Source organism: Aquarana catesbeiana, linkage group LG05, assembly GCF_042186555.1.
Source record: "Aquarana catesbeiana isolate 2022-GZ linkage group LG05, ASM4218655v1, whole genome shotgun sequence".
Taxonomy (NCBI): Eukaryota; Metazoa; Chordata; class Amphibia; order Anura; family Ranidae; genus Aquarana; species Aquarana catesbeiana.
The window spans coordinates 643,512,124-643,644,683 of NC_133328.1; the positions used below are offsets into that span (position 1 = coordinate 643,512,124).

The 132,560-nt window shown below is 45.5% G+C and overlaps 3 protein-coding genes and 2 non-coding genes across 5 annotated transcripts in view; 1 reads left to right on the forward strand and 4 right to left on the reverse strand.

The window, feature by feature from the left end:
- LOC141145626 (FAST kinase domain-containing protein 4-like) overlaps positions 1 to 2,608 on the reverse strand; it is a gene marked incomplete in the record, with an annotated part of 9,011 nt that extends 6,403 nt beyond the window's left edge. The window contains 1 exon segment of the mRNA XM_073632455.1: positions 2,156 to 2,608. Coding sequence (XP_073488556.1) covers positions 2,156 to 2,473 — 318 coding nt within the window.
- On the reverse strand, positions 1,648 to 1,779 carry LOC141146532 (small nucleolar RNA SNORA5). The gene has a single exon (XR_012244925.1). It is a non-coding gene; the product is annotated as a small nucleolar RNA SNORA5 (small nucleolar RNA).
- Positions 2,609 to 4,004: 1,396 nt separating the features above from the next.
- Positions 4,005 to 4,138, reverse strand: LOC141146533 (small nucleolar RNA SNORA5). The gene has a single exon (XR_012244926.1). It is a non-coding gene; the product is annotated as a small nucleolar RNA SNORA5 (small nucleolar RNA).
- Positions 4,139 to 42,483: 38,345 nt separating this feature from the next.
- Positions 42,484 to 115,249, forward strand: LOC141145627 (cyclic nucleotide-binding domain-containing protein 2-like). Its single transcript, XM_073632457.1, has 15 exons — positions 42,484 to 42,627; positions 49,315 to 49,468; positions 49,757 to 49,761; positions 51,467 to 51,538; positions 62,966 to 63,129; positions 65,481 to 65,637; positions 68,037 to 68,188; positions 73,612 to 73,750; positions 74,584 to 74,695; positions 84,329 to 84,410; positions 84,904 to 85,048; positions 87,918 to 87,983; positions 95,124 to 95,284; positions 98,768 to 98,966; positions 114,234 to 115,249. The coding sequence occupies exons 1-15, from the start codon at positions 42,523 to 42,525 to the stop codon at positions 114,372 to 114,374; spliced, it is 1,854 nt and encodes a 617-aa protein (XP_073488558.1). The 5' UTR covers positions 42,484 to 42,522; the 3' UTR covers positions 114,375 to 115,249.
- Positions 115,250 to 124,728: 9,479 nt separating this feature from the next.
- The window catches only part of CCDC12 (coiled-coil domain containing 12), a 12,974-nt gene continuing 5,142 nt past the window's right edge, over positions 124,729 to 132,560 (reverse strand). Inside the window, exons 4-7 of the mRNA XM_073632458.1 lie at positions 130,222 to 130,283; positions 129,076 to 129,110; positions 128,491 to 128,567; positions 124,729 to 125,151 (exon numbers count right to left, since the gene is read on the reverse strand). Coding sequence (XP_073488559.1) covers positions 125,072 to 125,151; positions 128,491 to 128,567; positions 129,076 to 129,110; positions 130,222 to 130,283 — 254 coding nt within the window. The 3' untranslated portion in view covers positions 124,729 to 125,071. The remainder of the gene's footprint in view (positions 125,152 to 128,490; positions 128,568 to 129,075; positions 129,111 to 130,221; positions 130,284 to 132,560) is intronic.

Below are 132,560 nucleotides of genomic sequence, written 5' to 3' on the forward strand. Positions count from 1 at the left end.
ATCATCGGCGAGGTACAACGTATATCTCTCCTAAACAGCGCATGTTTAGGAGATATTTATTGTACCTATAGGTAAAGCCTTATTATAGGCTTACTTGTCGGCACAACTTGAAAATGGAGGTTTACAACCTCTTTAAGCAATTGGCATATCGAGTTTTTTTGAATTTGTCATTTTTGTCACAATTTTTTTGGAAAAAAAAAAAAAAGAAGTTGGCAATTTTTTTTTTTTTTTAAATACTGTCACCAGGGCAGTACAGCGTCATCATATAACTGGTGATTAGAGACACTGACTGGTCACAGTATGTAAAAAAAAAAAAAAAAAGTAGAATAGAATATTATAATCTTTTTTTCATTTTTTTTCCCATACCTTGTTATAAAATTTTGCAAACAGGTAATTTTTCTCTTTCATTGATGTGCACTGATGAGGAGGCACTGATAGGTGGGCACACATTAGGAGATTGGAGGCGCCGGTGGGGACGGACAGACGCGAGGCGCCGGTGGGGACGGACAGACGCGAGGCGCCGGTGGGGACGGACAGACGCGAGGCGCCGGTGGGGACGGACAGACGCGAGGCGCCGGTGGGGACGGACAGACGCGAGGCGAGGCGCCGGTGGGGACAGACAGACGCGAGGCGCTGGTGGGGACAGACAGACGCGAGGCACCGGTGGGGACCGATTGGAAGCGATGCTCTTCTCCCCTGCAGCCAGCGCTGGCTGACACAGGGGAGATCACATGACCAGATGGGAGTGGCCTGTAAATAGGTAGGTATACAAAATCTTTTTTTGCGTTCAGGTCAACGTTAAAGCAGTTGTAAAGGCCTCCCCCCCTCCCCTAAAATAACAAACAGCAGCCACAGAGCCTCTCCCCAGCAACCATAGACCCCAACCAGCAGCACTAGACCCCTTCAGCGTAAATATATCCTCCCAGCAACAGCAGGTCCCCCAGAAATAAAATACCCGGGGCACCCCCATGTAAAGAGGGGGAGGGGGGGACTCATATGGGTCACCACCATGTAAAAAGGGAGGGGGGGGGGACTCAGATGGGTCACCACCATGTAAAAAGGGAGGGGGGGGGGGAGTCAGATGGGGCACCCCCATGTAAAAGGGGAGGGGGGAGTCAGATGGGGCACCCCCATGTAAAAGGGGAGGGGGGGCTCAGATGGGGAACCCCCATGTAAAAGGGGAGGGGGGAACTCAGATGGGGCACCCCCCATGTAAAAGGGGAGGGGGGAACTCAGATGGGGCACCCCCATGTAAAAGGGGAGGGGGGGAACTCAGATGGGGCACCCCCATGTAAAAGGGGAGGGGGGGGCTCAGATGGGGAACCCCCATGTAAAAGGGGAGGGGGGGAACTCAGATGGGGCACCCCCATGTAAAAGGGGAGGGGGGAGTCAGATGGGGCACCCCCATGTAAAAGGGGAGGGGGGAGTCAGATGGGGCACCCCCATGTAAAAGGGGAGGGGGGGGGGGACTCAGATGGAGCACTAGATGGAGCTAAAGATTATTGGATATACTATGATCCTCAGCTCCATCTAGTGGCCGCAATGTGGTATTTTCCTGACCTGCTCCTCTATTCCGTATTCATTCTTGCCACCAAACTCGCACAGAACGAGCGTACATACATACAGCTTTAGAGGATGAATAGCTCTAAGTGTCTGTAGCACAATTTATCCCCAATTCCTACCGCAGAGGAAACGGGGCCCATGAGCTACAAAATTCTGTAGCAGCCCATTGGCCAGCGGCCGCCAAGGAGGGGGCGGTGCTGAATTTGACGAGCTGCAAAACTTCGACGTGTTCCTTATAAATCTTTTATTTTTTCTGCCTAGACCTTTTCGCTGTTTAAAAAAAAAAAAATAAATAATAATTTTAGACCTGAAGATTAGTTAATCCCCACAAACACATATTCTCTGAAAGCAGAGCCTCTGGAGAATAAAATGGCGGTACTTGCAAATGTTCACGTCGTACAATTTCAGCTCCACGCGGGTTCTTATTAGTGGGTATTAGCCATTCTCCCCCCCCCCCTCCAGCAACAACAGATACCCCCGCAGCAGTAGACCTTCCAGCACACCCCGGCACCCCTTGGCATTATATACATTCAGTGCTGGAGGTGCCCCCCCCCCCGGTTCCCATTGCAAACAAAGCATGTGGGGGTCTTACCTGACTATTGATTTTGTCTAGAAGCTGCTGTAATCTGGGGTCTTTCAGAATCTCGCCACTATTGCCGGCTTCCCTCTTGGCGATCTCTTGGATGATCATGACCCCCTTGTTCCCGGTGACATTCTGCTCTCGGGGGATCTCCAGCAGTTCATTTACCCCCGGCACAGTCTTCAGCATGGCGAAGAACTCGTTCTCGTCCTGTGCGATGACGGGGCTCTGGGAGGTCTCCGGGAGGCTTTCCGCCAGGTAACGCAGGGAGGTGGTGTGCAGGGCCGCCTGGCACGGGGGGATGGGGCATGCTGGCACAATCTCATACATTCTGTGGGGATGGAGGGGGAGGGCTGGAAGGAGGCTGGCGCTGCCAGCAGGCGGGAGGCACGCCGGATCAGACGGGCCGTCATCCTCTTTGGTGGGGAGTTCAATGTGCCGGGAGGAAGGTCAGTTCACCATATTCCTACAAGGAAGAAATGGAGTCAGTCATTCTACAAATAAACAGTGAAAACCAGTGACATTCAGAACCCCTACACCCCCCCCCCCCCAAAGCAGACTACACTGATGGCACCCCCCATGTAAAGGGGGGGGGGGGACTCAGGCGGGACACCCCCTCCCCCCATGTAAAGGGGAGGGGCGGGGGACTCAGGCGGGGCACCCCCCCATGTAAAGGGGAGGAGCGGGGGACTCAGGCGGGGCACCCCCCCCATGTAAAGGGGAGGAGCGGGGGACTCAGGCGGGGCACCCCCCCCATGTAAAGGGGAGGAGCGGGGGACTCAGGCGGGGCACCCCCCCCCATGTAAAGGGGAGGAGCGGGGGACTCAGGCGGGGCACCCCCCCCATGTAAAGGAGAGGAGCGGGGGACTCAGGCGGGGCACCCCCCCATGTAAAGGAGAGGAGCGGGGGACTCAGGCGGGGCACCCCCCCATGTAAAGGGGAGGGAAGGGGGACTCAGGCGGGGCACCCCCCCATGTAAAGGGGAAGGGGGGACTCAGGCGGGGCACCCCCCCATGTAAAGGGGAAGGGGGACTCAGGCGGGGCACCCCCCATGTAAAGGGGAAGGGGGACTCAGGCGGGACACCCCCCCATGTAAAGGGGAGGGGGGGTGGACTCAAGCGGGGCACCCCCCATGTAAAGGGGAGGGGGGTGGACTCAAGCGGGGCACCCCCTATGTAAAGGGGAGGGGGGGGGACTCAGGCGGGGCACCCCCATGTAAAGAGGAGGGGGGGGGACTCAAGCGGGGCACCCCCCATGTAAAGGGGAGGGGGGTGGACTCAAGCGGGGCACCCCCATGTAAAGGGGAAGGGGGGGGACTCAGGCGGGGCACCCCCATGTAAAGGGGAGGGGGGGGGACTCAGGCGGGACACCCCCCATGTAAAGGGGAGGGGGGGGACTCAAGCGGGGCACCCCCCATGTAAAGGGGAGGGGGGGGGACTCAAGCGGGGCACCCCCCATGTAAAGGGGAGGGGGGGGACTCAAGCGGGGCACCCCCCATGTAAAGGGGAGGGGGGGGACTCAAGCGGGGCACCCCCCATGTAAAGGGGAGGGGGGGGGACTCAAGCGGGGCACCCCCCATGTAAAGGGGAGGGGGGGGGACTCAGGCGGGGCACCCCCCATGTAAAGGGGAGGGGGGGGGGACGACTCAGGCGGGGCACCCCCATGTAAAGGGGAGGGGGGGGGCTCAGATGGGGCACTAGATGGAGCTGAAGATTATTGGGTATACTATGATCCTCAGCTCCATCTAGTGGCCACAATGTGGTATTTTCCTGACCCGCTCCTCTATTCCATATTCATTCTTGCCACCAAACTCGCACAGAACGAACGTACATACATACAGCATTAGAGGATGAATAGCTCTAAGTGTCTGTAGCACAAATTTTATCCCCAATTCCTACCGCAGAGGAAACGGGGCCCATGAGCTACAAAATTCTGTAGCAGCCCATTGGCCAGCGGCCGCCAAGGAGGGGCGGTGCTGAATTTGACGAGGCTGCAAAACGTCGACGTGTTCCTTATAAATCTTTTATTTTGCCCAGACCCTTTCACTGCCGGAGCCATTTTTTTCATTTTTTGCAAACACGTTTAAAGAAAGAAAAAAAAAAAATTTTAGACCTGAAGATTAGTAAAACCCCCCCAAACACATATTCTCTGAAAGCAGAGCCTCTGGAGAATAAAATGGCGGTAGTTGCAAATGTTCACGTCGTACAATTTCGGCTCCACGCGGGTTCTTACCAGCGGGCATTAGCCATTCTCCCTCCCCTGTACCTTGTCCTGCAAGGCCTCCTGGGACTTGTAGTTTCCACAACTGCTGCAGTGCTGAGGGTGGTTCACCTTTGTAGATAGACCTGGAATTGTCCCGTCCAAAGCCAACCAGAGACCAGCTCCACCCGCTGTGACACCAACCCGAAAAACGAGGTCACCTTCCTGCTTTTCTACCAGAAGCTCCCCTCGCTCGGTAAACATGGCTCTGCCGTGCACTTATAAATGTGGTTGGTGTGCAGCTCTGCAACAGGGGGCCCCAATGGGGACCATGAAGGCCCTGCACTGTATTAGACCCCCCCCCCCCCCAAAACATTGGGCTCTATACACTGGAGACCTATCATATCTTGGCTCCCCAACACCGACCACCAAGGACCCTGAATTAAACTTGGGTCCCTAACAATTCTATGACCTGGGGCCCCTGAGACATTGCACTGAGTGTAGTGGTCACCTCGTTTTTAACCCCAACAGTGACCATGAGGCCCAACGCTGCATCGTGTCCCCCCCCAACCCCATTGTGCTGATTACATTGCTGACCTTAGATACCTGGGCCAACAACACAGCACATGACCTGTATTGTACTCGGGCCCTTAACACTGCGACCTGGGGCCCCTGAGACACTATACTGAGTGCAGTCAAATGCTTACTTTTTGGAATCCCCAACAGATACCACAAGGGTCCTGCACTGTATTAGGGCCTCTCCAAGGCCTATGGTTGAGCACTAACCATAGATATTTGGGGCATCAATAGGGCCAAGAAAGCCAAAAACGCTATGATCTGAGGCTCCCCCCCCCCCCCCCCGAGAACTCTATGATCTGAGGCCCCCCCACCCCGAGAACTCTATGATCTAAGCTCCCCCGAGAACTCTATGATCTGAGGCTCCCCCCCCCCCCGAGAACTCTATGATCTGAGGCTCCCCCCCCCCCCCGAGACCCCCCCCCCCCGAGAACTCTATGATCTGAGGCTCCCCCCCCCCCCCGAGAACGCTATGATCTGAGACTCCCCCCCCCCCCCCCCGAGAACTCTATGATCTGAGGCCCCCCCACCCCCGAGAACTCTATGATCTAAGCTCCCCCCGAGAACGCTATGATCTGAGGCTCCCCCCCCCCCCGAGAACTCTATGATCTGAGGCCCCAGGGACATTGCATGGCATGCAAAGGTGACCCGTTTTATCTAGAGCCCCCAACACAGCTTATGAAGGCCCCTGTATTGTACTCGGGCCCCCAGCAATTCTATGACCTGGGGCCCCTGAGCCACTGTACAGAGTGCAGTGATGACCTCATATTTGCGACTCCCATAGAAGTCATGAAGGCCCTGTACCCCCTGTACCGGGGGGGCCCCTGAGACATTGTGGTATACAATGGTGACCTTGCATTACAGCCACCACCAAGGACCCTGAATTAAACTTGGGTCCCTAACAATTCTATGACCTGGGGCCCCCTGAGACATTGTATGGAGTGCAGTGGTTACCCATGTTATGGAATTCCAACTAGGACCATGAAGGTCCTGCACTGCATTAGAGCCCCTGAGACATTAAGCGGTGTATAAATATCTGGGCCACCACCACAGCCAATGACCTGCATTTGTACCAGGCCCCTGAGACGTTGTACCGGGGCCCCTGAGACGTTGTACTGGGGCCCCTGAGACGTTGTACCGGGGCCCAGTGGGCAGTGGTTAACTAATATCTGGCACACTGACAGGGACCATGAACCCCCCCCCATTGTGCTGTATAAAGTGGTGACCTGAGATATTTGGGGGTTAATATTGGAGTCACTGACACCAATGCCTAGAGCAGAGCCCTTGTTTTGCATCTGATTGGCTAGTGTTGCCGATGCTGTCTGCTGATTGGCTAGCTGGACTGTAGTCACTGCCTTGGACATGGTGGTGTAGTGCAGGAGGTGGCTGTGCCGGGGGCCGTCTTGTACCCCATCATCAACCATCGGCCCTCATAAACCATCTGTGAAGTTGGCCGAGGACAGAGTACAGTCCCTAATTATCAGGGGGCCATTCCCCCACTTGGGGGGCCACAATGGTGACCTTGCATAACTGGGGCCCCAACACAGCTGGTAAAGGACCCTGCTGCATTGCACTCGGTCCCCTAGCAATTCTAATAGCTGGGGCCTCAGAGTACAGCACTGACCCCCAGAGAAGCCATGAAGGCCCTGCACTGTATTGGGGCCCCTAAGACACTGTGCTGTATACAGGGGCGACCATCAATAACTGGGACCCCAACAGGAACCATGAAGGCCCTGCACTGTAACGGGGCCCCTGAGACACTGTGCTGTATACAGTGGTGACCATGAAGGACTCTGAACTGTATTGGGGGCCCCAAGACACTGTAGCATATGTGGCGGTGGTCTTACATTTCTGGGGCCCCAACACAGCCCATGAAGAACCCCGAATTTTACTCTGGGCCCCTAACAATTCTATGACCTGGGGCCCCTGAGACATTGTACCAAGTGCAGTGCTGATTTCATACAGGGGACCCCAACAGGGGCCAACAAGGCCTTGCACTGTACTGGGGCCCCTGAGATATACAATGGTGACTTCAGATATCTGGGGGTAACCTTGCATATCTGGGGACCCCAACACAGTCCCAGCAGTGTACTCGGGCCCTCAAGTTCTATGACCTGGGGCCCCTGAGATATTGTATCGAGTGCAGTGCTGACTTCATACAGGGGACCCCAACAGGCACCAAGAAGGCCTTGCACTGTACTGGGGCCCCTGAGATATTGAATCAAGTGCAGTGCTGACTTCATATAGGGAACCCCAACAGGGACCAACAAGGCCCTGCACTGTACTGGGGCCCCTGAGATATACAATGGAGACCTCAGATATCTGGGGACCCCAAAGCAGTCCAAGCAGTGTACTCGGGCCCCTACTAATTCTATGACCTGGGGCCCCTGAGACACTGTACAGAGCTGACCCCATACTGGGGACCCCAACAGGGGCCAGCAAGGCCCTGCACTCTCCTGGGGCCCTTGAGACATTATACTATATACAGTGCTGACCTTATAGTTCTGGGGCCCCTGAGACACTCTGCTGAGTGCAGTGTTGATCTTAGTTTTGGGGGCCCCCACAGAAGCTATGCAGGTCCTACACTGGTTTTGGGCCCCTGAGATGTTGTGCTATAAACAGTGGTGACCTTAGATACATGGGGCCCCCAGACAGGGCCCCACAAGGAACGCTGGGTGGGGGCCCCACAAGGAACGCTGGGTGGGGGCCCCACAAGGAACGCTGGGTGGGGCCCAGACAGGGCCCCACAAAGAACCCCGAGAGGGCCCCACGGAGAACCCCGAGAGGGCCCCACGGAGAACCCCGAGAGGGCCCCACGGAGAACCCCGAGAGGGCCCCACGGAGAACCCCCGGGAGGGCCCCACGGAGAACCCCCGGGAGGGCCCCACGGAGAACCCCCGGGAGGGCCCCACGGAGAACCCCCGGGAGGGCCCCACGGAGAACCCCCGGGAGGGCCCCACGGAGAACCCCCGGGAGGGCCCCACGGAGAACCCCGGAGGGCCCCACGGAGAACCCCGAGAGGGCCCCACGGAGAACCCCGGGAGGCCCCACGGAGGACCCCCGGGAGGGCCCCACGAAGAACGTTGGGGCCCCTGACAATGCTCTACCCTGGGGCCCCTGAGACACTGGGCTGCATGCAGTCGTGACCTCAGATATTTGAGGGGCCCTAGGAAGCAGTCTCTGGGGGCCCCTCGTGAGGAATGTCCTCCTGGTAGTCTCAGGGGCCCCCCCACACACGTGGGCCCAACGTGGATCACCCTCCCCCTAGATTGGGGGCCCTCTAGAATCCATACAACACATACAAGGGGCCCTAAAAAAAACACAGAACCCCGACCCCCTCCATCCTCCCTCCCCAGGGATCACCTCACCGTCCTCCGCACCTCCGGCCGGCTTCTTCCTCTGACCTCCACAGCATGAGCAGGGAACCGGTGTCGCCGCATACACGCGTCACTTCCGCCGGACACTGCATGTCTTCCACCGCTCCTCTACAGGTTGCTCTCCGGAAACATGGCCGCTGCATGCTTATTGCCTGTGGTGATCTCGGCAATATGGCGTCCGAAACAGAGTCAGTGCGGAAGCAAAGGGGGTCAGGCTGCAGAGTGGAGCTCCACTGATGACAGGAAGCATATGGCCTCCACTCCACTTCTTTTTTTTTTTTTTTTTTTTTTTTACTGAACTTTATTGTGAATCTCTGCAGGTGGAGCTCCACTGTCACCTAACATGTGACCTCCACAACTCCACACCTTTATTTTTTTTTTTTTTAATGAACTTTAATGCAACAAACAACAAATAGACAATACGATAGGAAGTGGAAGTCACCTCTGCGTTTTTTTTATTTTTTGCGCCATAAACAAAAAAAGACCGACAATTTCAAAAAAAAAAAAAAAAGCAATTTTTTTTTTTTTTACTTTCTGCTATAATTCATATCCAAAAAAAACTAATTTATTTATTAGTTTAGGTCAATATGTATTCTTCTACGTATTTTTGGTAAGAAAAAAATCGCAATAGGCGTATATTGATTGGTTTGCACAATTAATTGCGCAAGTTATCGCATCTACAAATACAGGAAAGATTTAGGGACTTTTATTCCATTTTATTGTTTTTACCTTTAATGGCGGCGATCTGCGATTTTTTTTTTTTTTTAGCAGGACTGCGACATTGCGGCGGACAAATCTGACCCCCAAATGACACTTTTTGGGGACCAGTGACATTATTACATTGATCAGTGATATAAAAAATGACACTGCCAGGAAGAAGTTAACACTAGGGGGGCGATCAAGGGGTTAAGTGTGTTCCCTGGGTGTGTTCTAACTGTAGGGGGGGGTGGGGGCTTACTGAAACATGACGGAGATCACCGTTCCCCATCACTGAAAGCAGAAGATCCCTGTCATGTCACTAGGTAGAACGAGGGGAAATACCTTGTTTACATTTCTGCCTCATCTCGCTGCGATCGCAAACAGTGAGTCTGCGGTACCCGCGGGTGCGCGCCCGCACGCACCGCCATCCTGCTTTTACGGACTGACGTGCGGGTACGTCAGTTTCGCGCAAGAGAACGCGACCTGCCGCAGTATATCTGTGTGAGGAGGCCGGCAAGTGCTTAACATTTCCCAACGTACGTGTTTGGTGATGATGGAAGTTCGTGTTTATGTTGGAAGAAGAATACAATCCGTGTCTCTAATCACAATCTCATCTTCCTTGTTTGCTCCACCTTCATACCAAATAACAGAACCAAGACTGAGACACACACCGATCTCCACGCAAAAAATGTTTTATGGTTCAAAGTAGACATGTGCACTGACAAAATATTTGTTTGTTTTCCTTTCATTCGTTTTTTTTTGCTTTTTCGGAAATTCGAAAATTTGGAATTCGAAAATTTTGAAATCTGAAAATTTGGATTTTCACATTTCCGAATTTTTGAATTTCCGAATTTTCCGAATTTCGAATTTCTGAATTTCCAAATTTCAAATCTCCGAATTTTCAAATCTCCGAATTTTCAAATTTTTGAATTTCCGAATTTTCGAATTCCAAATTTCCGAATTTTCGAATTCTGAATTCTCAAATTTTCACATTTACAAATTTCGAATTCCGAATTTCCGAACTTTCAAATTCCAAATTTTCAAATTTCCATATTTTCAAATTTCCGAATTTTCAAATTTCCGAATTTCCAATTTCCGAATTTCCAAATTTCCGAATTTCCAATTTCCAATTTCCGAATTTCCAAATTTCCAAAATTTCCAATTTCCAAATTTCCAAATTTTCAAATTTTCAAATTTCCGAATTTCCAAATTTCCAATTTCCAAATTTCTGAAATTTCAAATTTCTGAAATTTCGAATTTTCGAATTCCGAATTTCCAAATTTTCAAATTTTAACATTTTCAAATTTCCGAATTTTCGAATTTCTGAATTTTCAAATTTCCAAATTTTTGAACTTCTGAATTTTTCGAATTTCCCATTTCCGAAATTTAGATTTTGAATTTCTTAAATTTTGAATTTCCTAAATTTCAAATTCCGAATCTCCAAATTTTCCAATTTCCAATTTTCCAATTTCCAAATTTTCCAGTTTCCAAATTTTCAAATTTCTGAATTTCTGAAATTTCAAATATCTGAAATTTCTAATTTTCAAATTCCCAATTTCCGATTTTTCAAATTTCCGAATTTTCGAATTTCTGAAATTTCAAATTTTCCAATTTCCTAATTTCCGAAATTCCAAAATTTCAAATTTTCAAAAATTCGGAAATTTGAAAATTCGGTAATTCGAATTTTCGGAAATTGAAAAATTCGGAAATTTGGAAATTGCACAGTCTAGTTCAAAGGTATGTCGGCATTAAACCTCCATCTTCTTGAAAATCACATATTATGTTCTGGTGCAAATATTATCCACTTAACGATCGCCCCGGCCGCATTGTACTGAGGGCAGGGGGGAGGGGCGCTGTAGGCAAAGCGATGTTCCGGTACGTCTCTGCCTACTACCAGGTTTAGGACCCGTGTGATTGTACACAACGTCCCGGCCAATGATTCACACCCCCGGGACCAGCTGATCGGCTGTGTCCAATCCCAGTGTTGGGTTGTGTACAGAGGGAGTGATCTGTCAGTGATCATTAGTATAAAGCAGCACACTGTGTACACATTACAGACGAGTTAGGGAACATATTTAACCCCTTCATCGCCCCCTAGATGTTAACCCCTTCCCAGCTGGTGTCATGTTTTTAGCACTGATCGCTGTATTGGTGTCACTGGTGATGTCAGTCCCCCCCCCCCAGCGTCAGTTAGTGTGTCAGATTGCACGATCACAGCCCCACTAGAAGTCGTTTATCTCCACCATTTGTAGTATAAAAAACTAAAAATTCCACATAACCCATAGTTTGTAGGCGCTATAACTTTCAAGCAAACCAATCAATAGACACTTATTGGGGGTCATAATCGGCTTGTGCAAAAGGGACATCTACATTGATTATCAGTGCAGTCCCATCAGTGCCCACCAGTGCCACCTCATTAGTGCAGCCTATCAGTGCCCATTTGTGCCTCCTCATCAATGTCACCTATCAATGCTGCCTACCAGTGCCCATCAATACCGCCCATCAATACCGCCTATCAGTGCCTCCTCATCAGTGCCACCTATCAGTGCAGCCTGCACAGTGCTCTGGTCGGTGGTCAGAGGAGGCCTGTAATGCTGTAAAGTGCTCCAGCTGTTGCAAAACTACAAGTCCCATCATGCCTCTGCCTCTGGGTGTCATGCTTGTGGCTGTCAGAGTCTTGCTATGCCTCATGGGAATTGTAGTTCCGCAACAGCTGGAGGTCCGCTGATTGCATATCCCTGGTCTAGAAGCTGAAAGAAGATAACCGAAAGATGAAACTAGCTGTGAGACACTAGCCTACTCTAAACCACTCCCAGCCACAGATCAAAGCTAAATTTACCTGCACTGACAAAAATCTCAACTCTAGCACTTACCTAAGTAGAGGGTGCTACACCAGCCTGAGCTTAGCCTGGAGGCAGATCCCCCCCCCCCCAGACCCCCTAGACCCAGGTTCCTCCTAGGGCACGGACAGCCTCCTCAGCACTCCATCTTCCACCCGATTCTCCTGCAGGCATGGCTTCACCATATTGAAGGGCTGACAATCTACCTGGGGATTAGCCAAGTTCCCTCAAGTATGCAGATCAGCTTTCCTGGCCTCCGCCCGCTAACTTCTAGAAGTTTCTCGAAACGTCCAGATCTAGGTGGAGGTACCAGGGACCTGCCTGTATGAGTCATCCAGCCTGACCTGCAGTAACCCCGACCCAATTTCAGACTTACAAACTAACCATGAGTCTAACATAAATTTGCCTGCGCTAACACTGGTAGCACTAGTAGAGGGTGCTACAGTTAAATGAAGAAAGGAAATGTAAAAAGTATTAAAAATTATAATAAAATAAATAAAAATAAAAATAATTAAAAGCACCCCCCCCCCCCATCACCCCTGTACGCACCCGAATGCAAACACACCCATAGGGCGAACACATCTACTTTATGTTAAGTGCCCCACACATGTGATGTAACTATGTAACACTTATACGTATAATTCTTTTTTTTCTCGCAAACTCATGGCAATACACCCCAATTGTCAGGGCAATACACCCCAATTATCAGGGCAATACACCCCAATTGCCAGGGCAATACACCCCAATTATCAGGGCAATACACCCCAATTGCCAGGGCAATACACCCCAATTGTCAGGGCAATGCACCCCAATTATCAGGGCAATACACCCCAATTATCAGGGCAATACACCCCAAATGTCAGGATAATACACCCCAAATGTCAGGACAATACACCCCAATTATCAGGACAATACACCCCAATTATCAAGGCAATACACCCCAATTGTCAGGGCAATGCACCCCAATTATCAGGGCAATACACCCCAAATGTCAGGGCAATACACCCCAATTATCAAGGCAATACACCCAATTGTCAGGGCAATACACCCCAATTATCAGGGCAATACACCCCAAATGTCAGGGCAATACACCCCAATTATCAAGGCAATACACCCAATTATCAGGGCAATACACCCCAATTATCAGGGCAATACACCCCAAATGTCAGGATAATACACCCCAAATGTCAGGACAATACACCCCAATTATCAGGACAATACACCCCAATTATCAAGGCAATACACCCCAATTGTCAGGGCAATGCACCCCAATTATCAGGGCAATACACCCCAAATGTCAGGGCAATACACCCCAATTATCAAGGCAATACACCCAATTGTCAGGGCAATACACCCCAATTGTCAGGGCAATACACCCCAATTATCAGGGCAATACACCCCAAACGTCAGAGCAATACACCTCAATTATCAGGGCAATACACCCCAAATGTCAGGGCAATACACCCCAAATGTCAGGGCAATACACCCCAATTATCAGGGCAATACACCCCAAATGTCAGGATAATACACCCCAAATGTCAGGACAATACACCCCAATTATCAGGACAATACACCCCAATTATCAAGGCAATACACCCCAATTAACAGGGCAATACACCCCAAATGTCAGGGCAATACACCCCAATTGTCAGGGCAATACACCCCAATTGTCAGGGCAATACACCCCAATTATCAAGGCAATACACCCCAAATGTCAGGGCAATACACCCCAATTATCAGGGCAATACACCCTAAATGTCAGGGCAATACACCCCAATTATCAGGGCAATAGACCCAAATTATCAAGGCAATACACCCCAAAAGTCAGGGCAATACACCCCAATTATCAGGGCAATACACCCCAATTGTCAGGGCAATACACCCCAATTGTCAGGGCAATACACTACAATTATCAAGGCAATACACCCCAATTATCAAGGCAATGCACCCCAATTGTCAGGGCAATACACCCCAATTATCAGGGCAATACACCCCAATTATCAAGGCAATACACCCCAATTATCAGGGCAATACACCCCAATTGTCAGGGCAATACACCCCAATTGTCAGGGCAATACACCCCAATTATCAGGGCAATACACCCCAAATGTCAGGGCAATACACCCCAATTATCAAGGCAATACACGATAAGTGGCACTGGTGGGCACTGTGGGCACTGGCAGGTGGCAATATCAGGTGGCACTGGCAGGGGGTACTGGTGGGCACAGATGAGGCAGAATTGCTTCTTTGGGGCCAATGTCCCTTGCAGAAAAACCGGTGATCGGCTTTTTTTTCTCCTCATGCTGTCAGTGTGAGGAGACAAAAAAAAACTATTACCGAGCTTTTGTTTACATCATGTGATCAGCTGTCATTGGCTGACAGCTGATCATGTGGTAAGGGGCCAGGAACGTTCACAGCGCGCGCCCTGCAGGGGGCGCGCGGGGGGGGGGGGCGTGCAAAGGGGAGGCCGTCATATATCGCCCTCCCGGAAATTAAGATCCACGCTATGGCCGTCATTCGGCTATAGCGCGGATGACAAGGCACTTCCATCTTACTGTATCATCTCACATATGAAGCTCTGGGTTGCCAACAAAAATATTCAATTTTCCCGGGATCCAAGGTAACTCTTTTCTTCGCTCCGGCATAGAAGCTACATTTTTCAGTTCCTCACCTACAGACTAGAATATCGTGTTAAGTTCATGAACCCTCCTCTGTATTCGGTATCATTCTTCAGAGATGAGCTATGGTCCAGTATATCCACTTACCCGGCGCCTATGGCACGGAATGTACACGCGTGTTTGTGGTTGAATTCTTTGCTTACAATAGCGGGGAAACATTAGACATTAACAGGAAACTCTTTTACAATGTGATCTCCATGTTTGCAGTTATACCTGATATGTTCTGTTGAGAACAATTCTTGGTCAATGTTCAGTACTGAATGTCATATGTGTAATGAATATAATCTTTTGCTGTGACAAATAGGAGGTGACCTTTAACCTTTAACCATTTGGTGGCCTGAAGTATACCCAAAAAACCCCAAACATTATACTGTATGTTTTCTAAAAACAGAAACCCTGGAGAATGAAATGGTGGTAGTTTCAAATTTTTTTAATGTCACATGATCGCTAACAAAAAATGTCCAACACAGATGTAGCAGAGGTCCCAGGTCCCCAGAGGCCTAATGGTGACCTCCAGAGTTAGGGGCAGCTGACATCCTTCTATGGAGAGTGGGTTACAAGGCATGGTGGGTGTAGTGCACTGTAGATTCATGGGCGCCAGACACTTCTTGAATACAAAGAGATTTTTTTTTTCTCTTGAACGGAACTGTGGGAGAGAGGGTTTAGGGCCAGGACACCCTTTAGTAGTTGCAATGGTAATTAGCAGACTCCGAGACTTCTATAGGTAGACAGCGATGCAGGGAAAGGCATCCAGCCGGACACTACACCCTCATGTGTAGGAATGCTGTCTCCTATGGCAACAGTCTTGTAACAGTTTGTAACGAACTTCTGTACTTCCTCGCTTCTTGTAGATCTTCACTCCATTGAGCTCCCCGTCTCTCTCACTAGACTTGCTGATCCACTGCCACTGGATCTCCTGAGCTCTTCCAACCTTCTCACTCAGTATCTTCCTCAAGCGTCACCCCCTGGCATCCCTGCTGGGTCCCTGGCTTGACACTCACAGATACTCCTCAAGCGTCACCCCACTGGCCTGCTCGGTCCCTGGCTTGGCACACAAGACTGCTCTTCAAGTGTCACCTCCGCTGGTTGGGTCCCTGGCTCGACACCTGCTGAAGTTTGCCAATTCTTCACCGTCCCTAGTTGGTGAGAATACTGCTCTGGTACTCGCTTCAGCTACTCACAGTGGTCCCTGGTAATAAGGTGGCCGTCAGAACTGTCACTTCTGGTTGGACTGCAATCCCAACCCTACGCTGCTCTCTTGCTTCTGGATAGGCCCCCAGACAGCCTAGCAGCCAGATGTCCCCAGGATAGGCCTCAGGCTCCGGCCTAGCAGCCCCGGAGCAACACAACACACGTCCACCCAGACAGCCGTCCAGGTGGCACAGAACCCCGACCACCTGACTCCAAGCAAATATATAGTCTCTCCCAGCAGGCCAAGGGATTCAAGAAAACCCCTGCCCATTTTCCTGAGATATCCCATATACTCCTAATCTGTCCTTGCAATGTCCTTGTCTTATCCAGTGTCACCAAGCACCTAGTGACAGAAGAGAGAGGTGCAGCAATAACAGAATTAGGGCAAAATCAACTGATCCCTAACAATTGTCCAAGGCAACCATACCTGGCAGGTAAATTTAGGAGCAACCCTGCCTAAACATCAGGGTGCTACACAGAAAAGGGGGGAACTATAAGGAATAGGATGCCTAGATGTTGTAAGAGTAGTCCAAGTCTGCACAAGGAATAGCAGTGGATGGAACCCCCCCCCATTAGAAATTATAATTAGAACAAAAATGTGGAAAAGAAAGATGAAGAAACGTTTGGAAGGGTTGTGTCCTAAAGTATATTGACACCTCCTATGTTTTGTATCCTCTTTTATGATATGTCTCATTTAGAGATGGGCTCCCGCTGTACGTGACTCTGCACTTCTGGGTTTGGGGCGCCGCCGGTGAACCGCTCCTACTGTGATTGGACACAGCAGGAGACAATCAATATGTGCTTTTTGGGATTTTTTTTTACCAAATATATGTAGCAGAATACATATTGGCCTAACCTGATAAAGAAAATATGTTTTTTACATTTTTTTATTGGGTATGTTTTATACCCTAACATAAAAAATATAGTTTTTTTTTTCAGAAATGTCGCTTTTTTTGTTTATAGCGCAAAGAATTAAAACTGCGGAGGTGATCAAATACCACCAAAATAAAGCTCTATTTGTGCCTGCCCCCGCCCCAAAGCACCTTGTACCCCCATACTGATCCTGAAGACAGAGACAACCACAAAAATAATGACAGTTTGCAGTATGATAAGAACACGTCCAGAAATGAACCACCAATTCTACTTAAATTGAGCTCTATGGGTCCAGCAAGGAGGAGGGCGGTGGAATGACCAGGCTTGTATCAGATCCCTCCCTTCTATTCCCCGACACCACAGTCCCAATGAACCACAAGAGCACAATAAGGACTTCAATGCAACACTGTAACTCTTAAGTCTTTAAACCCACTCACCTTATAGATCCTGAGTCCTGGGTGTATGTATGGGCCCTTATGGCACCATTGGCTTTAATCCCTTCAGAGGAAAACCTTGTGTCCTTAGCTATCTCTTGGTTGGTGCATTTTAGGTGTCCTGCTTAGCAGGGTGAACAAGGTATGTTTGAAGATGTCCTGGCAGGCAGGGTGATGCAGAGTGTACTGTGGAGCTCTGAAGTAAAATGAACACTGTTGCTGCCTGGCAGGGGGTGAGTGCAACACAGCATTCTACCGGTATAGGCAAAAGATAGGCGACGTCGTCTGAATGCAGTGTCTCTTTGTATCTCTTTGCATCTGTAAGATGGGTAAGTGCCCGCTCACCAATCCTGCGACCAAGGCCCAAAGGAGAGATGTCCTGGACCAGACTCTTTAGGTTGCCCGACTGACCACCAGAAAGACCCACAGTGTCTGCAGAGATGTGCCCTGGAGGTGCACCCGGGGTCCCTCTCTGGAAAGATGTCCGCCACCGACGATGGAGCTGTGGCGGGAGACAGTCACACCGACCCTGGATGGCAGCACCCTTCTCCTGCATTCTGGTCCTCTCCTCGCCTTGTGGTCCCAGGTAGCCTCCTGGTGTCCTTGCCTCTGCTTCACCCCCCCCCCCTGCTGCTGAGCCTGCTGGGATAAGTAATCTGCCTCCCCAGGGATTACTATGGACTGCCTGTGTTAGGTACTACATATCCCAAGATTTCTTGCTCCTGCAGTCCTGGCTGGTGATTGACTAATGAGGAAGCAGGGGAGGGAACAGAGCATGCGCTCGCTTGCTATACAGTGAGAGGAGGAGAGGGAGGGGGGAGAAACAGCTGTCCCTGCCAGAGAGCCCGTCTGTGTGTGTTTCGGCGGCAGCGGTGGGAGGTGCGGGGCCACGGGTGGGCTGAGCGGCACCTGCTACACATATATACGTTTGTAACTTTATTTCTTTGAGAGATCATCCACCTTAAAAGTCCCATTCCTTATAGTCACTCTTCGGTGTGTTGGGCAATTTTTGTCAAGTTACTCGGGACATGTTGGCAATTTTTACCTTCTACCCCTGACATTCCAATTATTTATGTCACATGATATTGGCAAAATGGGAAACAAAACATTTTACCTAATTTTTGTAGAAATATAAAAGATGAGGTTGTGCCGGGTAAATAGATACCAAACATGTCAAGCCTTAAAATTGTGTGTGCACATGAAATGGCGATTAACTTCCTTAAGTTACGATTCAGTGGCGGACACTTCATTAGGGCTGCAGGGGCGCCGCCCCCCTAATCCATGCGCCCGGCCCCTAATCTACGTGCAGGGCACCGGACACATGGATTTCAATGTTTTTTTTTTTTTTTTTAAGCACATGATTAGAGCCTGAGGCTGTAATTGGCTTCAAAAAAGGGTGGGCTCGGGGCGCAGAGCAGTGCGCCCCGAGCCCACCCAGTTATTGTCTTGCCAATCAGGAAGCGGGTCTTAAGACCCAATTGGCCGAGATGATCGTATTGGCTGGGAGCGGGGGGGGGGGGGGTGCTGAGGAGGAGACGCAGGGGGAAGCTGCTGAAGCTGCCTGCGGCCTGGATGGGGTAAGATCAAGGCTGATGGGCGGACAGATGGATGGGGGAGTGAAGGGGGGGTTTGTTCGGTGATCGACTGAGCAACGGGGGTGGGTTTGTTTGCCGCCCCCTCCCAAAAAAAAGAAACAGCACCAGCTGCCACTGTTATGCTTTAACCACCTCCATTTTTCCAGGAGGAAGTTATATGATGTCCTCCCTAAACAGGCCGCCCTGTGGCGCGATCGAACACTGCGGATTACTGATCAGTGTACCGACCTTGGATGATGCCTGAACTACAGATGGCGCCATGCTTCTGGAGAGAAAAGCAGATGAAAGCATTGTCAGGGGAGTATCGTACGATCCCCTAAAGAGGTAATAAATACCTCGAGGGGGATCTGATTTATCTGATGACAGGTCCTCTTTAGCTCTTTTACAGGTTACACAGTTGGAGGTAGACGTCTTCCATTTGTTTTCCCTCATTGCTGTGGCTCAGTATGGAATGTCATTGCAGGTGAAGAGGAAGTAAATCTCCCCCCCATATCAGGTTGGGTGACCTGGAGGCGAGGTGGCTGCACAATCAGCGGCCTCTATGGACACCGATAATTATCCGTCATCAAACAAAAGGAGTCATTCTACACCGAGCCAGGAAGGTGAGTGCAGGTCAGAGGAGAGAGAGAACCATAAAATACTAATACCCCAAATATACCAGTCAGTGTTACCATACAGGGGCATGCTGGGAATCAGACGTGGATGGTGTTCTCTGTACGCCGTTACAATATATGTCAGAGCTATATAAATGTATTATCATAATAGTGTGTGAGTGTGGGGGAGATTAGAGTGTAAGCTCCTTTGGTACAGAGACTGATGTGACTGGCTCAGTGCTCTCTGTACAGCACTGCGGTATATGTCACAGCTATAGAAATGTATAATAATAAAAGTTTGTGACGGGGGGGGGGGGCATTAGAGTGTAAGCTCCTCTGGTGGAGAGACTGATATTGCTGGCTCAGTGATCTCTGTACAGCACTGTAGTATATGTCAGAGCTATATAAATGTATAATATTAATGGTGTGTGACGCGGGGGGGGGGACATTTGAGTGTAAGCTCCTTTGGTACAGAGACTAATGTGACTGGCTCTGTGTTCTCTGTACACCGCTACAATATATGTCAGAGCTATATAAATGTATAATAGTAATAGTGTGTGACTGTGAGGGGGGGGGGATTAGAGTGTAAGCTTCTCTGATACAGAGACTGATGTGACTGGCTCAGTGTTCTCTGTACAGCACTGCGGTATATGTCAGAGCTATATAAATGTATAATAATAATGGTGTGTGTCTGTGGGGGAGGGGATATTAGAGTGTAAGCTCCTTTGGTAGAGAGACTGATATGACTGGCTTAGTGTCCTCTCTACAGCACTGTGGTATATGTCAGAGCTATATAAATGAATAATAATAATAATAGTGTGTGACTGTGAAGGGACATTAGAGTGTAAGCTCCTCTGGTACAGAGACTGATGTGACTGGCTCAGTGTTCTCTGTACAGCACTGCGGTATATGGCAGAGATATATAAATGTATAATAATAATAGTGTGTGAGTGTTCGGGGGGAGATTAGAGTGTAAGCTCCTCTGGTGAAGAGACTGATGTGACTGGCTCAGTGTTCTCTGTACAGCACTGCGGTATATGTCAGAGCTATATAAATGTATAATAATAATAGTGTGTGAGTGTTGGGGAGATTAGAGTGTAAGCTCCTTTGGTGCAGAGACTAATGTGACTGGCTCAGTGTTCTCTGTACAGCACTGCGGTATATGTCAGAGCCTCAATAAATGTATAATAATAATAGTGTGTGAGTGTTGGGGAGATTAGAGTGTAAGCTCCTTTGGTACAGAGACTGATGTGACTGGCTCAGTGTTCTCTGTACAGCACTGCGGTATATGTCAGAGCTATATAAAAGTGGCTGGACTAGTAGAAATGACAGGTGATGATTGATGGCAGTCAGAAGTTCTCATAGAGCGAACGGTGCTGCAGGTGACGATGCTACAGTGACGACAGTAAACAGAAGGGTTATTAGGCAGTGGGACGGTCAGGAAGTGTGTATCCACTGGTCTGGGCGAGAGCCGGCACACCGGACAGTCAGGCAGGTGACGGAGGACAAAGCATGTTACCTGCAGATACAGGAATCCCGTCCAGCAGACGGTGCAAGGTGAGTCTCTTTTCTGCATCTGGCAGGAAGGGCTGGAGAGACGAGGCTTACCATTCACTGCTCGGATCCTCATTGTCGGGGGATTAGGTCTAGATTTTAGCCTCATTCATAATGATATACAGTACTAGAGTTTGTAAGAGGTTTGCATCCATAGGTACAGTGCACAAAGGATTATCTATCTATCTATCTATCTATCTATCTATCTATCTATCTATCTATCTATCTATCTATCTATCTATCTATCTATCCACATACACCAATCAGCCATAACCTTCTGATCACTGACAGGTAAAGTGAATATCGTTAATTATCTGGTTACAATGGTACCTGAAAGTTGGTAGGATTTAGGCAGCAAGTGAACATGTTGTCCCTGAAGTTGATGAGTTGAAAGCAGAAAAAAATGGACAAGTGTTAGGCCTCTTTTACACGGGCGTTCCGATCAGGTCCGCCTGTCAGTGGGGGTAAGGCTCATTGATGGAGGTGGGGGAGGGAAGGCTCATCGATGGAGGTGGGGAGGGAAGGCTCATTGATGGAGGTGGGGAGGGAAGGCTCATTGATGGAGGTGGGGAGGGAAGGCTCATTAATGAAGATGGGGAAGGAAGGCTCATTGATGGGGGTGGGGAGGAAAGGCTCATTAATGAAGATGGTGAAGGAAGGCTCATTGATGGAAGAGGGGAGGGAAGGCTCATTGATGGAAGAGGGGAGGGAAGGCTCATTGATGGAAGAGGGGAGGAAAGGCTCATTAATGAAGATGGTGAAGGAAGGCTCATTGATGGAGGTGGGAAGGGAAGGCTGGCCTGTGTAGTTCGATCCAATAGAAGAGCTACTGGAGCCCAAATTGCTGAAAAAGTGAATACTGGCTCTGATAGAAAGGTGTCAGAACACACAGAGCATCGCTGTTTGTTGTGTATGGGGTTGCGTAGCCACAGACTGGTCTGGGTGTCCCATGCTGACCCGTGTCCACAGCCAAAAGCACCTACAATGAGCACGTGAGCATCAGAACTGGACCACCTAGCAATGGAAGAAGGTGGCCTAGTCTGATGAAGTCAAGAATGGCTTGAGAAACGCCATAATGAGTTGGAGGTGTTGACTTGGCCTCCAAATTCTTCAGATCTTTATCCAATCAAGCATCTCTGGGATGGGCTGGTAAAACAAATCCGATCCATGGATGCCCCACCTGGCAACTTAGAAGATTTAAATGATCTTCTGCTGACGGCTTGGTGCCAGATACCACAGCATACCTTCAGAGGTCTTGTTGGTGTCCATGCCCCGATGGGTCAGGGTTGTTTTGGTAGCAAAAGGGGGAACTAGCCAATTAAGTGTGTGTGGCCATAAAGTCATGGCTGATCGGTATATATGTTCTCTGGCCATTTTATTCAGCAGAGTTAGAAGTGGTGATGACCGTGGACCCTTCATGTTATTACACATCTACAACAGCAGTAGATGTTTAGCATCATTTCGTATAGAGCTCATATAGTGGGGATCGGTCAGTGTGCAGTCCAGACCATTGTCGTTTTTTTTTAATTGGTGGAGGTTGAGGATGTTTATTTACTAATTGCAAATTTTCTAGGATTGGTAGCACGGCAAAATAAACGATATTGCGCTAAACCCCGGTATTCCTGGATCGAACCGCTTCCACTATCACGGTCTTTGGTGGTAGTTTATAATAATCGTATCTGTAAGGTTGAACGGGATCACTCTTGATCAAAGTGCGAGTGGTGAGCTCAGTCCATTTAGAGAGATTCCTCCCAAAGCTTTAGTTTAATATCATAGAAAAAAAATATAGTCAAAAAGGGCATTGGAGGCTTGGCACTGCCATGGGGGGCATGTACCAATATCAAATATTATATTAAAGCTGAACTTCAGATATATATTTTATCGTATAGTTACAATCGACCAGCCTGGACCCATGTGAATATCCTTTAAATAACAAGCTTGGGGGTAGGGATGCACCGATACCATTTTTTTTACGAGTACCGATACTTTTTTTTTTTTAGCACTCGGCGATGCCGATTACTGATACCGACCGCAACTGTTTTGTTTTCACTTCAGCTGTCAGCAATAGTACAAAGCATTAAAAAGTTATTTACAAATTAAAATAAATAGATTTTTGTTTTTAATTTAGCGCTCTTCCAATGTGAAATGTGTCAATATATGTTAATATACATGTGCAAAAATATTTACTAACAAAGCAAACAAAAAAAAAAAAGTTTTAATTGTTTATAGTTTATAAAATAGACGTGAACAAAAAAAAAAAAAAAAATCAGGAAAATAATAATTAAATGGAGGAGAATTATTAGAGTCAATGAAGGGTTAATAAGGGGTTAAACAGAGGGAACATTGTTTCATTCCTTTGATCTGCAGTTGAAGAAACAGAAAGATACAAAAAGAAACAATGTTTCTTTTTATTTTAGTGTTTCAACAGCTGAGCAATGTTGTTAAAAAAACATTGCTTTTCTTTTTCACAGCTCCAATGACCAGAACTTCTTTAACACTTTAGCTGTCAACAGGGGAGACCCCCCATTGACAGCTCAAAGAGCCGAGCCTGAATGTATCGGTCTCAGGTATCGGTGCATTTGCAGGAGTACCGATACTTGTGCAAATACTCGGTATCGGCACCGATAACAGATACTAGTATCAGTGCACTACTTGGGGGATACTGTAAATCTGTACAGGTCATACGGAACAGTACAACTTTCACAGACAGTCTCAGCAACAGCATATATTGGAAGCACAAAGTTTTAGGATCCCTGCGGAAGCTGGAGTTACTGTCGTTATCACCACTACGTTGATCGCCTTCCGGGTCCCATGCATACTCTGACTGGACAAGGTGGGGATCAAGATGTCACCCGCCTCTCTGCTCTGTCCAATCAGAGAAGACCTTGCATTCATTTGGATAAATGCAAAGAGTTCCGTATATGGTGCCCATGCCAAGCAGGAGACCCCATGTGGTCACTGTGCAGTACAGGCACAGGACCTGGAAGATGGCAGTGATCATTGTAGTAGCAGTAGTAGCAGCAACTTATAGTACGGTATGGTATGGTACAGTGGTGGCTGGTGTTTCTTTTTTGGGGGGGGCGGCAAACAGACACCCACTGCGGCACCCACCACCCTCAAACCCCCCCTCCTCTGTTTGCTGGCCGGTCCGGCACTTACCCCATCGTGGCGGGTGGCAGGCAGCGTGGTGCAGCGGCTCAGCTTCGGGTCCTCTCTTCCATGGCGGCTTACAGCTTCTCCCCTCCTCCATAGGCGTCCAATAGGATCACCTGTCCTTTCAGCCAAGTGGGTGACCCGTGTCAAAACCGCTTCCTGATTGGCCGGGAGGAGGGTCAGTGTTACAATAGCAAATATTCATTCGCTGTTGTAACACACCTGGGTGGGATTGGAGCGCACTCTCTGCGACCCGAGCCCACCCTATAGTGAAGTCTATTAGGGCCTCCGGCTCTAATCGGGGGCTTCAAAAAAACAGCCCCTCCACATTGGAATCCATGCGCCGGTGCCCTGAAAGGGGTAAAGAATGCATGGATGGGGGGGTGGCGATGGACGGGGGGAGGAGGGGGTGGCGCTCGTGCGTCCGTGCACCCTTAATGGATGGGCAGCCCCTGGTATGGTATGGCGTACGCATGCATGGTCCAAGCTGGGTCCATGTACTTACGCAATACAAACCATACCTGGAATCCAACTAAATACTGTACAGAGGGGACACGGTCCATGGCATAAGGAGGACATAGACGGTTCAAATCTCGGCCGCTCCGGAAGATTTCATGACCAGGCCATTTATTTGCTATTCAGCACTGCGCCTCTTTAAGTGGTAATTGTGCGGTCATGCAGCACTGTACCCAAATGATTTTTATGTCATTTTTTTTCACACAAATAGAGGTTTCTTTTCGGTGGTATTCGATCACCTCTGCGTTTTTTTATTTTTTGCGATATAAACGAAAAAAGACCAAACGTTTTGAAAAAAAAAATATATATCTTTTATTTTCTGCTATAAAACATATTCAATAAAAAAAAAAACTCCATAAACTTTAGCCAAAATGTATTCTGCTACATATTTTTGATTAAAAAAAAAATCCCAATAAGTGTATATTGATTGGTTTGCGTGAGAGTTATAGAGCCTACAAGGCATGGTATATATACTTTACTGGATTTTTTTTTTTTATACTACTAATGGCGGCATTCCACGACTTATAATGGGACTGCGATAGTGTGGCGGGAAATCTGACACTAACTGATGCTGAGGGGGAACTGACTAACTGCCACTGACATCTCCAGTTACATTAATGATCAGTGCTAATATTATATACTGTCACTGGACTAATGACACTGGCTGGGGGGGAGACATACAGGGGAGATCAAGGGGTTAAATATGTACCTAACAATGTGTACTGTGTGCTGCTTTTACTAATTGATCTCCAGGGGCGGCCCATCCATTAAGGGTGCACAGGCACCGCCCCCTATATCCATGCCACCCACTATATGGTTAATGGATAGATTCAATCTATCCACCGCGGCCACCCACTTTTCATGCGTCCGGCCCCTTTCAGGATGCCAGGCACATGAATTACAGCGGCCGGGGGTTTTTTTTTTGAAGCACCTGATTAGAGCCATAGGCTCTAATAGGCTTCAAAATAGGGTGGATGCATGGCACAGAGCAACGCGCTCGGAGCCCACCCAGGTGTGTTAGAAAAGCAAATGAATATTCTCTTTTCCAACACTGAATCGCCACTCCGTCAATCAGGAAGCGCGGGTCTGATGCCCGTTTCCCGATTGGCTGAAAGGTCAGGCAATCCTATTGGATGCCTTGGAGGAGGAGGATGCACGGCGGAAGGTGCCGTGATCCACACTACAGGAGGAGGAAGAAAGCAGCTGGACACACTGCCCGCCCGTTTCCTAGATGGGGTAAGTGTGGGGCTTTGATGTCCCTGCTGTCCCAACTGTCCTCCCGGGGGGGGGGGGGGCTGTTTACTGCCCCCCAAAAGATAAAACACCAGCCACCACTGTTGATCTCAATCATTGGCCGCTACTTGCTGACAGGCTCCCGATGTGTACAATCATGCGTCTGCCCTACACCCAGAAATAGGCAGTGACGTACGGGTACACTGCTTTGCCTACAGCGCCCGCTCGTCTCGTGTCCTCAAAGATCTATATTTGATGCAAGTTCCTACAAGAGATACAAAGTAACATTGTTTATAAACATTGTTCAGATGGGAGATAGAGAGATACAAAGTAACATTGTTTATAAACATTGATCAGAGGAGAGGTAGAGAGATACAAAGTAACATTATTTATAAACATTGATCAGACGGGAGATAGAGAGATACAAAGTAACATTGTTTATAAACATTGATCAGACAGGAGATAGAGAGATACAAAGTAACATTGTTTATAAACATTGATCAGACAGGAGATAGAGAGATACAAAGTAACATTGTTTATAAACATTGATCAAACAGGAGATAGAGAGATACAAAGTAACATTGTTACTTTGCATTTACTCTTTTTCATTCATCTGTAGATGAAAGGGATTTGCTGACAATTTCTTTTTAAATAAAATTTCTTCTTATTTAACTTCTAATAAACCCTTAGTTTACCCTAATCTCTTAAATATTGTTTTCCTGCTGATTTGCTTTATTATTTAGTTATTTATATTTACCATTAATATTTAAAATTTGAGGGGTGGGGGGTATTCCTTTTTCTTTTTGTTGAATTAAAAAAAAAAAAAACATAAAATTGGAAGGAAAAAAAACATTTTATTGTAATTGTAAATTAAACAAATTATAGTATACATTTTTATACTTTTTATCTACGGTAAAACAAATTTGTATTTAAACAAACTCTGATCAAAAGTGGAAAACGTGCATTTTATTACATTTGTAACATTTTTTTTCTATGGCTCGACAATACCAACAATAAAAAATCATTGTTTGTGTTAAAAAAAATAATATATGTATTGTATGTTTTACTTCGTTATTTTAAGTAATGACAATGTTTTAGCTGAATAAACAGACTCATAGCGGAAATGTAAAAAATTGCTCTGGTCTGTGGAGGTGAACAGGGAAGGGAGCTGAACTTTAACTAAGAAGTTATTTATATTATATATATATATATACAGTATATATATTTAGACATTATTTTTAGATATGCAGATATGTTTCATGCAGTGAGTTTTTGTGGTTCGGTTGAAGAGTCTTTTCTCTTTTTATCTCTTCGCTCAGTACTGCGGGTTTCTATTAGAAATGGCTCAGCAAAAAAAACAAACCAACAGGTTTTAACCCTTCACTAATCTGCTGACAACTAAGAAGAAACACTTTGGCTTTACATACTTGTCACACCAGCCACTTTGTAGCAGCTTCAGATCTTGTTTTGTTGTCTCCGGTGAATTGGAGTTGCTACAAAATTTCCAGTTTCCCTAATGTGGGTGCAGATGATCTTACTTTGTAGTTTTTCATCCCTTGTGTCCGCCACCTTTTATCTCACCCTCGTGATAAAAACAAAAGCCCATAAGAGCTTTACTTTAGAAAAAACCTTTCAAGGGTGATAATTACAGATCCACACGCCAAATAATAGACACATTATACACGGATTTGTCATCACACCATCATACAACACTGACTGCCATGGTGTCGCTAATCCCCCACGCTCTAAACTTAGCTGACCCCACTCACCTGCAGTGTCACCTCCATTACATGGCTGATGATAACGCAAATCTGACATTGTTGCAAGGTTAAAAATGGAGTCTCGAAGGCTAATAGTTCCCTGACATAGTAGATGGCCCTTCCAATATGCCTTGGAGTCTTTTGTGTCCTCGCCCATCTAGATGTTACCATTTCTATTACCACATGGTCTATAATTAAAAAAAAAAAAACAATCAAGCAGGGATGGTGGGAACCCCTCAATATGGGCACAGCAGGTGTACAGACCTGGGAACGCAGCACATGAATAATGGGGATCCCTCATAATGGGCACTGAAGGTGTACAGACCTGGGAACTCAGTACAGGGATGGTGGGGTCTGATCTGCGGCGTGAAGGTGCAGAAAAAGAGCTGATCTGAGGGATGGTGGGAGCCCCACATTATGGGCACAGCGGGTGTACAGACCTGGGAACTCAGCACAGGGATGATGGGAGCCCCTCATAATGGGCACAGCGGGTGTACAGACCTGGGAACTCAGCACAGGGATGGTGGGAACCCCTCATAATAGGCATAGCGGGTGTACAGACCAGGGAACTCAGCACAGGGATGGTGCGAACCCCCCATAATGGGCACAGCAGGTGTACAGACCAGGGAACTCAGCACAGGGATGGTGGGAACCCCTCATAATGGGCATAGCGGGTGTACAGACCAGGGAACTCAGCACAGGGATGATGGGAGCCCCTCATAATGGGCACAGCAGGTGTACAGACCTGGGAACTCAGCACAGGGATGGTGGGAACCCCTCATAATGGGCATAGCGGGTGTACAGACCAGGGAACTCAGCACAGGGATGGTGCGAACCCCCCATAATGGGCACAGCAGGTGTACAGACCAGGGAACTCAGCACAGGGATGGTGGGAACCCCTCATAATGGGCATAGCGGGTGTACAGACCAGGGAACTCAGCACAGGGATGGTGGGAGCCCCTCATAATGGGCACAGCAAGTGTACAGACCTGGGAACTCAGCACAGGGATGGTGGGAACCCCTCATAATGGGCACAGTGGGTGTACAGACCGGGAACTCAGCACAGGGATGGTGGGAACCCCTCATAATGGGCACTGCAGGCGTACAGACTCAGGAACTCAGCACAGGGATGGTGGGGTCTGATCTGAGGTGTCTAGGTGCAGAAAAAGAGCTGATCTGAGGGATGGTTGGAGCCCCACATTATGGGCACAGCAGGTGTACAGACCTGGGAACTCAGCACAGGGATAGGGGGAACTCCTCATAATGGGCACAGCGGGTGTACAGACCCAGGAATTCAGCACAGGGATGGTGGGAACCCCTCATAATGGGCACAGCGGGTGTACAGACCCGGGAACTCTGCACAGGGATGGTGGGAACCCCTCATAATGGGCACAGCGGGTGTACAGACCCGGGAACTCAGCACAGGGATGGTGGGAACCCCTCATAATGGGCACAGCGGGTGTACAGACCCGGGAAATCAGCACAAGGATGGTGGGGTCTGATCTGAGGTGTCTAGGTGCAGAAAAAGGGCTGATCTGAGGGATGGTGGGAGCCACACATTATGGGCACAGTAGTTGTGCATTTCCTGGAAAACCTGCACAGGGATGGGGGAAACTTCTAATAATGAGCATAGCAAGAGTGATTTATTTATAAAAAAAAATTGCTGAACAAGTTTTCTTGAAATACCTCAAATCAGAAAAACACAGCATTATGGCCAATAGATGGAGTTGGAGTTTGTAGGAAATAGACAATATGTGGTTCATTGGTGACAAATGCTGTGACAGCAAATCTTTTATAACTAGACCCCTTTCTGTCAGTGTTGGTGCAGAGTCATTCATGACACATTAAGGATTTGTGGAGACACACAGAGTACAGATTACAGAGCAGGCCAGGGTAGCAGTGAATCCTGCATGTTCAAGGTTCACAGTTGCAGCAAATTTATGTTAAAATCAATTAGACTCAATTCTTTGAAACCATAAAGCTCTGCAAGGCCTTTGTACTTAGATTAGGTGGATTAGGAGGACTGAAAATGGGGGAGGGGGTGCTTTGTTTTGTGCCAGGTCCTTTACTACAAAATGGGGGGTTGCCAGCAGCCATGTTTCAGTGTGCGTTTGGGTAGTTGCGTAACGTGATAGCACACCATCTTCAATCAGGGCACAATCTGCCCCTTTCTATCCCAGACTGGCCATGCAATACACCCACCACATGAGCTAGTGCCTACGCAGTATGAGCTGGACCTTCTGGCTTGTCTTGCATCCAGTTTGTTGTCTGAAAGGGCATTCCACCAGCAGGAGGTTTTGTTACGGAAAGGCAAATCCAACCCTTCCCCTGGCAATGTGGCCCACTCACTTCATGAAATGAACCATTCTTGGGTTACCAGTGACTACCAGTCCCCTGCTGTTGATGCTACAGACGAAACTTTTAACTGGCATCTGCTTCCTCACTCTCCATAAAAAAACAACACCTGCTATCATTAACAGCTCCTGCCACCTCTCGTTTCCTATTCTGATGCTACAGAACTGTAAAGGTGTCACACCTCAGCTGCCAAATTTAGAGTGCTCAGACATTCAAAAATATTTCTTGCCATTGACTGTTAGATAATACACATGTTTATTTTAAGATAAACCAGCTTGTATCTCCCTCTTATATTGCTGCCTAACCAAGCTGTTTATATACTGTCCAGCCACTGTATATTACTTACGGCTTTGTCTCTCAGATAATACACTCACATGTTCATTTCAAGATAAAACCTGCTTCTCTCCCTTTTATTTTGCTGCCTAACTAAGCTGTTCATATACTGTCTAGGCACTGTACATTATTTACGGCTTTTGTCGATAATACACTCTCATGATCATTTCAAGATAAAACCTGCTTGTCTCTACCTCCTATATTGCAGCCTAATCAAGCTGTTTACTATATATACTGTCCAGACAACTGTACATTATTTGTGGGTTTTGGCTCTCAGACAGTACACTCTCATGTTCATTTCAAGTTAAAACCTGTTTGTCTCTCTTTCTTATATTGCTGCCTAACCAAATTGTTTATATACTGTCCAGCCACGGTACATTATTTGTGGCTTTTGTCTCGCTTTTGTCTCTGAGATAATAAACTTGAATGTTTATTCTAGGATAAAATGTGTCTCCCTCTCACATTGCAGCCTTATCAAGCTGCTTACATACTATCCAACCATTGTAGTATATTTGCGGCTGTTGTTTTTCACATAATACACTGTAATGCATATATTGCAGTCTAACCAAACTCAGATAATCAAATAACACATAATTCTTTTGGAAGATAGAACCTGCCTTGTATTTTTTCTATTTGCTCCCTATTCAAGTGTCTCTGTATTGTGCTAACACTAGTCAAATTCTACCAAAAACATGCCTGAAGTCTATACTATGAGAAATAATTGGAAATACCAGGATAGGAGGGGGGGGGGCAGAGAATGTGGAATTGTGGTTCTGAAGTGTTAATGTGCACTCTGCATTGCCATTTCTCACTCTGATGTGTACAGGGATATGTAACGTGTAGCACAATCAATGTGTTTGTGTGTAGGTGCTCCTGACGCATGAGTTTACATTTGAATGTTTGTGTATATGGAGGTGGGGGAAAGGCAAAAAAATGTTTTAAGTGTTTGGGTGTACCTTTAATTTATTTTTCATTACACAGGGAAACGTCTTTTCATTACATAGGGGGAAAAAACCCCAGTGTCTCACCTGTACTCCAAGTAATTTAATGGATTGCAATCATGCTCCATTCGCTTTTTTTCCCTGGTCATACTGGCTGGGGAATATGACACAAGGACCTAGAAGTGATGTTTTACACATCACTTCTGAATCATTACTTGCAAAGGGAGATCAGTGAACAGACATTTGCTGATCTCCTTCCACCCTACCCAATGGCACCTGCCCTGCCAGTCCTAGGTCTGCCAGTGGGTGGGTGGAGCCTGGGAAACATGGTGGGGTCTTGTGTGGAGGGAGGGGATGCAGTTACTGCGGTGTGTGGAAGCTGCACAGCCACTGTATTGCTTCCATCTAACAGTGGACAGCTTACTTTATCATATTAACACAACCAAAAGATTTACGGTAGTGGCGGTAAAAGGATTAAACTGTTTTGCCATTTGCCAATTTGCACAATGTTGAGGGCTTTAGCTGTTTTTTTTTAAACAATGTTCTGTAGCTTTTAGATCTGTTTTGGCTGCAACTTCAACCATTCAATTCAGGCCTATTACCGTCAATAGAAAAATAAACTAGATGTTGCGTTATTATTTTTTCTAGTTATAATGTATCAAATTGGGGTGCAGCTGATGCTAGTACACCCAAGGAATTTTGTAAAAGTAAAAAAATAATGTATTACACATGCAAAATATGTGATGTCTGAATATGCTTTTGCTGACACCAAAAAATCGTACTATTCCACCACATACAGGTGAAAGGCATCTGCCAAGCATGTAATTGGAAGGATTGTTGTTGGGTTTTTTTTTCTATATCGTCCCTAAAATTGTAATAAAACTACCTTCTCCCCGTTGTACGGTACTTACATTTTTTTTTTTGCTTTCTAAATGTCCCCCATGGCATATTGCCATGGGGACATTTAGAAAGCAAAAAAAAAATGTTTTAAATACCGTCCAACGGGGAGAAGGTCCTTTTATTGCAATTTTATTGATCTTTTTGAGTTTGTCATTTAACAACAGAATTCACCCCTTTCCCTCTCCCCCATAGACTTTAATGGAATTTGCTGTTGAAGCGGTAGACAACCGCTAGTGGTTAAGAAAAAAAAAAAATTCCTATGAAGAGAAAGCACTTTTTAGCTCTTAATTCGACTCTTTCTGAAATGCTGAGCTCGATGGAACCTTAGTACCCCACCCGTTTTTCCTCCTCCTTTTTATTTTTATTTTTCCCCCTCTTTCTCTCTTCTTTTTTTTTCCAGCTCCTCTATTTCCTCCTTCATTTCTTGTTTTACTACTAAAATAAAAATTAACTGGGAGTAGGCGGCTCTATCCCTTTCATAATAAAGCTTACCCCTTATTCCTTAAACAAAAAAAGAAATGCTCTAAGATGATTCCTTGACATATAGGTTTTTCCGTTTTCTTTTCCTTTTTAAAATATTGCACCCTGTGGTTGGAGGATCGATATGCTTTATCTGTTTTATGATGGGACTTATATGCTGATAATGTGATGTCTTGGATCTGCCTGCTCCTGGTGTTCAATAAATAAAATATTTGCAAAAAAAAAAAAAAAATTCCTGCGGGGCAATGTCATAATGTGCTAGTTTGCATCGCATGAGAAACTTACCTTAGAGCAAAGACCCCCCGCGCCACAATGCCACCGCTAAGACATCTCCCCCCCCCCGGTCTTCCTTCTGGGTTGGCGGCCTCCGGCTACATGTGTGGCAGGGGGAAAGATGACGCCACTCCTGCACACGTTTCAGGCACGGGCTCTGAAGGTCTGGCACTGTAAGCCGGACCTTCAGAGCACATGCGCCGATTATATCATCGGCTGCATGCACTCTGAGCGGTGCAAGTTTAGGAGACATTCACAGTACCTACAGATAAACCTTATTATAGGTTTACCTGTAGGTACAAGAGGTAGTACAGGTTTTACCACCACTTTAAGTTTGGGTTTTGCAAATTATAGCCAGAATTTTATGAGCCCTCTGCAAATCAAACTTGTGCAGATTCCCTTCTCCCTAATCTGAAATTATCACTGTGATTACAGGACAGATCACTTAGAGCCGGGATAACACAACACTCCAATCAGACGGGTGGAGATACATGAGTGAAGGGGTAGTCGGTGTGCTGTATCCCGGGGCTGGTGCTGTAAACACAGACCATCATTTATCTCTTTAAAGCTGAGCCCCGGGCAAGGACAAAGAAAAGCAATGATAGCAGTAATGTCATCACAAATTTTAGGGCAGCTAAAACAGTTCCCTTGTATGCCCTCTAATTATTTATTATTTATTTATTTATTGTTCCCTGGAGCTCAACTTTAGGGAAACTCTAAAGCAGGGTCTCTCAACCAGGGTTCCTCCAGAGGTTGCTATGGGTTCCTTGAGCAATCAGCATATATCTGCCTCTCAGATAAGTTCCCACTGACACCATTCATCTGATTAGCTATCTGTAAAGGGGGAATTCTTCCCGATGACCACAAGTGTAAGGAGCATTCTTCCCGATGACCACAAGTGTAAGGAGCATTCCTCCCGATGACCAGAAGTGTAAGGAGCATTCTTCCCACTGATCACCAAAGTAAGGAACATTCTTCCTGATGACCACAAGTGTAAGGAACATTCTTCCCGGTGACCACAAGTGTAAGGAGCATTCTTCCTGATGACCACAAGTGTAAGGAGCATTCTTCCTGATGACCACAAGTGTAAGGAGCATTCTTCCCGATGACCACAAGTGTAAGGAGCATTCTTCCTGATGACCACAAGTGTAAGGAACATTCTTCCCAATGACCACAATTGTAAGGAGCCTTCTTCCTGATGACCACAAGTGTAAGGAGCACTCTTGCCAATGACCATAAGTGTAAGGAGCATTCTTCCCAATGACCACAATTGTAAGGAGCATTCTTCCCGATGACCACAAGTGTAAGGAGCATTCTTCCCGATGACCACAATTGTAAGGAGCATTCTTCCCGATGACCACAATTGTAAGGAGCATTCCTCCCGATGACCACAAGTGTAAGGAACATTCTTCCCGGTGACCACAAGTGTAAGGAGCATTCTTTCCAATGACCACAAGTGTAAGGAGCATTCTTCCCGATGACCACAAGTGTAAGGAGCATTCTTCCCGATGACCACAAGTGTAAGGGGCATTCTTCCCGGTGACCACAAGTGTAAGGAGCATTCCTCCCGATGATCACAAGTGAAAAAATCTGGTACACACTATGAGTTTTTTTTTCAGGATTGAAGAAAATAAAACTTTCAGCTCCGAACGGAGCCACTATACCAAATATGTGGATATAGTACAGCGATCTCCCCCACTGAGCTGTACAGCATTCTGCATTCTCCACCATTGGCTGAGAGTGCTGATCGGGAGCCATTCAGCTGCTGGTTTTCCAGCATGCTCGTCCAACAGAAGCCGACCAATGTCTCCCGACAGGGGCTTTAGGAGCATTCTTCCCATTGACTATCACATTATTGTATCATGAGTTGTAGATATAGTCATTTTTAGCAGGGGTTCCCTGAGACCGGAAATTTAGCCGCGCTCCGGTGCCCTCCGCCGCTTGCCGGATCCGTCAGCAGCGGCGGAGGAGATCGCGTCCTGTTAGGTATGGAGACTAGTGAGGGGAAGATGAGGCCCCCACCCGTCTCAATATCAATGCAGGGTGGAAGCGATGTCAAAACGTCACTTCCGCCCATAGCTCTTAAAGGGTCATTTTTAAATGATTTTTTTAAATGACAATGTTTTTTTGTTTTTTTTTTATTGCATTTTAGTGTAAATGTGAGATCTGAGGTCTTTTTGACCCCCCAGATCTCATATTTAAGCATATTTAAGAAGTCCTGTCATGCTTTTTTTCTATGTTTACATTCCTTGTAATAGGAATAAAAGTGACAAATTAAAAAAAAAAAAACAGTGTAAAAATAAAAAAAATTAAAGGTAAAATAAATAAGAAAAAAAATTTTTAAACGCGCCCTGTCCCGCCGAGCTCACGTGCAGAAGTGTACGCATACGTGAGTAGCGCCCGCATATGAAAACGGTGTTCAAACCACACATGTGAGGTATCGCCTCGATCGGTAGAGCGAGAGCAATAATTCCAGCCCTAGACCTCCTCTGTAACTCAAAACATGCAACCTGTAGAATTTTTTAAACGTCACCTATGGAGATTTTTAAGGGTAAAAGTTTGTCGCCATTCCACGAGCGGGCGCAATTTTGAAGCGTGACATGTTAGGTATCGGCGTAATTTTATCTTTCACAATATAAAAAAAAATTGGGCTAACTTTACTGTTGTCTTATTTTTTAATTAAAAAAAGTGTATTTTTTTCCAAAAAAGTGCGCTTGTAAGACCGCTGGGCAAATACGATGTGCCAGAAAGTATTGCAACAACTGCCATTTTATTCTCTAGGGTGTTAGAAAAAAATATATAATGTTTGGGGTTCTAAGTAATTTTCTAGCAAAAAAAAATGGTTTTAACTTGTAAACAACAAATCTGAGAAAGAGGCTGGGCCTTAAAAGCGGGATTCCGGCCAGCTAAAAAAATTTTTTAAAGTCAGCAGCTACAAACACTGTAGCTGCTGACTTTAAATAAGTACACTTACCTGTCCTGGGTGCCCGCGATGTCGGCCGCCCGAGGCCGACCCGTCCCCCGGCACCGCCATCTTAGGTAAGGGAAACAGGCAGTGGAGCCTTGCGGCTTCACTGCCAGTTTCCTACTGCGCAAGCGGAGCGGCGCTCTGTGAATGGCCCCGTGGTTTTCTGGGAACACACACAGTTCTCAGAAGGCAACGGGGCCGCTCACCGAGGAGCAGAAGACGCCGCGGAATAGGAACAGGCAGATTAGGAAGACCGCCTAGCAACAAGAGTTCAGGTAAGTTTAATTTTTTTTTTTTCAAATGTTTTTTTTTTTATTTTGTTTTTAGGATTTTAGGTGCAATTTTTTTTTTCAGGGTGGCCCTCCACTTTAAGTGGTTAAAGTTCATGTGTGTGTAAAGGCAGGTGTCCCAATACTTTTGGTAATATAGTGTATAGCAGTGGTTCTCAATCCTGTCCTCAACAGGCCATGTTTGCAGGTTTTCCTTTATCTTGCACAGGTGCTTTAAATCAGAGTCAATGGCTTGGTGTTTTGGACAGCTATTTTATCTAAGAGAAATTCCCCAAACATGGCCTGTTGGGGGTATTCGAGGACAGGGTTGAGAACCTCTGGTGTACAGTATACTTTAAACTGAGTAGTGTATCCATACCAAAGGTTTATTTTGAGGTAGCCTGAGTGGACCAATCGCTGGATAGTATTTGTGGATCACTAATTCCTTTTTAACTTTTTTTCCTGGAGTGATTTGTTTAAGTGTTTGTACATTTAAAACTTTTTAAAATTATTTTATTATTTCTCGTCTCTCTTCTAAAGAGATTCACTCTCTCTAATTGTCCTGGGGACTGTTGCCTCTGAGGTAGGATGTTGTCAAAGGAACAGGAGATGGGGGAAACCTTTCAATGGGGACACCCATCTAAGAGGGGAATTCCGCTCACTTTGGGAGATTTGTCATGATTTCCTGCTGCCTCTCTGGGACAGGAAGTGAAGGAAAATCTCCAGTATACAGTCAAAAAATAATTGGACTCTATCCCAAACTAAAACAATGTGGGTCTGTATATACTGTAATACGCATGTCGGAGCCTTTCCAGTTCTGAGCAGCAGATCCTCCTTCACTTTAAAGCCTGAACCCTGGGTATGGAGGTCACTCAGCGGGGGGGGGGGGAGATCCTGGTATAATATTAGAAATAATGTCATATAATGTAAATATTGCAATGTAAATGTTCTGCTTCTTTCCTATCATTCTTGGTTAATAAGTGATCAGTTGCTATAGGTCCGCAGGACAAAACATGACCTTCACCAGATAGCTGTGGGACAAGACAATAGCTGCATGACGGACAGGACTGACCGAGCGTGACCCAGAGAAATAGAGCTGCCTGGAGTGTGCGTCCAGGGACTGACTGCCCACATGTTGCATCAATAACGGGATGGAGGGGGGGGGGGGGGGCAGCAAACGTTGTCACATTCAGGAATTCCTCATCGATCCTCATAAATCATATGTTCAGTGAATACATGTGTAGCGCTACCCCACCCCTAAAGGTGCCGCTGGATTTTGGCTACACAACACAGCTTCCTCACTCCCCCAACTCTTTGACACAGTGGACCACCCCCTCCTCCTCAAAAAACTCCACTCCTTTGGTCTCCATGACTGTACTCTTCCCTGGTTCTCATCCTACCTATCCCACCGCTCCTTCAGTGTCACTTACAACTCTACTTCCTCCTCTCCTCTTCCTTTCTCTGTCGGGGTCCCCCAAGGTTCTGTTCTTGGACCTCTCCTTTTCTCAATCTACACCACCTCCCTGAGTCAGTTGATGGCCTCCCACGGCTCTCAATATCATCTCTACGCCGATGACACCCAAATCTATCTCTCCACCTCCCCCAGCTCTCTCCATCTGTCTTCTCACGCATCACCAACTTACTAGCAGACATATCAGCCTGGATGTCACATCACTTCCTCAAACTCAACCTGTCCAAAAACCAAGATATTTCCTCCCCGAGGTGCCACTTCCCCTGATTTGTCTGTCAATATCAAAGGCTCAACTATCAACTTGTCCACCCACGCCAAGGTCCTAGGTGTAATCCTGGGCTGGGAACTAACCTTTCCGGCCCCCGCATCCTATTGCTATCCAAAATTTGCCGCCTCAACCTCCGCAACATCTCCAAGATACGCTCCTTCCTAACCAATGTCACCACAAAGCTTCTAATCCACTCCCTGGTCATCTCCTGCCTCGACTACTACAACTCCCTCCTCATTGGCTTACCCCTAAATAGGCTCCTCCCCCCTTCAGTCCATCATGGACGCTGCTGCCAGGCTCATCCACCTCACAAGATGCTCAGCGTCTGCTATACCCCTCTCTGCCAATTGGATGCCACTCAACCAACGAATTCAATTCAAGATACTAACTAGAACTTACAAAGCCATCCACAACCTGCCCCCAGCTACATCTCTAACCTGGTCTCAAAATACCAACCTAATCGTTCTCTTCACTCCTCCCAAGACCCCCTGCTCTCAAACTCCCTTGTCACCTCATCCCATGCTCACCTTCAGGACTTCTCCAGAGCCTCTCCCATCCTCTGGAATGCTCTACCTCAATCCGTCCGACTTTCTCCTACTTTGTCCACTTTCAGACGATCCCTGAAAACTCATCTCTTCAGAGAAGCCTATCTGGCCACCACCTAACAACTGTACATTTATCTTCTCAATCAGCACCCCCCCCCCCCACAGTTATTACCTCTTGTATCTCTTGGCCTTCAATCCTATGCCCCGTACACACGATCGGACTTTCCAACAACAAAACCGTGGATTTTTGTTCGAAGGATGTTGGCTCCAACTTGTCTTGCATACACACGGTCACCCAAATGTTGGCCAACAATTACGAACGTGGTGACGTACAAGACGTACGTGATATCTCCATTACGAACGCTAGTTATATCTCCGGCTCGTACTTGATTCCGAGCATGCGTGGACTCTTGTCAGACGGACTTGTGTACACGCGATCGGAAAGTCTGACAACAAATATTTGTTGGCGGAAAATTTGAGAACCTGCTAGCCAAGATTCGTCGGCAGAAAGTCCGACAACAAATGTTCGATGGAGCATACACACGGTCGGACTTTCCGCCAACAAGCTCACATCCAACATTTGTTGTCGGAAAATCCGATCGTGTGTGCGGGGCATTAGGCCCCGTACACACTATACAACTTTTGTTGTTAGATTTACCAAAACCGTGTAGTAGAAGGGCCTGCCTGATTGCATACAAATTGAAACTCCGATGCTGGATGCTGCGTACACACGACCGGTTTTGCCGTCGTAATAAACTTCGACGGTTTCTCCGACGGAACTCCGACGTATTTCCATTCAAGCGGTCTTGCCTACACACGGTCAACCTAAAGTCCGACCGTCCAGAACGAGGTGATGTACAACACGTACGACGGGACTAGAAAAAGGAAGTTCAATAGCCAGTAGCCAATAGCTTCCGTCTCGTACTTGCTTCAGAGCATGCGTCGTTTTTTGGTCCATCGGACCAGCATACAGACGATCGGTTTTCCCGATAGGAATTGGCTCCGTTGGAAATATTTAGAACATGTTCCATTTCTAGGTCCGTCAGAATTTTCGAGAAAAAAAAAGTCCGACGAGGCCCACACACGATCGGTATATACGATGAAAAGCTTCCGTTGGACTTTTTCTGTCGGACATTCCGCTTGTGTGTACGCGGCTTTAAAGTTGGACCTCACGTTATGGGTTTTTGGTAAATCTGAAGGAAAGAATCTACAGAAAATTGTATAGCGTGTATCCAGCTTTAGATTGTAAGCTCTAAGGAGCAGGGCCCTCTGATTCCTACTGTATTAAAGTGCATTGTATTTCTACTATCTACTCTCAAGTTGTAAAGCTCTGCGTAAAACGTTGGCGCCGTATAAATCCTGTATAATAATAAAATATAATAACTTTCATTCAGAGTCAAGGAATCCGTCCATGGACTTTTCTGTTGTTGTTTAAGTTGGGAAAAACAACATGAATAGGGATCATGGGATGCCCAACTTGACTTGAAGAACAACAAATGAGGTCAACTATGAATACCAAAAAAGAGTTGCGCTTAAATATGATGCAAATTACATAAATCAATTTGTGAAAAAAGTGAAAAAAAAATAACCAGTATAGATAGGAGGTCCATAAGTGAAGGACAAGAGATTCCTCTTCTGTGTTCAAAGCCTATTCTAGACTATTCAAGACTAAGTCTAGTTTAGTGATCCACCTCCATCTGCGATTCGGCACTGCGTCGCTTTGACTGACAATTGCGCGGTCGTGCGACATTGCACCCAAACAAAATTGACGTCCTTTTTTCCCCACAAATAGAGCTTTCTTTTGGTGGTATTTGATCTCCTCTGCGGTTTTTTTTCTTTTGCGCTATAAACAAAAAAAGAGCGTCAATTTTGAAAAAAAAAAAGCAATATTTTTTACTTTTTCTGTAATAATATCCCCCAAAAATATATAAAAACAACAAATTTTTTTCTCAGTTTAGACAGATATGTATTCTTCTTCTACATATTTTTGGTAAAAAAAAAAATCGCAATCAACGTATATTGATTGGTTTGCGCAAAAGTTATAGCATCTACAAAACAGGGGATAGATTTATAGCATTTTTATTATTATTATTTTTTTCATTAGTAATGACAGCGATCTGCGATTTTTATCGTGACTGCGACATAATGGCGGACACATTGGACACTTTTGACACCATTTTGGGACCGTTGTCATTTATACAGCAATCAGTGCTATAAAAACGCACTGATTACTGTGAAAATGACTATAGCAGGGAAGGGGTTAAACACTAGGGGGCGATCAAGGGGTTAAGTGTGTGCCTAGGGAGGTGTTCTAACTGTGGGGGGATGGGCTTCCACTGACATGACAGCGATCCCTGCTCCCGATGACAGGGAGCAGTAGATCCCTGTCATGTCACTAGGAAAAATGGGCAAATGCCTTTTTTACATAGGCATTTCCCCTTTCTACCTCTCCACACCGCAATCACGGGCTGCCGGCAAACATCGAATGCCCGGGACCCACGGGCATGCACCCGTGGCGGGCGCACGCCCGATGGGTGGCAAATTTAAAGGGACGCCCATTTGCCTGCCTGTGCCATTCTGCCGACGTACATCTGTGTGCGGCGGTCGGCAAGCGGTTAAACAAATCCAAGCACAAACGGCTCCTGCACTTCCGGGACTTCGCAATGATGTCAGCACGCCGTTCCTGCCTACGCGTTTCGTCACACATGGCGTTGTCCAGGGGCACGCATGAGATCAACTTCCTTCTCTATGTACACTGGGAAAATGACCAAATACTTAACTGCATTCCCTCTGAAACAGCAACAGTCTTTCTGGAAAACCGCCTTCTAGCAGCTCTGTTTCCCCTGGGTGGAATTTTAGCAAAGCCCCAGCTTGCAGGAGCTCTATGTGCCCTTCTCTTGAAAATACCAGCCCACTTTGCTGCTTGTCTGAGGACAAGGGATTAAGAATAAGTTTGTTGGCACTGTTACAGATAGCTTGCTGGATATTGCATTGGGCAGCTCTCTCTCTTCTAGGCCCTGGGGGTGTAGAGGTACTCACCCTGTCCCTGGAAATTCTTCTGCCTCAGAAGAGACTGCTGTTCAGGCCTCCTGCTGTCTAAGCCCTTCCATGCAAGCCACGGTTCTCCTAGAAGAGACTGCAGGGTGGTGTAGAGTTCTCTGTCCTTCTCCCTTCAGCTCCTAGCCTGGAGGCAGAGCCCCCCCCCCTCAGCCCCAGGGTCCCCTCTCAGGCTACACAACACAGCTTCCTCACTCCCGACTCTCCCCTTGCTGGTCAGGCTCAACAATATTTAAGGGTTGATCCAGCCACCCTGCCAGGGGGATTGGCTAGATTCCCATAAATATGCAGATCAGGACCTCCTGGCCTCCACCCACTAGCTTCTAGAAACTTCTACAATCTTCCAGAACCAGGGGAAGGTACCAGAGACCTGCCCTGTAAAGCCCTCCAGCCTGACCTACAGCAACCCCAATAAATGAACAAGACTCACAGGCTACTGTGAGTTTACCTACACTAGTCTGCACGCTAGAGGGTGCTACACATGATTTTGCTGTTTCATATTTGCATGAATCTAGCTCACATACAGTATACGTTTATAGACTGTCCATTTAGGCATTTACTATATCTCAGGTGGTACAGCCAGCATCCTTGCTGAAGGACTGCTCAGATAAGACTAATGGGCCTTTTAGGGCATGCATTGTTTTTACTCAGTAGACTGATAGACAAGAACTGAGAGAGAGAGAGAGAGAGAGAGAGAGAGAGAGAGAGAGAGAGAGAGAGAGAGAGAGAGAGAGAGAGGAACAACAAAGCACAATCACTGAGCATCTAAACAGGGAGCAGAAACTGATATATTTAGCAGGTAGATGTATTTCACCCATAAATACAAACTCTATATTTTATATATATATATAAAATATAGAGTTTGTATTTATTGGAGAATTACATTATATATATATATATATATATATATATATATATATATATATATATATATATATATATATATATATATATATATATACTCTATATTCTATATATCTCTATATAAGACGTATTTTTTTTTCATTTACAATACTGTAGATCTAAACCCAAGGGATAAATTACATGGTAAAGTCGATCTCCGTGGAAAAACCCTCCCCACCGCCAGGGTTAACTGCTGGTTTTGACTAGGGGATGATGAATAAGGTGCTATACTTACCTTAATCCTTGCAACCCGCAGGCGTCCTCCACTCTGTGCGACCGCGCTCCCCCGAAGCCGATTCATTTCGCTACCTGACCAGACGCAATTCTCTGACATCATCCTGTACAATGCAGCACCAGCAGACCTACATTGTACGCGAGGAGCGCCCGCCCGCATTCCGGAAGGTTCGGCAACTGAGGAGCGCACCGGCTGCAGGGGGAGCGGGTAACAGGGTAAGTAAATCACCTTAATTTATTTTCTCTTGAGAAGAGTTGATGAACCACTTGAAGATTGGCATGTTTCACCCCCTTCCTGCCCAGGCCATTTTTCACCTCTCAGCGCTGTCACACCTTGAATGACAGTTACTCAGTCATGCAACACTGTACCCAAACTAATTTTATATCATTTTTTTTTTAGATAGATAGAGATTTCTTTTGGTGGTTTTTAATCACCACTGGGCTTTTTATTTTTTGCTATATAAACTAAAAAAAAAAAAAAAGCGAGGACAGTACAAATGCCACCTAAATGACCCTGCTTTGGAAAGAGTCCAAAGTATTTGGTAAGAGGCATGCCGAGTTTTTTGACGTTGTAATTTTTTTTTTGCCTCAATTTTTTGGAAAACGAAGAAAGAAAATAAAATTTGATTTTATTTCACAAAGTTGTCATTTTAACAAATCATTTCTCGCACCCAGAATAGGCATACATTTGGCTACGCCCCACAACCCATTCTGCTATGCCTCCTAAATATGGGATTACCACATGTGTGAGACTTTTTCTCGCTGCCTAGGTGCATAGAGAGGTCCAAAATCCAAGGAGCACCTTCAGGCTTTCTAGGGGCATAAATTACTCATCTAATTTTCTGACTACCTGGACCTGAAGGCCCTGAAGTGCTAGGACAGGAGGAACGCCCACGAAATGACCCCATTTCGAAAAATAGACCCTCTGAGGTATTTAATTAGAGACACGGTGAGTCTTTTGAAGATCAGATTTTTTGGAAAATGAAGAAAGAAAATGAAATTGTATTTTTTGTTTACACACAGCTGTCAATTAATAAAATGTTTCTATCACACAGCAAGAGCATACTTAGAATGACACCCAATACGCATTCTGCTATCCCTCCCAAGTATGGGGACACCACATATATGAAACTCTTTTTCAGCCTAGCCGGTAGCCATTTGTGTGATACTTCTTCAAAATTTGGACTGATTTTTGTCAGGCGCTTGTAGCGCTCCTGCTCCATCATAGCTGCTGGTTCCAGCATCCTGGATTTGGCTATGATGCATTCTCGCTGTCTATCTGTCCACCTGCAGGGTGATTGATGTAGCCAGTAGACATGTGCGCTGTCAATAAATTTGTTTCGTTTCGTTTTGTATTAGAATTAATTTCTTATTTTGTGTCCGAAATTCAATTCGGATTCGTACGAAATACACATTTTCGTTCGGTTCGTTAACTTTTCGTAACAATTACGAATGTTCGTTATGATGAATTTATCATTATGAGGGGCTCCCAACATCCCTGTGCTGTGCTGACTTCCTGGGGTTTTAACTTTTAGGTTCGTTAACTTTTCGTAACAAATAAGAATGTTCGTTAGGAATTTGGATCCGAAATTCGTAAACGAAATTTCGTATTTCGTACAAGATTCTGAAACATAGCAATTCGTATTTCAGATCCTCCCGAATGTTCGAATTTACGGAAATTCGTACGAATTTTCGTTTCTTTCGAAACTTATCGCACATGTCTAGTAGCCAGTCTCTGGGTGGAGACCAAACCTGATTGAAGCCAGCCAAGCCTGCAGTCCCATGCTTGTGATAGCGCCGGTCACACGTGCTCAAGCTCCCTGTTTGTCCTGCTCTGCTGTCTGGATTCCCTCGTTGACGACCTCGGATCGGATATCGACTATTCTCTGAACTCTGCTTGCCTTTTGACTATGGATTTGACCCTGACTATTCTGAACATTACCTGCCTTGTACCTGAACTACTCTGCCTGTCCGCCAACTGCAAGTACCTGTTTGCTGTGCTCAATTTGCGCCTGCCCTGGCGTGGTGGCCAGGCACTATAGCGTTGTGTATAAGTCCTGGGGGCAACCAAGTACCGGTAGGCCTGCTTGCCTTATGGGAAAGGGGGCTGCTATAGGTGAAGAACACAGAAGCCAGCTGTAGTGTCTGACCACTTGCGTTAGGGGTAAGCGTGACAATTATGTACCGGACATTGTATCTTGTGTATCACAAAAGTCAATCAATTGTATCAAAAACAGTGTATCGCAATGGTCACCTCTGCATGAGTGGTCAGGGAATACAGCTTAATGTAGAGTCACCTATAGCAGTCCCCACTCCTAAGAGCCAGGCAAGCCTAGCCTACTGGTAAGTGACTGCCCCCAGGAATGCCATATTCACTGGCCAGGAGCTACTGGAGGCTGAAGAAAGGGTGAGCAAAATAGTTCCTGTGGTTCCAGGAGTGCAGTTGTCTGCAGGCAATGGCCGGGATCGGTATTTCACAGGGACATGCAGATGGGTCCGTTCAGGTGGAAGGCAGAGACATGGTCAGCAAACAGGCAAAGGATCAGTTCAGGCAACAGGCAGAAATGTGGTCAGTAAACAGGAACACTATTGCTGGCTTATACCGGTCTGGTGACACTGGCGACTGGTGTGGCAGTAATCAGGCATACTGTTGCTGGGGCACACTGATCTGGTGAAACAGAGACTGGTGTGGTGGTGAGAAAGGAACACTGTTGCTGGCACACACTGGTTTGGTGACACTGGGACTGGTGTGGTGGCAATTAAGGACACTGATGCTGCCTGCACTAGCTGTGGTGACACTGGGAGTTGATTGGTGACAATTGGCAACGCTGTTGCTGGCATACAGGGGCGTTGCTAGGTCTGCAAAAGTTCCGGGGCTAAAGCCCTTAGCAGCGGTCACCAACCGGGGGGGTCACGCCGGTTGGCTGGTGTTGGTGCTTCAAACATCATGGCACCATGGTTGATATGGTGTCAAGGTGATTGCAGCGCATTGTTTCTATTGTTACATTCTAATATATAATGAAGTGGTTCAACTCACCATAATGCAGAATCAGTGGGAACCCTGGGCGTGTCACTTGCCACAACTCCTGCCACCAGATGCAGCGTGTCACTTGCCACCGTCACCTGTCACCAGATGCAGCTTGTTACTTGTCACCGTTGCCTGTCACCATATGCGGCTTGATACTTGCCACAGTCACCTGCCACTAGATGTGGATTGTCAGTTGCCACATGATGTGGATTGTCACTTGCCAAGTCACCTGCCACCATTTGCAGATTGTCACTTGCCACGTCACCTGCCACCATTTGCAGATTGTCACTTGCCACGTCACCTGCCACCATTTGCAGATTGTCACTTGCCACCTGATGCGGATTGTCACTTGCCACGTCACCTGGCACCAGATGTGGATTGTCACTTACCAACTGATGTGGATTGTCACTTGCCATGCCAACTAGTGCCACCAAATGTGCATTGGTGGCAGGCTGGCAGCACTGGTCCATATAGTGAGGGCAGGAGAGCGGTGATGCGGGGCAGACAGTGAGAGATGATGTAATTTCTGCTGTCCGCCCGCTGTCTTCTCTGCTCTCTGCAATCACCGCTGGGTCATGGTCCGCTGGTGTGCAGGGATCTTCTCCTCCCTGGGAGAAACAGAATTGGTGGGCTGGGATGCAGAGAGCCGAGTTTTTCACCCTGAGAAGCGAAGCAGCAGCGGATCACATGGCCATACTGCTCGGTGGCCTGGACACGCCCCCTGCTTCTCTCCTCTCATCCGGCTCTTTCATGCCGAAGCCGCGGCCCACTGGTTAGGCAGGGACCCTGCGGAAAGAGACTCGGGGCTTTGGGCCCCAGATTCGGGGCTATAGCCCCAATAGCCACCCCTTAGCGACGCCACTGCTGGCATATACTGGTCTGGTGGCACTGGGACTGGTGTGGCTCTGATCAGAAACACTGTTGTTGGCTTCAATGGCTGTGGTGACACTGTCACTGGTGTGGCAATAATCAGGAACACTGTTTCTGGCTTACACTGGCCTGGTGACACTTTGACTTCTGTGGCTTCAATCAGGAACACCATTGTTGGCATACACTGGTCTGGTGACACTGCGACTGGTATGGCAGTGATCAGGAACACTTTTTCTTGCTTACACTTATCTGGGGACACTGGCACTGGTGTGGTAGCAATCAGGAACACAGTTTCTGGCTACATTTGTCTGGCAGAACTGTGACTGGTGTGGTGGTGATTGTGTCTATCAGGGTCACTGTGACTGGCTGCATTGGTATGGTGACACTGGGACTGGTGTGGCGGTGATTGCTGTGATCAAGGACACTGTGACCGGCTGCACTGATATGGTGACACTGGGACTGGTGTGGCGGTAATAAGGGACACTGTGACTGGCTGCACTGGCATGGTGACATTTCACTGCTTTGGTTAGTGATCAGAGGAACTGGCTGGCTGTACTGGTATACAGTGATATCAGAGCAGCCAGCCATTGTACCTGATTACTAGTCATAGCAGTACAAGTCACCATCATAACACTCCAGAAAACATTCTGTTTCCTCTAACAGAGATCACTGTGAGAGGCAACAGAGCCAAGTCTGCAACACGCAGCCTTTATTTACAAGTAAGTACATGAATGCTGTGATTGGTCGAATCGATTGTAAGAGCTGTGAAAATGTGGAATAGACTCCCTCAAAAACTAGTTTTCACCAGCTTAGTAAATTGTTTAAAAAAAGGCCTGGATGTATTCCTAAATGTTCAAATGGATACTAACATTCATAAGAAATAGCACCGGGGCTAGTTGATCCAGAGAGTATCCAAATACCTTCTGGAGCTGATTGGACCATGTTTTATATAAAGGGTTTTTATTGGCTTTTCTCTGGATCAAATAAGGGCAGAGGACTCTGTACATGGAGGCATTCTATTTATTTATTTATTTATTCTTTGGATTAAACTTGATGGATTTATGTCTTTATTTTACCTAACTATGTAACCTATTCATCATCCCAAAAATGAGCAGTAAAGGTTTCTCTTCCACGGAGTTCAGCTTTAATGTCATTTCAAGAGGTTTTTTTGTTTTTGTTTTTTAATTAGTACGTGTTGAGATTGTATTTCTGTGTATTTCATGAAATGTATTTATTTATTGTTTTTTTATTTATTATGGTTTATTTATCATTATTTATTTATTATTACTATTTAGTGATTATTTTTTTCATTATTATTATTATTGTCTTATTTATTCTTATTCTTATTATCATCATCATCATCATTATTATTTACTATTTATATATACTTTTTATTATTATTATTATCATCATCATTATTATTATTATTTTCTTATGTATTGTTGTTATCTATTATTACTATTTATTATTATTTTTTATTGTTATTTTCTTATTTATTATTAATTTTCTTATGTATTTATTTACTATTATTTATTTGTTTATTACTTTTTTAGTTATTATTATTATTATTAGATTTTATTTATTGTATTTTTAAGTGAATACATGTGTTGAGATTGTATTTCTGTGTATTTCTGAATATAATTTTTGACCTAACATTCACATTTTTTACAAGCTTGCTCTTTCATATTTTTAGATCTTATTGTATATAGAGATTTTTTTTTTATTAGCCACTATAGGGAGCTATCAGTGGCTCAGTGCAATTACTGAGCCACAGCTGCTGAGGTAAGATTTTAGTCAGATATTAGGAAGTGGATTGTCTGTAAGTCGACCGACTTTATAAATGTTTTCAGCAGGGGTTCATATATTACTGTAATTGGATTCTATTGGGTAAATAGGCGGACCCTGGGTTTAAAAAAAAAAAATATATATATATATATATATATTATATATATATATATATATATATATATATATATATATATATATATATATATATATATATAGTAAATATATTTTTATTTATATATATATATATATATATATATATATATATATATATATATATATATATATATATATAGTCGTGCTCAAATGTTTGCATACCCTGGAAGAAATTGTGACATTTTGGAATTTATATTGAAAATATGACTGACCATGCCAAAAAACTGTCTTTTATTTAGGGATAGCGATCACATGAAGCCATTTATTATCGCAAAGTTTTTTGGATCCTTTTTACATTATAATGATAACAGAAATCAGCCAAATGGCCCCGATAAAAAGTTTACACACCCTGGAATGTTTGGCCTTGGTACAGACACAGAAGGTGGCACACACAGGTTAAAATGGCAATTAAGGGTTAAATTCCCACATTTGTGGCTTTTTAAATCACAATTAGTGTCTGTGTATAAATAGTCAATGAGTTTGTTATCTCTCACATGGATTCACTAAGCACGATAGATACTGAGCCATGAGGAGGTAGAAAAGAACAGTCAAAAGTCCTGCGTAACAAGGTAATGAAACTTTACAAAGATGGAAAAGGATATAAAAAGATATCCAAAGCCTTGAATATGCCGGTCAGTACTGTTCAATCACTTATTAAGAAGTGGAAATCTTTTTATCAGGGCCATTTGGGTGATTTCTGTTATCATTATGATTTAAAAAGGATCCAAAAAACTTTGTGATAATAAATGGCTTCATGTGATCGCTATCCCTAACAGTTTTTTGGCATGATCAGTCATATTTTCAATATTAATGCCAAAATTTCACAATTTCTGCCAGGGTATGCAAACTTTTGAGCACAACTGTATATATGATGCTCTCATCTCTGTTAAGAGACTATTTTTAGCAGAAGAAGGAGCCTTCAGGGGTGCTTGCCATCTACCGGCATCAAGTGGAAACATTAAATGTACTTATTTAATATTTTCCTCAATAAGATTTCAAAAAATTTAATTTTTTTGCAACAACCATAATAAATACATTTTATATCCATTGCCTTTCACCTCCAGAGCCTGCGCGATGCGGTCCACCAGGTCACTAACCTACAAGTGGCCACCAGATGCTTCATCCATGCTGCGGAGGAGGCGAGAGGGTCCTCGTTCTGGGGGGATGTTGAGGTGTCTGGGTTCAATTCCCCGGAGTCCGCCTTCGAGGAGGAGGTGAGTGACATATTGTAATACATACATTCCCTCCCTGTTTGTTATTCACATCCCTCATCTCATCAAACATGAGTGGGCTGCGTGTTGTCTGGACCCTTATCTGAAATCAGAGATTCTGTAGGGGACCAGTGGACGGGGGAGGTTCTCACTTCTGCTACAGAAAGTCATGAGGCTCAATGGGTATCTATACCTGCACATCCATCGCATCCCGTATGTCATCAAACATAAGTGGGCTGTGCATTGTCTGAGCCCTTATCTGAAATCAGAGAAGCTATAGGGGACTGGTTGTTAGAGGAGGTTCTAACTTCTGCTACAGATACAGGGTGCATCTTCAACGTATCCCTCGTCTCATCAAACATGAGAGAGTTGTGTGTCGTCTGAGCCCTTATCTGAAATCAGAGCTTTGGGGGAATGGTTGATAGGAAGGTTCTAACTTCTGCTACAGATACTCATAGAGGTTAACAGGTATCTATGGGTACATTTTCAATGCATCCCTCATTTCATCAAACATGAGTGGGCTGTGCGTTGTTTGAGCCCTTATCTGAAATCAGAATGGTTATGGGTGACTGGAAGTTAGAGGAGGATCTAAACTCTGCTACAGATAATTATAAAGGTCAGTAGATGTCTATGGCTGCAGGTCCATTGCATCCCCCATCTCATCAAACATGAGCGGGCTGTGCATTGTCTGAGCCCTTTTCTGAAATCAGAGCAGCTATAGGGGATCGGTTGTGAGGGGAGGTTCTAACCTGCTACAGATGCTTATGGAAATCAATGGGGGGTTCGTTCTTTTGCTACAGATACTCATAGAGATCAATAGGTAACCACAGCTGCATGTTCATCGCATCCCCCCATCTCATTAAACATGAGTGGGCTGTGCGTTGTCTGAGCCCTTATCTGAAATCAAAGCAGATTTAGGGGAATGGTTGGTATAGAAGGTTTTAACTTCTGCTACAGATACTTATAGGGGTCAACAGGTATCTATAGGCGCATGTAAATTGCATCCCTTATCTCATCAAACATGAGTGAGCTGTGCATTGTCTGAGCCCTTATCTGAAATCAGAGCAGCCGTAGAGGATCGGGTGTGAGGGGAGGTTCTAACCTGCTACAGATACTTATGGAGCTCAATGGGTATCTATGTCTGCACAAGGGGGTTCGACCTTCTGTTACAGATACTCATAGAGTTCAGTAGATACCTGTGGCTGTACCTTCATTGCATCCCTCATCTCATCAGACATGAGTGGGCTATACATTGTCTGAGCCCTTATCTGAAGTCAGAGCTTTGGGGGAATGGTTGGTAGACAAGGTTCTGACTTCTGCTACAGATACTCATAGAGGTTAACAGGTATCTATGGGTGCATCTTCAATACATCCCTCATCTCATCAAACATGAGTGGGCTGTGCGTTCTCTGAGCCCTTATCTAAAATCAGAGCAGCTCTAGGGGACTGGTTGTGAGGGGAGGTTCTAACCTGCTACAGATACTCATAGAGCTCAATGGGTATCTATGTCTGAACGAGGGGGTTTGACCTTCTGCTACAAAAACTTAGAGTTTCAGTAGGTACCTGTGGCTGCACCTCCATTGCATCCTTCATCTCATCAAACACGAGTGGGCTTTGCATTGTCTGAGCCCTTATCTGAAGTCAGAGAGGCTATAGGGGACTGGAGGTTAGGGGAGATTCTAACTTCTGCTACAGATACTCATAGAGCTCCATAGGTATCTATGACTGCACCTCCATCAGCAACTGGCCTGCTCAGCTGTTTCTGATAAACTCAGACCTCACACAGCCCTAAGGGTCCTTCTGAAATTTAAAGTACTGTATATATGAAATTTACTTTTTTTTTGTGTGTGCAAATCGGACCCCATTAGACAAAGGAGTGTTTTCAGCAATATGTTGTATGCGGCCAGTTTATACACAGTGAGCGTGTAGGGGAGCTGTGCGTGTCTAGGAAAAGGAGATATGAGGATTTTCTGACCTTCCATACATTTTATTTTCCCTCCACAAGAAAACTGGCAAGAAGAAGAAGAAGAAATTGGCTCTGGCGTTTGACACAAGTTTCTTCAAAAGTCAGTATGAGGTAAGCGATACTAGGCTGACACTGCTTCTGGAGTTCTCCAGCTTAGAGTTCCTCTAGGGTGGAGCCTTGACGGAACCTTCCCCCAGGGGCTTGGCGGAACTACAACAAACTCATGATATCAGTGGTGGTGAAGATCTTGACAAGACCTTACAGCTTGTTTTATCCCCATACTGTATTAGCTGCATAGAGGATGACTTCTCTTATACTGTGGGCCATGATTGTGTTGTATTTAATTGTGTACAGACTAAATATATGTGCCCTCTAACACAGACCCCCTGCCCCCCAGTACAGATCGTCCCCTACAGTATAAATCTCCCTTTATCCCCCCTTTCCCCACAGTACAGATTTCTACCCCAAAACAGTCCCACCTATCCCCAGTGCAGATATTACCTTCCCAGTACAGATCTTCCCCCAGTACAGCTTCCCCGACCCCAAATACATACCCCCCCCCCCCCAATACACATCCCCATAGTACAGCTCTCCCACAATATACATCTCTCTCCTCCAGTATAGCTCCTACTTTGTACACATCTCACCCCCTAATATAATCCCCCCCAATACAGATCTCCCCCCCAGTATACATTTCTCCCCCCAATATGGCTCCCCCAGTACACATCTCTCCCCCCAATTTGGCTCCCCCAATACTTTTCTCCCTCACCAGTGCACATCTCCCACCTCCAGTACAGCTCCCCCTAATACAGATCTCCCCCTCTACACCCCCCCAGTACACATCTCCCATCTCCAGTAAAACTCCCTCCAATACAGATCTCCCCCAGTACACACAGCCCCCTCCCCCCAGTACACATTTCCCACCTTCAGTACAGCTCCCCCTAATACAGATCTCCCCCAGTACACATCCCCCCCCCCAGTACACATCTCCCACCTTCGGTACAGCACCCCTAATACAGATCTCCCCCAGTACACCCCCCCCCCCAGTACACATCTCCCACCTTCGGTACAGCTCCCCCTAATACAGATCTCCACCAGTACACACCCCCCCCCCAGTACACATCTCCCACCTTCGGTACAGCACCCCTAATACAGATCTCCCCCCAGTACACACCCCCCCCCAGTACACATCTCCCACCTTTGGTACAGCACCCCTAATACAGATCTCCCCCAGTACACATCCCCCCCCCCCCCCAGTACACATCTCCCACCTTTGGCACAGCACCCCTAATACAGATCTCCCCCAGTACACATCCCCCCCCCCAGTACACATCTCCCACCTCCAGTACAGCTCCCCCTAATACAGATCTCCCCCAGTACACATTTCTCCCCCCCCCCCCAGTACACATCTCCCACCTCCAGTACAGCTCCCCCTAATACAGATCTCCCCCAGTACACATTTCTCCCCCCCCCCCCCCAGTACACATCTCCCACCTCCAGTACAGCTCCCCCTAATACAGATCTCCCCCAGTACACATTTCTCCCCCCCCCCCCCAGTACACATCTCCCACCTCCAGTACAGCTCCCCCTAATACAGATCTCCCCCAGTACACATTTCTCCCCCCAGAAATAAAAACAAAAAAAGAATTGAGCTAGGTGCATGTACAATGAAATTAAGTATGTGTTGTGAATTAAATCTACCGTGATGGAAGTCCTGCTGCTAAGCACTATAACCCTGATATAAGGGCAAAGAAGAAACGTGTAAATATATGAAGTGCAGCGCTGGACAAGTAAATTAAAGTTTTATCAAAATAAATTAATAAGATACTAATAAAATAGTGTAAAACAGTGATAGAAAATCAACACTTCATACAAGTAAATATTCTTGAAATATCAACTAAAATAGTGAAATGGTTCAAAGAAAACAGTAAAAGTCCACAAAAAAATGTCCAAAAATGATTGTATAGGTAAAAAAGTGTAAAGAATCCAAATGCGATGCTCCAACTTAATAGTGCTGCCCGTCACCAAGTGAAAAAAAAATGGAGGCTTACCAGAAAGCCTGCGACCGCCCTTACTCAGGGGGGTCAATACAGGCTTAGTAGATCACCACAGCAATCACGACATGATCCTAGCTGGTGGTCCCCGGATCTCCTTCCTCCTTTCCGGATATATCATTAATAGCAGCACTGAATGCTCTAGAGAGCGTGGTGACAGGATACCTCGGAACAGCGAGCACTCCAGCAGGGCTAAAACATATCAAAGAGAAGAAGGGACTCCCATAGTGTAGAATGCCAAATTGGTTTATTTAAAAATTAGCAGATAAGTACTGCATAAATATCACAAATAAAGAGGAAAAAAATCCAGCAAGAATCTGAACAGGAATAAAAAAGGCTTCACCGCCGTTTAAAATTGAATTGCGCATGCGCGATGCGAGTTCACGTTGTGACCCTACGGCCGTTTCGTCACAACTGAGGTCATCAGGGGTACGCAATCGCGCATGCGCATTAAATAGCCGAACGGCGCTTTGTGAAGCACCGCTATTGTCTTAGCCAATAGCAGTGCTTCACAAAGCGCCGTTCGGCTATTTAAAGCGGGGGTTCACCCACACCGCCAAAAAAAAAAATATTAAAAGCCAGCAGCTACAAATACTGCAGCTGCTGACTTTTAATACATTGCCACTTACCTGTCCCGGGGTCCAGCGTTGTCGGCAGGGGACGCCGAGAACCCGCTCGGTTCTCGGCAGCTGCCGCCGCCATCCTAGGTGAGGGAATCAGGAAGTGAAGCGTTGCAGCTTCACTTCCCGGTTCCCTACTGCGCATGTGCGAGTCGCGCTGCGCGTCCCTAGTGGTCCCCGCTTTCTGCTGGGAGCTGTGTGTTCCCAGCAGACAGCGCGGTCGGGACAGGAAGAAGCATAGACTCCCATGGGAGTCTATGCCGGAAGTAGGTGCAAATACCTGTCTTTGACAGGTATTTGCACCCCCTCCCCCCTGAAAGGTGCCAAATGTGACACCGGAGGGGGGGAGGGTTCCGAAAAGAGGAAGTTCCATTTTTGTGTGGAACTCCGCTTTAATGCGCGTGCGCGATTGTGTACCCCTGATGACGTCAGTTGTGACGAAACGGCCGTAGGGTCACAACGTGAACTTGCATCGCACATGCGCGATTCAATTTTAAACGGCGGTGACGCCTTTTTTATTCCTGTTCAGATTCTTGCTGGATTTTTTTCCTCTTTATTTGTGATATTTATGCAGTACTTATCTGCTAATTTTTAAATAAACCAATTTGGCATTCTACACTATGGGAGTCCCTTCTTCTCTTTGATATGTTTTAGCCCTGCTGGAGTGCTCGCTGTTCCGAGGTATCCTGTCACCACGCTCTCTAGAGCATTCAGTGCTGCTATTAATGATATATCCGGAAAGGAGGAAGGAGATCCGGGGACCACCAGCTAGGATCCTGTCGTGATTGCTGTGGTGATCTACTAAGCCTGTATTGACCCCCCTGAGTAAGGGCGGTCGCAGGCTTTCTGGTAAGCCTCCTTTTTTTTTCACTTGGTGACGGGCAGCACTATTAAGTTGGAGCATCGCATTTGGATTCTTTACACTTTTTTACATATACAATCATTTTTGGACATTTTTTTGTGGACTTTTACTGTTTTCTTTGAACCATTTCACTATTTCAGTTGGTATTTCAAGAATATTTACTTGTATGAAGTGTCGATTTTCTATCACTGTTTTACACTATTTTATTAGTATCTTATTAATTTATTTTGATAACACTTTAATTTACCTGTCCAGCGCTGCACTTCATATATTTACACATTTCTCCCCCCAGCACACATCTCTCACCTCCAGTAGAACTCCCCCTAATACAGATCTCCCCCAGTACACATCTCCCACCTCCAGTACAGCTCCCCCTAATACAGATCTCTCTAGTACTCATTTCACCCCCCAATAAGACTCCCCCCAGTACACATTCCCCCCTCCAGTACAGCTCCTCCCCAATACAGATTTTGCCCAGCACACATCTCTCCCCCCAATATGGCTCCCCCTCTCTCTCCCCCAGTACACAACACCTTTCCCCAGTACAGCTCCCCCCCAATACACATCTCTCCCCTCTAAGTACTTATCTTTCCCCTCCAGTACAGCTTCTCTTCAGTACACATCTCTCCCCCTAATACAGCTCCCCCCAATACAAATCTCCCCCCCCCAAGTACATACCCCTCCTCCAGGGTATACATCTTTCCCCCAGTATAGCCCTCCCAGTACACATTCTCCCCCAGTACACAACACCTTTACCCAGTACATCTCCCCCAATACACATCTCTTCCCCCAGTACAGCTCCCCTCAATACCGATCTCCCACTAAGTACTCATCTTTTCTCTCCAGTACAGCTTCTCCTCAGTACACATCCCTCCCCCCCAGTACAGCTCCCCCAAAACAAATCTCCCCCAAAGTACACACCCCTCCCCCCTAGTACAACTCCCCCCAATACAGATCTCCCCCCCTACACATCTCCTCCCTCCAATATAGTTCCTCTCTAGTACAGAGCTCCCCCACCCAGTACACACCTCCCCCCCAATATGACTCCCTCCAATCGAGATCTCTCCCCAGTATACACTCCCCTTCTAATACAGCTCCCTCCATTACAAATCTTTCCCCAGTACACATCTCCTCCCCTACTACACCCCCCCCCCCAATACAGATACCCCCCAGTACACATCCCTCCTTCTAATACAGCTCCCTCCATTACAAATCTTTCCCCAGTACACATCTCCTCCCCTACTACACCCCCCCCCCAATACAGATACCCCCCAGTACACATCCCTCCTTCTAATACAGCTCCCTTCATTACAAATCTTCCCCCAGTACACATCTTGTCCCCTACTACACCCCCCCCCAATACAGATACCCCCCCAGTACACATCCCCCTTCTAATACAGCTCCCTCTATTACAAATCTTCCCCCAGTACACATCTCCTCCCCTACTACACCCCCCCAATACAGATACCCCCCCAGTACACATCCCCCTTCTAATACAGCTCCCTCTATTACAAATCTTCCCCCAGTACACATCTCCTCCCCTACTACATCCCCCCCAATACAGATTCCCCCCCCAGTACACATCCCCCCTTCTAATACAGCTCCCTCCATTACAAATCTTTCCCCAGTACACATCTCCTCCCCTACTGCATCCCCCCCTCAATACAGATACCCCCCCGTACACATCCCCCCTTCTAATACAGCTCCCTCTATTACAAATCTTTCCCCAGTACACATCTCCTCCCCTACTACACCCCCCCCCCCCCAATACAGATACCCCCCCCAGTACACATCCCCCCTTCTAATACAGCTCCCTCCATTACAAATCTTTCCCCAGTACACATCTCCTCCCCTACTGCATCCCCCCCCTCAATACAGATACCCCCCCGTACACATCCCCCCTTCTAATACAGCTCCCTCCATTACAAATCTTCCCCCAGTACACATCTCCTCCCTTACTACATCCCCCCCAATACAGATCCCCCCCCAGAGTACACAAATCCCCCCTTCTAATACAGCTCCCTCCATTACAAATCTTCCCCCAGTACACATCTCCTCCCCTACTACACCCCCCCCCCCAATACAGATTACCCCCCCCCCCCCCCAGTACACATCCCCCCTTCTAATACAGCTCCCTCCATTACAAATCTTCCCCCAGTACACATCTCCTCCCCTACTACATCCCCCCCAATACAGATCCCCCCCCCCCAGTACACAAATCCCCCCTTCTAATACAGCTCCCTCCATTACAAATCTTCCCCCAGTACACATCTCCTCCCCTACTACACCCCCCCCCCTCAATACAGACCCCCCCAGTACACATCCCTCCATCTAATACAGCTCCCTCCATTACAAATCTTCCCCCAGTACACATCTCCTCCCCTACTACATCTCCCCTCAATACAGATCCCCCCCCAGTGCACATCCCCCCTTCTAATACAGCTCCCTCCATTACAAATCTTTCCCCAGTACACATCTCCTCCCCTACTGCATCCCCCCCCTCAATACAGATACCCCCCCGTACACATCCCCCCTTCTAATACAGCTCCCTCCATTACAAATCTTCCCCCAGTACACATCTCCTCCCTTACTACATCCCCCCCAATACAGATCCCCCCCCAGAGTACACAAATCCCCCCTTCTAATACAGCTCCCTCCATTACAAATCTTCCCCCAGTACACATCTCCTCCCCTACTACACCCCCCCCCCCAATACAGATTACCCCCCCCCCCCCCCAGTACACATCCCCCCTTCTAATACAGCTCCCTCCATTACAAATCTTCCCCCAGTACACATCTCCTCCCCTACTACATCCCCCCCAATACAGATCCCCCCCCCCCAGTACACAAATCCCCCCTTCTAATACAGCTCCCTCCATTACAAATCTTCCCCCAGTACACATCTCCTCCCCTACTACACCCCCCCCCCTCAATACAGACCCCCCCAGTACACATCCCTCCATCTAATACAGCTCCCTCCATTACAAATCTTCCCCCAGTACACATCTCCTCCCCTACTACATCCCCCCCCCTCAATACAGATCCCCCCCAGTACACATCCCTCCTTCTAATACAGCTCCCTCCATTACAAATCTTCCCCCAGTACACATCTCCTCCCCTACTACATCCCCCCCCCTCAATACAGATCCCCCCCAGCACACATCTCCTCCCCTACTACACCCCCCCAATACAGATACCCCCCCCCAGTACACATCCCCCCTTCTAATACAGCTCCCTCCATTACAAATCTTCCCCCAGTACACATCTCCTCCCCTACTACACCCCCCCCCCTCAATACAGACCCCCCCCCCCAGTACACATCCCTCCTTCTAATACAGCTCCCTCCATTACAAATCTTCCCCCAGTACACATCTTCTCCCCTACTACATCCCCCCCCAATACAGATCCCCCCCCAGTGCACATCTCCTCCCCTACTACATCCCCCAATACAGATCCCCCCCCCCAGTACACATTGCCCTTCTTCCAGTACAGCTGCTCCCCAGTACACATTCCTCCCTCAAGTACAGATCCCTCCAGTGCAGTCCCCTCCCCCCCCCAGGACACAACGCCCCTCCCTCCCCCACTACACATTTCTTCCCCCCAGTACATCTCTCCCCACAAGTCCCTCCTCCTCCTACAAGTTCCTCCTCCATAAAACAGACTCACCAGTTCAACCAGGTATTTTTGAGTACAGTGGAACCTCGGATTACGAGTACAATCCATTCCAGGAGAATGCTTGTAATCTAAAGCACTCGTATATCAAAGCGAGTTTCCCCCATAGAAGTCAATGGAAACGAAGATAATTTGTTCCACGTTGACTTCTATTGCATGCAATACCGCATGTGGCCAGAGGTGGGGTGGGGATAATCGGAAATACTCAGAGACCACTTGGATGCACATGGAAACCCTCAGAAAGGCTCGGAAATGGAGTATTTCCGAGTGTTTCTGAGTATTTCCAAGCGGCTGTTCCGAACGGCCCCTGAGTGTCACCGGCACCCCCACACCTCTGGCCAAATGCGGTACTGCACACCGCAGAGCCTTGAAACACTCGCAAACCGAGTCAGGGTTTTAAAAAATAACAGCTCATATTGCGAAACGCTCGTTAACCGCGTTACTCGCAATCTGAGGTTCCGCTGTATAGGGAAGTCCTCCCTTGGCTGTGTCGTGTGACCGGAGCCAGGGAGGAGATAAGGAGAGCCTCCCTGGCAGCAGGAGCGGCAACTTCAGCACTGACAGTTTGGGCCCCCTATCCCCCACCTTATCTACGTCCCTGGATCCAGATTCACCATCTGAACTGAGATGCTGCCTCAGAGATGTCCCTTCCTGTAAATGCTGGTGCCTGTTCAGTTCTTGGCTGTGATCACAAAATGTCTGACACAGATCAGTTAAAAAAATCCATCCTTGACCTCTAGTCAGTGGCTTTGCTTAGGCTAAGATGGTCCCATCCGTCTGCTGCAGGCAGGAGAAAGCATATCCTCAGTCTCCTCTTCCCCAGTGATCAGTCTGCAACACTCTATCTTTGTAGCAAGTCACAAGTTGAGAATTTTCAATTCTCAGTTGTAGATTCTCAGCTTGTGACTTGCTACAAAGATACAGTGTTGCAGACTGATCACTGGGGAAGAGGAGACTGAGGATATGCTTTCTCCTGCCTGCAGCAGACGGATGGAACCATCTTAGCCTTAGCAAAGCCACTGACTAGAGGTCAAGGATGGCTTTTTTAACTATTTGCCACCCGCAGGACGTCCATAGATGTTCTCGGGTTGCAATGGTTATACCAGGATGATTTCCGCACCTACAGGCATCATCCTGGTATGAACATTTTCAGCTGACGCTTCCCTTTATAGCAGGAGTGATTTGATTGGCTAAATAGCCACTCGATCACTTCTGCGGGTGGCGGAAAGGGGTCCCACCCCCACTCCTCCCGCCTCACCTGGGCTCTACCGTCCAATCGCAGAGATCGGGAGCGATGCGACCGGCGGACGTTGTTCCTCTCTCTCTGTGACCCCCGGAAACCGGGAGCGACGACTATGTTAGCAGCCGGGAAAGCAGCCAATCAGACTGATCTGTGTCTGGTCGTCTGCATTGGAGGCCAGAGGAGGGATCTGGGGTCTAATCGATCTCTCCATGAAGAGGACCTGTCTTGGCCCATGCTGTCACATTGTTCATCCCTTGTTATAGCAATAAAGCTAATCCAAAAAAAGAGTGTAAGAAATAAAGTGTTGTATAAAATACATAATAATAATTTAAAAGTAATAACAAAATAATAAATAAAATAAATAATAATAATAAAGAAAAATTGAAAGCACCGACGCGCAAATGCGTATGCGTATGCATATGTTACTGTAAACGGTGATCGCACCACACATGTGAGGTATTGTCGTGATCGTTAGAGCGAGAGCAATAATTCTAGCACTGGACCCCCTCTGTAGCTCTAAACTGGTAACTTGTAAAGATGTTTAACCGCTTGCTGACCAGCCGCCGTCATTATACTGCGGCAGGTCGGCACGTTCCCGCAAGCCGTCGTAGCTATACGTCGGCTCCTTTAAGTGGGCTAGTAGATGCGCGCACAAGCTGCACTGCAGGGGTCGTGATGACCGCCGCCCACGAGCAAACTCAGGCACAAGAGGCAGAGCAGGAACGTGTGTGTGTGTGTGTGTGTAAACATACAAATTCCTGTTCTGTTCTGTGAGGAGAGACAGATCGTGAGTTCCTACTAGCTAGGAACAACGATCTGTCTTCTCCTCTAGTCAGTCCCCTCCCCACTACAGTTAGAACACACAGTCAGGGAACACACTTAACCCCTTGATCGCCCCCTAGTGGTAACCCCTTCCCTGCCAGTAACATTTACACAGTAATCAACGCATTTTTTTATAGCACTGATCGCTGTATAATTGTCAGTCGTCCCAAAAATGTGTTGAGAGTGTCCGATGTGTCCGCCATAATGTCGCAGTCACAATAAAAATCGCAGATCGCTCTTTTTTTTGTTGATAGCACAAAAAATAAAAACCGCAGAGGTGATCAAATACCACCAAAAGAAAGCTCTATTTGTGGGGAAAAAAGGACATCAATTTTGTTTGGGTACAGAATCGCACGACCGCGCAATTGTCAGTTAAAGCAATGCAGTGCCGTATCGCAAAAAATGCTCTGGTCCTTGAGCAGCCAAATCTTCCGGGGCTGAAGTGGTTAGAGCGTCCCCTATGGAGATTTTTAAGCGCCGTAGTTTGCTGCCATTTGATGGGCAGATGCTATTTTAAAGCATGACATGTCAGGTATCTATTTACTCGGCATAACATCATCTTTTACATTCTAAAAAAAAATTGGGGTAACGATTATGTTTTGTCTTTTTAACCACTTGCTGACTGTGTTCCGCATATACTGTGAACTGTATGTCAGTCTGTGCATGTGGAACTGCGGGCGCATGTGCGCCCATCGCGGGAGCTCGCCCGCAGATCCGGCGGACTCAATGTCACCGCAAACGGGGATCTGCCGATGTAAACAAGGCAGATCTCCGTTCTGACAGGGGGAGGAGAGAGAGATCAGCTGTTCCTAGTGATCAGGAACAGCGATCTCTCTCCTCCCCCAGTCAGTGCCCTCCCCCTGACACTTATGCCCCGTACACACGGTCGGACATTGATCGGACATTCCGACAACAAAATCCATGGATGTTGGCTCAAACTTGTCTTGCATACACACGGTCACACAAAGTTGTCAGAAAATCCGATCATTCTGAACGCGGTGACGTAAAACACGTACGTCGGGGCTATAAACTGGGCAATAGCCAATAGCTTTCATCTCTTTATTTATTCTGAGCATGCGTGGCACTTTGTGTGTCGGATTTGTGTACACACGATCGGAATTTCCAACAATGGATTTGGTCGTCGGAAAATTTTATATCCTGCTCTCAAACTTTGTGTGTCGGAAAATCCGATGGAAAATGTGTGATGGAGCCCACACACGGTTGGAATTTCCAACAACAAGGTCCTATCACACATTTTCCGTCGGAAAATCCAACCGTGTGTACGGGGCATTAGAAAGCACCTCCCTAGGACACACTTAACCCCTTGATCGCCCCCTAATGTTATCCTCTTCCCTGCCAGTGACATTTATACAGTGACAGTGTATTTTTATAGCACTGATCCCTGTATTGGTGTCACTGGTCACCAAAAAGTGTCACTTAGTGCCAGATTTGTCCACCAAAATGGCGCAGTCCAACTAAAAATCGCAGATCGCCACCATTACTAGTAAAAACAATGAAAAAAAAAAAAAAGTCCCTAAATCTTTCCCCAATTTTGTAGACGCTATAACTTTTTGCGCAAGCCAATCAATATACTGTATATATTTTTTTTTTACCAAAAATATGTAGCAGAATACATATTGGCCTAAACTAATGAATAAATTAGTTTTTTTAATATGGATATTTTGGATATGTATTGTTTTTTTTTTTTTTCAAATTGTTGCTCTTTTTTTAGTTTATAGCGCAAAAAATAAAAAAAAAACGCAGAGGTGATCAAATACTACCAAAAGAAAGCTTTATTTGGAAGGGGGGGGGCACAAATTTTGCTTTGGTACAAAGTCGCATAGCTGCGCAATTGTCAGTTAAAGCGACGTAATGCCGTATCGCAAAAAAAAAAATGGCCTGGTCGTTAAGGGGGTAAATCCTTCCGGGGGGCTGAAGTGGTTAAAAAAAATAAATAAATTGCATTTGAAAATCACTGTGCGAATACTGCGTGACACAGAATATCGCAACACCCACCTTTTTATTCTCTAGGGCCTCTGCTAAAATATATATAATGTTTGGGGGGCTCAGAGTAATTTTCTAGCAAAAAATGGAAAAAAAAGAGTTGATTTTTACATGTAGTAGCGAAGTGTCAGAATTGGCTACAATTGATACAAAGTGGTTAATGATAACAGTTGTAGCTTTTCTGATAAATGATACAGTTGCTGTTTCTTGAGGTTCATCCAGAAACATTCGCTGTTTATGTTTTTTTTTTTTTATTTATAGTTCACCTTCCCTGAAAAAGCGATAGAGGTGGCGCTGCGGAAGCCGGAGGACCGCTCTGAGCATGACATTCGTTTTATCCGCAGTATGATGATGGGGATCCTCAGCTTCCGCCGATACAGCACCCAGATGCAGCACATGCTGGCCCGAGTCGTGTATTACCGCAAGTCAGTACAGGGCCGCCGCTCACTCACCATGAACCAATGCGGCAACAACCAGTAGTGGGGGGGGGGGGGCAGCATTTCATTCCAAATTGAAAATTGGGACAAATTTTCTGTAATTCAGGAATTCGGATGTATCCGCAATTCAGAATTACAATAGTAACGAATTTGAAAATAAATCCAAAATACCGAAAAACTAAAATTGCGGACAAAATTCGGATAATTTTCTAATCGAATTCGAATTTCAGAAGACAATGCAATAGAATAGAAAATGAAGGAATGAAATAGAAAAGAATAGAATAGGATTGAATACAAAAAAATAGAATAGAAAATAATATAATAGAGTAAAATAGAACAGAATGCAAAATAAAAGAATGGAAAAAAATACAAAAGAAAATAAAGGGATAGAATAAAAAATAAAGGTCAAGCTCAAACGAACAGGCCCCTCTGATTCCTTCTGTATTGATTTGGATTATAACTGTACTGTCTTCACTAACGTTGTAAAGCGCTGCGCAAATTGTTGGCACTATATAAATCTCGTATAATAATAATAATAATATTATTAATAATAAGGAAAAGGAATATAATAGAAAAGAAAATAATAGAATAGAGTAAAAAAGAACAAAATAGAATAGAAAATAAAAGAACAGAATAGAAAATAAAGGAAAAAAATAGGAAATAATAGAATAGAATAGAAAATAATAGAATAGAGTAAAACAGAACAAAATAGAATAGAAAATAAAGGAATAGAATAGAATAAAAAAAGAACAGAATAGAAAATCAAGGATTAAAATAGAGTAAAAAAAGAAGAAAATAGAAAATAAAGGAATAAAATAGAAAAGAATATAATAGATCAGAAAATAATACAATAGAAAATAAAATAAAATAATAGAGTAAAACAGAACAGAATACAAAATAAAAGAATGGAAAAGAATAGAATAAAAAATAAAGGTAAGCTCAAAGGAGCAGGGCCCTCTGATCCCTCCTATATTGATTTAGATTGTAACTGTACTGTCTGCCCTCACATTGTAAAGCGCTGCGGAAACTGTTGGCGCTGTATAAATTCTGTTTAATAATAATATTATTATTAATAATAAAGGAATAGAATAGAAAATAAAATAATAGAATAGAGTAAAACAGAACAAAGTAGAATAGAAAATAAAAGAACAGAATAAAATAGAATAGAAAATAAAGGAATACAATGGAATAAAAAAAGAACAGAATAGAAAATAAAGGAATAAAATAGGAAAGAATATAATAGAATAGAAAATAAAATAATATACTAGAGTAAAACGGAACATAAATACAAAATAAAAGAATGGAAAAAAATAGAATAGAAAATAAAAGTCAAGCTCAAACAAACAGGGCCCCCTGATTCCTCCTATATTGATTTGGATTGTAACTGTACTGTTTTCCTTAATGTTGTAAAGCGCTGCGCAAACTGTTGGCACTATATAAATACTGTATAATAATAACAATATTATTATTAATAATAAAGGAAAAGAATAGAAAATAAAAAAATAGAATAGAGTAGAACAGAACAAAATAGAATAGAAAATAAAGGAATAGAATAAAAAAGAACAGAATAGAAAATAAAGGAATAAAACAGAAAAGATTATAATAGAATAGAAAATAATAGAATAGAAAATAAAGGAATATAATAGAGTAAAACAGAATAGAATACAAAATAAAAGAATGGAAAAAAATAGAATAGAAAATAAAGGAATAGAATAAAAAATAAAGGTCAAGCTCAAACGAACAGGCCCCTCTGATTCCTCCTGTATTGATTTGGATTGTAACTGTACTGTCTGCCCTTGTGTTGTAAAGCGCTGCGGAAACTGTTGGCGCTATATAAATTCTGAATAATAATAATATTATTATTAATAAAAAAGGAATAGAATAGAAAAGAAAATAATAGAATAGAGTAAAACAGAACAAAATAGAGTAGAAAATTAAATTAGAAAACTGTACTGTCTGCCCTCATGTTGTAAAGTGCTGGGCAAACTGTTGGCGCTATATAAATACTGTATAATAATAATAATAATATTAATAATAAAGGAATAGAAATAAAAGAATAGAATAGAAAAGAATAGAGTAAAACAGAACAAAATTGAATAGAAAAAAAAATAACAGAATAAAATAGAATAGAAAATAAAGGAATAGAATAAAAAAAGAACAAAATAGAATAAAGTCTGGACAGGTGTTGGTGCTGGGTGTCACTTCTATGGTTGTTGGGAAGACTTTGGTGTCGGGGGATTCATCCTCCTCCCAGCGATAGGGATCTAATGATCAGCTCAGCATTGATCTGTTCTCTGTCCAATAGACGATCCGGAATGACGGCAATTGTTTCTCTGCAGGTTCGGACGCGGGAGAGTCATTGTGCGAAAGGGACACCGAGGTGACAGCTTCTACTTTGTGTTCTCCGGGGTCATCGCCATCACGCAGGATGAAGACGGCACCAGCGCCCTTCTGGACCCCGAACCCATCCTGCTCCACAAAGGGGCCAGCTTTGGGGTAAGCTCTGTCCCTGGTACTGAACTACAAGACCTTTTGGAAGTGGTAAGATGGGAGGGGCTTCTGTATGTCACTTCCTCACCGACTGGTTTAACCCTTTAAATGCCACACTACGACTCTGCAATCGCATGCATTGGACACAGTTGACAGGCGGATGTGAGGCAGCCCTATGGACCTGCAGTAGTCGTGTTTGGTGGTGGAGTCCTCAGCCCCCCCCCCCACCTTTACATTAGAGTCCTCAGCCCCCCCCCCCACCTTTACATCAGAGTCCTCAGTTCCTCCCCACCTTAACATCAGAGTCTTACCTCCACCTTCACATCAAAGTCCTCAGTCCCCCCCACCCCCCACCCTTCACATCAAAGTTCTCAGTCCCCCCCACCCCCCCACCCTTCACATCAAAGTCCTCAGTCCCCTCCCCCCCACCCTTCACATCAAAGTCCTCAGTCCCCCCCCCACCCTTCACATCAAAGTCCTCAGTCCCCCCCCCACCTTCACATAAGAGTCCTCAATCCCTCCACATCTTCACATCAGAGTCCTCAGTCCCCCCCCCCCCACCCTTCACATCAAAGTCCTCAGTCCCCCCCCCCACCCTTCACATCAAAGTCCTCAGTCCCCCCCCCCACCTTCACATAAGAGTCCTCAATCCCTCCACATCTTCACATCAGAGTCCTCAGTCCCCCCCCCCACCCTTCACATCAAAGTCCTCAGTCCCCCCCCCCACCCTTCACATCAAAGTCCTCAGTCCCCCCCCACCTTCACATAAGAGTCCTCAATCCCTCCACATCTTCACATCAGAGTCCTCAATCCCCCCCCCCACCCTTCACATCAAAGTCCTCAATCCCCCCCCACCCTTCACATCAGAGTCCTCAGTCTCCCCCCCACCTTCACATAAGAGTCCTCAGTCTCCCCCCACCTTCACATCAGAGTCCTCAGTCTCCCCCCACCTTCACATCAGAGTGCTCAATTCCTCCCCCCCTTCATGTCAGAGTCCTCAATCCCTCCCTACCTTCAAATCAGAGTCCTCAATCCCCCCCCCACCCTTCACATCAGAGTCCTCAGTCTCCCCCCACCTTCACATAAGAGTCCTCAGTCTCCCCCCACCTTCACATCAGAGTCCTCAGTCTCCCCCCCACCTTCACATAAGAGTCCTCAGTCTCCCCCCACCTTCACATAAGAGTCCTCAGTCTCCCCCCACCTTCACATAAGAGTCCTCAGTCTCCCCCCCACCTTCACATAAGAGTCCTCAGTCTCCCCCCACCTTCACATCAGAGTGCTTAATTCCTCCCCCCCTTCATGTCAGAGTCCTCAATCCCTCCCTACCTTCAAATCAGAGTCCTCAGTCCACCCCCCCACCATCACATTAGAGTTCTGAATCCGTCCCCACCATCACATCAGAGTCCTCAATCCTTCCCCGTCCTCAGTCTTAAGGCCTCATGCTGGGCCTAAGCAATGCCATTTTTACAAGTATGTGACTTTTTTTCCAGTCTGTAAACACTTCTCTACGTGACCAACACTGTATCCTGGCCTAGGCCGACAAGGCCCAGGCCTAGGGCAGCACTCTACAGGGGGGGCAGCACAGAAAGAGTCCCCGTCGGCTTGCGCTGTTAGTGTAGTGACAGTCTTATGGGGTGGACTGGGCTGAGAGGCAAATAAGTCTAGCGTCCCCATAAAGCGGCCGCACTGCTTCCGGTATGCGGGTGGCTAGCATTTTGACTGTCCTATTATCCTGGACCACAAACCTTCCTCACTGTGCTATATGTTTTCTGCTGCACCATTGGCATGGTTATATCTTTTTAGTCCTCTCCATAAAACTATCCGAAATTTGTGCTTAAAGTAGAACTATAGGCAACACTTTTTTTTTTTTTTCATTTTGGAAAGAGTAAGGGAGTGTTATAGCCCCTGTCAGTTTATTTTTTACCATCCTTGTCCCATTGCAGAGATTTCCCTTCACTTCCTGCCCCATAGCCAAACAGGAAGTGAGAGGAAATCTATGCAAATTAAGGGAATCCATTGCCCCCCACGGGTCCTCGGAACTAGTGTCCCCACTCGAAAATTTCAGGGCGGGTCTTAAACAGCAAGGGGTGTGGCCTTGACAGGAAGGGGTGGGTCATATTTAAATTAGGGGGTGCACAAGTTTAGTAAGGCCTAGGGCAACACAAAACCTAAATACACTACTGTACGTGACCATGCATACGTGGGCATCTACAGGTATATTAGAAGAGGAGTGCTTAGAGGCTGAAAAAAACCATCACTTGTGCGTTCAGGAGAGGAGCGTTTGAGTAGAAAAAATGGCGACACACCTAAATGCCTGTAAACGCATGTAAGTACGCCTAAACACTAAAGTTTTATAGTAAATCCACCTGTTGATAAGCAAGGCATACTTTTCTTCCTTTTTTTAGGAAGTGGCTCTCCTGAAAGGCCTGAGGAGGAACGCCACGGTGGTCTGCATGGAAGACACGGAGTTCCTGGTGGTGGACCGGAAAGAGTTCTTCCAGAACAAGCTGGACCAGGAGCTGCAGAAAGAGCTGCAATACCGATTCCAGTTTTTCAGGTGCCTGCATGTGACTTGTGGTGACCCCACCAGCAGTGGCGGAATACATCTTCTGAGGGTTAGGGATCCCAGATCCCGTAGCAGATCAGACTCCTCCGGGTCAATGTTCAGCTTCACAGTGTCAGAACCTTTAAGCTGACCCAGCAACACTGTAAGCACGTTCCAGGAATTTCAGTGCGTCCTCCAAGTGAGTCACCAGCCTCTTCTGAGAGACCAGCCTTCTTCCTGGCTCTATCCAGCAAGGGGCCTCCCCCTAGGTCTCCTCCTTGGCAGAGCTTCCTCCACACCAGGCAGGACAGCTTCAGGACCACTTCAGCACACGTTAGGCCCCAAAACAGGCTATTGGGCCAAACAGCAGAGCTCCATCCTGCAGTGCCCCCCTAGGCCTCAGCCCAGGGGAAGAGAGCGAGCGCATGGCCAGTCCCAGATATTTATATCCTCCTCCAGCATGCACCAGTGCCATAATCCTCCTACTAGATTGGCTAAAGGAAATATAAATATTCATAACTTAGTTTTGGTTGTGAAATCTCATACTGTGACCAGTGGCACCAGTGACATCTACTGGCGACAGCGAGAAATCACAACCTTAAACTTACGCTTAGGAAAAAAACCAAGTGAAAAACTATACAATCAGTCTGAGCTAACTACGGCCCAGCCAAAAACTAAATCGACATAGTGGCCCCTGTTTAGGGCAAGGGGGCTACATGTGACTACTATGATTGGCAGTCACAGTGGTAACATGATTGGGAGTCAGCGGGACCGGCTCCAGAACATGTGACCACCCTGACAGCCAATCACATTACTAGAGCCAGGGAGCTGTCAATGACAGCTCAGTCACCATGCTGGAAACGTGCAGTGTGTTCGCTATCAGCACAGAAACTTTGGCCGCCCATGAATAAATACGTGTGACATTTGGGTTTTAAAGCCCACCCTCCTCACCCCAACACATGCGCACTACATGGGCAGCAAGAGGTTAAAGCCAAACTGAACTTTCATGTTCAGTCACCTAAATACATTCCAGGGGCATCAAAAACGAAAGGCGTGTAAAGTCTTACAGCTAGTTTTCTTTAGAAAGTAGCCACAGCCTGAGGAGAAAAGCCTGTCCCCTTGCCAGCAGGTTGCAGAGAAGGACCCTTGCTCTCTGTGTGGAAGCAGTGGTCTTTCTGCAGAGGTCCGACTTGCTTAGACAGACCTGTAGCTCAGCAAAAAACACACTACAGTCCATTTATGGTATGGTATCTATGGTACACGCTCACAACTATGCGTTTTTCAGCCGGTGTGGTTTTGGAAAGGGTCAGGGACTTTTTTCCTGTAGCAGATTGCGTGCAATATCTTCAATGGACCCGCACCAAAAATGCTAGTGTTGCGTTTTTGATGCGTTTTTACATGCTGTTTATGGGGTTTTTTTCTTTTTCCTTAACCGATTGTCGACCAGCCGCCGCAGTTATACAGCGGCAACATGGCTCGCCTGCGTGAACCGCCGTCATGTTACGTGGGTTCCCTTTTTTGTCCACTAGGGGCGCGCCTGCGCCCCCTGCTTGCCCACGGAGCCAATGCGAGTGCCCGGCGGTCGCAATCACTGCCGGGCTCCCGCGATCGCTCCGGGCACACGGAGAACTGGGATCTGTGTGTGTAAACACACAGTTTCTGGTTCTCTGAGGGGAGAAGTGACAGATCGTCTGTTCGTACAGAGTATGAACACCGATCTGTCATCTCCCCTACACAGTCCCCTCCCCCTTCAGTTAGAACACAAACTGAGGGAACACAATTAACCCCTTGATCGCCACTAGTGTTAACCCCTTCCCTGCCAGTGACATTTTTACAGTAATCAATGCATTTTTATAGCTCTGATCGCTGTATAAATGCCAATGGTCCCAAAAATGTCAAATTTGTCTGATGTGTCCGCCATAATGTCGCAGTCCCGATAAAGATCGCAGATCGCCGCCACTAGTAAAAAAAAAATAAATAAAAATGCCATAAATCTATCCCGTATTTTGTAGACGCTATAACTTTTGCGCAAACCAATCAATATACGCTTATTGCGATTTTTTATTACCAAAAATATGTAGAAGAATACGTATCGGGCTAAACTGAGGAAAAAATCGTTTTATTTATATATATTTTTGGGGGATATTTATTATAGCAAAAAATAAAAAATATTGTGTTTTTTTTTTAAATTGTCGCTCTTGTTTTGTTTTTAGTGCAAAAAATAAAAACCGCCGAGGTGATCAAATACCACCAAAAAGAAAGCTCTATTTGTGGGGAAAAAGGGACATCAATTTTGTTTGGGCACAGCGTCGCACGACCGCGCATTTGTCAGTTAAAGCGACGCAGTGCCGAATCGTAAAAAGTGCTCTGGTCAGGAAGGGGGTAAAATCTTCCGAGGCTGAAGCGGTTAAGGAGTGGCCGGGAAGCCGGCCGCCGCGTCCTTAACAACCGATGAATCATCAGCTGTCAGCGGGGTTCCCCCCCCCCCCCATGACATCATCGACTGGTGCAAGCTGGGCCGCCAACGTCACAGGGGGCGGTGCTACCCTTGGCTTATTAAGAAGTGTCAGATGGCGGAGCAGAAAGACGGCGGGAGCCTTAGGCGCGAGCGGAGCTTTTTTTTTTCTTTTTCCGGGTCCTACATTGGAGGACATTGTTTTTTTATTTGTCAAAAACTCGTGTTGTGTCTTTACTCACTTTTTACACATTTTTGGTGAATGGGTTAGGGATACAATGTACCCCATACTCATTCAAATAGTTGGGGGGGGGGGGGCCGGGATCTGGGGGCCCCCTTGTTAAATTCCGATAAGTCCCCTGCCTGCAGAGCCCCGCAACCCTGGCCGGTGGTTGTGGGGGTCTGCGGGCAGGGGGCTCAATGAAAGAGGCCTTTGTCCCCAACAAAATTGGGACAACGTGCCCAAAAGCACCCCCCCCCATGTTGAGGGCATGTGGCCTGGTATGGTTCAGGAGGGGGGGGGGATAACTTGCTAGTCCCCTCCCTTTCCTGACCTGCCAGGCTGCATGCTCGGATAAGGATCTGGTATAGGTTTTGGCACGCTATTTTTTTTTTTTTTTTTACATTTTGGCATGGGTTTCCCCTCAAAATCCATACCAGACCCGAATGGCCAGGTATGGATTGTGGGGGGGGGCCAACGCAGTTTTTTCCCCATTTATTTTTGCCTGAATTTTTTTTTTTTTTTACATTCAGCTGTCAGCGGGATGACTCATCGGTTGCTAAGGACGAGGCGGCCAGCTTTCTGGCCCACTCTTTAGCAACCAGCTATTCACAGTTTGTTAAAGAAAAGGAAAAAAACCCAAAATGCACAAAAGCTGCATGAAAAAATGCAGTTTAACCACTTAAAGACCAGAAGGATTTACCCCCTTAATGACCAGCCCATTTTTTGCGATACGACACTGCCTCACTTTAACTGACAATTGCACGGTCGTGCGAAGTTGTACCCAAATAAGGTTTATATCCTTTTTTTCTTACAAATAGAGCCTTTTTTGGTGGTTCTTGATCACCTCTATGCTTTTTATTTTTTGCGCTATAAACAAAAAAAAAAAACAATTTTGAAAAAAAAGCAATACTTTTTAATTCTTGTTATAATAAATATCCCCCCAAAAATGTAAAAAAAAACTAATTTCTTCCTCAGTTTTTTGGTAAAAAAAAATCGCAATAAGTGTATATTGATTGGTTTGCGCAAAAGTTATATCGTCTACAAAATAGGGGATAGATTTATGGCATTTTTATTACTTTTATTTACTTTTTTTTAACTTTTTACTTTTTTTTACTAGTAATGGTAATCAAACTAGTAACTAGTAACTAGTAATCAATCAGCGATTTTTAGTGGGACTCCGACATTGCGGCAGACAGATCGGACACTTTTGACACTTTTTTGGGACCATTGACATTTATACAGCGATCAGTGCTATAAAAATGCACTGATTACTGTATAAATTACACTAGCAGGGAAAGGGGTTAACACTAGGGGGCGATCTGTAGGAGGGAGTGGACTGACTGGAGGAGGAGAGAGATCGTTGTTCCTGATCACTAGGAACAGCAGATCTCTCTCTCTTCCCCTGTCAGAACGGGGATCTGTCTGTTTACATTGACAGATCCCCGTTCTGCCTCTCTGTGGAACGATCGCGGTTGGCTGGCGGACATCGCTGCCGCCGGTTACACGCAACCTTCGGCGCCGTGCTTGCGCTCACTGTATCTATTACACAAACCGACGTACAGCTATGGTGATTCGCGTAATAGAGTCAACATGCCGCAGTATAATGACGGCGGCTGGTCGGCAAGTGGTTAAACAAAACAGAGCCTCTGGGCATTCCCCCAGCTCGAGCATAACATCAAGATAAAACATATTTCATAGAACTAAAGGAGTACAAACAAAAAACAATTAATCTGCTCGGGTCCACCATGAGGGAGGAGTAATCAAAGACTATTACTGTATACAGGCCTTCTCAACTTATTATTTTCAGATGTAAGGATTAACACATGACCATGACCACAACCACCTCTAATTCAGTAAAGATTCTGTACATATGAGAGGACTCTACTAAAGGGCACTTGGGGCAAGGGCTAGTAAGGAAAGAGAAACCACACAGTGATGATATATCTTAGGATTCATTAGTATGAAGAGATTCGGTCCAGATGTTCCACACTTTGTTGAACTTGGCTGGGCAACCCCGTGAGGAGTAGGTGGCCTTATAAAGTAGGAAAGAAGCATTTATCAGAGACTTCCAAAAATGTAAGGAGGGTGCCTCGTTCCATTTAACTACTTTGGCTTTCCTTGCGTCGAACAGCAGTAGACCCTTCAGGGTCTATCAGGGTCTTGGTTGCTCTGAGGAAAGCCAGGGAGCACACAAGGCTGAGCAAGCATACTTCCATGGTCAGAGGGATGGAAATAGTAGATAGTAGTTAAGGAGGAGATAAAATTAGTAACTTACTCCCAGAATCCTCTAACTTGAGGACATGACCAAAGCATATGTTTGAAGTCAGCCATTGTTTCCGTACCTTTCCAACTATGGGGGGGTAGGCCATTGCCCTTGGTCTACTTTGGTTTGGAGGGTCTTCACTCCAAATGGTGAGTGGATGTTCCTGATATGGATATGGAGGACTGGGAGGATATATGGGAATAACCCTTCCAACAGTTGGGGTCGGTCAAGGGATCGCCGAATCCAATTGAAGCTTGTTCATAGAGCCTACTTAACGCCACACAGATTAAACATAAAAATGCAGGTTTTTAAAAACGCAATTGAAAACCGCATCAACCTCATAGATGTGAACCTAGGGTGAAACTTTAAATCTGACTGGTAGATTTGAACAACACAGACAGTTCTTTCTTCAGACGATTTTGTTTTTTTTTCCTCCTGGAAATCCCCCGGAAGGACTTCACCTATACTCATCAGGGGACTCTCTCTTCTTCCAGATCTCTGGATCTCTTCTCCACCTGGTCCGATAAAAGCCTGGAGACGCTGGCCGACCACTGCAAGGCGGAGGAGTGCCACCACGGCCAGGTCATAGTCGAAGACACTCACGAGACCAAGAACATTATCTTTGTTACAAAGGTGATAATGTCAAGCAGAATTTTCCATTGAAAACTCCATCAAGTTACATTGTCACAGGGGTCCTTTAAAAAATATATATTATTTTCATTTATGTTATGTTTTTTTTTTCTGCATTGCTATCGGGAGGGGCTAACCTACTGAGGACCCTTGTCTCAATGGACCATTTTTAGCAATGGGCGAACCTAGCCTTTAATGCCGCGTACACACGAGCGGACTTTCCAGCAGACTTGGTCCGGTGGACCGGACTCCGTCGGACAATTCGATCGTGTGTGGGCTCCAGCGGACTTTTTTTTCCCCAAAAGTTCGACGGACCTAGAAATAAAAAATGTTTCAAATCTTTCTGACGGACTCGAGTCCGGTCAAAAATCCGCTCGTCTGTATGCTAGTCCTACGGACTAAAACCGACGCTAGGGCAGCTATTGGCTACTGGCTATCAACCTCCTAATTTTAGTCCGGTCGTACGTCATCACGTACAAATCCGTCGGACTTTGGTGTTATCGTGTGTAGGCAAGTCCATTCGTTGGGAAAGTCCGTTGGAAGTCCGTCAGACCAGTCCGGTCGAAAAGTCAGCTCGTGTGTACGCAGCATAAGCCTTGATGAAGGGGGAGATTGGACCCCTGAAACACACTGGCTTCCTCTTTTGATATTCTACCTGTTTTTACCTTGGAATAAATTTATGATACTTTTCTATAGGAATACCACTAGGACAATCTTAGGGTCCAGTGCTACTTATTGACTTCCCCAAGTTGTCATTTCTTCTGACGCTCATGCCACACAATGTGTAAGTGACCAGGCTGTTTACCGCTCCTGTCTGTCTGTCTCTCTTGCTGCAGGGCCGCTGTGAAGTTCTACGTCTGGTGGATCTCAGCCGCTGTCCGTCTTTCCACAAGTGGATCAAACAGCACGAGGCTCTGCTGGGGAGGAACTCTCTGCTCCATCAATCCGGTGTGCATGGGGGTGAGGGTGCCATCGACGACAGTAGTATAGTAACCCTTCCAGGACCAGCATTATTTTATCTCAGGGACTTTTCTAACCTATGACAAAACTGCGTTTAGGTTACATTGCTTTGTCAGGTGATCACTGTCAAATGACTGCGATCGCCAGCTGGACATGTATGTGCTTGGACACAGACCAGGGAATTACCTAAGCTTCCTGTGCCATTATAATGGTGGGGGAATGTCACAAGTGCTACGATAACTAGGTGCCAGCCCCTTTGTTAGGAGCGATCAGTTCTCTGTTCTGCTGTGTCTATGACAGGCAGCACAGAGAACAGGAGAGCTGGAGCTGCATGCTTCAATCTCTCGGCCCGGGAGGGAGAAGGTGGGTTAGTAACTCTGCAGGCTCTGCTCGTGTAGTGTAATCACTGCTCATGCAGAGAGAGGGATGTGAACTGCCTGCTGACAAGTCACATCCCGTATGACTGGCCAGACCTGGTGGGAATCCGTAGCAGTTTTCTCTATTGAAAATGGCTATGTAACGAGCCCCTTGCTCGCTCGATTCCACTCTCCCGACACTCCTCTGCAGCTATAGAATCAGATTGCAGATTGGAACATCTGATGGTTCGGTCATCCGATGCTCCAGGACTAGAACTACAGCTATGTGCCGTTCTAATCCAGTTGTGTAGCTCAGAACAAACACCAGGCAGGCTGTATGTAAGTTCAACCAGGAATCTCTCTTATTGAAAAATACAGGCTCTTTTATACAATAAAAGAGGAGGTGCGTACCTCCGGCTCATATTACTCTGAACATACACCTGTGACCAGAAACCTAATTAACATGGGCTAATTAACTAATCCCTTTAGACAGCCTAGATGACTCAGACATGACCTTTAGGCCAGACTGGCCGTCTTGTAGCTCAGAGAACCCAATCAACATTATCACAATAGCAGAGTTAATTAACACAAACAACAATGGGGATCTAATGACTCTTAGATCCCATATTAGAGACTTATTTACAACACACATTCTAGCAGTCAACAGACAGACAGGTGGCTGGAATTGACACCAGCATCTCCCAACAGTATTTGTCCCAGCATTATGAATCAGCCACTATTTCTAATATGGCAAATCCAGGGTCCCCAGAGTCTGTGTGTCCTGGGGGACCAGGACCCGAATCCACAGTAATACCACCTCAAGGGTCCCCAGGCATACAGCTCACAAAGAGCACCGTTCCCCCAAATGCCAGGGCCCACGATCGATTGGCAAGAGGCTAGCATTCAGTTCCCTCCAAAAGTCTCTCTCCCGGCTAGGTCTGTCACATTTCTCCCCTTTCGGCAGGAGACTAACACAGGAGGAGACCCCAGACGGGTTGACTCCGAAGTTAGTCAGTAGTTCCAGTCCTCGAATGCCTGTACCCACACAGTACCCCAAACAAATTGTTCCAAACAAAGCATTACTCACCCAGCCAACCTCTGCCTCTCTCAGAGAACATATCTGCCGCTGGGGAGAGGCCTGGACTGGCCCTTCTCCCTGGAGTCCTTTCTGCCGCTGGAGAGAAGACAGGGTGTCGGGGCTGTCATGAATTCATGAAGAAATATATTTTATATTTCCTGGTAGAAACATGAGAGATGCTTAGGCCTCAAAAAGTAGATGAACTGTGATGTTGCAATAATTGAACTGTTGCCCTTTTGGAGACCTTTTGGACAAAATAGACGTTCTCGTGTTTTTCCAAGTTTTTCTACTACTTCAAATATTGAAGACTTTTACAAGCATGTATTGTGAGGAAAACTCATGGAACAATGACTGCTCTCGTCACAAAACAAGGAGAGATTTACATGGTATTAGTGAATAAACGAAAACTACCCTTACAGCCATAGGATACAAGGTTATACAGACTATTCTCACATAGAAATAACCTCACCTGGCCTAAACCTATTGTGTTCAAGTGATGAACTGTTTAAATAGCTAACACCTTGGCTAACAAAACCCATTGTGTGAATTTTAGGAACTGTTTAGACAAACAAGTCATCTTTAAACATCCAGTGGGAAAGATTTGAAGTTGGTGCAAATCAAAAATATTTTAAAAGTATCTATAAGGTTATTATAAGTCATTTCAAACTATCTATGACATTGTAGGTCACAGAGACATATTATAATTTTGGCATCTGCGGACCCATCAACTTTGGTATGAAGAAAATATATATGAAAGTGTGATTTTATAAGTAGAAGTGTCTTAAGAAACTAATTAGATTAGGAAAAACATATAATTATGATTATAACTATATAAGACTGTAGCCTATGCTTAGATAAATGAATATTCATTGGAGATACCAGAATTATACAGGTATCCATATAGATAATCATTTTTAGGTAGTATTGATTAATATATATAACAACGTGTGTATTTCATAAATAGACCAGTTTTTATAGACATACGTTTATAGAGATACATATATATAACCAAGTTATGTAATGGTGACTAATCAAGATTGTACTGAGTGTATTTTACATTAGACCGATTACCAGAATATTTAAAGGTATATACTTATCCTTACCATTATACATATTATGAAAATAGAACGTATTAACTTAAAAGGATAGACTCAAAACACAGGTGAGACACCTGGTGGTTGAAGGTGGTATTATTTGAACTCACTAAATTTCCAGAGAAGGTTAATAATTAAGTCTCTTAAACCAATGGAGAGTGAGCCAAACCTTCTGGACAGAGCCATTATAATTTTTATGGTCTTATTATCTGAAATGGTATTTAGAGGCAAGTAAGATGCCAAAGAGAGAAAAAAAGGAAGGAAGCTCAGGGATCCACCCTGAGGGGGGACAATGGGAGATACAGACACTCCCAGACTGACACTCATGCACCATGCATGAATACATATCTTTACATTCATGAAGATTCCTCGACACCTAATACTTAGAACTCGGAGGTCACAAGAAGTAAATCCTCTTTAAGAGTATCCATTTTGAAACTACGGCAGCCATCTTAACTCTGGTAACCAGCCGATAGGAACTGTAGCCATCCTGGAATGGGTAATTATGTCATGTTTATTTTATCTTGTATGTTCTCTCAAATATTGATGTATTGAATATTATACAATTGATAATCATTCTCCCAAATCAATAACCGCCTTGTAGATTTTTCTCTAAAGATTCAAATTTTTCATCATATTTTTCTTTTTGCATAGTTGCCACATTTATTGACAATACAAACGTCTAATTTATTTCGCATTTTTAACCACTTACTTACCTGCAGTATAGTAACGGTTGTATGTGTGAAATACAGACGTTCTGTTTAACCACTTCAATACCAGGCACTTAGACACCTTCCCGCCCAGCCCAATTTTCAGCTTTCAGCGCTGTCGCAATTTGAATGACAATTGCGCGGTCATGCTACACTGTACCCAAACAAATTTTTTATCATTTTGTTCCCACAAATAGAGCTTTCTTTTGGCGGTATTTGATCACCTTTGCAGTTTTTATTTTTTGCGCAACAAATAAAAAAAGACCGAAAATTTTGAAAAAAAACAAGTTTTTCTTTGTTTCTGTTAAAACTTTTTGTAAATAAGTACGTTTTCTTCTTCAATGACGGGCACTGATATGGCTGCACTGACGGGCACTGATACGGCGGCACTGATGGGCACCGATGAGGTGGCACCGATGAGGTGGCACTGATGAGGTGGCACTGACGGGCACTGATGATGGGCACTAATAGGCGGCACTGATGGGCACTGATAGGTGGCACCGATGGGCACTGATAGGTGGCACTGGTATGCGGCACTGATGGGTACTCATAGGTGGCACGGATGGGCACTTATAGGCGGCACTGATGGGCACTCATAGGTGGCATTGATGGGCACTCGTAGGTGGCATTGATGGTTACTTATGGGTGGCACTGATAGTTGGCACAGATGGGCACGGATGGGCACTGATAGATGGGCACTGATGGGCACTGACAGGTGGCATGAATGGACACTGATGGGTGGCACTGATGGCATTACTTGTTTGCAGTGATGCCCCTAAGGGTGGCATTGCTGGGCATCACTGCAACATAATTGTGCCAATCAGTGCCCATTTGTGGGCACTGATTGGCACAGATTTGGCACACTGGGCACATGTGGATGGCCATGGGGTACATACCTGGCCATCCACATGTTGCCCCTTCCCTGGTGGTCCTAGTGGCGATCCCTGGTGGTCCAGTGTGGTGATCTGCGGGGGGGGGGCTGCGCTGATAAACAATCAGCGCAGACCCCCCCTGCCAGGAGAGCCGCCGATCGGCTCTCCTCTACTTGCGTCTGTCAGACGCGAGTGAGGAAGAGCCGATCAACGGCTCTTCCTATTGACAGCGTGATCAGCCGTGATTGGACACGGCTGATCACGTGGTAAAGAGCCTCCGCCGGAGGCTTTTTACCAAGATCAGTGTAGCGGTGTGTCAGACTGACACACCGCTCCACCGATCGCCGCGATGCGCGCCCCCGGGGGCGCGCTGCGGCATGTTATCCTGCTGGACGTCATATGACGTCCAGTCAGGATAACAGAACCACTTCCCGGACGTCAATCCGCTATAGGGCGGGCGGGAAGTGGTAAATTGTCAAGTTCACAAGGTTATTGATTCTACCGAGAATTTATCATGGTGGTATTATGCCAAAGGGACGGTACGCCCATTTTTGCAAGTGTTTTTATTGATTTTCAAGACGTTCATGTAACGCAATGCGTATCTTAATTTCATGTGATTATTTGTTTTTGTCAACCAATAAATAACTGTTTCGTATGCTCACGTCTCCGTGAATAAGTTTCACATGCACAGACTGTGTCATATAGATTGATTTTGTATCTTAAAAATATCCTCGTTAAAAATTACTCAATAATAATTATTGTGCGGGAAACCTGTCCTTAAAAAGGCACAACTTATTACTACTTATTAGTCACGACAGGGCTCACTCCGTCATGCTGTTGGGGATCTGGGCCGACTGCCCAGCATCCCTGGGGTATACAGGTGGTGACTGAAGTCCCATCCACCTTCACAGGAAATCCATCCTCTGTTAGTTGAGGGCAGAGGCCAGCAGTATTCGGCCCTGTTGCCAGCCCTTCTGCTGGAAACCCCACACCATCTGCTCCGGCTAACTGTTGGGGAGGGAGGCTGGCTTCCTCCACTCCCAAACTGTGTAGCTGCCATTGGGGAGGTGAGCCAGCTGCTTCCTTTTCCATTCCCTCATCTGGATGTTGAGACGATATGTCTGTGGTACTGTCTCCCAGGTGCACGGATCTTTGCTTGGGAGGAAAGACCACTTCCTCCACCCTGGCCAACTGTTGGGGAGGGACGACGAACACCTCCTCTCCCTTCTCCCCCTGTATCCTGATCTGCTGCTGGGAAGTGACCACCTCCTTCTTACCCTGAGCCTCCGGAACCGCCACAGGTGTAGGGCAGAGATCTTGGACCCTCTGTCCGGTTGCCAGCGCTTCAGCTGGGGAAGTTCCTTGTAACTTCACAGATACTTCTGTTGGTGCTGGGCAGAGCACAGTGAAGTTTGGCCCTAATAACAGCTCTTCTTCTGCTGGAGGCTCACCAGGTTGTTCTTCCTCAGCAGAAAAGTCTATCAAATCCCCTGTCTCTGCAACTGGTGTCTGGGGATAAAGGTTCACTATCTCCTCTCCGTGGAACCCAGAAGATGCTATCAGTGCTGGGCAGAGGTTAACAGAGCTCTGCCCTGTTGTCAGCACTTCAGGTTTGGGGACGGCAATCTTCAGATTTTCCACTGCCGATTCTCTGGCATGCTGCTGGACAGGCACATTCCTCCATCCAAGATCATCCCATGCAGAAACAGGTTCATCAAGGTTAGTCAGCACTTGCTGCATCCGCCATAAGACCTCCGCCTCCATAGCTGTGGGGGCAGGTTGGCAAAGCACACTGTTACTCTGCCACATTGTCAACTCTTCAGCCAGGATTTCAGAGTTGTCAACTGGTATTTCCTGATAGTCCCAGGCAAAGGGAGCCCCACCCTGCTGATGAGCAGAGTCTAGCAGCTGTCTGTAGGCCATCTCAAGCTCCCATTCCTGAACCGCTAGAAACTCCAAATCTTCCTGTGCCCAGTGCACTTCCGAGACATTCAGTCTTTGCTCTCTGTGCTCCATTATTTCCTCCAAACGCCACTCTAGATCACTCCCAAAGTCAGGGTCCTCGGACAGCCTCCAGTATAACAATCCCAGGCCATCATAGTCAAAGCCTTCCGTGGGGATGTCATCCGCTGTCCACGGGCACACTTGGGCTACATACCACTGGAGGGCTCTGTAGCTCTCGTCCAACCGCATTTCTGCCCGGATCAGCCTGCTTAACTCAGCTGTCCACTCCTGGTTCGGCTGTTCCCCCAATAACAGCATTCGCACTTCATACTGTGACCAGTACCTTACATGGATGGAGGGGAGAACTTTTCCCTGGTTTCGCTGCTCATGGGCTAGCGCTTCCTTCCAGAGTTCGCAGCGGATAGAATCAAACCATCCCAGCAGGACCTGCTCTGATACTAGTCCTCTGTGCTGTATCTGCATCTCTTGCAACTCCTTCTGAATTCCTCATCCATGGTGGCTGGTATCTGTACCTCTCCTCTCCTGCTATCTGGACCTTGGATCCAGGTGATGGTTTAGATGTGTTCACGGCAAGGAAGCACGATCCCACCATTCCCTTCACGGCTCTCAAGTAAGTCTTTCAGCGTGGCTCTCCTGCAGGCTGGTTTGGAGTGTCCCAGTAACTGGAGAGCAAATCCCACGGCTGCCAACCAATGTAACGAGCCCCTGCTCGCTTGGTTCCACTCTCCCGATACTCCTCTGCGGCTATAGAATCAGACTGCAGATCGCAACATCTGATGGTTCGGTCATCCGATGCTCCGGGACTAGAACTACAGCTATGTGCCGTTCTAATCCAGTTGTGTAGCTCAGAACAAACCCCAGGCAGGCTGTATGTAAGTTCAACCAGGAATCTCTCTTATTGAAAAATACAGGCTCTTTTATACAATAAAAGAGGAGGTGCGTACCTCCGGCTCATATTACTCTGAACATACACCTGTGACCAGAAACCTAATTAACATGGGCTAATTAACTAATCCCTTTAGACAGCCTAGATGACTCAGACATGACCTTTAGGCCAGACTGGCCGTCTTGTAGCTCAGAGAACCCAATCAACATTATCACAATAGCAGAGTTAATTAGCACAAACAACAATGGGGATCTAATGACTCTTAGATCCCATACTAGAGACTTATTTACAACACACATTCTAGCAGGCAACAGACAGACAGGTGGCTGGAATTGACACCAGCACCTCCCAACAGTATTTGCCCCAGCATTTTGAATCAGCCACTATTTCTAATATGGCAAATCCAGGGTCCCCAGAGTCTGTGTGTCCTGGGGGACCAGGACCCGAATCCACAGTAATACCACCTCAAGTGTCCCCAGGCATACAGCTCACAAAGAGCACCGTTCCCCCAAATGCCAGGGCCCACGATCAATCGGCAAGAGGCTAGCATTCAGTCCCCTCCAAAAGTCTTTCTCCCTGCTAGGTCTGTCACAGGCTACATTCCTTCTGTTAATCAGGTGCAGACCTGTGCCAGTTTCTATTTCAGCCTGAAATAGAAAATGGCACGGGTGGCGAAGTAGAAACCAGCACAGGTCTACACCTGATTAACTGAGGGAATGTGGCAGTTTTCCGTGTAGAAAACAGCCACAGATTCCTGCCAGGTCTGCCCTGTCATACCTGATGTGAGCTATCAGCAGGCAGCCCAAATCTTTCTCTCTGCCTGTGAGTGCCAGTGCTTACACTACATGAGCTGAGCTTGTAGGGTTTACCCATCCTCCTCCCTCTTTTGCTCTAAACAGAACGGGGCGAGAGATCAGAGCATGCAGCTCCAGCTCTCCTGTTCTCTGTGCTGCCTGTCATAGACACTGCAGGACAGAGAACTGATCGCTCCTAATCACAAAGGGGCTCACACCCTTTTGTGAATTAGGAGCAGTATCTGCTCCATTTTTTATGTTTAGAAGCGTGGTGGTAGTAGCATGGTACTTGCAAACCTCAACTCACATTAAATGCATTAGCGTGCTGTAGTGCCCAGTACACTAAGGCAACAGACCTCCATTGTACATGGATTGCATGGATTGCAGTGCTCCATGGTAACACACTATTGTGTGCTGCATCAACATAAAATGGTGCATGACCTGTTTTTTTACTTTTTGGTTCATCACCACCCCATTTGTTTGAAAATAAAATGCATGTTAACACATATGCCCCGATGCAAGACACCTAGCTGCTACACTCACTGTTTCGTCACCAGGTTGACTGATGCCCAGCATTATTTAACCCACGTGATGTCATGACCAGACCTGTGACGCAATGACCAGACCTGTGACGCCATGACCAGACCTGTGACTCTATGACCAGACCTGTGACTCCATGACCAGACCTGTGACTCCATGACCAGACCTGTGACTCCATGACCAGACCTGTGACTCCATGACCAGACCTTTGACTCTATAACCAGACCTGTGACTCCATGACTAGATCTGTGATGCCATGACTAGACCTGTGAGGCCATGACCAGACCTGTGACACCATGACTAGACCTGTAACGCCATAATCAGACCTGTAACGCTATGACCAGACCTGTGATGTCATGACCAGACCTGTGATGTCATGACCAGACCTGTGACTCCATAACTAGACCTGTGACTCCATGACCAGACCTGTGACTCCATAACCAGACCTGTGACTCCATGACCAGACCTGTGACTCTATGACCAGACCCGTGACTCTATGACCAGACCCGTGACTCCATGACCAGACCTGTGACTCCATGACCAGACCTGTGACTCCATGACCAGACCTGTGACTCTATGACCAGACCTGTGACTCCATGACCAGACCTGTGACTCCATGACCAGACCTGTGACTCTATGACCAGACCTGTGACTCAATGACCAGACCTGTGACTCCATGACCAGACCTGTGACGCCATGACCAGACCTGTGACACCATGACTAGACCTGTGACGCCATGACCAGACCTGTGACTCCATGACTAGACCTGTGATGTCATGACCAGACCTGTGATGTCATGACCAGACCTGTGACTCCATGACCAGACCTGTGATGTCATGACCAGACCTGTGACTCCATGACTAGACCTGTGATGTCGTGATCAGACCTGTGACTTCGTGACCAGACCTGTGACGTCATGACCAGACCTGTGATGCCATGATCAGACCCGTGACTCCATGACCAGACCTGTGACGTCATGACCAGACCTGTAAAGCCATGACCAGACCTGTGACTCCATGACCAGATCTGTGATACTATGACCAGACCTGTGATGTCATGACCAGACACCTGGAAAAAAAATATATCTAAAGATTGGGGGGATTATTCCATTGGGAGGGCAAAAGCAAATGGAAAGAAAAAAATCCTTAGCCTGGAGTTGAGTTTTTAATGCAGCCAGTTACATTGAGCTGTGTGTTGCTGGAAAATGGCTGCCTTGGAGTGGCTGTCCAAGAGACCAGGCGCACACAAAGGCCAAAAACTATTTTTAAATGATGAATATCACCAATCAGATTATGTCTTCATATTGTTCTTTCTTGTTTATGACAGGAAAGGCCGAATCAAACTCCAGCGGTAATGGCGCCCTCTCCAGCACAATGAAGGAAGCGACAGACATCCTTCCAGAGAAGGGGTGAGTTTGGCGGGCCAATGACTTTCAATGTAAATGAAAGATATGTTTTTAGTTATTGGAGGTGCCTCCAGGTTAGGGCAAGGATTGATCTGTGCTCCCTTAGAATATGGGTTCTCAACCTGTGGCCCTCTAGCTGTTGTGAAACTACAAGTCCCATGAGACATTGCAAAGCTGATAAGGATGACTCCCAAAGGCAGAGGCATAATGGGACTTGCAGTTCTGCAACAGCGGGAAGGCCACGGGTTGAGCACCATTGCTTTAGGATATTGGCACAATGTGTTGAGTTTGTCATCTATGGTAGGGATTTCCAAACTACAGCTCGTTGGCCAAACCTGTCCCACTGCAATACTTTATCTGGCCCTCTACTGTAAGAGGGGAATTTAATGAGGACTCACATGTAAGAGGGACTTTGATAGGGACTCTGATGAAAGGGGTCTCTGAATAGGACTATGATGAACTCAAGTCTATTTGGAACTTTCTTTGCTTTATCCAGTAGTGTGTACTCGGTGGAAGACCTGGCCAGGAAATACGGTCTGCCCATGTCCTATGCTGAAGACCCCGGGAACCTGAACTTACCAAGAGAGCTGATGGCGGCAGTCTACCTACGTATAGACTCTCTACAACCTGGGCAATACTTTGTGAGTCTGCCTAATGATCCCCATTGGATTCTGAATGTTGGGCCGTATTACATCATGCTATGCTAGGGTCACCTCAATGGTATCCTGTTGTACAAGCTCTCCCCTGTATCATGTTATCACTAGGAGGAGTTTCTGGGTTTTCTGCAATCATGGGTTCGTGGGGAGTCCCCAGAATTCATGAATCACCAGGTTTTGGCCAAAAAAGTTTTCAGATTCCCTGCTAGAAATAAGGAACAACCTATAATGCATTGCGTAGATACAGTACTTCCCTGGTCAGCTGAGTGACAGCAGACAATAATTTGAAGAAATTTAAAGAAGTGCCATGACAATAAGAATATTATTTATGGTACCTTGGTCACCTCAATATGTATAGATAGGAAGGAAGAGGCTATGTTGGACTTTAACCACTTCAGCCCCGGAAGAATTGGCTGCTCAGTGACCAGGCCATTATTTGCGATACAGCACTGTGTCGCTTTAACTGACAATAGCGCGGTCATGCGACGCTGTACCCAAACAAAATTGAAGTCCTTTTTTTCCCACAAATAGAGCTTTCTTTTGGTGGTATTTGATCATCTCTGCGGTTTTTATTTTTTGCGCTATAAACAAAAAAGGGTGACAATTTTGAAAAAAACACAATATTTTGTACTTTTTGCTGTAATAAATAGCCCCAATTTGAAAAAAAAAAAAAAACTAATTTTTTCTCCTCGGTTTAGGCCGATATTAATTCTTCTACATATTTTTGGTAATAAAAATCGCAAAAAGCGTATATTGATTGGTTTGCGCAAAAAATTATAGCATCTACAAAATAGGGGATAGATTTATGGCATTTTTATTATTTTTTTTTACTGGTAATGGCGGCGATCTGTGATTTTTATCGGGACTGCGACATTATAGCGGACACATCAGACACGTTTGACACATTTTTGGGACCATTGGCATTTATACAGCGTTCAGTGCTATAAAAAAGCACCGATTACTGTGTAAATGTCACTGGCGGGGAAGGGATTAACACTAGGGGGCGATCAAGGGGTTAAATGTGTTCCCTATGTGTGTGTGCTAACTGTAGGGGGGATGGGACTGACTATAGGAGATGAGAGTAACTCACGATCTCTCTCTCCTCTCCTCACAGAACTGGGATGTGGGTGTTTACACACACGCACCCCTGTTCTGCCTCTCGTGCCCGCAATCGCTCGTGGCCGGCGGCCATCGCCACTGCTGGTCACGAGCATCGACACCCCCATTGTACAGTGGGCGCGCGCGCTATCCCGCTTAAAGGGACCGACGTACAGCTACGAAGGTTCCTGGGATCGTGCCGACCTGCCGCAGTATAATAACGGCGGCTGGTCGGCAAGTGGTTAAAGGTACAACTGATGCCAAACAGTCAGAAGTAAAATATTTAAATTTATCACAAAAATACATATAATGACAGATTTACAGATTAAAACAAATAGTGATAATCAAGGCAAAATTCTAAAGCTGCACCAGATCGTGACAACTAGAACATAGATACCACCTGTATATTGGTTGCTCTACATGTTTCGCAGGGCTTACATTTAGCCGCTTCTTCAGGAGCTTTCTACAGTTAGATGATTATCACATAACTATGAAGGTAGAGAAAATACATATTAGTCACAAAATACAATGAACAGATATGAGTACTTTATGTATACATATAATAGCATTTTTTTGTAAATAAAGCATCTGTTGTGAATCCCCCCAATGTCCAATTGTCTTACCAAGAGGCGTCGGATGGCCAGGGGCCCAAGAAAAGATGACCCACCCCGGAGGACACGGGAGCCCGCTGAGAGGCACAGGATACAAATGATAATAGTCTATTTAAGAAAAAGAATTGTAATCAGATATACTCAAAGACCATCCATCCAGAGTGGTGAGGAGGGATAAGCCGAACACCCAACCCCCCCCCCCCCACCCCCGGTTCGGTTCGCATCCAGAACTTGCGAACAGGCAGAAAATTTGCTCGAACACACGTACACCATTAAAGTCTATGGGACACGAACATGAATAATCAAAAGTGCTCATTTTAAAGGCTTATATGCAAGTTATTGCCATAAAAAGTGTTTGGGGACCTGGGTCCTGCCCCAGGGGACATGGATCAATGCAAAAAAAAGTTTTAAAAACGGACGTTTTTTCGGGAGCAGTGATTTTAATAATGCTTAAAGTGAAACAATAAAAGTGAAATATTCCTTTAAATTTCGTACCTGGGGGGGTGTCTATAGTATGCCTGTAAAGGGGCGCATGTTTCCCGTGTTTAGAACAGTCCGAGAGCAAAATTACATTTCTAAAGGAAAGAAAAGTCATTTAAAAGTGCTAGCGCTAGTGCCGGCTATTAATGAATTGTCAGACAATATACATAAAAGTCATTGAAAGTCATTGAAAAAAATAAATGTATGGGGGTCCCCCAAAATGCCATCACCAGGCCCTTCAGGTCTGGTATGGAAAATAAGGGGAACTCCGCACCAAAATTAAAAAAAAATGATATTGATTCCGCTCAATATCACTTGACCCCCTCCTCCTTCCCCTACAGCTGTCTTGCTGATTTTAGCCACAAATGTCCAAAGATGGTCGAATGGAAGAAACAAAATTACCAGAATGTAGTTTTTAAATATTGAGGCTGGCCTATTAACGTTGCTGCCCTAGGCAGTCCTGCCCGGAGGTTACCTATGATGAGGGGAGACCCACATTTCTTCTATGGGGGTCCCCTTGCACTCTGTTTCTGCACTGAGCTGTGTCGGCTCCTTTGGACCACATTTCACTGATGGAGCGGATTGTCCATAAATCAGTCATTACTGTCTATAAATGTCTGTCATAAACCATGTGATGTATCTTATTTGTTCCTTTCCCCCCACAGAGAGGAGTGGATGTAGATTATATCACGTCTTGCTTCGAGAAGCAGGGACTCAAATCACCTGAACAGGTATTTCCTTTATAATATTATAATGAAAATAATTGTTTTACCAAGTTAAAGAGTTTCTAAAGGCAATTTTTTTTTATATTAAAACAATAAACACACTTGCCTGCTCTGTGCAATGGTAGTGCACAGAGCAGCCCTGAACCTCTTCCTCTGGGGTCCCCTGCAGGCACTCTCAGCTCCTTCTCTTCCAGACGCTTGCTATGGGTACAGACATGTAGTCCTGTTTCCAAGCTGGGCTGTGCACATCCATAGACACACACAGCCTGGTTTGGACGCCCCCCCCCCCACCCCTGCTCCCTCCTCACAGGCTCCCATTGTTGCCTTAGTCCCTATAAGCCGAAGGTGAGGAGGGAGAAGAGATGCAGGTAAGTATCCACTGACACCAGAGATCATGTCTGAAAAGAAAAGATTCTTTCCCATTGGCCACCAATATACAGTAAGGAGCACTCTTCCCAATGACCATCAATGGAGGGAGCATTCTTCTCACTGATCACCAATGTAAGGAACATTCTTCTCACTGATCACCAATGTAAGGAACATTCTTCTCACTGATCATCAATGTAAGGAACATTCTTCTCACTGATCACCAATGTAAGGAACATTCTTCTCACTGATCACCAATGTAAGGAACATTCTTCCCACTGATCACCAATGTAAGGAACATTCTTCTCACTGATCACCAATGTAAGGAACATTCTTCTCACTGATCACCAATGTAAGGAACATTCTTCTCACTGATCACCAATGTAAGGAACATTCTTCTCACTGATCACCAATGTAAGGAGCATTCTTCCCACTGATCACCAATGTAAGGAACATTCTTCTCACTGATCACCAATGTAAGGAACATTCTTCTCACTGATCACCAATGTAAGGAACATTCTTCTCACTGATCACCAATGTAAGGAACATTCTTCTCACTGATCACCAATGTAAGGAACATTCTTCCCACTGATCATCAATGTAAGGGACATTCTTCTCACTAATCACCAATGTAAGGAACATTCTTCTCACTGATCACCAATGTAAGGAACATTCTTCTCACTGATTACCAATGTAAGGAACATTCTTCTCACTGATCACCAATGTAAGGAACATTCTTCCCACTGATCATCAATGTAAGGGACATTCTTCTCACTAATCACCAATGTAAGGAACATTCTTCTCACTGATCACCAATGTAAGGAACATTCTTCTCACTGATCACCAATGTAAGGAACATTCTTCTCACTGATCACCAATGTAAGGAACATTCTTCTCACTGATCACCAATGTAAGGAACATTCTTCTCACTGATCACCAATGTAAGGAACATTCTTCCCACTGACTACCAATGTAAGGAACATTCTTCTCACTGATCACCAATGTAAGGAACATTCTTCTCACTGATCACCAATGTAAGGAACATTCTTCTCACTGATCACCAATGTAAGGGACATTCTTCTCACTGATCACCAATGTAAGGAACATTCTTCTCACTGATCACCAATGTAAGGAACATTCTTCTCACTGATCACCAATGTAAGGAACATTCTTCCCACTGATCACCAATGTAAGGAACATTCTTCTCACTGATCACCAATGTAAGGAACATTCTTCTCACTGATCACCAATGTAAGGGACATTCTTCTCACTGATCACCAATGTAAGGAACATTCTTCTCACTGATCACCAATGTAAGGAACATTCTTCTCACTGATCACCAATGTAAGGGACATTCTTCTCACTGATCACCAATGTAAGGAACATTCTTCTCACTGATCACCAATGTAAGGAACATTCTTCTCACTGATCACCAATGTAAGGAACATTCTTCTCACTGATCACCAATGTAAGGAACATTCTTCTCACTGATCACCAATGTAAGGAACATTCTTCTCACTGATCATCAATGTAAGGAACATTCTTCCCACTGATCACCAATGTAAGGAACATTCTTCTCACTGATCACCAATGTAAGGAACATTCTTCTCACTGATCACCAATGTAAGGAACATTCTTCCCACTGACTACCAATGTAAGGAACATTCTTCTCACTGATCACCAATGTAAGGAACATTCTTCTCACTGATCACCAATGTAAGGAACATTCTTCTCACTGATCACCAATGTAAGGAACATTCTTCTCACTGATCACCAATGTAAGGAACATTCTTCCCACTGACTACCAATGTAAGGAACATTCTTCTCACTAATCACCAATGTAAGGAACATTCTTCTCACTGATCACCAATTTAAGGAACATTCTTCTCACTGATCACCAATGTAAGGAACATTCTTCTCACTGATCACCAATGTAAGGAACATTCTTCCCACTGACTACCAATGTAAGGAACATTCTTCTCACTGATCACCAATGTAAGGAACATTCTTCTCACTGATCACCAATGTAAGGAACATTCTTCTCACTGATCACCAATGTAAGGAACATTCTTCTCACTGATCACCAATGTAAGGAACATTCTTCCCACTGATCACCAATGTAAGGAACATTCTTCTCACTGATCACCAATGTAAGGAACATTCTTCTCACTGATCACCAATGTAAGGGACATTCTTCTCACTGATCACCAATGTAAGGAACATTCTTCTCACTGATCACCAATGTAAGGAACATTCTTCTCACTGATCACCAATGTAAGGGACATTCTTCTCACTGATCACCAATGTAAGGAACATTCTTCCCACTGACTACCAATGTAAGGAACATTCTTCTCACTGATCACCAATGTAAGGGACATTCTTCTCACTGATCACCAATGTAAGGAACATTCTTCCCACTGATCACCAATGTAAGGAACATTCTTCCCACTGATCACCAATGTAAGGAACATTCTTCTCACTGATCACCAATGTAAGGAACATTCTTCTCACTGATCACCAATGTAAGGAACATTCTTCTCACTGATCACCAATGTAAGGAACATTCTTCCCACTGACTACCAATGTAAGGAACATTCTTCTCACTGATCACCAATGTAAGGAACATTCTTCTCACTGATCACCAATGTAAGGAACATTCTTCTCACTGATCACCAATGTAAGGAACATTCTTCCCACTGATCACCAATGTAAGGAACATTCTTCTCACTGATCACCAATGTAAGGAACATTCTTCTCACTGATCACCAATGTAAGGGACATTCTTCTCACTGATCACCAATGTAAGGAACATTCTTCTCACTGATCACCAATGTAAGGAACATTCTTCTCACTGATCACCAATGTAAGGGACATTCTTCTCACTGATCACCAATGTAAGGAACATTCTTCCCACTGACTACCAATGTAAGGAACATTCTTCTCACTGATCACCAATGTAAGGGACATTCTTCTCACTGATCACCAATGTAAGGAACATTCTTCCCACTGATCACCAATGTAAGGAACATTCTTCCCACTGATCACCAATGTAAGGAACATTCTTCTCACTGATCACCAATGTAAGGAACATTCTTCCCACTGATCACCAATGTAAGGAACATTCTTCCCACTGATCACCAATGTAAGGAACATTCTTCTCACTGATCACCAATATAAGGAACATTCTTCCCACTGATCACCAATGTAAGGAACATTCTTCCCACTGATCACCAATGTAAGGAACATTCTTCCCACTGATCACCAATGTAAGGAACATTCTTCCCACTGATCACCAATGTAAGGAACATTCTTCCCACTGATCATCAATGTAAGGAACATTCTTCCCACTGACCACCAATGTAAGGAGCATTCTTCTCACTGATCACCAATGTAAGGAACATTCTTCTCACTGATCACCAATGTAAGGAGCATTCTTCTCACTGACCACCAATGTAAGGAGCATTCTTCTCACTGATCACCAATGTAAGGAACATTCTTCCCACTGATCACCAATGTAAGGAACATTCTTCTCACTGATCACCAATGTAAGGAACATTCTTCTCACCGATCACCAATGTAAGGAACATTCTTCCCACTGATCACCAATGTAAGGAACATTCTTCCCACCGATCACCAATGTAAGGAACATTCTTCACACTGATCACCAATGTAAGGAGCATTCTTCCCACTGACCACCAATGTAAGGAACATTCTTCTCACTGATCACCAATGTAAGGAGCATTCTTCTCACTGATCACCAATGTAAGGAACATTCTTCCCACTGATCACCAATGTAAGGAACATTCTTCCCACTGATCACCAATGTAAGGAACATTCTTACCATAGGCCACCAATATAAGAAGCATTCTTCCCAATGACAACCAATGTAAGGAGCATTCTTCCAACTGACCTCAATGTAAGGACACTGACCATCAATGTAAGGGGTATTCTTTCGATTTGACCACTGTAAGGAACACTCTTCCCACTGACCATAAATATAGAGGTCATTCTTCACACTGACCACCATTGAAATGGCCATTTTTCTCATAAATGACCATTGTAATAGGCATTTTTCATACTGACCACCAGCGCAAGGAAGACCTTCCCTCATTGACTACCAATGGGGTGTGGCTAATGCATCTGCAGATATAATCACTGTTATCACGGGTTACCTGAGACCTGGACATAATTTTTGAGGGTTCCTCCATGGTAAAAGGCTGAGAAAGGCTGCTCTAATATTACATTATAACTGCCTGAGGCATCTCTGGGGAGATCCTCCTTTACTTCAACATGTCACCATCGCAAGGTAAAATCTTCAAGAAGGACACAGACCACAAAAAAACATAATCTGTTTTATTTGGAAGAAGGTAAGGATAGTGCCCCCCCAACAGATTTGTATTGTTGTCTGTGTCCCTGTTGGAGATTTTGCCTCACTTCCTGTGTAGGGGGACAATGTTCTCACTGGGGGGAAAAAAGTGAAGAAACATTTTCCGTAACAAGACTTCAAACAGTAAAAAAAAAACAACTTTCCTCCAACAAAAAAACAAGAAACAAACCAAAAATATAAATTAGCAGAAGTTACGATTCACAAATATCCAGGAGCACCAGTTTGGCAAATGCAATCTCTTCCTCCTAGCTTTTCTTTTCCCGGGACTTTTGAAAGACCCAGGGCAGTGTGAACATCCAGCCTTTGCACTGTAACTACAGACAAAGAAGAACATGGAAGGCCTTGGCTCCCCGCACCTGTCCTTACATCCAGAGGCCATCATTTATGAATCCTTTGATGCAAGTCTCCTGACCAAGGCTGATAACAGGGTAGATATCTGGCATCACTCTAGATGTTCATTATGCTTTCCACCTGTCAGAAACCATGAATCAGACTGAGACAGAAGTACAGTTAAATCACACTTGTTTAATAATAATAATAAAAAGGTAAAGAGAGTAAACGTAGTCAAAACATAGCCAGAGTTCAGGAACCGGAACGGATAGTCAGACAAGCCAAAACGTCAGGGAGCCAGAGAGGAGTGTAGTAGAACAGCAAGCAGGATCTGGAGCCAGAAGGAATGTCAGCCAAGCAAGTCTTTAACAGGAACACAGGAGAGCGTCTCTAGAGATGTGACCAAGGCGAAGGCAGAGATCATCTGGGCTGGACGGCTTAAGAAGGCAGGACTGGAGAGCAGGATATCATCAACAGGTGAGTCACTGTGGAGAGATAGGAGCTGGAAATTAGCTGACAGCTGAGTGGCCAGCTCAGAGAAGGAGGGGCTGAGCCCAGCCCTGACACCACCATTGCATATGTGATGGGGGAATGGGCAGAGCTTAGATGAACTTATGCAAGAAGCTGCCTTCTTCCAACAGTTTGTGATCTCCAGCAATTATATGAGTGCACTGCAGTTTTCAAATCAACACTAATAGCTCCTGGCAGTGCAAATATTAAATCAAACCAATATAGAGGGCAATTGGCTTCCTTCTTCTCGGTCATTATGTGCAGTTACAGCACAGGTCCAGACAGGCAGAGTATAAATAATGCATTGTTCACACTTCCCCATGCCTGTGATGACTGTTTTGAAAGCACAGAGATTGAAAGGGATGAGCGAGAAGATTTTTGTGCTAAACAGCTTGTTGACTCTTGATATAGTAACCTCTTCGGCTCCAATAAAAAACGGTTAAAACAAGCCCCCAGCTGCTGTAGCAGCCATGAACATTTTTAATTTTTACGCAAGCCTCCTTGTGGCTTTAATGCCAAAAAGATCTGGGTGGTGGTAGAGCCACCTTATCACAAACCTTGGTTGGAAGCCGAAGTGACGAGAGGGCTTCTCCTTGCAGCTCTGGTCCGAATACCCCTGAGTGTGGGAACAAGGACACAGGGCACAAAGAAACACGGGTGCCGGTAATCAAATGCAGGCACACCAGAGGAGAACCAAAGTTGGTGGCCAACAGGAAGGCACCCGGGAACTGGATCTTGGAAGCTTGGTACAGAGACTGCGAGGACGCACAGTCAGAGGTAGATGCATTTACCAGCTGTGAGCAAGGACATGGTCAGATGGAAAGCCAGGGTCAGCACGGATGGATAGCAAGGACATAGTCAGTAGTCAAGCCAGAGTCACATTTAAGGAGCAGGAGTAAGGGTAGTCCAGTAGCAGGCTGAGGTTGATACCAGGAAAACAGCAGAGCGTGGTCAGTGGCAAGCTGAGGTCAGAGTCCAGAATCCACAAAACAAGGTCAGGAGCAGGCTGGGTCAGCAACGGGATATCAGACAACAGGAGCAGGAACACAGGTCATGGGTAGCTGAAGAACATCCAGCGATTAGCACACATCAGGGCCTCCTTTAAAAAGGGAGCTTGGCGCCATTCCCGGGGTCGGGGGTGTGCGGCAATGTGCACTGGTGCACACGGATGCGCCGACTTGTCAGTGCATGTCAGTTACTGGCCAAAGTCTATCAATGTGCTGCCATATGCGCACAAGCATGAGCATTAGCTACACGAGTATGAGCATTATTTCTACGAGTATTGGTCTTCTGACACACCTGATCACTTTCACATGACTCTTGGGTGCCTCCTCTACGTATAACAAGAACTGGTGGGTCACACTAATAACTTTATTTACCGTTCAAGGATTTAGACACTGCAAGCAGAGTGTGATAACCAATAGGGAATCTGCATTTTCTTAACTGGAGCCAGAATAGTACAAGATGGAATTTAATTGGCTGCTATGGGTCCTGCACCCATTCTTTTGCTTCTTGCACTGCAATATACATATAAAAGCTTTTTTTCCCCCTAGGATCTGAGCTTCCTCCCTATTTCTGACCAGAAGGACCCGCGCTCCATGGTAGTCATCAGTCAGGGGTCAGAGGTTATCCGGATCAAGCTGGACAAGTTCTCAGAGCTAGCCGATCAAGCCACCCTGAAAAAGCTGAAGGAGAGAAATATAGCATATCCCAGGTATATCCACAGCCAAGGTGCCATATCCTGGTTATAACAATGGCCAAGGTGCTGTATCCCAGCTATATCAAAAGCCAAGGTGCCATATCCTGGTTACAACAACGTCCAAGGTGTTGTATCCCAGGCATAGGCGAGGTGCCATATCCCATGTATAACAATGTCCTAGGTGCCGTTACCCAGGTGTAACAATGGCCTAGGTGCCGTATTCCAGGTATAAATGGCTGAGGTGCTGTATCCTAGCAATACCAATGACTGGGCTGGTATTCCAGGGATAACAATGACCTAGGTGCCTTTTACAGATATAACAATGACCTAGGTGCTATATATTGGGTATAACAATGGCTTAAATGCTGTACACCTGGGTATAATAATGACCTAGGTCAGTGGTCTCCAAACCGCAGCCCTTTGCTTGCCATTATTCGGCCCTTGGGGCACTATTCTCCCATTGATACGAGACACTATTCTGCCAAGTGACATCAACAATGTGGCACCATTTCTTTCATTGACACCATCAATGGGCCTCCCAATGATACCAATGATGGGGCACTATTCCTTCGCCTTATACCAAATGTGGTGATGTTTACTCCCACTGATGCCAGGAAAATTTCCACTCCTACTGGCCATTGTCCAGCCAGCCCTAAAGTCTGAAGGACAATAAACTGGCCCTTTCTTTAGAAAGTCTGGAGACCCCTGCCCTAGGTGCTATATCTTGGGTATACCAATAGCCTAAATTCTGTACCCTGAATATAACAATGATCCAAGTGCCATATTCTGGGTATAACAAAACCTAGGTGCCATATTCTGGGTATAATCATGACCTAAAGCCGGCCATAAACGGTTCAAATCTTGCCCGGTTCAGCAGGGACCGGACAAGATTCGAACCATGTATGGGCAAGCTGAATGTACTAGAGTTGATCGATCAACTTAGGTACAAACAGCTTGCCGGATCTCACATGCCAATTTTTCTAGCGGCTATTATAGCCACTAGCAGTAACCACTGTGTTATCCCGGCTCCCCCCTCCTGGGAGAACACAATAGATCCGTGAAAGAGATACCCCTTCCCCATCAACACTGGCTGTGGTTGCAGGAAAGAAAAACACTCCATCTATGGCCAGATTAAGTGAGGGTGCCTGTAGATTTTAGGCTGGTCAGATGAGAGGCAGTAACTGATAACGGAATTCAGGGACAGTCCAAGGTCAGGACAGGTAACAAGCAAGTGTAATCCAGTATACAGTTCAAAGGTCAAGTTAGTCTGCAATCCAAAGTGTATTCTGGATAAGATGCATGGGTCAGCTACAAGGACTCTAATGACAGGTAGCACAGGTTGCAGGACATGATAGGTAGGGAGCTAGGTAGCAGTTCCCATCACTAGATCAGATTCCTGGGCTTGTGATGCTTAAATAATGCACCAGAGGAGTGCATTTAATCAGGGCAGGGTAGCCAGAACCAAGGGTGTTTGGCTGCTGGCCAATCAAAGTGAGAGGGAAGGCTAGGCAGGTTTTGAAAAAAAAAACCTTCTGACTAGCAATGAGTACACCCAGTACGGGCCCACCACCACTGGCCAATTGAAGCTGAGTGGGCACTGTCCTTATTGCCTGGCAACAAGGGTGCAAGTACCCTTGAGAGCAGCTGATGGCGTTGACAGGGATAGGCGCATGAGACTGACTCAGGTAGGAGCATGAGACTAGGTGCTGTATCCCAGGTTTAACAATGGCCAGGTGTTGTATCCTGAGTATAACGATTGCCAAAGTGCCATATCCTGGGTATAGCAATGACCTAGGTACCCTATCTTGGGTTAACAATGACCTAGGTGTCATATACTGGGTATAACAAAGGCCTTGGTGCCATACCCATGTATAACAATGACCTAGTTGTCATATTCTGGTTATAACAAAGGTCTAGTTGTCATAATCTGGGTATAACAATGGCCTTGGTGCCATATATCCTGGGTAGAGCAATAACCTAGGTGCCCTATCCTGGATTTAACAATGGCCTAGGTGCCATACACTGGCTATAGCAATGGCCGACTGGGTACAATAATGACCAAGGTGCCATATCCTGAGTATAACAATGGTTTTGGGGATGTATCCTGGGTATAACAACAACAAGGTGTTGTATCCCAGGTATATCAATAACCTTGGTGCCATATCCTGGGTATAACAATCACATAGGTGCAATATCCTGGATATAACAGTGATCAAGGGGCCATATCCTGGCTAGCTATAACAATAACCAATGACCTAGGTGCCATATCCCAGGTATAATGAAGGCCTTGGTGCCATTTCCTGGATATAATAATGACCTAGGTGCCATCCCTGGCTATAACAATGACCTAGGTGCCATATCTTGAGTATAACAATGACCTAGGTGCCATATCTTGGGTATAACAATGACCTAGGTGCCATATCTTGAGTATAACAATGACCTAGGTGCTATATCTTGGGTATAACAATGACCTAGGTGCCATATATTGGGTATAACAATGGCCTAGGTATCATATCCTGGGTATAATAATGTCCTAGGTACCATACCTGGGTAAGCAATGACTTAGGTGTCATATCTTGGGTATAACAATGACCTAGGTGCTATATCTTGGGCATAACAATAACCTAGGTGCCATATCTTGGGTATAAAAATGGTCTAGGTGTCATATCCTGGGTATAATAATGTCCTAGGTGCCATATCTTGGGTATAACAATGACCTAGGTGCTATATCTTGGGTATAACAATAACCTAGGTGCCATATCTTGGGTATAACAATGGTCTAGGTGTCATATCCTGGGTATAATAATGTCCTAGGTACCATATCTGGGTAAGCAATGACCTTGGTGCCATATCCTGGGTATAACACTGGACTAGGTGCCATATCTTATGTAGAACAATGGCCTACACACTGTATCCTGGGTTTAACAATGACCTTGGTACCATATCCTGGGTATAAGACTGGACTAGGTGCCATATCTTAGGTAGAACAATGGCCTACGCACTGTATCCTGGGTTTAACAATAGTCTAGGTGCCTTATCCTGGGTATAACAATGGCCTAAGTGCTGTATCTTTGATATAACAATGACCTACTGTAGGTGTCGTGCCTTGGGCATAAAAATAGTCTTTGTGCCATAACCATCTGTCCCTGTCTTGTTCTACTCTGTACTGTACCATGAACAGAACATTAAGGGCGGAGAAGAGACTGAACCTGAATACAGCCATCGTCTTGATTCTCATTTAAGTAGGTGCTCTAGGCTTGGCTGGGCATGCATGTGTATGCTATAGAGGTGAGAGGTGGGGCTGCTTCTGGACACTTTAGTCACAAGCTTATCTATGGGGGTAGTAGACTTATTCCAGTAGTCTCTATCCCCCCCCCAGTGATCTGTTGTCTGGTCAAACGATTGTCATCTCGATTCTACTGACACCTTACAATGAATGCATGTGGGCTCAGACATGATCATATTCTAAGTTTGCCTTCCTAACTCTGTCCATTGTAGCGACAATGACCTCTGTAGGATCTTCTTGGAGCAGAACCGATGGAAAGTCTTCAAGTCGGACCTGGTCCATCAACTGAGCTCCTCGCCAACGTTCCACCCGAAACATCACCATCACCAAAAGCAGGGTGGAGTGGGGATCAAGGAGCAGAGTGCTGACAAAAGGGGGATCCTCCAACTGGGAAAAGCAAAGGCAGAGCAGGTCTGTATGGGACCACCAGAAGGTCAAAATAGCTACACTGATGTTTATGGATTCTATAGATGGTATTGAACATTCGCCCAATCCAGCTATTTATTGAAAGTTTCTTACCTGCTTCTGTCTGCAGATCTCGAAGTAGCCCCCTACAGTGCACTTGCTGATATCTTTGAAAATTAGGAAAAGTAATATCCATCGTACACAATCAATAATAAAGCTCCTCAAGGACATTTCTGGGAAATCCTGCAATTTTTCTGTCAATCATAAGCAGGAGGTTGTCCTGGAGACAAACTACAGAGTCCTGTTGTCATGGCTGCAGGGAGAAGAAAACAGAATTTTTAAAACAGCTTACCTGTAAAATCCTTTTATTTGAAGTACATCAGGGGACACAGAGCCATAGTAATTACTATGTGGGTTGTAGGCCACCTTCAGGTGATGGACACTGGCACGCCCTAAATTAAGAAGTGCACTCCTATATAACCCCTCCCACTACTGGAAGTATTCAGTTTTGTAGCCAAGCAATACACGTGTATACCAAGAAGGGAGGGACCTCTGTGTCCCCTGATGTACTTCAAAGAAAAGGATTTTACAGGTAAGCTGTTTTAAAAATCCTGTTTTCTTTTCATACATCAGGGGACACAGAGCCATAGTAATTACTATATGGGATGTCCCATAGCAATGGCAACTGAAGGGAGGGAAACACAATAAAAAGGTAGGGCATTAAGAGGCCAGAGGACTTATACTACAGCCTGCAGTACACTATGCCCAAAGGCAATATCCTCATGACCTTTTACATCGATTTGATAGAATCTGGTAAATGTATGGACTGAAGACCAAGTTGCGGCCTTGCAGATCTGAGCCATAGAGGCCTGGTAACGCACCGCCCATGAGGCACTAACAGCCCTGGTGGAATGTGTTTTAACATGAAAAGGAGGAACCTTCTTCCTCAGACCCTAAGATTGAACAATCACTTGACTAATCCATTTGGTAAAATAGTAGATTTCGATGCGGCTTGTCCTCTTTTAGGACCTTCTGGCAGCACAAACAAAATATCTGTTTTTGCGAATCTGAGCGTTTTCCTAACCGCTCTTACTACATCAAGAGAATGTAGTGCCTTGTGACTCTGGGAAAAAAGGCAGAATAATATCTTGGTTCAAATGAGAACCAGCCATCACTTTCGGTAGAAATTTAGGATGAGGCCGCAATACCACCTTATCCTTATGCATGAAAAAATATGGCTCTTTACAAGACAGAGCCGCCAATTCCAATATTCTTCTTGGCAGAAGATATGACAACCAAAAAGACTATTTTTCTTTAAAAGAACTAACGTAATTTCCTGTACAGGTTCAAAAGGCTGATTCTGTAAAGCCGACAAGACTAAAATTCAAATCCCAAGGATTTAGAGGTGCCCTGACAGGGGGATTATTTCTTGTTACCCCCTGAATAAAAGTACGCATCAGAGAGTGAGAAGCAAGAGGCCGTTGAAAAAGTATTGATAAGGCCGCGACCTGGCCCTTGATCGTACTCAGGGCCAGGTTCACTTCTAATCCCATATGCAGGAATTCAAGAATCCTACCTATGACATACTTCCTGGGGTGCCAACCCCTGGATCCATACCAGAAAAAATGTGCCTTCCAGATTCTAAAGTAAATGAGTCTGGAGGCCGGCTTCCTAGCATTAATCAAAGTAGGAGATAACCCACGATCCTTTAGATTGTGGGTTTCAATAGAAAAAAACGCTAAATTTAGCGTTTGTAAGGTAGGATGGAATACCGGACCTTGAGCTAGAAGGTCTGGCCATATTGGCAGAGTTCAAGGGACTTCTACTGCCATCTTTATGATCTCGGCAAACCAAGATCTCCTGGGCCACACTAGGACCACCAGAATCGCCTCTTCCCCTTCCTGCTTGATTCTGCGGAGAAGGCATGGAAGTAGCAGAACTGGGGGAACGCATAGATCAGTGAAAACAAACTGATCATATTGGGAAGACTAAGGCATTTGTTCCGCACACTAGCGGATAATTCGTCCAAGACACAAAGTTGTCGACTTTGTTGTTGAACCTGGACGCGAACAGATCTATGTCCGGAATACCCCATTCTTGACATATCGAGAAGAAGATGTTGGGGTGAAGGGACCATTGTCTCGGAAACAATAGTTGGCGACTCAATAGTCCGCCTGCCAATTCTCTATCCCTGGAATGGACATTGCTGATGGACAAGGTATGCTGTTTTCTGCCCAAGCCAGAACATGATTCACTTATTTTTGGACTGCACTACTTCTCGTGCCCCCTTGGTGATTGATGCAAGCCATAGCCGTGGCATTGTCGGATCGAATCCTGACAGGACAATTCCGCAGCTTGAGCGTCTAGAACTCCAGGGCCAGATGTACTGCCCTAATTTCTAGAACGTTGACGGACAGGGTCCTTTCTGGTCCTTGGACCATTTCCCCTGGACAGAAGCTTCTTCCTGGACTGTTCGCCAACCTAGAAGGCTGGCCTCCGTTGTTACCATTTTCCAAGATACTGGTAAAAAAAGAATTTCCCCTTTTGGAGGTTGCTGACATTAACCCCCAATTGAGGCTCAGACACACCTGGGGGGATAAGAGCATTGGAAAAAAAAACAAAGCCTGAACCTTCTTGTTCCAGACCGACAGAATAGCGTTTTCTAGCAGTCTTGAATGAAACTGCACATAAGAAACGGCCTCGAAGGAGGCCACCATTTTCCTTAACAATTTCATGCACATCTGAATGGAAGATTTCTCTTTGCTTTGACAAGTTGAATTAGTTCTTTAATGGAACCAATTCTTGCCTGGGGTAGGAATACCTTCTTTATACAGTATCTATGACTAGCCCCAAGAACTGTAATCTCCTTGATGGTTTTAAGGAGGATTTTTCTAGGTTGAGTTTTCAACCTAGGCATTCCAGGTAGCTTACAGCAGCGATTAAACTTTGGTTTAGACCAGAGACTGATTGATCTACCAAAAGCAGAGCATCTAAATAGGCTAGGGCCCTTATGCCCTGGGCCGATAACCTGACTAAGGGAGGTGTCAGGATTTTTGTGAATACCCGTGATGCAGTGGCTAGACCAAATGGCAGAACCACAAACTGAAAATGGCGATTTTCTACTTCGAAGTGTAGAAATTTCTGATGAACGGGAAATTTCGGTATGTGGAGATATGAATCTTTGATATCAATTGATGCCAGAACTCTCCTCCTTGCAAAATGGAGACCACCGATTGGATTGACTCCATGCGAAAGGACCAGATATTTAAGTACTGGTTCAGATCTTTGAGATCTAAAATGGGTCTTACCTCCCCATTTGGTTTTGGAACCATAAGAATAAAAAAGGTTTGAATAAAACCCTGAACTCTGTTCCTCTAAGGGAACCTCTGATATCACCTCTTGAAATAAAAGATGATCCAGAGCTAAAAAGAGAGACTTCTTTCCTCTGGATTTCTGTAAACATTTGACTTTAGAAAACGAGGAAACGGGAACTCTTGGAACTCTAGTTTGTAACCTAGAGAAACTGAGGAAGCCCATCTGTCCTGACATTGTTCCTGCCAGATTTGAAAATTGCAGAAGCCTCCCCCCCCCCCCCCACCCGAGCGAGCAGGGGTGCTCCTTCATAAGGAGGCCTTAGCATTTTGCTTTGTCAGGCTTTCTGCCCCAAGACCTCTTCTGTTCCTTGGACTGTCCCTGAGGTCTACCTCTTGAGCTTGACGGTGAAGGCCATTGAGACTACCTAGGGGCAGATGCCCCTGGTACTGAGAGGAAGCATGCTAAAAGGAGAAATGTTTGAACTTCTTCTTTTACTGGCAAAAGATAACTTTTCCCATTAGAAATCCTTTGGATATATTTATCCAGATCGTCTCCAATAACCGTTCACAATGAAAAGGGCTAGGAGCTTTTACATGGTGCTTCGGCTGACCAATTTTACCAGCCACAGGACTCTGTGTGTATGTACTAGTCCCAGCAGAAGCCGTGAGGCTTGAATGATACAATTTATCATCGCATCCACCGTAAAACATAGTGCATCTGATATGCCAGCCCATTGCTGGGCCTGCTGATCAGAAAGATTCTTAAGTATCTCTACAAACTGATCCTTTATGGACTGAGATACCCCAATTGCCGTAAGAATCGGCTGCGCTACTGAACCTGCCAGAGACATATTGTTCTTAAGCAGAAGTTTCAACTCCTTATAGAATTCTACCTCCATAGATACACTTTTTTGAAAGAAAATACCAGCTTATCCAGGTGTTCCGAGGTGATTGCAGCCTTAATTGCTGCAACCTCCCATCTGAATATATCAGCTTTTTTAGGCATGAATAAATAGGAAAAGCGTCCCTAGACGGGGAAGGTTACCTTGTTTCCCCAAAAATAAGACCTAGCGTGATTGTCGGTGATGGCTGCAATATAAGCCCTACCCCCCAAATAAGCCCTAGTTAAAGTCCTTGTAGGTCTTATTTTCAGGGTAGGGCTTATTTTCAGGGTAGGGCTTATTTTTGGGGAAACAGGGTAGGGCTTATTTGGGGGGTAGGGCTTATATTGCAGCCATCAGCGACGATCACGCTAGGTCTTATTTTTGGGGAAACAGGATAGTGATCCCAACCAGAGGTGGGCTCATCACTAGACTGCACTACAGGCAGCAAAAGGGTTAAACTAACCAATCTAGTGAGGGAGTGTACCAGAAATGTGAGATTACTCCCTCTATACTAGGATCCTCAGAAGAGGATATATTAGTATTTTCCAGGTCTCTTTGGAAGACCTTCCTGATCCCCTGCCCCTTGTACCTCAAAATGAGGGTCCTGAGCACTGGATGGGGATCTGCTATGATTGAACCCACTATGGAAAGTGATCATAGCATCAAATCTTCTTTTCCACTAGAAATGGTAGAAGAAAAAAAGTCCTGTGTGATATACCCTGTTTCCCCGAAAATAAGACCTAGCGTGATTGTCGGTGATGGCTGCAATATAAGCCCTACCCCCCAAATAAGCCCTAGTTAAAGTCCTTGTAGGTCTTGTTTTCAGGGTAGGGCTTATTTTCGGGGAAACAGGGTAGGGCTTATATTGCAGCCATCACCGACAATCACGCTAGGTCTTATTTTCAGGGAAACAGGGTATATACAGGGACTGAAGTGTTCCGCGCTACTGCAACACCAGTTCTCCCCTGACGGCTCATTTTGACCGACCGCATCACTCTCAGAGGAGGAAGACATTCTTTTGGTCATGGATTTAGGTTGTTGTAAAACACTCGGACCCTTAGAACCCTTTGTGGATTTCCTGGTCCCTCTTCCACTCATAGCCTAATGTACAATAAACAGAGGAGATACCAAAAGGAATGCATACACTGCTAGGTTATAGTCCAGCCATATAATGCTGCTATTAATGCCCAGCCTGAAGCAATAATAATGTGTCAAGGGAAATGCCTGTGTCACCAAACCTGAAACAATGCCACCTCTTTGCTCTTGTGTCCCTCCACAGCCTGCAGCAGCACACAGTGTGCTTTTAAACACTTCCTCCACGTGTTCCCGGCGTCTGAGAACGCCGACGCTGTTAGCCCCGCCCCCCCCTCGCGTTGCCTATGGCTCTGCCCTCCTTTCAAAAAAAGGACGGGATTTCCCGCGCAAGCGGCGGACTACAGGTACCTTCGGACCTAAAGCCAGACCGGCGGGGGGGGGGGGAGCCGCCAGGTGGCCGCAGCGGATTTTTTTTAAAAGTATCTGGGCTTAAAACCGCCCTGAGGGGGGAATCCCAGCATAGGGACCACTAACAGGGAGACAATTCACCCCTTTCTTACTGGAGGATCTGCTGTTTTGGCCGGAGGAGAAGGAGTAAGTGTTCGGCTCCTGACACAGTGAATGTTTTCAGCATGAGGCGGTGGGTGCTCAACACAGCCCCCAGTGGTGACATATAGGCATGACAACATTATTCAGTTAAAGGAGACTTTACACGAAAAAAATTTCAGAAAAAAATCTCCACTTACCTTTTCCCCGCCGCAGGGTTATCTGTGGTAAAACCAGGGCTTTTTTTCAGGGGGAACTTGGTGGAACTCAGTTCCACCACCTCTGGCTCAGACCCTTAGGGGGGGGGGGGGGGGGCTGCTGACCACGATCACTTGTAAACACAGAAGTCTGGTTTCTGTGTTTACAAGTGACAGCTCTGCACTCTGTATGTAATACCCCTGAACTCTGCACTCTGTACGTAATGCAATCTTGGTATTTAATGCCCCTTTAGGACCCTACTACTGTTCGTGAAATTTGACTGACCACACCCACTATTTGATGTGATTTGGAGGGTGTGTGTGGGGGGAGGGGTTTTGGGGGGGTCGTGGTTGAGTTCCAGCACCTATTGTTTAAGAAAAAAAGCCCTGGGTAAAACCATCAGACCCAATCTTCACCCTTCACGGTGGGCTCCGTAAAACCTTCAGGAACAGGGGAACCTTGAGGTATCCCACAATCCTGGACCTGCAACAGCACCCTGCCAGTTAAACTTTATTGGCCTTACTACCAAAAGTACTGGATCCCAGGGTCCAGCTCTCTAGAAAGAGAAGCATTTGCAAGCAAAAAAACCTTGTTTCTTCGGATACGAGGCCGGGTACCATTCAACCTGGTCTAAAAGACACTCTGAATGGATCCGTCAACATGGCTAGCCCCAGCAAGGATTGTTCCAGTGGAGCTCAGCACAGCACATCTTTACTCGAGACCAACACCTTAGACACTGGTGAAAAAACTGAAAACTCCCAGTAGTGGGAGGGGTTATATAGGGAGTGCACTTTTTAATTTAGGGCGTGCCAGTGTCCATCACCTGAAGGTGGCCTATAACCCACATAGTAATTACTATGGCTCTGTGTCCCCTGATGTATGAAAATAAATTGTTTTTAGAAATTACATAAATTCATACCTGGCTGCATATTGGAAGGGCAATATTTTCATAGCTCAAATCTGAATGCCACAATGAATCCCATGTAATGATAAGAGACGTGACTCACCAGTTTAACACAGCCATCATCTGTGTACTCTGGTGGAGCCGAGATCTGTGTACTCTGGTGGAGCCGAGATCTGTGTACTCTGGTGGAGCCGAGATCTGTGTACTCTGGTGGAGCCAACATCTGTGTACTCTGGTGGAGCCAACACCTATGTGCACTGTTGAAGCCATCATCAGTGTGCTGTGGTGGAGCCAACATCTTTGTACACTGGTGGAGCCATCCTCTGTGTGATCTGGTGGAGCCAACACCTATGTACACTGTTGAAGCCATCATCAGTGTGCTGTGGTGGAGCCAACATCTGTGTACACTGGTGTAGACAATATCTGTATACTCTTATGGAGCCAACATGTGTGTACTCTGGTGGAGCCAACATGTGTGTGCTCTGGTGGAGCCATCACCTAAGTGCTCTGGTGGAGCCGACATCTGTGCACTGTGGTGGTGCCAATGCCTGTGTACACTGTTGGGGCCAACATCCCTATGCTTTGGTGGAGCCAACATCTGTGTACACTGGTGGAGCCGACATCCGTGTGCTTTGGTGGAGCCAACATCCGTGTGCCTTGGTGGAGCCGACATCCGTGTGCCTTGGTGGAGCCAACATCTGTGTACACTAGTGTTGCCAATATCTGTGTACTCTGGTGGAGCCAACATATGTGTGCTCTGGTGGAGCCAACATCTGTGTGATCTGGTGGAGCCAACACCTATGTGCACTGTTGAAGCCATCATCAGTGTGCTGTGGTGGAGCCAACATCTTTGTACACTGGTGGAGCCATCCTCTGTGTGATCTGGTGGAGCCAACACCTATGTACACTGGTGTAGACAATATCTGTATACTCTTATGGAGCCAACATGTGTGTACTCTGGTGGAGCCAACATGTGTGTGCTCTGGTGGAGCCATCACCTAAGTGCTCTGGTGGAGCCGACATCTGTGCACTGTGGTGGTGCCAATACCTGTGTACACTGTTGGGGCCAACATCCCTATGCTTTGGTGGAGCCAACATCTGTGTACACTGGTGGAGCCGACATCCGTGTGCTTTGGTGGAGCCAACATCTGTGTGCCTTGGTGGAGCCGACATCTGTGTGCCTTGGTGGAGCCAACATCTGTGTACACTAGTGTTGCCAATATCTGTGTACTCTGGTGGAGCCAACATGTGTGTGCTCTGGTGGAGCCATCACCTAAGTGCTCTGGTGGAGCTGACATCTGTGTACTCTGGTGGAGCCATCATCTGTGTGCTGTGGTGGAGTAAACACTTGTGTACACTGTTGAAGCCAACCTCCTTGTGCTTTGGTGGAGCCAACATGTGAGTACTCGGTGGAGCCAACATGTGAGTACTCGGTGGAGCCAACATGTGTGTACTCTGGTGGAGTCATCATCTGCTTGCTGTGGTGAAGCCATCATCTGAGTGCTGTGGTGGAGCCAACATGTGTGTACTCTGGTAGAGTTGACATCTGTGTATTCATATTATTAAATAGAACAAACAGAGAGCTCACCAGTTTAGCATAAAACCTTTAACGTGACTTTATTGCATCTAAAGTATTGTACTCACAAAAAACTAGATGGGTTTGCACTACATGAAACCAATATGTCCCCAACCACCAGGCTTGGCTGTCTGACCCTCGGAACCTGAATTGCCAACATGGACACAACCTCAGAGTAGCATCATAACTTATGCATTTCAAGGGCACAGCCTCTTCATCAAAGCCTCATCATGGCTTATGAGTTTTGAGAGTGCACCCCCTTCATCAAATCCCCATCATAGCTTACGTAATTCCAGGGCATGCCATCTTCATCACAGCCCCAGCATAGCTTTAGTGTTTCAAGGATGCCCCCTCTTTATTGGAGTGCTGCTAGGTCGGGAGGGCTGCTAGGCCGGAGTTTGGGCCTATATCGGGGGCATCTGGCTGCTAGGCTGTGTGAGGGCCTATCCAGAATTGAGAGAGAGCAGTGCAGGGTTGGGATTGCAGCTTGCAGTCCAACCAGAAGTGACCCAGCAGAGAAGCGGGGGTGACGCTTGAGGGGAAACCACTGCAAACCTTGGAGGAGCTCAAGGGATTCATAGTCAGTGAATCAGAGGGTCTAGTGAGAGACCAGGAGCTCAGTATTGAAGAACTACAAGGCGCAGTTTTAGTGGAGCTGAAAGAACTGTTACGTTTGAGTTAGGAACCATTAAAGGACTGTTACCATAGGAAACAGCATTCCTGCAAGTGCAGATGTGGCTTGTTGCTGGGGCTTTTCCCTGCACAGCTGTTCTCCTATTGAAGTCTCGAAGTCTGACAATTGAGTTTGCTACTATCTAAGGGTGTCCTGGCCCTAACCCTCTTTCCCTTGCAAAATATAAAAGTACCGTTAAAAGAAATAAAACCTCTATTGCATCCATAAAGTGTCTGGCGCCCAATGACTTTCACCATCTTTGCACCCACTATGCCTCACAACCCACTACATATTGAAGGATGTCAGCTATCTTTGGCCTTGGAGGTCCTGATTAGACCAAAAGAGGTAAAAGACCTTGCTACAATACTTACCTGTTTTAACAGCACACAACTTTTTCATCAGAGCCTTAGTATACTTAGTGTACGTGTTTCAAGTGCACCCCCTCTTCACCAGAGCCTCATCATACTGGCGTGCTTTAAGAGCACATCCTCTTCATCAGAGCCCTGTTATACTTACCTGTTTCAAGAGTACACCCTCTTCATCAGAGCCTTATCATACTTATGCGTTTTAAGGGTGTTTCCTCTTAATCAGAGCCTCATCATACATTTACATGTTTCAAGAGCACATCTGCTTCATCAGAGCCTCATCATACTTACCCGTTTCAAGAGCACACCATCTTCATCAGAGCCTTATCATACTTATGCGTTTAAAAGGGTGTTTCCTCTTAATCAGAGCCTCATCATACATTTACATGTTTCAAGAGCACATCTGCTTCATCAGAGCCTCATCATACTTACCTGTTTCAAGAGCACACCATCTTCATCAGAGCCTTATCACACTTATACTTTTTAAGGGTGTTTCCTCTTCATCAGAGTCCTCAGCTCATCCAGTTTTTTTTTTTTTTTCGTAAGTATATTACTTTTATGCAATAAAGTCACATTGAGGGTTTTACACCAAATCAATGCGCTCTGTGTTTGTTCTATTTTCAGTATTTATCAAGGATTTCCCAACCCTGGAGAGAGATGCAAGGCAGTGGACCCTATGCCATATTCCATTGCTTTGGGAGAGACACTCTCTTGTTGGACATTATCATTTACTTATCTTTTGTATCCCATTTTTTCACTTTGTTCGCAGACCATATTAGGATGTTTTTATTTAAATGCACCGATCAGCCATAACATTATGACCAGGTAATGTGAATAACATTGATTATCTTGTTACAATGGTGTCTGAAAGTAGGTTGGATATTAGGCAGCAAGCGAACATGTTGTCCCTGATGTTGATGTGTTCAAAGCAGAAAAAAACGGGTAAGTGTAAGAATTTGAGCGACTTTGACAAGCGCCAAATTGTAGTGTCTAGACGACTGGGTCAGAGCAACTCCAAAACTGCAGCTCTTGTGGGATGTCTCCGGTCTGCAGTGGTCCAAGGAAGGAAAACCAGCCAACCGGTGACAGGGTCAGGGGTAGCCAAGGCTCATCGAAGGAGGTTGCGGAGGGAAGGCTCATTGATGGAGGTGGGGTAGGGAATGCTGGTTCGTGTAGTCTGAACCAGTTGAAGAGCTACTGAAGCTCAAATTGCTAAACAAAAGTGAATGCTGGTTCTAATAGAAAAATTTCAGAACACACAGAGCATTGCAGTTTGTTGCGTATGAGGCTGTGTAGCTGCAGACCGTTCAGGGTGCCCATGCTGACCCATGTCCATAGCCAAAAGCTCCTAAAATGGGCACATGAATGTCAGAATTGGACCACGGCGCAATGGAAGATGGTGGCCTGATCTGATGCATTTAAGGAAGGTTTGAGGAATGCAACAAGTTTGAGGTGTTGATTAGTTTGAGGGGTTGACTTGGCCTCCAAATTCTCCAAATCTTCGGGATGTGCTGGAATAACAAGTCTGATGCATGGAGGCCCACCTCACAACTTACAGGACTTCAAGGATCTGCTACTGATGACCACAGCATACCTTCAGAGGTCTAGTGAAGTCCATGCCTTGATGGGTTAGGGTGATTGGTCATAATGTTATGGCTAATTGGTGTATATATATATATATATATATATATATATATATATATATATATATATATATATACAGCCATGACCAAAAGTTCTGAGAATGACACAATAATTATTTTCACAAAGTCTGCTGTCTCAGTTTTTATGATGGCAATATGCATATACTCCAGAATGTTATGAAGAGTGATCAGACGAAGTGCAATTTACTGAAAAGTCTTTTTTGCCATGAAACTTAACTTAATCCCCAAAAAGAATTTCTTCTGCATTTCAGCCCTGCCACAAAAGGAACAGCTGACATCATATCAGTGGTTCTCTCGTTAACACAGGTGTCAGTGTTGACGAGGACAAGGCTGGAAATCATTCTGTAATGCTGATTGAGTTAGAATAACAGGCTGGAAGCTTTAAAAGGAGGGTGGTGCTTGAAATCATTGTTCTTCCTCTGTTAACCATGGTTACTTGCAAGGAAACACGTGCAGTCATCATTGCTTTGCACAAAAAGTGATTCACAGGCAAGGATATTGCTACTACTAAGATTGCACCTAAATCAACCATTTATCAGATCATCAAGAACTTCAATGAGAGAGGTTCAATTGTTATGAAGAAGCCTTCAGGCAACCCAAGAAAGTCCAGTAGGTGACAGGACCGTCTCCTACAGTTGATTCAGCTGCGGGATCGGGGGCACCACCAGTGCAGAGGTTGCTCAGGAATGGCAGCAGGCAGGTGTGAGGACATCGGCACACACAGTGAGGAGAAGACTTTTGGAGGATAGCCTGGTGTCAAGAAGGGCAGCAAAGAAGCCACTTCTCTCCGGGAAAAACATCAGGGACAGACTGATATTCTGCAAAAGGTACAGGGATTGGACTGCCGAGGACTGGGGTAAAGTCATTTTCTCTAAATCCCCTTTTTGATTGTTTGGGGAATCCGGAAAAAAACTTTCTACGGAAAAGAAAAGGTGAGCGCTACCATCAGTCCCGTGTCATGCCAACAGTAAAGCATCCTGAGACCATTCATGTGTGGGGTTGCTTCTCAGCCAAGGAAATGGGCTCACTCACAATTTTGCTTAAGAACACCGCCATGTATAAAGAAATGGTACAAAAACATCCTCTGAGAGCAACTTCTCCCAACCATCCACAAACAGTTTGGTGAGGAACAATGCCTTTTCCAGCATGATGGAGCACCTTGCCCTAAGGCAAAGGTGAGAACTAAGTAGCTTGGGGAACAAAAGATGGAAATTTTAAGTTCATGACCAGGAATCTCCCCAGACCTTAGTCACATTGAGAACTTGTGGTCATTCCTCAAGAGGCGGGTGAACAAAAAAAAAAAAACCCCACAAATTCTGACAAACTCCAAGCATTGATTATACAAGAATGGGCCGCCATCAGTCAGGATGTGGCCTAGAAGTTGATGAACAGCATGCCAGGGCAAGTTGCAGAGGTCTTGAATAAGAAGGGTCAACACTGCAAGTATTGACTCTTTGCATAAACTTCATGTCATTGTCAATGAAAGCCTTTGACGCTTATGAAATGCTTGTAATTGTACTTCAGTATCCCATCGTAACATCTGACAGAAAGATCTAAAAACACTGAAGCAGCAGACTTGTGAAAATTAATATTTGTGTCATTCTCAAAACTTTTGGCAAGGGCTGTGTGTGTATATATATATGTAAAAAGGGTTGTTGTCACCCAGTTTAGATATCTTGGTATTGAGATATGCAGGGACCTAACCCAATATCTAACGAACAATTTATACCCAATCCTCCAAAACCTCATTGCAAAATGTCAGGCCTGGAGATCACTTCCATTGACACCAGTGGGAAGGGTGAATCTATTAAAAATGACGTTTCTTCCCAAGTTCTTATATATTTTTAGGAACACCCCGGTTCCAATCCCTGTCTCTTTTTTTCACAAACTAGATGGGGTAATCTCTTCTTTTATATGGGGAGGGAAAGTCCCAAGAATAGCGAAAGCCAAGCTACAACTTCCCCTATCTTCTGGAGGCCTGGCATTACCATGCTTCCAGAAATATTACTGGGCGGCAGTGCTGGTCACTGTTCGCTGGTGGTTCAAGCAGACTAGATCAAACCCCGCGCTAAACCTTGAAGCAGCCATAATGGGTTCCTACTCAGCCCTTACGAACGTTGTCTATAGAGGAGTAAAAGCCAGCTCACATATAACTCTACCAATGCGCACCACAATACAAGTATGGGATAAAGTCACTGCAGCCATAGCCAGTAAGGACACTATTTCCCCTCACACCCCACTATGGGGTAATCCCAGACTTCCACACTTCAGGTCCATCCCAGACCCCAGTACATGGGCTAAATATGGGATTCCCAGAACTTAAAAGAACATATCAGCTCCCTTCGTGGATGTTATTTCGGTATCTTCAACTAAAACATGCTACGCAAACACAATTCCCCAGAGTAGTTACAGTGGCATCAAATATGGTGGAAAGCTTCCTTACCTCGCGGGGGGTAGACAAGATACTATCTTCCATATATTTACGCCTTACCTGCGGGGACGCAGAGAAGAACCCACATCTCCTACAAATGTGGAAGTCAGACATAACTGATCTCTCTGATGAACAATGGGAAACAGCGATTCAAAACTATATACTGACAGTGATCTCGGCTAGGGATAGATTTATCCAACTCAAATTCATACACAGAGCGTACTATACGCCACAAAGACTAGCGCGGATATATCCTTCGCAATCAGAACACTGTACAAAATGTCAACAGTCGCTGGGGACGTTTTATCACGTCATCTGGGAGTGTCCTGTCATTCAGGAATATTGGAAGAAAGTGGTTGAGGAAATTAATAGTGTCACCAACCTGTCTATGCCCTTAGATCCTAGGATCCTTATTTTAGGGATTACAGAATTAATAACTCACTCTACATATGACAAACTGCTTTTGTTTTATCTATGCTTCTATGCAAGAAAAGCTCTCCTCCAACAATGGAAACTACCCATTCCCCCCACGGTGACTCAATGGTGTGCCCTGGTGGATGCGGTACTACCCTTATACAGACTGACGTATATGGGCCGTAAATGCCCTCAAAAATTTGATAGGGTGTGGAAACCATGGGTGACCACTAGATCACTTTCGGTCTGAGGCGGTCTTTGAAGTTAGCTTAAAAACTAATGATACTGCTGGGTCACATGCGCTGATTGTCCAGACCTTGAAATATAGATAAAACCTTAATAATTTGGATAGCCCTGGCTTGCCTGCCTACTCTGGGTTTTGACGTTATGCTGGTATAGATAAGTTAGGAAACATCGGGACCTATACTTGAAGCCCTCCTTCTTCCCGTATAGTTCTGTTTGACTGGTGAACCCTTTTCCTAATGTGCATTTAACCAAAGAGCTTGATTGATCTGTCATGGTCAAATATACGCTTAAGAAAGTGCCATAGTATAACTGGGTCCAATGTAGCCCCCTTCCCCTCTTCCCTTCTCTCCCCCTTCCTTTCTCCTCTTCCTATCTCCCCCCTACCAACTATAGATTATGGTTATAAACCAGCGCAAATGTTAGGCAGGAATACCAGGCTCCGTCCCGTACTCCGGAGTAGTATTTTGTAGCATCATCAACTCTCATTCGCCCTAATTAAATGTGATCTATTATTTCTAGGTAGGATATATTGCTATGATATACTTACGATGTACCGTGTTTTTTTTTTGTTTTCTTTTGTATTATTTTTGTATTTGTTATAAATAAAAACTTTTCTGTTAAAAAAAAAAAAAAAAGGGTTGTTGGTTCAAATCCCAACCACAACACTACCTGCCTGGAGTTTGCATGTTCTCCCTGTGCCTGCGGGGGGTTTCCTCCGGGTACTCCGGTTTCCTCCCACACTCCAAAGACATGCTGGTAGGTTAATTGGCTTCTGTCTAAACTGGCCCTAGTATATGAATGTGAGTTAGGGACCTTAGATTGTAAGCTCCTTGAGGGTAGGGACCGATGTGAATGTACAATGTATATGTAAAGCACTGTGTAAATTGACGGCGCTATATAAGTACCTTAAATAATAATAATATATATATATATATATATATATATATATATATATATATATATATATACACACATACACACAGTGTATGTATATAATAAAGTAATCTATTTTCCATCTCTTAGTTCTGGACAACACCAGCAAAGAACAAAGCCTCTGAATGCAGCAAAAAGGAAGCTGAAGATTCAGGAGCTGAACAGACCGCCATCCGTCTCATCCACGCCATCGATATCCCCAAACTGTGCGGAAAGCGGATCATGTGGTGACCACACCCCCCCACAGCGACAGTGAACTGACGGCTCAGCCATCTGGTGGACAGCAGATAGTAATCAACCAAAAGCTCAGTATGGAAAAACACTGCAGAATCCCACCAATGAGCAGCCTGGGTGTACACAAGTAGGGGGAGCCTGTTTTTATACAGATCAGCAATAGAACTGAATTTTGATTGGCTGCCCTTCCGCCCCTTAATTCTCCAAATTAAAGCTCAACACAAAGAGGTTGTCAGAGTGAGGTGCATAAAAAAAAAAAAAAAGAGGTGAAACTTAAAAAGACTAAATTAACATTACACTTAAAAGGGTATAATAAAGGTCTGAGCATTATTATTTTTTTATTTATATTGTTTTAAATTGGGAAATACAGCTTTAATTACCTCCCCCCCTCCACACACACACAGTATCTGGACAGGGTCGTCCAGTGCCCAGGGCAAGGATCCAGAATTGCTCCCCACTGTTAATACATGCTGTAGAATAGGTGTACCACCCTGCATCCATTCTTTGCTCCCTTGCTCCACTGCACCCGGGGCAGCTTCCCCTCCTGCCCCCCCCCCGTGACATTATTGAATAACTGGTAAAGAAATTAGTGTAGGGATTTTTGAGAGGGACAGAGGGCGGAGGGATAGGTGGGGGAGGGGCAGGGATGGGTGGAGTTTTGTAGTCCAGCAGCCAGAGCTGACAACACTGCTTGAGATTTCAGTTCTTCAGAGGCACGGTGTTGTCAGCTCACTACGGAAGGCTAAAGCTCATTTGCTTGATTTCTGGCAATACTGGGATTTTTTTTTTCATACTATTTATCATCGAACAGTAAAAATAAATAGATATAAACCCTGACTGGGTGACATTTAGTTTGGTCTGTGCACTGTGTATCATAAATCTCATTTTTTTTTTTTTTCAATAAAATCCAGTTTTTACCTTTTCTCCTCCATTTTTACCCTCTAATGCTAATCTAATATAGCCTCATTCAACCACTTCCTCTCTACAGACATTCGCTCCGATATCAGCTGCTCCTCATTTTTCTGGTTTTCTGATAGTGTCTTCGCAATACGTGTTGGCAGGACAGCTTGTAACAATGCAGGAATATAATTGGGAGACAGGGAAGAGCGTTGTCACCCTATAACAGGAAGTGCCTGGACAGGAACCTTCATGGCAGGACCACTAGTGATTACTTTAATGGAAGTTGCAGACTGAAAAACAATTTTTTTTCAACTACATTAACAGGTCAGACAAATTTACAAGAAAGAATTTTTATACTTAATGTACATTTTTGTTTTTTCTTCTACCCAGTTTTGTAGAAACGCAGTACCAGAGCAGAGGTTAAAAAAAAAATTGTGGGACCCACGTCCCTCAAAGGACCCCCCCCCCCCAAAAAAAAGATTTTACAGTAAGTAGAAAAATCTTGTTTTCTTTCTCGTCCTTCGAGGAACACAGGAATTCAGATACAGTCAGGACATCCAAAAGTAGTCCAACTACTGACAGATCCATAAGAAGGTATTGGGAACCATCTGAAACTCATAATCAACTAAAGAACCAATGTCCAAATTCGAACCAGTTGGGGTGGTGTCTACTGAAGGACAGGAGAAGCTGCCAGTGACCAAGGAAAGGCCACAGAGGATCAAACCGACAATCAAGAACAGGACAGAAGAGATCACAAGGACATGAAAAGGCCACAGAGGATCACCCTGATGCTCAAGAACAGTACAGAAGAGACCACTAGAACTGAAAAAGCTACCAATGACCAAGGAAAGGCCACAGAGGATCAACCTGAAAGTCAAGACCTGGACGTAGGAGATCACCAAGACGAGTGAAGCTGCCAACAACCAAGAAAAGGCCACAGAAGTTCAACCTGATGCTTAAGAACATGACAGAAGAGTCCACTAGGACTGGGGAAGCTGTCTGACGAAGGAAAGGCCGCAGACGATCAACCTGACGATTAAGAACAAGCAGAAGAAATCACAAGGACTTGGGAAACTGCCAACAACCAAGAAAGGGCCACAATCAACAGGACAGAGGAGATCACTAACACAAAGGGAGGCTGCCCTCAACCTCACAAATATGACACAAATGATGAACCTGATGCTCAAGAAGAGTACAGAAGAGATCGCTACGACTAGGGAAGCTGCCGACGACTAAGGAAAGGGCATGGAGGATCAACCTGACGATCAAGATTAGGACAGGAAAGATCACTAAGACAGGAGAAGCTGCCAACGACCAAGTAAAGACCTGAGGGGATTAACCGAATGATCAAGAGCAGGAGAAGGTATCACTTAGATGAGAAAAGCTGCCTGAAACAAAAAAAAAAGCCACATAGGATCAACCTGTCAATCAAGAACAGGACAGACAAGATTACTAAGATAAGCGAAGCTGCCAACAACCAAGGAAAGGCCACAGGAACCTGATGCTAAAGAACAGGACAGAAGAGATCATTAGGACTGGAGAAGCTGTAATGACCAAGGAAATGCCACAGAAGATCAACCTGATGCTCAAGAACATGACAGGAGAGATCACTAGGACTTCGGAAGCTGCCAACAACCAAGGAAGGGCCACAGAGGATCAATCTGACACTCAAGACCAGGACAAAATAGATCACTAAGACAAATAAAAACAACCAAGAAATGGCCACTAAGCATCAAAAGCCGGATAGATGAGATTTCTAACACAAAGGGAAGCTGCCTTCATCCATGAAAAGGCCACAGAGGATCAACCAGATGCTCAAGAATAGTACAGAAGAGGACTGGGGAAGCTGCCAGCGGTCAAGGAAAGGGCACAGAGTATCAACCAGGCAATTAAGACCAGGACAGAAGAAACCATGAGAACAGCAGGAGCTGCCAACGACCAAGGAAATGCAAAAGAGAATCAATCAGACCAGAAACGATCACTAAGACTAGGGCAGCTGCCAAAAACAATAAAAGGCCACAGAAGATCAACTTGATGCTCAAGAACAGTACAGAAAAGACCACTAGAACTGGAGAAGTTGCTATTGTCCAAGGAAAGGCCACAGAGGATTAACCAAACGATCAAGAACAGGACAGAAGAGATCACTAAAATAAGATAAACTGTCAACAACCAAGGATAGGCCACAGAGGATCAACCTGTTCATAGAGATCAGGACAAAAGAGACAGGGGAAGCTGCCAAGGACCAAGGAAAGGCCACAGGGGAACAACCTGGCACTCAAGACCAGGACAGAAGAGATCACTAGGACAGGTAAAGCTGCCAACAACCAAAAAAAATGGCCACAGAGGATCAACCAGATGATCAAGACTTGGACAGAATAGACCACCGTCAAGTGATGACCCCATTGAAAGACCACTAAGCCTGACCCAGCAAAAGGCTATGCAACTAAAAACTCACCAAAACAAAGGAAATAATATGATAAGATAGAGCAGACCCACCACGCCAGGTGGTCAACAGAAAAAAACACCAGGATAAGATCCCAGTAGAATAGGTCCCAAGAGGGAACATAGGGCAGGTCTACAAAAGACCAGCCAGTCTACATGTGAAGACCCAAGCCTTAGACTCCCAACCCTTAGAATTCAGAGAAGGTCACATGATAAAAATGAGGTAGCCTGTTCTAGATCAGTGTATTACTAAATAGAACTTGCGCTAAATGGAATAGTGAATGACAATAAAAAATAATAAACAATAAACCATAGCAGCTTCTACAGAGGTGCTAGAACCTTAAAAAATTAATGCACGAATTAACAGCGCCGGCAGAATATTGAACATCAACTTAATAATGTGCTCAAAAAATATTCACCGTGACAATATTATTGAGATATATACATATATAATGAAAAAAGTGCTACGCGTTCCAAATTCAAGTGCTTCGTGGTTCAGGATAAGGTGTTTCAAGTGCCACACTCCCCTCTTGTGACCCCACTCACCAGAGTTAATGGACCCTCAGCTTTGCAGTCTAGGGGTCAAGTGATCTAAAAGTTCTGATGTATATGAACTGGACTCTCAGAGAAACGTCCATACGGGTATTCATGTGGATGGACCGAGGTAGATCATTCATAATGGGAAACAGGAATAAAAAAGCCAATAGTGAAGTACCGCTGGTAGTGGTACTAAATAAAATGCGCAATCAAACAACGCGACTCACGAGACAACTCTGTAAAACAGGCATCAGTAAGTTCCGGGTTCGCCGCTGGATGGCATGCGTTCCACAGATAGCGGAAGTTGCGCCACTGGTTCGTGAATCCGTAAATACGTCGACGCGTTTCGCCCCTCTTCCAGGGCATCAGCAAGGACATCATTTCCGGTTTCAGATGGTGTAATTTATACACAAAGGACCAGTCACCTCCTCTCCAATTAGCCAACAATGAACAATAAAAACCATCTGGTGTAATCAAACACCAACTTCCTTTTGATAACATCACTTCCTGTTATTGCCAAGTGATAACAAAAAAACTTTATTGCCAAATATTCTATAAAAAATAATATTTAAAAACAACGTACAGAAATTCATTATTTAAAAATTCATAAGAAGGAAAAACAACAATGTATGGTTCATTACTTCTATAAGGAGTTCATTGTTTACATAAAGAGAAAGATAAAAATAAAAATAAACATAAGAATAAAATAAAATAAAAATAAAAAGATATAAAAATAAACTTTAAATTAAAAATAAAAATATAACAATAAAAGAAGAAATGAAAATAAAAATAAAATTAAAAATAAAATAAAAATAAATCTAAAAATAAAAGAAGAAATGAAAATAAAAATAAGATTACAAATAGAAAAAATAAAAATAAAGATAAAAATAAAATAAAAATAAAAATTTTTTTTTGCATACAATGAACACAATTACCATTTAGAGAGGAAACAATTCAAATCCAATTCAATATTTAAGCCAAAATGACTCATAGTACCCAGTCTATGTATCCATTGGGTCTCGTTCTGTGAGATAGATTTCTTGACATTGGAACCTCTCCAATGAGCCTCCACCCTATCTATCCCACAGAACGTCAGGCCCCTAGGATCACTGTTGTGGAACAATCTAAAATGATTGGACAAGCTATGATGCTTAAAACCCTTTCTAACTCTGTTAACATGCTCTCTTAACCTCATGCCCAACTTCCTCGTGGTCCTCCCCACATACTGGAGGCCACAGGGACAGGACAGAAGGTAAGTGACATGTGTAGTTCCACAAGTGGTGAACTTTTTAATCTAATAGGATTTCTCCTGGGAATGGGAACTAAGATGGGTGGTCTTCCTAATCCTATGTCTAGAAGTTCAAGAAATTACACATTTGCCACAACTAAAGAAAAAATTTGTTTCTTCTCGAAAAGTGAAAGATTTCTTTGGGGGGATTGATAACATTGTGTGCTAATGTCAACCTAAGTGTTGGAGGTTTAGTGTAGATAAACTGAGGTTGAACAGGTAAAACACTTCTGAGCTCACTATCTTTAAGTAGCAAAGGCCAATGTTCTTTTATTATTTTTTCAAATTGTTTATGTTGCCTGGTGAAACTTGTCAAAAAAGCAACAACATCATTTCTCTTATGCGATTTTTTCTCTTGAAGAGAGATTCCCTATCTATATCTCTTATATTTTCTTTAGTTCTCTTTAAATCTCTAATATCATACCCCTTTTCATAGAACCTATCTAGAATAATTTGAGCCCGATTATTATAGTCTTCTATCTTATTACAGTTTCTTCTTACCCTCAACATCTGACTTTTAGGAATGCCTCCCAGCCATCTTGGATGGTGGCAGCTTCCCAACAGTATGTATCCATTTCTGTCAACTTCTTTAAAAAAAGTAGGAGTGAGTAGCTTTCCATTTTCTTCATATATGACTAGATCCTAAAAATGTACTGACTCCTAGCCATACGTCTCCGAAAAGGAGATGCCATAGGGATTATTTCCCATCTCCCCTAGGAAATTGAGAAATGATTCCTGTGATCCTGCCCAAATTATCAAAATGTCGTCTATGTATCATTTATAAAATCTTAATTAAGGTATATTTCTGTCATAAATGGCTTTTTTCTCCCACCAACTCATAAAAAGGTTTGCCACTGACGGGGTATACTTAGCCCCCATGGCAACCCCTCTTTTCTGCCTATAGTACTTCTTTTCGTGCCAAAAAAAATATGACTCGTTGCCAGATCAAGGGCCTGTAATAAGAAATCTTTTTGTTTGGACTTGATATTAGTATTATCCAGGGCCCACTTAACTGCCTCCAAAGCATGATGTTTATTGTATATTGGTATACAGTGAATTAACATCCACACTGGCCAGAATGTAATGATCTTCCACTATCAAGGGTTCGATATGTTCCATAAGATCTTTGCTATCTTTTAGATACGCCGGACATTTTTGAGTAAGGAGCTACAAGAAACAATCTAAATATTCCCCCAGTCTGGAGAACAGCGAGTCAACTGACTATGGGTCTCCCTGGGGGCCCAAGTGGATTCTTGTGCACCTTCGGTAACTGATAAATGACTGGAACCTTATGAAAAATTATGGTAAGCATTTGATACAATTCTCTGTTTTCTTGGCCACAACATGGCATGCTGCTGCCATGGAAAGGAAAATTACGGTATTTCATACAATCTTCTGTTTTCTTGGCGCCAACATGGCAGCCTACTACCACATGTATGGTGCCATGGATTTGTGTCTGAAAAGGAAAATTATGGTAAGTATTTGATGCAATTCTCCATTTTCTTGGCACCAACATGGCAACATTCTACCATAGGTTACTGCCATGGATTGGTGCCAGGGAAGGAAAGTTAGTGTTTGATACAAACTTTCAGTTTTCTTGGCGCCAACATGGCAGCCTACTCCCACATGTAGGCTGCCATCGATCGGCACTAGAAAAGGAAAAATACGGTAAGCATTTGATACCATTTTCCTTTTTCTTGGCAACAACATGACAGCATACTACCAGATGTGGCTGCCATGGATTGACACCAGGAAAGGAAAATGAGGGTATTTGGTACATTCTTCTGTTTTCTTGGCACCGACATGGCAGCCTACTCCCACCTGTACGCTGCCATGGGTTGGCACCTGAAAAAGGAAAATTATGGTAAGTATTTGATACAATTTTCTGTTTTCTTTGGGCTCCCACATGTAAACTGCCATGAATTGGCACCAGGAAAAAAAAAATATGGTAAGTATGAGATACAATTTTCAGTTTTCTTCTCACTTCCATACTACGCATTTTGGGGCCCCCAATGTATTTAGTTGGAAACAATGTCGGCAAACGTTTGAAGGTGCTATTCCACCAATTTTTATAAACAGGCCCCCCAACATCTGATAGGATGTAGTTTCACAGGAGCATTTTATAATGTGCTTTTTTTGGGGGAATGTGTCTGAACTGTGTGAGAAAGTGCAGATGGAAGCTGCCATTCTTGAGCCTCGTACACACGATTGGATTTTCCGCAAACAAAACCTCTGACTTTTGTCCAAAGGGCGTTGGCGAGGAACTAGCAAACGGCAAAGAATTGTGGGCCAACAAACACGAACGTAGTGACGTACTACATGGTTCTTCAGCTCTTTAGCGCCATCCTTTGGGCTCCTTCTGCTAATTTTGTGTCAGTAGAAGTTTAGTGAGTGTTGATTCGTGCTTTTCAGTTTGCGCTTTTCATTTTGTTTTTGAACGGCCGTTCGTTAACCATATATGTCATGGAATCGGAGGAGATAACGTGTTATTTATTATTGGCTTTGGAGTTATTGATTTGACCCAAGTCCAGTCCAGGAACAGGAGGAGGAGGATTTCTTGGACCAAAAATTGGTTGCTTTATTAATGGTGACCATTTATGTCATATGCCTTTGCTGCGGGAGCTCCAGGAGAATAATCTGGATGATTTTTGGAATTATCTCCGGATGACGAACCTATTCTTGGCATTGGTGACCCCCTATATTAAGAAGCAGGACACATGCATGAGGCTTTTATTTTATTTTTTTGGTTGAATAATAATGATTTGATTTGGCATATTTTCTATATTTTTGGATGCATAGAATGCTTAAGTTGTTTAAGTTCTATTGGCAGATAGCATGTCTAATTTTATTTTCTTTTTTTAATGCACAATAAAAAATTTGTGTAGAATAATACTTGGCTCTGTGTTTTACTTCAAATGACAGTTTGGGAGTCGGCACTTACATTTAAAAAAAAGTACAATGTAAAATTAACAAGGGAAACCAATATAGTTGTATCTCTGATCTTAAAAACTACGGGATAATAATGTAGCTGTGGTAACTTTCCCAAACAAAAAAAATAAGAAAAAAAAACATAATAATATTATTCTTGATATCACTAGAAAAAAAAAAGTCTTTGAAAATTTGTGTGCAATAACTCCATCAGTATCACCAGCAAAGCAGCTTCATTATTATCCCATTAAAGAAGAAGAGAATTGTGCGCTGCATTTCCAGATTTCAGAATTTGCCGCGTCACGAATGTTAATTCTCCATTACGAACGCGAGTTTACAAGACCGACCGCTTCCGGCTCGTTCCTTGCCTCCGAGCATGCGTGTTTGTACTTTGGACTTTTGTCCGACGGACTTGTGTACACACGATCGGAAAATCCGACAACAGACATTTGTCCGTGGAAAATTTTAAAGCCTGCCATCCAATATTTGTCCGTGGAAAATCCGACAACAATTGTCCGATGGAGCGTACACGCGGTCGGATTTTCCGCCAACAGCCTGTCATCACACAATTCCCGCAGGAAAATCCGATCGTGTGTACGAGGCTTTAGAGGCCCAGGATACATATTAATTCCAGCCCAGTAATGTTGAGTCTTTTCAGCTTCACTTGACAACTCTAGTAGAGTGGAGGAGTCACAAAAACGAAAGCTACCACCTGAGGCTTCTCACATATCTTTCCCTTGATCTAAAAAAAAAAAAAATATCTCCCTTTCCCTTCTCTCTCCAATCAACTAATATTTCGCAAAGACAATCCAAATACTTTGTGTGGCTAGTGCACTTTTAACCTGTGAAACATTGCACATTTATTAGTGTGAAAAAGCCCCAGCCTGGATTCCAACCAGGCCACACCTTACCGCATCTCACCCCTGGCGAAACGCGTTGGTGGGTGCAGCCTGATTGGAACCAGGGCTGAAGCCGTTTCACACTCTATACACAAGGTCTTGTAGTAATGTGCGGCTTATAGAAGGTTTTTTTTTTCCCCCTGTAGTCCATACTTGTAGGCGAGATGAGCTCCGTCCTTGCCTGCACTCCCAGCCGGTGAATTATAGAAGAGGACCGGTTGGAGACTTGAGCACCACCTGCAGTTCTGGTATTGATTCACATTGCACATTTAATGTTTGAACGTTCGCCCAAAACAGATAGTTCAGTAAAAAGGTGGAGGAGTACAGTGGTCTGGGTTCCCCAATGGCTTTTTATATCTCTTTAGTACTCTAATGGTGAAAGAGGATATCAATTCTGACTTTGATCTTGTCCACCATGGGGTGTTGTCACTCCTCCGGTCACATTCTCTGTATACAAGAAAATATTAAGAATGCAACAGGGATGGTGGGAACCCCTCATAATGGGCACAGCGGGTGTACAGACCCGGGAACTCAGCACAGGGATGGTGGGAACCCCTCATAATGGGCACAGCGGGTGTACAGACCTGGGAACTCAGCACAGGGATGGTGGGAACCCCTCATAATGGGCACAGCGGGTGTACAGACCCGGGAACTCAGCACAGGGATGGTGGGAACCCTTCATAATGGGCACAGCGGGTGTACAGACCCAGGAACTCAGCACAGGGATGGTGGGAACCCCTCATAATGGGCACAGCGGGTGTACAGACCCAGGAACTCAGCACATGGATGGTGGGAACCCCTCATAATGGGCACAGCGGGTGTACAGACCCGGGAACTCAGCACAGGGATGGTGGGAACCCCTCATAATGGGCACAGCGGGTGTACAGACCCGGGAACTCAGCACAGGGATGGTGGGAACCCCTCATAATGGGCACAGCGGGTGTACAGACCCGGGAACTCAGCACAGGGATGGTGGGAACCCCTCATAATGGGCACAGCGGGTGTACAGACCCGGGAACTCAGCACAGGGATGGTGGGAACCCCTCATAATGGGCACAGCGGGTGTACAGACCCGGGAACTCAGCACAGGGATGGTGGGAACCCCTCATAATGGGCACAGCGGGTGTACAGACCCGGGAACTCAGCACAGGGATGGTGGGAACCCCTCATAATGGGCACAGCGGGTGTACAGACCCGGGAACTCGGCACAGGGATGATGGGAACCCCTCATAATGGGCTCAGCGGGTGTACAGACCCGGGAACTCAGCACAGGGATGGTGGAACCCCTCATAATGGGCACGGATTTTAAGAGAGACAGTAGCTGCACCCAGAGCCCTGCCCCCACACAGCAGACATGTTATGCATTTTATCTTCTATTTATTAAAAAATAATATGAAAATAAAAAGTAGAATAAACTCATCAATCCTCTTCACACTGTGACCACACTCGTTGTCACCGCACGTTGGGTTTCCCGGGGTCTCTGCCTCACAGTCCAAAATCTGAAAAGTTCTGAGTCACAAAAGTTCTGGAAGCAGAAGAACAAAGTCCTGAATAAAGATGGTGCTGCTTCCCGGGAAAGGTCCGTGTGCACGCAGATGACCACATTGTCTTGGCGGGACGGCCATTTTGTCCTGCCAGCCATGTTTCGTGACCTCTCCCGTCGCAGTGGGCGGGGCCCCGGGGAGCGGATCAGAAAATCTCTAGTCGGAATCTTCATCCTCTTGCTTTGCCGACTCCACCGCCGTTGCCAGGTTCTCCTCCTGTCCCTTTAAACGCTCCCCTGTGGGGTGAAAAGGAATATTACTCACATGGAACTTTAAAATCTGAACTCTGGGGCACAAAAACGTTCATATAAATAAAATTCCTCAATAGACACAAAGGATATCAATCCACTTTGTGTGCACCACACGCCTTTACAATCCCAGATATTACCTTATGAAAGCAGCAGTGACATCATCACTGTGCTGTACATAGCCTGTGCATGGAGCTGAGCTGTGGGAGGGACCCAGCAGGCTACAGGAGGGGGGGCGGAGACAAGACCAGTCTTCCTGCACAAGGAGAGAGAGCAGAGCTGTGGGAGGAGCCCAGCAGACCCCACCCACTACAAGCTGACTGTAGGAGGGGGCGGAGACAAGACCAGTCCCCCTGCACAAGCAGAGATGTGGGAGGAGCCCAGCAGAACCCACCCCCTACAGGAGGGGGCGGAGACAAGACCAGTCCCCCTGCACAAGCAGAGATGTGGGAGGAGCCCAGCAGAACCCACTCCCTACAGGCTGCCTACAGGAGGGGGTGGAGACAAGACCAGTCCCCCTGCACAAGCAGAGATGTGGGAGGAGCCCAGCAGAACCCACTCCCTACAGGCTGCCTACAGGAGGGGGTGGAGACAAGACCAGTCCCCCTGCACAAGCAGAGATGTGGGAGGAGCCCAGCAGAACCCACTCCCTACAGGCTGCCTACAGGAGGGGGTGGAGACAAGACCAGTCCCCCTGTACAAGCAGAGATGTGGGAGGAGCCCAGCAGACCCCACCCCCTACAGGCTGCCTACAGGAGGGGGCGGAGACAAGACCAGTCCCCCTGCACAAGCAGAGATGTGGGAGGAGCCCAGCAGAACCCACTCCCTACAGGCTGCCTACAGGAGGGGGTGGAGACAAGACCAGTCCCCCTGTACAAGCAGAGATGTGGGAGGAGCCCAGCAGACCCCACCCCCTACAGGCTGCCTACAGGAGGGGGCGGAGACAAGACCAGTCCCCCTGCACAACCAGAGAGAGCAGCAGTGAGCGGCCTTTATTACCCACTTGCTGACCAGCCACGTACCCGTACTTTGCTAGACTTCAAGTGGGAGGAGTCCCGATCGACCAGACCGGATCGGCTTTGTTGGTCTGTATGCTATAGTAACCCGGAAGCGATGACCTGACATCACTTCCTGTTTCCCCCGGATGTAAACTGTGCCATTTTTTAAAAAAATGACAAGCATTTGGTCACACTGATCTTGGTGCAATCAGAAGCTTTTAGAGGGCAGACAAAGGATTTGGGGTCTTTTAGATCCCAGATCTCTCCATAAAGAGTACCTGTCACTGTCTATTGTAGTCACATGGGAGGTTTACATTCCTTGTGACAGTAACAAAAGTGATAATAAAAAAAAAAAACAAAAAAAAAAAAACAAAACACATACAAATATATATATTTTAGTGTGTATGCATGCGTGTGGAGAGATATATATAGATATATTATATTATCTCTCTTTCTATATACATATTATATATCTATATAGAAAAAGAGATTTTTTTTTTAGATCTCTCTCTCTACACACACACACACACACTCTTTTTCTATCTAAATAGAGAGAGATTATTTATATAAAAAACCTCTCTCTCTTTTTCTCTTTCTCTCTCTCATATGCCCGCGGGTGGCAGGCAATGGATGCCCTCCGGAATGTCTGACGGGGGGGGGGGGGGGGGGAGAAAGGGATGAATTGTGTGTCCCTGCAAAGCCGAGAATAAAATCCATCAGTTCCCTTTGTAAAAGCACCTCAAACAGTTCACATAAACACTAACTAGGTGCACAGTTAACCCTTTGATCGCCCCTGATGTTTAACCCCTTCCCAGCCAGTGTCATTAGTACAGTGACAGTGCATATTTTTAGCCCTGGTCACTGTATTAGTGTCACTGGTCCCCCCCAAACAAGTGTCATTTCGCGTACACACAGGTGGACTTTGACAGACTAGGTCAGGCGGACTTTGGAATGAACGGACTTGCCTACACACATTTACACCAAAGTCCGACGGATTGGTACGTGATGACGTACACCGGACTAAAAGAAGGAAGTTGATAGCCAAATAGCTGCCCTAGAGTGGCTTTTTGTCTGTCGGACTAGCATACAGACGAGCGGACTTTTCGACCGGTCTCGAGTCCATCGGAAAGATTGGAAACATGTTTTATCTCTAGGTCAGTCGAACTTTTGGGGAAAAAAAAAAAAAAAAAAAAAAAAAGTCAGCTGGAGCCCACACACGATCAAATTGTCCGACGGAGTCCGGTCTGCCGGACCAAGTCCGTCGAAAAGTCCGCTCGTGTGTACGCGGCATTAGTTAGCGTCAGACTGTCCTCCGCCAATATCTCAGTTCCGCTATAAGTTGCTGATTGCCACCATTACTAGTATAAAAAAAAAAAAAATTTTAAAGTATATACCCCATAATTTGCAAACGCCATAAAACTTTTGCTTAGACTAATCAATATGAACTTATTCTTTTGGTTATAAAAAAAAAAAAAAAAAAAAAAAAAAAAAACCATGTAGCAGAATACATATCGACCAAAATTGTTGAACAAATTTGATTTACATTTTTTTTATTAGATGTGGTTTTGTAGCAGAAAAAGTATAGCAGGAAGTAAAAAAAATATTGTTTCAAAACTATTGCTCTTTTTTAGCGTAAAAAAGAAAAAAAAAAGAAAAAAAAAAAAAAAAAAAAAACTGCAAAAGGTGATCAAACACCACCAAAAGAAAGCGCTATTCGTGGGGGAAAAAAAAAATTACAAATTTTATTTGGGTACAGCGTCGCACAACCGCGCAATTGTCAGTTAAAGTAACGCCCGGTCATGAAGGAGGGGGGGGGGGGGGGTGTAACTCTTTCTGGAGGTCAAGTGGTTAAAAGATAAAATATGTGGCTTTTGATGCGATACTCACCTCCTATTTGGAGCTGCCGCTTGCAGAACTTCTTTTCTGCCACAAGGTGTCCACAGTCTTTTGTGGCTCGAATGACAGGCAGCATCATTCAGTCCACATTCTCTGAGTTCAGATTGTCATGGCCCCACCCCCATCCTGTCACTGGACAAATGACTAAGCACATAGACAGGCACCTCTCTTCCCCCCCCCCCGATCAGCATCCTGATGGGTAATTTGTGCCACTTCTTCCTTTCCCAGTCTGAGCTCTGCGATTCAGGGATGGCATGGGGCCGGTAGCAGGTCATGTGACCAATTCTGCAATTTGACATATAATTAATGTCACTTTTTTTTTTTAATAAGGATCTTTATCCCGGAGTGTTGGGTGGAGGGGATCATAGGGGGAGCGGGGTGAATTGAGCCTATTGGTTTAAAAAAAAAAATTAAAAAAAAAAAAAAAACGTACTTATTAACTCTGCGATGGCCCGCTGCGTCCTCTTCTCCAGCTTCTCCAACTTCTTAGCGACGTCTCTCTTCAGGTCCCTGCGGGGTGACAAGAATGGAGGAAGCAGCAGGAGGAGGAGGGTTAGTTTTCTTCTATGGAGTCACTGGACAGGAAGTCAGCTGTGCAACGTTAAACATGTCCCCCTCCCTCCCCGCTCGCTGTACCACCTTTGGCTTAGAGCTGAACCCCAGGACTGTTTTGAATTTGGCTGATCACTTCCTGTCCCCCGTGTACATGACACACATTTTCTTTAAAATCTATTTCATTAGTAATTTATTTTTGAAAAGTCGATGATGTCATCACTAGCAAAGAGAAACAGCAGCTCTGTCTGGAGGAGGAAACCAAAGAAGTGCTGATGTCACTTCCTGTCTCTGAAAATACAATCTCATCATGCAGTGGGAATTGTAGCTGACAAAGTGGGCGGGACGTGGCCTGTCAATCATCGTGTTATGTCATAGTGGGTGGGACAGAAAGGGAGTCTCCTGGCCGGTCAATCATGGTGATATGTCATGGAGGGAAGGACAGGAAATAACAAGAGCAACTCACCAGTCCGGTTTTCTTGGAGCCAAATTAGTCAGATCCTGAGAGGGGATAAAAGAAAATTAAATCAAATATCCCCTCCAATGATCCCCTCCACCAGTACACAGAGCTGTACTCCCCCCCCCCCCCATGATCCCCTCTACCTGTACACAGAGCTGTACCCCCCCCTATGATCCCCTCTACCTGTACACAGAGCTGTACTCCCCCCCCTATGATCCCCTCTACCTGTACACAGAGCTGTACTCCCCCCCCATGATCCCCTCTACCTGTACACAGAGCTGTACCCCCCCCCCCATGATCCCCTCTACCTGTACAGAGCTGTACCCCCCCCTATGATCCCCTCTACCTGTACACAGAGCTGTACTCCCCCCCCCATGATCCCCTCTACCTGTACACAGAGCTGTACTCCCCCCCATGATCCCCTCTACCTGTACACAGAGCTGTACTCCCCCCTATGATCCCCTCTACCTGTACACAGAGCTGTACCCCCCCCCTATGATCCCCTCTACCTGTACACAGAGCTGTACCCCCCCCCTATGATCCCCTCTACCTGTACACAGAGCTGTACTCCCCCCATGATCCCCTCTACCTGTACACAGAGCTGTACTCCCCCCTATGATCCCCTCTACCTGTAACACAGTGCTGTACTCCACCCCTACCTGTACACAGAGCTGTACCCCCCCCCCCCCCATGATCCCCTCTACCTGTACACAGAGCTGTACTCCCCCCCCCCCCCCCCCCATGATCCCCTCTACCTGTACACAGAGCTGTACTCCCCCCTATGATCCCCTCTACCTGTACACAGAGCTGTACTCCCCCCTATGATCCCCTCTACCTGTACACAGAGCTGTACTCCCCCCCCCCCCCCCCCATGATCCCCTCTACCTGTACACAGAGCTGTACTCCCCCCAATGATCCCCTCTACCTGTACACAGAGCTGTACTCCACCCCTACCTGTACACAGAGCTGTACTCCCCCCTATGATCCCCTCTACCTGTACACAGAGCTGTACTCCCCCAATGATCCCCTCTACCTGTACACAGAGCTGTACTCCCCCCTATGATCCCCATTTCTTCTCTCCTGTTTATACCAGATAATAAAAAAGGATCTGTATACTGATCTGTTTACGGCTCGCATCTACGGGTTACTTACAACTTCCTCTACAATTGGCTCGGGCTTGGCTGCTTCCAGCTGCTCTTTAACTTTTTCCTCCACTAGATGGCGCAATGAGACAAGAAAAAAAAACAAAACACACACATTATTTCTATCAAAAAAAAAAAAAAAAAAAAAAAAGGGACTGGTGAACCTATTAGGATTATTTTACAATTCTTTTCTTGGCGGCTATTAAAAAAAGGGCGGTAGAGCCGCGTTTTTAACACCTTCAATGGTGGACAGATGAGGGGGGGTGGGGGGGGTGTAGACATGCCGCAGAAAAAAATAAACCCGGTCATGTTCCGTGGGCAGTATCGCCATAGAACGTAACATATTCAAGTGAATGGGGCTGCGCCGCAATCGCGAGGCAAGCGCTAGGTTAGTAGTTGTGGCCCAACATTCCCATTCAACAACAAGCATGTTTGGCTGTCAAAGAAAAACAAAAAACAAAAAAAACACAGGTTTCCATGAAGTGGGAGTATCACCACCTTGAATGCCTGTCAAAAAAGGTGAAAAAACAACAAAATACAAGCGCTAAATCGTGGAGACCTGTGGAACAGTCAAAAGTAAAGGAATAAAAATCAATGGATGTCAAAAAAGGTGATCCACTGTGGATTGCTCTTCACGGGTGATGCAGGTGAAGTGACATCACAGTGTGGTTGTAGCAAACCGGAACCAACAGACAACGTTCCTGATGATGTCATCACTAGGATATCACAGTAATCATCTGACATGGTTTTGCAAACTGATAATACACCTGTTTAAAAAATAAATAAATAAATAAAAAAAAATATAGAATAATCCCAATAAGTGTAAATTGATTGGTTTGTGTGAAGGTTATAGCGTCTACAAACTATGGGATATATACTGGAATTTATACAACTATAGACGCTATACTGTAATGGCGGTGATCACCGACTTAGAGTGGGACTGTAATAGGGTGGCGGACAATCGTTTATTCGGACACAGCTGATTGCAGATCGCGGTAAAGTGCCAATCACAAGCCGCCTTTTACCATTGTGATCAGCTGTGTCCAATCCCTTTGATAAAGTCACATGTGCGGTGACGAACGCGTCAGTACCGGGGCTTGTAACATTATTGCTTTGTCCTAGGAAGCACACGATATCACCCAGGAGGGCAGCAGGGCCAAGGACTTGCTGATGATTCTGTGACCCCAGGGACTGATCTGTATATCCCCAAGTTCATCACCTGTATGCACCAGGGAGGTGCATTCTTAACCACTTCCCGCCCGGCCTATAGCAGAATGACGGCCGGGCGGTGGTTCAGTTATCCTGACTGGGCGTCATATGACGTCCAGCAGGATAACTGCCCGGGGGCGCGCATCGCGGCGATCAGTGGTGCGGCGTAACAGTCTGACACACCGCTACCCCTATCTCGGTAAAGAGCCTCTGATGGAGGCTCTTTACCATGTGATCAGCCGTGTCCAATCACGGCTGATTATAGTGTAAACAGGAAGAGCCGTTGATCGGCTTTTCCTCAATTGCGTCTGACAGACGAGAGAAGAGGAGAGCTAATCGGCGGCTCTCCTGACGGACGGACGGGGGGGGGGGGGGTCTGTGCTGATTGTTTATCAGCGCAGCCCCCCCCCCGCAGATGCCTGCCCAGGACCACTAGGGATCCCGCCAGACCACCAGGGAGATGGCAATCAGTTCCCAGGCAGATGGCAGTGCCCATCAGCAATGCCTGCCAGGTGCCACCCATAAGTACCCATCAGTGCAGCCATTCAGTGCCCCTAATCAATGCATTTTTAATCGCACTGATCGCTGTATTAATGCCAATGGTTCCAAAAATGTGTAAAAATTGTCCGATGTGTCCGCCGTAATGTCGCAGTCACGATAAAAATCGCAGATCGCCGCCATTACTAGTATAAAAAAAAATGCTATAAATCTATCCCCTATTTTGTAGACGCTATAACTTTTGCACAAACCAATATACGCTTATTGCGTTTTTTTTTACCGAAAATATGTAGAAGAATACATATCGGCCTAAACTAAGGAAAAAAATTGTATATATATATAACAAAAAAAGAACGACAATTTTGAAAAAAAACGCATTATTTTATTACTTTTTGCTATAATAAATATCCCCCCAAAAAAAAAAAAAAAAAAAATATATATATATATATTTTTTTTTTTTTTTTTGGGGATATTTATTATAGCAAAAAGTAATAAAATAATGCGGTTTTTTTCAAATTGTCGTTCTTTTTTTGTTTATAGCGCAAAAAATAAAAAAAACCGCAGACGTGATCAAATACCACCAAAAGAAAGCTCTATTTGTGGGAAAAAAAAAAAGGACGTCAATTTTGTTTGTGTACAACG

Coding starts and splice junctions, on each gene's coding strand:
- LOC141145627 (XM_073632457.1), top strand. CDS start 42,523: ATGCAGCACCAGCAGACCTACATTGTACGCGAGGAGCGCCCGCCCGCA. Junction 74,696..84,328: donor CTCTCTGCTCCATCAATCCG/GTGTGCATGGGG, acceptor TGTTTATGACAG/GAAAGGCCGAATCAAACTCC. Junction 87,984..95,123: donor GACTCAAATCACCTGAACAG/GTATTTCCTTTA, acceptor TTTTCCCCCTAG/GATCTGAGCTTCCTCCCTAT.